This window comes from Vipera berus, assembly GCF_964194415.1.
Source record: "Vipera berus genome assembly, chromosome: 7".
Taxonomy (NCBI): Eukaryota; Metazoa; Chordata; class Lepidosauria; order Squamata; family Viperidae; genus Vipera; species Vipera berus.
The window spans coordinates 34,537,458-34,681,636 of NC_138209.1; positions in this window are offsets into that span (position 1 = coordinate 34,537,458).

Genomic DNA, 144,179 nt, shown 5'->3' on the forward strand with positions numbered 1-144,179 from the left:
GACGCCCGACGCAGGAGGCAGTCGAGCAGGAACAAACAAAGAAAGGCTGTGGGACTCCTCGGGAGGAGGCACAGGGAGACCACGCCCTGAGCTCTCTATAAAAGGAGTGTTTGGGGAGGGGCTGGTTGCTGAAAGCAACTTTTCCGCTTGAGAAGACAAGCTCTAGTGTTTTTGTTAACTGCGTAATAAATCTTGGCAGATGCCTTTTAGCCTTGGACGCTCTCCAGTCTCTTCTTTCTGAATAGGGGTTTGCCTTACTACAAGGCCAGAAGAGGGCTGGTTCAGAACAATAGGTCTGTAGTCATTCAGGCACTCAACTGCAGTTTTCTTGGGGACTGGGACAATGGTAGCTGCCTTCAAGCATGATGGTACACATGCCGTTTGCAAGGAGATGTTAAAAATCCTTGTCAGGACCCCTGCTAATTGATCGGCACAATTCCTGACCACTATCCCCAGCAGTCCATCTGGGCCTGCGGCTTTGCTGGGATTCACAGCCTTCAATACAGCTCTCACTTGGTGTTCAAGTATCCTGTCTGTATGGGTGGATTTACGGTAGACTGATGTGTGTAACGAGCCATCAGGTTGACATCTAACCAACACATTTAAAAAGGCCAAAGCCCCATTGGTCTCTTCTTCTGCAGTGAAGCGGATATCAGGATAGATGGAATTGAGCTTCCTCATCAGCCTGTCCTTGTCCTGCCTTTTGATGATCACAAAGATGTCATCCACGTATCTCACCCAAAACCTGGCCAGCCCCGAGGTTGGAGTTGCCCTAAACAACACAATGGGTCTTAGGGGAGCTCCTTCCTTATGGATCTTGGAGAGTCCATAAAATCTGGCAGTAGGCGCATCTTTGGGGCGCATAGTTCTTAAAGCCTCCTCCCCTATTTTCCCTTGTCATTTTAATCTCTCCAGTACCTTGGAAATTTGGTTCCTGAGGGTTGTCATAGGGTCTTTTTTGACAGTCTGGTAGGCGCTGGTGTTATTGAGCAGTGTGAGGGCTTTGTGGATATTTATTTTATTTATTTATTTTATTAAATTTATATACCACCCTTTCCCGAAGGACTCAGGGCGGTTTACAGAGCATTTAAAACAACCAATACAAAAGTTAAAAACAAATTGAAAAAGATTAAATCATCCCTAGAATTAAAAACCCCAGTTAAAAATTCTCAGCCTATAATCAGGTTGGTCCATTACAACTGTTGCTCTACCTTGTCAGCTGGGAGGATGACGATGGATGTGTCATCCTGTAATTGCTTTAGGACAATTGTGTATATATTATAAATTATAAGCTCAAATATGAGAAAGTGGACATACTGTAAGGAAAAATGCTGAAATGGGAGAAATTTTGGCTAATGAATCTATAATATTTGGAAATTATAATGAAACAAGAATATCACATTGTATTACTAATCTGTTGATGTAGAGGTGAGATAGATATATGTATCTGGAATACTAGATGAGGAAATTGTGACAAAGGGAATTGGGGTCATTTAAAAATTTGGAAATGAAAAATATTAAACATTCAATTTAAATATCAAAGCAAAATTAAAGCTGGGAAAATTTATAAGGTCATTGATGGTCCAAAGGATGGAATGTCAAAATAAATAAGACATATGAAATTATTAAGTAGCTGATAGATAGGACACGGAACCACTGATTGGTTCAAAATTGGGAAAGGAGTCCGGCAAGGCTGTATACTGTCGCCCTGCCTATTTAACTTATATGCAGAGCACATCATGAGAAAGGCAGGGCTAGATGAATCAAAAGTTGGAATTAAGATTGCCGGAAGAAATATCAACAACCTAAGATACGCAGATGATACCACTCTAATGGCAGAAAGTGAAGAAGAACTAAAGAGCCTCTTGTTGCGGGTGAAGAAGGAGAGTGCAAAACTTGGGTTGAAACTTAACATTAAGAAAACCAAGATCATGGCATCTGGCCCTCTCAATTCCTGGCAAATAGATGGGGAAGAAATGGAGGTAGTGACAGATTTTGTTTTCCTGGGCTCCAAGATCACTGCAGATGGGGACTGTAGCCAAGAAATTAAAAGACGCTTGCTCCTGGGGAGGAAAGCCATGGCAAATCTAGACAGCACACTAAAAAGCAGAGACATCACCCTGTCAACAAAAGTGCGTATAGTCAAGGCTATGGTCTTCCCAGTTGCAATGTATGGCAGTGAAAGTTGGACCATAAGAAAGGCTGAGCGCCAAAGAATTGAGGCCTTTGAACTATGGTGCTGGAGAAGACTCCTGCGAGTCCCTTGGACCGCAAGGCGATCAAACCGGTCAGTCCTAGAGGAGATCAATCCTGACTGCTCTTTAGAAGGCCAGATCCTGAAGCTAAAACTCAAATACTTTGGCCACCTAATGAGAAGGAAGGACTCACTGGAGAAGAGCCTAATGCTGGGAAAGATCGAGGGCAATAGAAGAAGGGGACGACAGAGAATGAGGTGGCTGGATGGAGTCACTGAAGCAGTAGGCGTGAGCTTAAATGGACTCCAGAAGATGGTAGAAGACAGGAAGGCCTGGAGGAATGTTGTCCATAGGGTCGCGATGGGTCGGACACGACTTCGCAGCTAACAACAACAACAAGATAGAATAAGAAGTATACTAATTTAAACAAGAGACAATATGTATTAAGGGGGAAAAGAGAGGAAATATTGGCTGTAATAGTTGGAGATTTGTATTAATAATATTTGCATGTAATGGAATTATTGTAACTCAGATACCACGTCTCTTTTCAAAGATATAATTGTAATATTGGAAAATTAATAAAAAGTTTTTTTAGAAAAGTATAGTGCAAGCTAATCTGCATTTAATAGTCAAGCAAAATTGAGAAGTTAAACTGTTTGTTGTAACTAAACATAATGTATCACCTAGATATGACACAGACTAATTGCACAATAACTAGTTGACATGTGTAATATAGTAAGAAATCATTTCATTATTTAATTCATGACAATTATTAACTTTTTAAATACACATTGAGTTGGGTGTTTCATAATAAAATTATTATTTGATATTATTTTTCCTCCAATGAGGTAAACAAATTATTCAAGCAATAAAATAATCTTTATTTTACAGTTCTTTTTCCAAATAATTGGGTCAAGATCCAATTATTTGGGGGAAAAAGGACTGTAAAATAAAGATTATTGCTTTTCATCTATAAATATCATTGTAAATTATTAAAATGAAGAATTATTTTTGTATTACTTTTGTAATACATGCAACATTTTTTTTACAAAAAAAATAGTTTCTTAGCTATCTACTAAAGCTTTAAATTTGCATTATATTTAGAAATATAATACCATACTGTAATCATAAGGGACCTAAGTGAAATTAATCTATTTAATAACTAGTTATAAATAAATATAAATATTTCTAATTAAGCAGGATATAATTATAAAAGCATATTCATGAAATCTCTATCAGATAAATCATTAAGGGAAAAATAGTATGAAAATGTTTGTTCAACAAACTTATAAAATTTGTTGATGAAACTTTATTTTACAGTTTGTTTGTTTTTTAAAAAAATACATTTGAATTAATGTAACATTACTCCAGGTATTTTCATATTAAAATTCTGAACTATAGTTAGGATATATTTCAAATTTCATAGACTCTTTTTACTTCTAATACAGCTAAAGGTGAAATGTGACAGAGTTATATTTACTTAAATTTAGAATTAAAATGAGTAGTTTTTCAGTATTGCTACTATTTGTGGTAGACCATAGCAATCACTCTATCACTATTTTTCTACTTTATAGTAAATTGTACAGCTGGGACTAATATGAAGGAACTTAAGCAGGTGCAGAAACAGAAATAAATTATAAAGCTAATTAACCACCACATTGATTTTACACCAAGTAGTTATTCTTGTTGCTTTAGATACTCAGCAAGAGGGAAAACTCTATTTTTATACTCATTGCTTTATATTTGTATGCTAATGACATATAATCTTAGAACTCAATCAGAATGATAATATTTTATTTATTTACAATAAACAATGTTTGTTTATTTTTAATCAATTTATATTTGTCACCTATCTCAACCAATGACTCTGGAAAGTAAATAATATTAAAATAAAAAGCATTACAGCAACAAAAATATATAGCAGCTAAAAATGTGTCGCAATCATTAACTGCTAATACAGTCAAGTTGCCGGTGTGTTCACACACTTGAGACCCTAAGCTTGGGTGCAAAACCAGGCTATATGGCCTTACGAAAGGCCAGTAGAGTTGAGTTACATCACCTTCTCTGGAGAAAGAATGTTCCCAAGGGTAGGTGGTATGGCAGAAATGGCATGTTTTAAAATCTATGCTAGGAAAGCAGTGAGGTTTGGAGTGTAGAAGCCCTCTGATTTACAGGATACACCACTTTGGGTTCTGAATGAGGTTGCATTGTCCTTTGAAGAACTGGTTTGTAATGTTCTACTGGACACATTAAACACATCTACTTGAGGAGTAGATGGAAGCTGTAGCTAGGAGGGCTTTCCATCAAATAATTTTGTATACCAATTACAACTTTCTTAGACTGGAAAATTTGCTTGAAGTCATTCATGCCTTGGTAAACTCTCATTTGGGATTATTACAATACCATACATGGGTCTTTCCCTGATGATTTTATTTTTAGCCTAATTAGCTATAATTAAGAATGTTGTGCCATGCCTCACCCCACAAGGTGACCTCCAGGTCCTTCTTTCTGACCTTCTGAAAGATCCTGAAGACCTGGTTTTGCCAGTTGGCCTGGGGCCCTAACAGGGGTGCCTCATTCTGGAAGTGACTGTTGGATTAAGAGAAAACCTCTCCTCTTCCCATGTGTATCTTGCTTCCCTCTTCCCCATCTTTCAATTATAAATTATTATTATTATTTATAGTATAATGTTTGACTGGCTTTTAATGTTTCTAAGCTGCCCAGAGTAGTCTCTAGATGGGTGGCTTACAAGTCAAATAAATAAATAAAACATTTCTGCCACCATTTAGATTAGATGAGTTGGTATAGGAGTACAGCATAGTAAGAAAAAAAAGAGAGTTAAATATATGTCCAGACAGAATATTTCTCACAGCTGGATACCTGACAGCCTGCCTTTCTTCCATTATTCTACATGTCTTTTTGACTCTTGAGGTTTCAGGTATTTTCTAAAGTCCATATTTTTTTTTAAAAAAAAATAAACCTTGAAACTCAGACTTTCTTTCATTTCTAAACGAAATATAAAACTATTTATCTTATCCCAACTTAGTGATTTTTTTAAAAAAAAAACCTGCTAGCTGGAATTGTACAAGTATTAAAGCAGAATTACTTATTCTAAGCAATTTTTATTGTTTAATAAGCTGGAATTGATTAACAAATAAAATACCTTATTGCTGTTTTTTTTAAAAAAATCACTATACTGTTTTACATCATTACAGAATATAATCAATAACTGCAGAAAATGCATATAGATTTTTAAGCTGCTGCATGAAATCCATAAAAATAGTTACTAATAATATATTCAGAAGTGTGCTTACTTGAAAGACTAAGTGGTTATAATCCTTTTGTCCATTCGAAGATATTTTAAACTCATGAAGCATACACAACTGATGTCTCAGATTTTCTCATCTATTTCCTTCAATTACACTTAATTGTGCTCATTAAAGTAATCTAGAAATCATTTTGCTTGTCTACTTAAAGTCCAAGGGGCATAATTATAAAAGTAACTTTCTATTCAAGAAGATTTAAATGAGCTGAGGTAAGCTTTTTTTGTTAAGTAAAAGGTAGTAAGAAATAATATAAAACCTTCAAATAAAGAACTAATGAATATATAAAATGCCATCAAACTCAGGAAATTTGAAGCTCAGTAACACACAACATTAATGGAACATGATAAATTAATCAAATGCTTATGCAGAGTTTTAACTTGACAATTCCTCCTGGTTTTTTTAAAATAAACTAAAATAAAAATGATTAAGATAAAAATAGATGCTAAAGAAATATGTAAATAGACACAAGCTAAAATATGTCTCTTCTTGTGTAGCATTGTGATATATAAAGTATGTTTCTCTTCTAAAAGCTGAAACCATTTTTATTTTTCATGAATGGGTGCCCAATTATTTAAAATGAATGAACAAACTATTGTAAGTACCATTTTTCCTTGTGTGTGTTTTTGTGTTACAAATAGAACAGGAGATAGAAGATAGAGGGGTTTTTTTAAGAAAAATTCCTATGCAGGACATATGTTTTCATATCACTTTTTAAAAATATAGAAAATCAGGTGGTTAAAAAAGTAAATGGTAGATCCAAATACAGATAGTAAAAATTTGTAGTTGTTACTATGGAAGATGCTTACCAACTAGGCAGCATTAGAGATTGAGGTTACTGAGTTTATCATGAGAGAGACAGGGAGAGGGAGAGATTGAATAGATAGTCTTAGTAGTTCTTGCTATATTTAAATCCAAACCTCTGGCAAAATTTCAAACAAATAATTTTAGCAGCTTAGTCATAATGCTGCTAATAACTAATTTCTGTAATTGTGGTGCAGCCACTGATCGGTCAGCTGGCTTATCCTTTTCACTAGAAAGGCAACAGTTATTGTTTCTTACATGTTGATTTTCACTTGCATGCAATTATTTGGCAAAGCTTGTTCTTAAGTAACTAAAATAAAGCAATCCGTTATTTTTTTTCAACACTTCTGATTATAACAAAATTAAAAATCTCCATGTGGGATTTGTATCAGTTTTTCCCTCCTATATCCTTGAAGTATTGGCCAGGTATTGGCTTATCCTTCCAATTAGCAAATTTGTTTTTATTTCTGATGTTTTGTTTGCATACTTCATCTTCTTTGTTTTCAAGCACTTTCCTTGATGGACTTCCTGCAACAAGTCTTCATTGCTTTCTGGATGTAGAAATTCAAACCATGTTTTTCTTCCTCCATAGTTTGTTTCACCTGTAGAAGTCACTTATTCCTTTAGTGCCTGGCAAATACAGTCAATCAAGTGTGGAGCATGGTAACTGTCATTACTTTTCTTTTCTTTCTGATCAAAGTTATCAACTTCCACTTGGGTCTAGTCAACTATTCCTGCTATATATAAAATAACACTTGCTGCCCAGGTAAGATTAATTAAATTCCACCATTTAACTTTGGTTTCTAAAATTTTCCATACTCATTTGATGCATTTAGTAGAAGAACTTTCTTTAACTCCATTCTGTAATAAATTGGAAGTTTCTGCATCTCCCTTTTTAAAAATCTTTCTTCTGGTTTGACTGTGTTTATCAAATGTGCATTGTCTAGTTGTATTACAGCATCTCCAACAATTTACCATGTTTTTATTGCATTCCAATATCTTTGCTGAATTCTTTTGTGTTTTTCAACAAGAAATCCTGTTCAGCCTTCATTTTTCCAAATAATTTTAAATCACACATATAAATAAATGTGAAATTGTTAATTCTTTTATACCCAGTTCATACCTACAGTTTACCTTGATCAAAATTGTTGTTATTGGGATCATTGATAGTATAAAAAAAAGTTGATAATGAATTGCTTTGGAGAATTACACATTTGAATTTGAATGTGTCCTAATCTTCCTTATTGGTCATCAGCTTCATTTGTCAAAACTTCATTGAAGTGTTCATAAATTGCTGAACATTTATGCTGATTCCAAAAATAGCAAAGTATTTCTCAATCCAGCTATGTAACTATTTTAAAGTCAGTAACAAATCTTTGGATCTTTAGATTTTGGACTACATATTCTAATTATATCCTATATGTGGTTATAATATCTTAACTTCATATCTTTTATACTAAATTATCTTTGTTTGGACTGATGTAACTGAATTGGGAACCAATCTATAGGCATTTGTTTTTAACTGTGAAGATGTCAAAATGGTACAATATGCTTCTTGACATCATAGCTCAAATTCTATCCTATCGTAATTGTGTTCCAACACCACACACAAGTACATAAATGATTCAAAGTGCATAATAATTTTATAATCTGTTTTTGCTTTCTCTACACTACTATTGCTCCTTAAAAAACACATTTAGTTTAAATATTATATTCATTATATTATTCATGTACATCAGTCACAGTTTGCCTACATAGGACTATAGAAAGCTGCCTCATACAAATTGGATTTCTGACATTTCAGCTACATCTTATTCTCACTTTACATGAAGACACTAATAATTGAACCATTTTTCCCTAAATATAAAACATGCATTCTACAATTGAGCCAAAGTCATTCTCCAATATTTTTATTTGGTAACACCATAATAACATCCACATTGGCCTATTTCAGGTCCTTGGGAAATACTTGATATGTGGCTAAAAATGTCAGGTTCAGTCTGAACATCTGGCTATGTGATGAACCATAATATGGATCTCAAGCTTTATGGAAAATCAAAATCCTGTCATTGACGAACACTGATGTGCTGGTGATGTTATCTAGTTTGGTAATGAAATGTCTGCAAGAAAGCCACTCAGCTCAGAGAGTACCAAAGACTTCATGGTTCAATCCTGAGCTATAAATATTCTCTTCTATCAGAAACACTGTGTTTTAACAAAGAAATAGCAATGGATTTGGCCTAAGAGAAATGTGATACAATAGCAATAAATCAGGGTACAATGAGACATACTAATCAAATTGAAATGTTGAATGGCCAAACTGTCAGGGGCCATCATGCCAAGAAACTTAAGCAAGTTAACCTGCTCAATAGTGTAATTGCTTAATTTATAGTGTACATATTAGGGCAGGGATGTCAAACTGCTGGCCTGTGGGCCAGATGTATCATGCCAAAACCACGCCACCCCATTGCCGGCAATGGAAAAAAGTTGCAATACATTGCAACACGTCACATGACATTGTGACTTTGACACCCCTGTAATAGGGCATTTAGCAAACAGCAGCACCTTAGTTTGATATTAGAGTTATGCAGATCTAAACTGTTGTTAGCATGTAGTTGACTAGCCTACGCTTATCTCAGGAATTCCTTCCACAGTACCTTTTTTCTTCTAGCAGAAAACAAAGCAGAAAACTAGGAAGGTTGTAATATGAAGCCTTCTTAAGTAGTTCATTCTCTTTAGAACCACTAGCAGAAGCACCATCTAATTGAAGGTGAGGACTATTCTTAATTTGACATGACTAGGTAACCATTCAATCACATTAAGATCATGATGAAAACTCATATCAGGAGTTTGGCTCAAATGACTTGCACAGCTAATCTTGAAAAGTTGGAAACAGATAAATAGAAAGATGCAGTAAATAAATCCAAGCATTTATATATAATGTACATTTTGTTATGATGCATTTGGAAATTCTATTGCTGTGGTGATCCTGCAATATTTACATCCAAATTGGTAATACTGAAAAGAAATGCCTTGCTTCCTTTCACTTTCCTATTCTCAGTTCTTAAAAACAGTAAGAAAAGCTATGCATTGTGTGATTAAATATTCCTGACTTGCTAAAAGCTAATCAAATACATGGGGTATTACTGTTGTTGTGAACAACGTCTACATTCTTAAATTATGAGATCATCTGTCACTGTCTATATTATGCCATTACAAATAGGATTAATTTTGTAATGCAATCCTTTAGGGAAAAATCTTCCTAACCTCCTTCCTTCTTCTCAATAGCATTCCTTCTATTTATAATTAAGTAATTTATATTAGCATTTTTAACTTTAGCCATGCTGTCCAGCATTATGTGAAAGGTTGTAATATGAAGTGCAGCAAAGCTTGTTTATATCAGTGATGTATCTTTTAAGAATAACCAAACCATGCTGATCACTCACTACAGGGGATAATTAATACAGAAAAATAATATGATCCCAAACCCTGATTACAGAATGCACAAAAATGCTGACAACCACCATCAAAACTACATCCTATGACAAGCTGGGTAAAGGAAAACAAAACTCCAAACCAAACTGCCCAGACTAAACTCCAGAAGCAAACAGGTATCTGAACTGACTGAGTTGTCAACATGTTCAGCTCCCACCCAGCTACCCACTGCGGAACACAATGTTCTACATAAAGGCCTCAGCTATAACATAGAAGATGCTGATCATTTGGAATTTTTTGTAGTCTTAGAAGTATTTAAAACCACGTGACTTGCCACAGACTCAAGAAAACATAAGGCACCCAATCATATCACAGACTGGAAGAATACAGAATCAGAACCAGTTCAAAGCAGAGCAGTCTTCAAAAACCTAAAGAAAGTCCAAACCATGATCATCTTAATTAGCAAACTTTAAACCACAGTTAACATAGATCACAATACGTACAAAAAGTCAAGGAATAACAGAAGGCAGATAAATCTGTGTTCCAACCCAATACAGAAACTAGACAACCTGATCAAGAGTACATTTAACAATGTAAACAAAAAAGGCCATATCACAAAATAGGACCAATAGTGGATGAAAACCAGTGAATCTGTCCTTCCACAGTTTATGGATGCTCCAAGCTACACAAGCCCAATGTAATGTATTAGTTAATTGTATAATTACTAGGACTCAACATACAACATAGCTAAAGAAAAAAGCAAAAAAAAAGCATGGACATATTCAAACAATATTCTTTCATTGTTTGAAACAAGAGCTATTTTATGATGGGGAAAAACATTAAAACTAGGTTGAAAATTGAGATAGTTATCATCTAGTACAGAGGTCCCCAACCTTTTGGGCACCAGGGACCAGTTCCATGGACAGGAGAGTACCGGTATGTGGTTTTGTATGCTGTCTGCATCCCACAGATGGGCTTGTCTGTGAGGTCTGGTTGCTGGCATGCCACGGCCTGGTACCAGTCCATGGACTGGGTGTTGGGGACCCCTGATCTAGTAGAGCTAAATGTAATTGCTGCAGAATAGCATTAATTTCTAAGGAAATACAAGCAATCATATATTTTATTTTACTTACTTTATTTTATAAACATCATTATCAACCATGTTTGGAAGACTCATTATTGAACATGTTGGAAATTTTTATTTTCTGTTAAGCCAAGAATAGTCTTAAGTATTTTTCTTCTCTTCCTCTTCTCTGTGTCACCCACTGATTGGACTCGGATGATGTGGAAAAACAATACATAGAAAATATGTATTCATGTGTTCTGATATATTTTTTCTTTCCAGAAGTAGAAGGTTTTTGATCAGGAGAAATAATTCACTTTGTATTATGTTCATAAGCTCAGGAGTGCCTTGTTCTTATTTGAAGTGAGAGATAAGCAGATGTTTGAAACCAGCAAATAAGTTATTGTGGTAGGAAAATTGTGCTTTATATTATATATACAAGTACTGATATGTGCTGAAACTTTTACGGCTGTTTTTTAAGACAACTGAATGCCATAGGAACTAACTGAATGAAATGCCATATGTTAAATATTAACTTGGCTAGGCTATAGAGCACTGAATGTGCAAATCTCAGTTGATTTACTGAGCCTAATTGAAGCCTGCAATCTTATTTCTGACTAATTGGAAAAGAATCTATAAGCTAGTGAAAGAAGACAGACAATATTGCATGAAGGCTAAATAAATGTGGAAAGGTGTTTAACCTGCTTTTTTTAAAACTAGATTAGTATCCCATTCACGTTTGCCTTTGAGCTGCAGGTGAACACATGAAATAATATTCAGTAGGTTATATTAGATATACTTCATGTGTCAGCATAAGGTCAGCTAATTATCTCTGATTGTCTATGGTGTATAATTTGGATTCACCAAAATGCTGAGAGGAGAAACTTTTTGTTTCCATAAAGAATTCAATAATAGATTATGCACTATGCATTTCCATAATCTTCACTGGAAAAGGAAAATCAGAAAACAACTAGCAGGTTGAAAAGGCTGTAAACCACATACCCACTCTTGTAATGAAATCAGTGGGAAGGCAAAATGAATTTAGTTTTTTAAAAAAGTTTTTTTAAACAAAGGAACAGAAGGAGCAGTACCAACTTTATAATCATATGAAGTAAGACTGAAATTAATCAAGAACTTTTTTTTCCAAAACTACTACTTACTAATTAAGTAATCACCTTTCTATGACAAATATAGAAAGCAATGTATTTCTGAATGGAGAGTGTTTGCATGGCTGTTCAGTTTCCTTAGCAGAGGGTAAGGCCACTAAACCTCTTTTTTTGAATGCTTTTCCTCTGATCACAATTGTTAAAAGCTGTATGTTGTTGCAGTGCTCTTTCCTACTGTTTGTAGCAAAGTTTTAAAATTAATTATCTGGGGAAAAAACCCCACAACACAGCATACCCCAAAACATGGTGCCAGTTCTTCCCTGTTTCAGAAAAATACTCAAGTCATACCCAAGTGTTCTATCCCCAGGACATGCTAAGTATGGTTGTATTTGGTGTGCCAATGAGGAACTTGCTGAGATGCTAACTCATAAGCTACCATCCATCAATCAGCTGTTTGTTTGCCTTTCTTTTTTCTCTTAAAATATGAAATAACAAGCTATTTAACAGTTAAGTAATTATTAGGTCTTCAATGAGTTCTAACATGAATCTGTGGACCTTGTAATGGGAAGTTGTGAAACTAATCCTCAACTCCCCTCCCTGTTCCATTTCATTACAAATTGAAACTATTCAAACTTCAAGTAGTTGTTTTTCTGTACTTTTCTAAAACTTGCATGTTCAAGAGAAATTTTGAGCGGAAGTCAGAGAATAGCTGTGGAAATATATTCCTGAAGAAGAGGGTGACACTGTGAATGTGTGAAGAAGGGTCTGTGGATATCAGGAATGCTAGGTTTCAGTTTTATTGTGGCTTGCCAATGGTCAGTGGGGGTTGTTTTGGTTATGTTGCCTGACTGGAGTAACCTTTAATAGACAGCAACACCATTCATTAGTAGCAGATGGGAAAGATTTGTGGCTTTTTAGAAGGGATTGCCCAGAGTGTGGTTAATTTTGGGGGTCTCAGATGCAACAGAAAATGTTATTAGTTATGAAGTAAATTACTACAGTGTCAGATGAGTATGTGTAATAAGATTTTACACATTATTTAGTTGAGCAGGAATTGAATAGTCCTAGTATATTTAGCTGGGATTGGACTGAGTATGCATAAGATAACAGCTGTATCTGGGTCAGATTTATTAGATTTACCACAGACAAACAGAACCAGATGAGCAAATTCTACTTTACTATAAAGCTACATAACATAATATTGCAAGTCTGAAAGTACAGTTCTTCCACTGTCATCTTTTTCCAGCCAAAAACCTATGGAGTGTCCCTGCTGAACCTCTTACTTTTCCCACTATGCAGTTGTGGGTTATGCTCCCTCTTATCTGATCATTTCCTAGACAGCACCTCTTTGCTCAGTCTTCCAAGGTCATTCACTCTACCATTACAATCTGTAATTCTGCTAGCAGGATTTTGGGTACATCAACACTTTAACTCCAAAATCAGTGGATTAGGTTACTATAGGGATAATTCTGGTATACATTCTACTCTTGTTTCTAGTAGTACGCCTAATGTAGGTAATCATGAGGGTTGAATTTTCCTTGGTATTACTGTTCAGTAATTTTATTTTATTTTTAATTTGGAAAAAAAAAACCTTTCTGAAGTTGTATGTTATTGTATTGTTTAATTGCTATTTATATACAGTTTACCAGATGATTGCATTTGTTACTTTTGATATTAGATCATTCCAGAAGATCTAGAATAGGTAAATGTAGGATATATGTGCTGTTCCAAGTAATGCAACCTTTTCTAATTGATGATTTGAGAGTCTAGCCATGCATGCTGTATCCAAGAGCTTTTCCATATTTTTTTGTATAGCACCACACATTGACCACTATTGGCACCACAATGACTGGTTTTTCCCACATCTATTCAATGTATTTGAAGGGTTTTATATTTTCCTATTTTTCCTAGATTCTGATTAATCCTTATAGAATAATAACAGTTTCTTATTTCTTTGAAATTCTAGTGAGGTCTCTGACTTAATATAAGCTAACATTTTCCAGTTTCTAACTGGAAGTCACTTCTTTGTTCCTGGCCACTTTCTCAATATAGTGAGAAAGTTCTTTGTTACTAGTAAGTTCCTGAATTCATTGGTGGTTTCCCATCCCAGGATTAATTAGAAGCTGCCTAGATTCTGAGCCTATACAAAAAGAAATGTTACATAAATGTGTTTGGTCATATTAACAGTGTGTGCCATTTGAATCATATTTTGAACATTCACATTCAAATCCATTGTTTGTGGAGGTAGGGAATGAACTACATTTTCTGTTCCAATATAGCTGAAATAATGTCTGTCACTGTTGAATTGTCTGGATAGTAAATTGGGCTAGTAATGCTTACAGCTAATAGCAAAAGCTCTGAACTAGAAATCTACATTTCAAAACTTAGCTCAGCCCTGAATAAATTGCTGGGTGGCTTTAGGCAAGGTACTACTATGTTTTGTCAGTCTCAGCTACTGTATAATGGAGCTTTTTGGGCTAAAAGGCAAGAAACTAAATCAATAAATAAAATAGGGATTATGATTAGTGTGATCCAAAATTAAGTGGGCATGCTATCACAGTTTTGTTCTTTGAACAAATAAGTATTTCATCTTGTTTTGGAGAGGGGAAATCAAACTGTGGTGAAGAATCTGAAGCATGTTGCATGCATCTTTCTCACCGTGATAACCATTCTGAATGAAGCAATCTTACTCTGTTCTCATTTTGAATTGGTTTTGTGTTATCCAGAGATGAATAAGAAAAGGAAGCCCATAGAAAAGAAAGGGAAAAGAGAAAGATGGGAGAGTGATTCTCTGTACCTATTTAAGTGGTGAGGCAGATAACAACCAGAAATGTGTAATCTTTATAGAAATGTTAAAATTAAGATGAGAGGTAGAGATGTGTTTCTTTAGATAAATTATAGATAGACATAAATTGCATGAATCATGGCAAAAAGTTTATTTAGATAGTGTAGCTGAGAAGGAAGACAAAAGGATGACAGGTATTAATCATTTGTATATTATCAAAAAACTAAGGACATTTTGCATATAAAAAGGATTTCAGAAAGTTTAGCCTCCTCTCACAGATACACTTTGAAGAATTAGAGCAGGGCTTTTCAACCAGTGGTACGTGTACCACCAGTGGTACACAAGCCCCTGGGTGGTGGTACACGAGCCCAGCCTAGCTAATTACAGTGGGGGAGGAAACGAGTCAAAATGGAGTCACACAGACCTGGAGATCAGCTGGAGCTGCAGAGCTTGCCAGAATCCCCAGGACATGCTAATTGGAGCTTCCGGTGCACCCAGAAGAAAAAAGGAGGAGGGCGGAGAGAAGAAAAAGTACAAAAGGGTCAGACCGGCCTGTTTTCAGAGGAACAGCGAGCAGAGCGGCGAGCGAGAAAGGGTGAGTGAGCAAGTGGTATGTTTGGGGGGGGGGAAGAGCTAGCAAGCGAACGGCTCCTGCCCAGCTCACTTGTGGAAAACATACTGCTTGCTAAGTGAAGCACCAGTATCAGCTCCAGGTAGCCCGATGATCTTGGGGCTTCACTTAGCAAGCAGCCTATTTTCTACAAGCGAGCTGGGCAGGAGCCTGCGATCGACTGAGCTGCGCTCAGAAGCCGCGCTCAGAAACACTGATCCCGGGCTCCTGCCCAGCTCACCTGCTTGCAGAAAATAGGCTGCTTGCTAAGTGAGCTGGGCATGAGCCCAGGATCAGCGTTTCTGAGTGTGACTGGGCAGCATTTCTGAGCGCTGCCCTGCTCACTTAGCAAACAGCCTCTTTTCCGCAAGCAAGTGAGCTGGGCAGGAGCCTGGGATCACCTGAGCTGTGCTCAGAAGTCACGCTCAGAAATGCTGACCCCATTACTCCCCACCCCAAAAAGCAGGGCTGCTGCACTTTGCACAACTCACCCTTTCTCAGTGTGAAAAGCGAGTGAAAGCCCTGCTTTTTGGGTTGGGGAGACTCAGGCACCATTCCTTGGGAATCCTCTCTCCCCACCCTAAAAAGCAGGGCTTTTACTCGCTTTTCACACTACTGTACTTTGCACGACTCACCCTTTCGCAACACGAAAAGCGAGTGAAAGCCCTGCTTTTTGGGGTGGGGAGAGAGGATTCCCAAGGAACGGTACCCAAAGTTAGAGCACAGCTCAATTGAAGCCCATTTTCCAAAGGGGAAAAGCGAGACCTGGAAACCCCCCCAGGGCTTGACACAACCATTGCCACCGCCTTCCCCGCTTGCCCTGTCGCAAGACCCGGACTTCCAGGAAGGAAACCCCAGATGTGGGGGCAAGCCAGGGAAAGTGTGTGTGTGTGTGTGTGTGTGTGTGTGTGAGAGAGAGAGAGAGAGAGAGAGAGAGAGAGAGAGAAGAGTGTAAAAGAATGTTAATCAAAGTTTTTATTTTGTTCATGGTATTTTCTTTGTTCATGATATCTTGCTCAATAGTAGTAACTATGAGAGGGATCTCGGAGTCCTAGTGGAAAATCACTTAAATATGAGCCAGCAGTGTGCTGCAGCTGCCAAAAAAGCAAACACAGTGCTAGGCTGCATTAACAGAGGAATAAAAACAAGATCATGCGAAGTGTTAATACCACTTTATAAAGCTTTGGTAAGGTCATACTTGGAATACTGCATCCAGTTTTGATTGCCACAATGTAAAAAAAGATGTTGAGACTCTAGAAAGAGTACAGAGAAGAGCAACAAAGATGATTAGGGGACTGGAGGCTGAAACTTACAAGGAACGATTGGTGGAATTGGGTATGTCTAGTTTAATGAAGAGAAGGAAGAGGGGTGACATGATAGCAGTTTTCCAATATATTATATTATACCAGGTTCGCCTAGTGCGCCAGTTGCACCCCTATCTGGACCGAGATGCTCTACGTACGGTCACTCATGCGCTCATTTCCTCCCGTATAGATTACTGCAATGCTCTCTACATAGGGCTGCCCTTGAAGACCACCCAGAGGCTCCAGCTGGTGCAGAATGCGGCTGCGTGGGTTGTGATGGGAGTATCCTGATACTCCCATATTACACCCCTCCTGCGTGAGCTGCATTGGTTACCGGTTGCCCTCTAGGTGAGATTTAAGGTGCTTGTTCTTACCTATAAAGCCCTACATGGCTTAGGCCTGGGATATTTGCAGAACCGTCTGCTGCAAGGAACGACTTCCCATTGCCTGGTGCGCTCACACAGGGAGGGCCTCCTCAGGGTGCCATCGGCTAGACAATGTCGGCTGGCGACCCCCAGGGGGAGGCCCTTCTGTGTGGGAGCACCTGCCCTGGGGAATCAGCTTTCTCTTGAGCTCCGGATGGCCCCGGATCTCCGGTCCTTTTGTCGCAACCTCAAAACATTTCTTTTCCATCAGGCTGACCTGGACTGACGATAGGGGTTTTTTTAAAAAAAATGTTTATAATATTTTATCACTGGGACCTACAGTATTAGTTTAATCTTTTTTTTAACATTTGTATTATTGTGTTTTATTGTTGTTAGCCACCCTGAGTCCTTCGGGAGATAGGGTGGCATATAAGTCCCAATAATACAATATCTCAGGGGTTGCCACAAAGAAGAGGGAGTCAAGCTATTCTCCAAAGCACCTGAAGACAGGTCAAGAGGCAACGGGTGGAAACTAACCAAAGAGAGAAGCAACCTAGAACTAAGGAGAAACTTCCTGACAGTTAGAACAAATAATCAGTGGGACAATCTGCCTGTGAATGCTCCAACACTGGAAGTTTTTAAGAAGAGACTGGACAGCCATTTGTCTGAAATGGTATAGGGCAGTGGTGGCAAACATTTTAGAGACCGAGTACCCAAACCACAACTCAAAACCCATTTATTTATCACAAAGTGCCAAGGCTGCATCAGCATTCTGGTGCCCTTGGGAGAGGGGACAGGGAAGCGCCTCTGAGTGCTGCCTCTGACACAAAAAACTGGGGGCGCAAAAATGGGCCACCGTACCGCAAAGCACAAAAATAGCAACCGCTGCACCGCAGGGTACAGATACAAGGTGTTGCACCCTACGAAAATGGGGCAGGGCTTGTGAGTAGCACGCAGGCACTAGTCCCACCCCATTTGCAGCACATGTGTGCTCATGGTCCTGTGCCCACATGCACGTGTGTAAAATGCTTCCCTCTCCCTTTCCTTCCAGTCCACCAAGTGACAATGGTTGGTGAGCTCTGCTCTGCCACCTCTACTTGAGTTTGCTAGTTGGCCACTTCGCCTCCTTTGTGCCGGGCAAAGCTCCTGCTCCGGGTGGTGATGGCAGCCTGAAGGACCTGCTGCTGGCAGCAGTGGTGGTGTGCGTGCCAACAGAGAGGGCTCTGAGTGCCGCCTCTGGCACACGTGCTATAGTTTCGCCACCACTGGTATAGGGTTTCCTGCCTGAGCAGGCGGTTGGACTACATGACCTCCAAGGTCCCTTCCAATTTTATTGTTATTATTATATTTCCAACTGGCTGGCTTTTCAAAAATCTTTCCATACATTATCTCTTATCCATACTTCTTCCCTTCTCATTTTGCTAACTCGTCCTTATCTCTTTTCTAACACTGCTTTATATACACTAATGTATGTCTAGGATTTGTTGTTAGCTATGTAACATTACACTTCTGCACATGGAAATTCATACAACCAGAAATGCCTATCTCACGTACTTATAGACTATATTTTTTTTCTGATTTTCTAACGTTTTACCTTGCTTCAAGTGGAATTTTGTCCTAAAATCCAGGAGACATTTTATGCAAATAAAAGAATTTATCATAAGAGCATCAATACCATGCAAGAACATCTTCCACTGTCAACTTCTTTTTATGTTTTTGACAGTGCAGATTATTAACTTTAAAAAAAATCAGTATGCTATATATTTCCTCTCCATCTGCTACAATGTTTTATATTATACCTTTGCTGTTAGCATCATTTTTTTCATATTAATGAATGTTTCTTTTTGTATTCAGGTTTTCTTTTTTAATGAGCATTCCCTTTTTGCTCAAAGATAGCAATATAAATGGATTGTTTTAAAAAATAATGCTGGGTGTACTGGAATAGTTAAAATAAAAGTGCAATTATAGTATTAATATTTGCACTGTATAATTGATAGTATGTGAGTGCTTGTCAGGCCCAATCCAAGAGATAAGACAGTGAGATACAATTGAATCTAATCCTTTATTTTCTTGTATATAATAGGCAGAACCTTGTCAAACTAAAGCTATAACTTTCTAAGCTACTAAAATATCCTGAGATAGGGTATGGTTATCCTGAATCTCTTCTCCCTCTCCCATACAACACAATTATATAGAATAGTTATAGGGCTGTAATATTACTATAAGTTAATTATAACTATTTCTAAATATTTTAAAAAACAAACTATTCAGCTTCTCTTACTGGGATCATAGAATACTACTGTGAAAAGTGAATGAACTCTGCAGAACTTTCTTCCACAGGCAAAGCGAATAATAACTACGTATATACAGGTGTTGATGGGCTGCCACTCCTTTTGCAGACACTGGTAGGCTCATAAAAGCAATTACAGCTGACTTTAAATTGCCAAGATGAAGAAAAGAACATAAATGATTGCCTACTCAATAGCTATGCAATATGCAATGAGGTTTTCCTCATAAGAGGGATGCCTGATTATTTATATTAAGACAGTTGATAAGGGAAAGGGGAAAAAAGTACTGGGATGGTTAATTTTTGCTCTGCTACAGAGACCAGAGGATTGGGAAATTTATAATTTTTAACAGTATTTGGAGTGTGTGTGTGTGTGTTTGTGGATGCTTGGATGTTGTGGTGCTCGTGCATTGACCCACTTTACTCAAACCTATGTTATTGGTAGAGGAAGAAAAAGAATCTTCCAAATGCATACCACTTATAATTCCCTACAGAGAAACCTAATCTCCTTTAATTGTTTTTTTCTTCTTCTTCTCAATTCTAGAAATCCTTTCTTCCTTAATCCAGCTCTTGCTTGCTATGTCTTCCTTAGCAACCCAGAATTATCTTTGCTAATAGTTTAACTGGCCAGTGTCCAAATCCTTCCAGGCATTGACAATCTACTGGCCATAAGCTTTGCATTCCAAATTAGAGGGGGGAAAATAATTCACACTTAATCTAAATCAAAATGTTCCAAATGGATATCTGTATTTTTGCCATAATATGCTCTAAAAACTACTTTTTAAAGAAAATTTTGGTTGTGCTGTGTTGGCCCCTTGTTGGCTCCCTTGTTTCATCTTCTTTTCTTTTTTAGGGGGGGGGAGTAGTGTGTTACTCACTTTCATTTTATGTGTATTTGTTTGAAAATGGACTGTCTTGTATAATGTAATTAAACAAAATGTAATTGATTAAAAAGGCATACATTATGGAAGTAAAGTTGGAAGAGTTTTTTAAGCTATAAGCTTGTTACTAAAGCAAAATAGAAAGAATTGTTTATAGGAATACAGCATGTCCATGTGAGTGTGTGAGTGTGTGTGTGTGTGCGTGTGCGTGTGCAGAGACAATACTTATAATCTGAAGGCGTCATTCACAAAACAGTACTACAGCAAAGGCTGTACAATGTTCCTACCAACATAGAACATTTTGCAAAAAAGAAATTGAAGAGTATGTTAGGTTTACATATATTTCATTGTCAGTACTAATAATATACAGGTTATGGCTTTGCCATTTTGCCTATCATCCTGAGAGGTTGCTTTTCAATGATATACACTTGTCATACAGTTAGTTGACATAACATGCTACTGTTTTAAAATATTTAATTATCCTAGATGGGAATCTATAGAAACCTGATACTTACTTGTTTTTCCTGCAGTCTGTCTAATACATTTGTGTACATTTCCTGTGTGCAAAAAATTACTTATAGTATATTATACTTATATTACTTATATTATCTTTCTTTCTGGAGCATATTCTGTGCTCCACAACTAATGTTATTACAAAACAGTGGATAATTAATAAAAGTTTAACTAAAAAGCTTCTGAAGATTTGGTAGTTTTATAAGTGCTACTGCCTTCACCATCAAATTAAGCAATGTGGAAAAATAATTTGGATAAGAATTAGTTAAGTAGATTTTAATTTTCATATGCTTGCAGGTTTCATTTTGCAGTTCTAATTTGACCACAGCCTTTTAGTGTTATGATATAGAAAGTATGATTTGTTTTATTAATGTATTCAATTCACAGCTTTAGCTTACACCAGTACATAAGCAGATCTTTGATAAATCTTTGATGCTACTAAGGAAGAACTTTGGAGCAAGAGTTCAAAGGTCTACTCTGTTAATAAATGGGCATGATCTATGCTTGATGTACCCAGGCTAGTTCTTGACAAGCAATGCATCCCATGCTAACTGGTTACAAACTGACTATTTAATGATACATTTTAGAGTCTTGTCCAGCAAAAATGTCTAACTCACTGTTACATAGTTGCTTACATTTTAATCTCCTGCCCCTCCCCTGTTTTTTTTTTTTTTGAAGTAGGGACAATCAATGTTTGTTCTTTTCTGATCCTTTGATACTAATCTCATTCTTTGTGATTTGGATTTTTTTATAGTTTTTATTACATAATGGATTTTTAAATTGTGTAAGCCACCTGGAGTCACTTATGTTTGATTTGGGTAGCTACAGAAATTTATTAAATATTAAATATTATTAAATATTAAATATTTCTCAGAGATCATACAAAAAGATTCCAGAATGACAGCTAAAGCTCCTTTAATACTTTCAGATTCATATGACCCATCTCTGAGATTTAAAAATGTTCCTGGTGGTCAGGTATTCTCTAATGATCATCTGTGGACATTCTCAGTCATCCAGGTCATGGTTGTCCCAAAGGTGCTTTTTCAAAAGGCAACTAGACTTTGCTTTTTGAAAAATCACTTTTGGGTCTAATGATAATCCTACTTAACTAACATTGACTTTCCCTCTTTGTACCAATTGTGCTGTTTAGGCCACTTGAATGTACTTTCTCTTTGCGATAAGTGTTGTGATTCCATGCCAGCCTGTGCTCCCAACGGATGAGTCCAAGGGATCTGAAGAGGAGGAGGAGGGTTTTGAAGAGCCTTTGGACTCAGAGGGAGGCTCTGAGGCATTACAGGACTCACAGTCAGAGGAAGAGCTGGGCCACTCCAATCGGATTCTGCATGAGGCTCAGCTGTGTGGGGAGGATGACTCAGACTCTGAGCTTCACAGACGAATGTATTTATAGACACTCAAAGTAGACAGCAGCTTAGCAGAGCAGATCAGAGAAAGACTATGTGGCAGCTCAGCAAAAGGAGGAGAAGGCATTGAGAAGCCATGCCTTGGGGCTGCTAATAAAAGGGGAAGGTGTGGGCGGTGCTGGTTGCTGAAGGCAACTGTTTGTAGAACTCCAAAGGAAATCCTGGTCTGTTTGTGTTCTTGCTGAACTTCTTGTTTAACTCTTGTTTTAGCTGTTTGAACCATTTATTTGCTAAGGAAAATATTCTGTTGTTTTTTTGGACTTAAGTATTTGAACTGTATATAAATAAAAGGGTTGGGTTTTTCCAGCCTACTGACTAAAAGAAAAGGGGTTGTCCTTGACATACAAAAAAGGATGGTCATAGGCTGAAACAGAACAGTTTGCCTTCAGCCTTCCACCCCTTACTATTATGGAGCAGCTACGTGCTGAGAAAGCCCAGCTCTCCCAGCATTTGGCTTTGTTGGAAGCTCAAGTAGCTCAACTTCAAGCCCACGTCCCTGCTCTCTACCAACACCACCACCACCACCACCACCCAGGAGAAAATGCCAAGTTGTGATGCCGGACAAATTTGATGGCAATCCGGAATATGTTTCCTGCTTTCCTGAGACAATGCCAGCTGTATATCAGCGTGAGAGCAGCTGATTTTCCCACTGATCAGGATAAAGTGGGGTTTATGATAAGCCTTCTCTCTGGTGCTGCAGCTCGTTGGGGCACACCTCTGCTAGTCCAACCTAGTCCATTGTTAGACAACTTTGTGGGGTTTTGTGATTATATACCTATGATGTATGAGGACCCCATAAAGACGCAGACTGCTACCCGATGCCTGAAAGCTCTAAGGCAGGGCCTTCGCCCCCTACAGGGCTATATCAGTGATTTTTGGCTGCTTAGCCAGGACTCAGCCTGGAATGAGGCTGCGCTCATGGACGCTTTCCAGGATGGATTGTCAGAGGAGATTTGGATGAGCTGGCCCATGTTGATGTTCCCCCAGACCTCAATGGGCTGATCCATCTCTGTCTGCAGATTGACACTCGGATGCAGCAGCAAAGGAGTCACCGTGCCACCCCAGAGACCCATGCATCCCCTGTTGTGCGTGAGACCCCGGTCCAGAGGGAGGAGCCAATGGAGATAGATGCTGCCAGACCTCGCCTATCGGTGGCAGAAATGAACAGGCGACATTCAGGGGGGTTGTTTTTACTGTGGGGACCCTGGGCATTTGGCTGCCTTCTGCCCCAAGAAGCAACAAAGGGAATCAGTGACCAAGTCTGCCCCAAGAAAGCCACCTACTCCTCTGTCAGGAAATGCCCTGAGCTCGATCTAAAAGGTGTGTTAAGTCGGGCATCCCACAACACTGAGCGACGTCCTTCTGATGCTGCCTGCAGACCTCCACGACATCTAATATTGGAGGCATGTCTGATCCTCCCCAGAATACCAAAGGGGATTCCAGTCCATGCCTTAATTGACTCTGGGGCCACCACAAATTTTATGGACTTAGCATTTGTGGCCAAATGGGCTGTTCCCCAGTGCCCAGTGGAACCACCATGTTAGTGGAGACTATCAATGGTCGAGTGCTCCTGTCTGGACCAATTAAGGCTACCATGCAACCATTACGTATGGCCATCAGTTCACATGAGGAAGCCATCCAGTTCTATATCACCTCAGATCTGCATTTCCCTGTGGTCTTAGGACTGGCATGGCTCCAGACACATGACCCAGAGATATATTGGCCACAGAACTTGGTCACCTTCCCAAGCTTACAGTGCATAGACCACACCTGCCATATCTGTGCCGGCCAGGTGGAGGGTTCCCCAGGAGTTTCCTTGCCCTCCGAACTGACTGATTATGCCAATGTGTTCAGCGAGACTGAGGCAGATCAATTGCCCCCACACAGGCCCTATGACTGCCCCATTGATTTAGTCCCTGACACACCTCTCCCAGTGGGGCATTTGTACTCCATGTCGGACCCCGAGTTGGCCTCATTGTGGGACTTTCTGGACAAGAATTTGACTCGGGGTTTCATTCGGCCCTCATCCTTGCCAGTGCCTGCCACTGTGCTCTTTGTCAAAAAGAAGTCTGGCAAATTGCAGCTTTGTTGTGATTATAGGAAATCAATACCTGCTGCCCCTCATCCCCGAACTCTTGGACTGGCTCCGGGAGGCAAGGATCTTCATGAAACTGGACTTGTGTGGAGCTTACAAACTTGTCAGAGTTCAGTTGGGTGATGAGTGGAAGATGGCATTTGGTACTCAGTACAGACACTTTGAGTACATGGTGATGCTGTTTGGGCTGACCAATGCCCCCACAGTGTTTCAGCATTTTATGAAAGACATTTTCTGGGACTTGTTAGATCAGTTTGTCATAATCTACTTGGATGAAATCCTGATCTACTCCCCGTCATGAAAGGTGCACCATCAGCATCTCCGTCAGGTCCTGCAGTGACTCCGAGAACATTGGCTGTATGCCAAATTGGAGAAGAGCCAGTTCTATTGGGTGACCATCGATTTTGTGGATCACTGCATTTCTCCTGAGAGCATTGCCATGGAGCCAAGTCTCTGCAGAGTTGGCAACCCCCACATCGTGTGAAGGATGTCCAGCAACTTCTTGGGTTCGCCAACTACTATCGGGCTTTCATCCCTGGGTTTGCTACCATGACAGCCCCCTTCACTCAGCTCCTGCAGAAAAAGACTCGGTTTCAGTGGGATGTTCCAGAACAATGGAGGAAGGAAGCCTTCATGAAGGAGCCCATCTTGAAGCATCCTGACCCACAATGGCCATTTGTTGTGGAGGCAGATTCCTCCAACATTGTCATTGGGGTGGTGTTACTCCAGACGTTGATGTCTGGCAGTGCCCTCTTCCCTTGCACATACTATTCACAGAAACTGAATCCGGCAAAGTGCAACTATATCATCTGGGAGAAGGAGCTACTGGCCACCAAAGTGTTGTTCGGGGCCTGGAGGCATCATTTGGAAGGGGCACAGCATTAAATCAAGGTCCGGAAAGACCATAAAAATTTGGAAAGCCTGCAGACCGCTTGGAAATTGAACCAACTCCAGATTCAGTGGTCTCTTTTCTTTGTGAGGTTCAATTTCCATGTAACGTACATACCCAGTGGTCACAACTAAAGAGCGGATGCTCTGTCCAGGAAGCCCAAATATTCCCAAATGGAAGACAAGCTTCTTCCCATGACAGTGCTCCCCAATGAGTCTTTTGCTGCAGTGCGGAAGCTGATAGATGTATGGGCTCGGATTCAGGAGACCAGCAGCAGGATGAGTGGGTGAATGAATGAATGAATGAATGAATGAACCTTTATTGTCAAAGTACAACCATGTATACATTGAGATTGGCTGAGCCTCCCTTCGTGCCCCCACCCCCAACTTACAGTGACACAAACCCTCCATCTTATTACATCATGTGAGCTAATTGCACAACACACTGGCCTCACAAGTCAATCATGCATAAAGTTTATAAAATTATTTCCTGTTCAAAAGCCTAACAGCCCATGGATAAAAGCTGTTCTTCAGCCTGTTGGTACGGTTGGTTATACTCCTATATCTCCTACCCAATGGTAGGAGAGTAAAGAGATACCGTCCAGGGTGTGAGTCATCCCTGAGAATTTTCCTCACTCTTCCAAGGCAGCGAGCCCTGGCGATGTCATCCAGTGGTGTCAGGGGACAGCCCACAATGTCTTGTGCTGTGCTCACCACCCTCTGTAATGCTTTCCTATCTGCGGCTGTCAGACCAGCATACCAAACCACAATACAGTACAAGAGGATGCTCTCAATAGTAGACCAGTGGCTCAGTGGAAGGAGGAAGTGGGGCCAGATTCCTCATGGATGGTCACAGATGGATTCTTACACTATTGTGACTGGCTCTATGTTCCAGGAGGGCCACTCAGAGGACTTATACTCAGCCAGTGTCACAATAATCTGGAGGCGGGGCATTTTGGCCTGTTCAAGACCCTGAACTTGGTCTCCCATACTTTCTGGTGGCCTCGAGTTTGACACAACGTCCAGGCCTATGTCACATCCTGTATTCCATATAGGCAGGGCAAGTAAGTGACGGGGGCTCCACCTAGATTACTGCAGCCTTGCCGACACCCAAATGACCCTTGAGGGCTGTGTTCATGGTGTTTCTGATGGACTTACCCTTGTCTTCTGGATTCATGATGGTGTTCGTGGTGGTGGACATGCTGACCAAGATGGTGCATTTCATCCCATGCCGTGGCTTTCCGTCAGCCTGCACCACCTGTTGTATGTTCATCCAACTGGTGTTTTTTCAGCTGCACGGCCTCCCTGATAGGGTCGTGTCCGATAGAGGTGCCCAATTTACAGCCCATTTCTGGCAGGGGTTGATGCAGGCATTGGATGTCAAGATCTGTCTCTCATCCACGCATCATCCCCAAACTGACAGAGGGACTGAGAAGGTCATCGGAATCCTTGAGCAATATCTGTGCTGCTATGTAAATCAGTAGCAAAACAATTGGGCGGACTATCTGGCAATATCTGACTTCGCATTCAACAACTCACAGCACACCTCCACACAGATGACACCGTTCTTGGCCAATGTGGGATATCACCCCCAGTTTTTCCCTCTTTCCATGCTAGACTCACCGGTACCAGCAGCAAATGACTACATGGCAGAGTTACAGGTGATCCATCGATTGGTGCAGCGACAGTTAGAGAAGGCCAAGGCTGACTACAAAAGGTTTGCTGATTGGTCGAGGTGGGATACGCCTCCACTATCGCTGGGAGATCGGGTCTGGCTGTCCACCAGGAATCTACTGTCAACCCAGCCAGCCAAGAAGTTAGATCACTGATATTTAGGACCGTTCCCAATCAAGGCTGTCATCAATCCAGTCACCTATTGCTTAACTCTGCCACATTCCCTGCAGGTACATCTGGTTTTCCACTGGTCTCTGTTGGTCCCTGAGCAACCGGCGTATCCACTCCACTGAGCAGAACCTCCCCCACCAGAACATCGTGACAGAGACAATGCCCCCAGGTACGAGGTCGACAGCATTCAAGACTCCCATTGGCTGAAAGGTCACTTTCAGTACCTGATCGAGTAGAAAGGCTATGGACCAGAGGAGTTCACCTGGGAGGATGCAACCACCGTTCATGCTCCTGCCTTGGTGTCCGGCTTCCATGAACAATTCCCATCCCGACCACATCCGGATTGGCAGACCCGAGGGAAGGGCCCTGTGGTGTGGAATAGTGTTGTGATTCCATGCCAGCCTGTGCTCCCAACAGCTGAGTCTGAGGGATCTGAGAAGGAGGAGGGTTTTGGAGAGCCTTCGAAGTCGGAGGGAGGCTCTGAGGCATTACAGGACTCACAGACAGAGGAAGAGCTGGGCCACTCCAATCGTATTCTCCATGAGGCTCAGCTGTGTGGGGAGGATGACTCAGACTCTGAGCTTCACAGATGAATGTATTTATAGATGCTCGAAGTAGATGGCAGCTTAGCAGAGCAGATCAGAGAAAGACTATGCGGCAACTGAGCAAAAGGAGGAGAAGGCATTGAGAAGCCACGCCTTGGGGCTGCTAATAAAAGGGGAAGGTGTGGGCAGTGCTGGTTGCTGAAAACAACCATTTGTAGAACTCTAAAAGAAATCCTGGTCTGTTTGTGTTCTTGCTGAACTTCTTGTTTAACTCTTGTTTTTGCTGTTTGAACCATTTATTTGCTAAGGAAAATATTCTATTGTTTTTTGGACTTAATTATTTGAACTGTATATAAATAAAAGGGTTGGGTTTTTCCAGGCTATTGATTAAAATAAAAGGGGTTGTCCTTGACACGCAAACAAGGACGGTCATAGGCTGGAACAGAACCATAAGGACCAAAGGAAAATAAGAATTAGAATATCTGCTTTTCCTCATCAAATCATTTACCATCCTACTAAATTTACTAAGAAGCAGACACTTTCTCTTTCTTGAGGTTTTCATGTGTATGCTCTAATTTACTTTTCTGCAATATCTTGAAACCCAATTGGACGTGATAGCCTCCTGCTGAGATTCCCATTACTTTTATCTCTTCAAACATATCCTTCATTTTTGGGAACCTCTTGCCTCTCCTTTAACCTTGTGAAAAATACAACTGACAAGAACATTTGAAAAATTGCAGTCTTGGCTGAATTGATTTTCAAATAGAAGTTTGGGTAGATGATATGTCCCTTATTACTATATATTTACTCCTTGAATATTGCATACGTTCAGGCAAATCTTCTACAAAATCAGTCTATAACGCACATGTCCGTACAGATACATAAACATACACATACAGAGAAACTCTCTCTATATCTCTGTCTCTGTCTCTTTCTCTTAATGATATAAAACCTGAACTTTATTTATAGTTGTCAAACCTGTCTTGATTCCACCTGCTGTTGTTCACAGTTTGCCAAACAGCAAGGTGACAGGTGTGTCTGTGAAATCCTAAGGAGTGAGGGACTCTCCGGAATGCAAGAGTGCCTTCTGTTGCCAGCGAGATGTTAGACACCAAGTTCAAGTTATTAAATGTTTGAACAGCACAGTCTTTTCCCAAAATAAATGAACTGAACCCAGTTGGTGAACTATGAACTGTGGGTGTCCGAAGGAGGAAAAGGGATTTTACCTATGTAGATTTTCATGGGAAAATCCAGAATTGACTCTGCTTCTGGTGTACCTAGATGTATCTTTTAATAAAGCTAAAATGAGCTGAGAGTTTCTTTTGTTGAAAGTGCCAAATGGGATGGTTGACAATAGTGCCATTCCTTCTTTTTTGTCTAACTTACTCCTTTTGAATAAACTATGTCCTTCAGTTGTTTGGATTTTACCCATTAGGGTTCAATAATATCTGCTAATTTCTGTTTTCTTTCCTGTATTAATACTTCTAGACTTTTCTTTATTTTTCATATTTTGTGCATATGCTAAAATCCTTGGTTATATAACATGAACTATTACTTTCTGTATTTGAAGGTTCAAGATTGTGTGCTTCCACATCTGTGCAGATGTTCCAATCCTAGTCCTAGGATTTGGTGTCACATTATATTCTAGGTCCATTTCTTACTCTCATAGAATTCAGACTGAAGCACACAATCTTGAACATTCAAATATAGAAAGTAATAGTTCATGTTATATAACCAAGGATTTTAGCATATGCACAAAATATGAAAAATAAAGAAAAGTCTAGAAGTATTAATACAGGAAAGAAAACACAAATTAGCAGATTTAGGTTTGGAAATTGTCTTCAAAACATATTTGTTCCAACTTGTGTGAAGGGTCCTAGTGTGTCTGTGTGTGCTATTGAATTGTCTCAGAAATGTCTCAGGACTGAACAGGAAAAACCCAGCACGTAAGCCCTTCTAGTTAAACAGTTTAATGTTGTCTTTATTCGTATTATTTCAAAATAGAAAACTATTGGTTCTGGTTTTTTTTTCAACCATGCATAGTTAACTATGCAAATTGCATTCAGTTAAAGTACACAAATAGACTCTTCCTCCCTTCCTCTGTTTCTGAATCCAGGAGATACCAGAATATAGCAAATTAATTTATGGCCCAATTTGCTCTGCACCAGAGAAATTATCTCCCTGCCAGCAATATATGTATACCTTTGGTACTATGTCTATGCCTAGCAGAGTTTCAAGGGAGAAAAGGTTCCAAAGACAAGAAAAATTCATTATTAAAAGTTACTAAGGAAGGAATTTATTAGCATGTAATTGTTTATTTGTTTATTTTATAACCCAATTTTATTATTTTTATAAACAACTCAAGGTGGTAAACATACCTAATGCTCCTTCCTCCTTCTATTTTCTCCACAATAGCAACCCTGTAAAGTGGCTTGGATTGAGAGATAGTGACTAGACCAAAGACACGCAGCCAGCTTTCATGCCTAAGGCAGAACTAGAACTCCACAAATTCCCATTTCTAGCTTAATGCCTTAACACTAAATAAAACTGGTTTCAATTGGGAAACTTTTGTGACTAGTGTACTGCTGGCCATCTCTTCCCTGGAAATTTTGTTCTGGATAGATTCATCTTCAATGATCTTTTACCATCCAGAACTTTGCATGATTTTAGGAGTCTGAATCTGCATAAATGCAACTTTGTTTATCTTGTTTATCTGTCATTGTATCAAAGTCAGCTCCTCTTTTGCTAGGAGTTGTACCTCAGAAAAATTCGGATAAAATTAAGGGAATTCAAATTAGAGATCAGGATTATAGATTGAGGGCGTTTGCAGATGATCTGGTTGTTACAGTGACTCAGCCTGATTATTCAGTTGTAGAATTGATGGAGATAATAACGCAATATGGGAAAGTTTCTGGATTTAAGATCAATATACAAAAAACTAAAATGTTGTCTAAAAACATGATAGTATCACAAAAGGCTGTTTTAGAAGAGCTAACGGGATTTGAAATAGTTAAAAGGGTTAAATATTTCGGGATATATTTGTCACCCTCAAATGTGAAGTTATATAAAAATAATTATGAAAAGTTATGGGGAAAAGTACAAAAAGAATTAGATAGTTGGAAAAAATTACAATTATCTTTGTTGGGAAGAATTGCAGCGGTGAAAATGAATGTTTTGCCAAAATTTTTATTTTTATTTCAAATGATACCTATACTTAAAAAGGATTTAAATTTGGAGGAATGGCAAAAAGGAGTTAATAAATTTGTTTGGGCAGGGAAAAAGCCACGAGTTAAATTTAAGATAATGCAAGATACACGTGAAAGAGGTGGTCTTAAAATGCCTAATTTCAAATTATATTATGAAGCTGCTGCTTTGTCAGCGATAAGTGATTGGTTTAATTTAACACAAGCGAGATTATTAAATCTTGAGGGTTATGATTTGTTATTTGGATGGCATGCATATTTATTGTATGATAAGAAGGTGGATAATGTGTTTGAGATACATATTTTAAGGTTTGCTCTGTTGCGAGTTTGGAAAAAGTACAGACACAAGTTAAATTATAAGATACCTATTTGGGCAATACCTAAACACGCAATAGAAAATATAAATGTGGGATTTAAACATGATGTGACTACATATAAGGAAATTTTAAGTTTGGAAAGGAATGTATGGGAATTAAAGTCATATTACATTTTAAAAGAAGAAAAGATAGTACAAACTTGGTTTCAGTATGGGCAATTACAGGCTAGGTGGAAAGAGGACCAGAAACCTGGTTTTTTGATGACTGATGAAAATTTGGTAAAGCAAATCAGAGATCAAGGTCAAGCACATATAAAAAGGATATATCTTGCATTGATAGAAATTGATTCAGAGATGGAACTTGTTAAAGATTGTATGATAAAGTGGGCTCAGAATTTTCAAGAAGTTATTACAATGGATACTTGGGAAAAGATTTGGGTGAGAAATGTAAAATTTACACAGGCCCAAAATTTAAGAGATAATTTTTATAAAATGTTTTATAGGTGGCATTTAGATCCTAAAAAAATTAGCAAGTATGTATCCGAACTGCCAGCCCAAATGTTGGAGGTGTGGTTGTGAGGATGCAACGTATTTTCATATATGGTGGACTTGTAAAAAGGTTAAAGCTTTTTGGATTAAAATTTGGTGGAATATGCAAAAGATATTCAAGAAAAGGATAAAGTTTTCTCCGCAATTGTTTTTATTGGGTATTATCACAGATACCACCGTTGTAGATATTAAATTGATGTTGAATTTAATCACGGCAGCGAGACTTTTAGTAGCGCAATATTGGAAGAAGGAAGAACTGCCGACTATAGAAGAATGGACTTTAAAAGTTTCCAACTTGGCGGAGATGGCAAAGATTTCAGCGTATTTGAAAGATCAATCGCAACAGAGATATATCGTGGAGTGGAAGAGATGGATAGATTATATTCAGAATAAATATGGGACTAAAAAGTTTCACTTAGCATTTGAATAAGTAGCGGATTTATATGATGTATAATTAGCTTGTAGTTATTTTATTAAGAGTTAAAGTGCGATAGAATTTAATATCTTATTGTTGTTTGCATATTTTAGATTATGTTTGTTTGTATTTTTATACCCTGTATTTAGCTCTGGGAAGTCGGGGAGGGGGTGAGGGGAGGGGAGGGGAGAGTTGGGGAGGTTTGGGGAGAGGGGAGGGGGAGGGGAGGGGTTTTGTATTCAAAAATGTACTGTAAAACTTTTCAATAAAAAAAATGCATCTCATGATAACCCAAATTATTCTTTTTGCTTCCAGTTCTCTTCTCTATTTCCCTGGGTCATATCCTTTGGCTGAATGGAGTGAAGAAAGTGTCAGAGAGCGAAATCTGATGCAATGATTCTTTAACACATTATGTTCTACTGACTACAAGGGGGCAGTAGGGTGTAGGTAGAGGGTTAAGGGTTTGCTCTCTGACTCCTCTTTGAGTAGTGTACAGAATGTTCTTTACCTGAAAAAATTCTAGCCTGAGTAATTTTCTTCTACTTTTTTCAGGCATACATACAGAGGACATGCTCTTTTGATAGGATATAATTACTTGGGTACTAGACTTTCTTATCTGCATAATGTATTTGTATAAATTAAGTTCTTTTCTACTGTGGTTGCATATAATTATAAAAATTCTTTCATTAGAATTGCTCAGATCAATTTTCCCTCTTAGAAACACTCATATGTATAAGCCAAATGGCAATTTAGCTGTGCTTCATCCTCTAGTAGACAATGTTATTTGGGTGCCAAGTTTCTTCATCCTGCTTACTAGTATCTTATAAACATTTGCTGGTTTGTTTGTTTGTTTTTAAAGGCTGGATCATCTGATCCCCTGTGGATCACTTGAAAATGATATTTGTTAATGGTCTTAAAGAGTTCTGGAAACTTTTGAGCAGCTTTTGATCTAAACCTTAGAAATCTGAATAATATCTGTAATTGTTCTTGCTCTAGCTACCATATATGAATTAACACAGTCAATCCATCGTGTTGTGCTCTATACCAATGCATTCCTGAAATTATACTGATTATTTCAATTATAAACTATTTTTTAAACTTCTTTTTATGGTGACACCAGGGCTTTTTTTCTCATAGAATTCTCAGAACGGAGTTCCGGCACCTTTTTTCGATGGAACCTTGTAGGGTAGGCAAGGCAGGTTGTATGACATGTGTGAGTTCCGGCACCTTTTTCTTTTACAAAAAAAGCACTGGGTGACACTAATAAGTTACTTGAGTGATTGGCTTGAACAACTTTCCATTTCAATGAGTTTGGTTGCTATGCTTATACACCAAGAAAGATAGGAGGTATAAACATGTAATAAGTACGTAAATAAAGTTATACTAATTTCACAGGAGAGGTTATTAATTCTGGATCCTTGATCAAAGCATTGCTGAACTGCCACTTGGTGTTGCAAAAGAGCATCTCGTCTCATTTCTACAGGGCCAGGTAGAGTGGCTTTCTGGTTTCCTTTTAAGAGGATATATATGCTGTTGTCAATCTTACCAATGAGAAACGGCCAATCAAAACAGACTGGCAGCATTTCAATGTCTCATAGAGCCAGAGGACTTTGTGTCTGTGAAGCAGATGAAGTGCAGTGTGCACAAATCTAATGAGTATAACTATCTGAAACAAGATTTCTTCAGTTGTTAAAAAAAAAGGAATCGATATAATGAAAACCTGGGGTGGAGGGAAAATGCAGAATAAAATAGATCATTAATTTCTTGTTGTACTATAAGGCTGGATCTTATTTAGAATGGATGAAAAAATTAATCTTCACACATTCCAATCTATATTGATCTGATATGCTGCCAGTTATTCTACACTTTTTTATTTATTTTTTATCCCATTTATATCCCACCCTTCTCCGAAGACTCAGGGCGGCTTACAATCTAAGAAGCACAAATCAATGTGCTTAGCAATAGCCTTCATTCTATGTATATGCCTGCTTATTAGGGCTTTCGCCCCCCCCCCCCCAAGCGGCATTTTTACAAAGTCAGCTTATTGCCCCCAACAATCTGGGTCCTCATTTTACCTACCTCGGAAGGATGGAAGGCTGAGTCAACCTTGAGTCTGGTGGGACTCGAACCTGCACTAATTGCAGGCAGCTGGTGTTACTTAAGGAGGCATTAGCCCACTGCTCCACCAAGGCTCTTCCCCAAATGCTTTTCTGTCATTGTGCTGTTGCTCAAAAAATGTGTTAGGTTTTGTTTACAAATATCTACTTTGAACTAAAATACATGAATTCATGTTTTGATATGATATATTTATGGAAAAAATATTGAATTCTGTATTTAGAAGTATCCCCCCATGGGCTATTCTTGTATTTAATATTTGCCAATTGATACAGAAAACAATATGGGCTGCTTAGTTTTTTGTGGACTTGATATACTCATCCAAATATGTTTTCCTTATCTTATTTTGAGATCTTTTATTGAAAATCATACAAAAAAGTTTTAAATTATTTTAGTGCAGTGATCCATATATATATAATTAGGACTGAAATTGCAAGACAAATTCTTAATAAAATATGTTGATATATATTCTCCTTGAAAATATTTTAATTGTACAGTTACATTTAGCAGATCTGTGATACATGAAAGTATTACTGTGCTATGATGATAGGTGTGATTGCATGATGGCATCAGTCAAAGGATGGGAGAGTCCTACTAAAAGGATCTTTGTTTTCTCCTCAGATTGTATACTTTTTTGACTTTCAGTTTAAAAGTGTCTTTAGAAATAAGTTCTTTACAAAAGTTATATTTTACTACTTTTATCCTTATTTCTAAAACTATTTTATTGATACGATTTCTAATCTCAATTTTATTTTACCATTTATTCTATTTTATCTATGTCTTCTTTTTTAATGAAAGTTTTATTATTTTTTAAGAATTACAGTCTTTAGTGCTTAGTAAAAAAACATGTTGTTTGGGTTCAAATATTTAACATTGACTTCTTCAATATAAATCTGTTCAATACTACATAATCCAGTATTATTTCCCTGATCCTCCTTTCTTCTCCATTTTTTTTTCCATTTTCCCCACATTACACAGTTACCATTTTTGGTGCTGTTAATGTATACAGAGTTAAATATAAGCATTTTCATTATATTTTACTAATATCATACAAATAACAATAATATTAATTCATAAATCAACAATGTCAATTCATTAATCAATATTCTGTTTTTTGTGCTCTTGTTAAGATTTAATTTGTCATCAGTATTTGAAATATCTTTATCAGTTATGATTTTCTCAATATTAGTTACATTTATATAGCTAAAGGTTTTATTCATATCAATCCTCCTCTTATCTTCATATTTCCCATATCAAAAAAAGAAAAGAAAAAAAATATTATCTTAGTTCTAAATCATATCTTTCATTATAAAAGTCTAATTGTATCTAAGGGTGATCCATTCTTTTAAACTTATTCAAACAAGTATTTAAACATATAATGCCCCCTCTAAAAGGTCAAATCTTCTATTTTTTTAAAAAAAAATCTGACTCTTGCCTTCTTTCTTTGCCAAGTAGCTTTCTAAGCCAGAGCAATTAGATTGCCCAGGAATTTTCTTTCTATTTTTTTTTATTATTATTATAAGCCAGTGATGCCCTCGATGTGATGTCCCGTTGCCTGGAAGCGGTACGGATTTGGATGGGGAAGAACAGGTTCCAGCTCAACACAGCCAAGACTGAGTGGCTTTACGTACCGGCATCTCGACTTGTTCAAGAGGTTCCATCTTTGGTTATGGGGGGAGAGGTGTTGCCTCCCGTTTAGGCATCCTCCTGGATTCACGACTCAGTTTTGAAGATCATATTGGAGTCGTGGCCAGCAGGGCATTTGCCCAGGTTCGCCTGGTGCGCCAGTTGCGCCCCTATCTGGACCGAGATGCCCTACGTACGGTCACTCATGCACTCATTACCTCTCGGATAGATTACTGCAATGCTCTCTACATGGGGCTGCCCTTGAAGACCACCCGGAGGCTCCAGCTGGTGCAGAATGCGGCCGCGCGGGTAGTGATAGGAGCATCCCAATACTCCCATATTACACCCCTCCTGCATGAGCTGCAATGGCTACCGGTTGTCTTCCGGGCGAGATTTAAGGTGCTGGTACTTACCTTTAAAGCCCTACATGGCTTAGGCCTGGGATATCTGCAGGACTGTCTGCTGCCGGGGACGACTTCCCATCACCCAGTGCGCTCACACAGAGAGGGCCTCCTCAGGGTGCCGTCGTGTCAAATGCTTGTTAACTATTTTTAGATTACCTTGCTAGGCCCCAAACATGGGACAAATCTTTATTTCCTGTGTCAGCCTATCCTGAAGGCCATCGACAGGCAGTAGTCACACTGGTGACAGCTCATATTTGTGTAAATTTTTAATTGCTAAACTTAATTCCAAAGTATAGGTTCTGTCCTGAAAGCAATATTTTATAGTTATCCTTTGTCTTAGGTATTCAAAAATTGTCAATTAGGCAAGGTTGTAAGCCACAAAGTTCAAAGTGTTCAAAATGTTCAACCTCTCTGAAAACAGCTCAAAAGTCTCTCCCAGCCAGGTGTAGTCCAAGGTCATTTTTTTTCTTTCTCTCCCACTAGCTTTTGAAGTTAAAGTCCAAGCTCAGTAGGTATTTATAATGCAAGAAGGTCAGGGTGATAAGTATGCCAAAATATTTTCCTTTATTGCCAGCTGTTCTCCTGAGCTAGAAATCACCAACTAGCCAGGAAGCAAATTATAGTGCTATACACAAATATACCACTAGATGTCAATCAAAGTCCATTTTCCACTCTTAAAACAAGGATTGATTTCTTATATTTCACCTCAATGTTTTTTTTCCAAAGAGAAAATCTTAAAGTTATCTCAGTTCTCAGATTTATCAAAACTGTAGCTTTATGTTACTTCCACTTTAGTGTTATATGTTTCTGCCCCCCATAAAGTTAAAATGCTACTTCCATTTACATTTGGAGGTTTTTACTTCTTGAGACCCTTTCCCAGGAAATTCAGTTGTAAAATAGTAAAGAAAGGATCAATATTCTTACCCAGTTCCAAACATGCTGTTTATGATGTATTAATTGGTGCTTTTTTCCTTTTTCAGTTGTCAGCAGCTAATGGACAGCCACAGGAATGTAGCCAGTCTTTCCCCTGCTAGTTTGGAGGGCTTTCCTTGGATCAAACGAAAAGACTGCTGTCTCTCTGTGATCAACAAGGCACCCCTTCTCTTCATTGCCTTTTTGGGGTGATTTTAGGCCCTTTTTATGGCCCCCAGCAGGGCAAAATCAGGCATGGAAGGCAGAGCCCTGGCTTCCTGCATTGAGTCCCATCTCGCCGCGACACAAACCTGAAGTCCTGTTTTATCTATGTCTTCTATTCTTAGTTCAGTTATGCTACTATCTATGTTTCTAAATTCTGTTGTTCCAATATACTTTTTAATTACTTATTTTGCTTTATGTTTCTCTAGTCCCAGCCCTTTATATCATTAGGACTCTCTAGATTACATTTAGCTGTCTCTAGATTACCCTATCCCACTGAACAGACACTGTCCTACACATCATTGCAGTCTGCTGATAATTATGTGCTGTTGATAAAACTTTGCTTTCTGGCTATTCCAGAAAACTGTAAGTGTTGTTCTGAGATGTTTCGATATCACGTGGTGGTGGCTGCCACTCTGATCCACCTTTCATTGGGGATTCAGTGCTCAATTGTTCAAAGTGCCAATATTTTTAGAAATATCCATACTTGAATCTGGTCTGGCTAGCCAGTGCTTAGCAGTGAGTGCTAAGTTCCTGCACCACTAGATCTCTCCCAAAGCTGTCCTTGACACTATCCATGACAGCCACTTTCTGCTTCTTTCAGCTATTCTATTGCCTCTCATGACATTCTGCAACACTACTGAATTCTCTAATGCTGCTGAATTTGTTTAGTTTTTCAACAGGGTTATCAAGTTGTAGGTTTTTCCTTTTCCCCCCCTCATTCCTCTCCAATTTCCTTCTTTCTTCTGGTATTTCTTTACCTGATACCAACATTCTTCATACTGTAGTTTTTAAAGGACTGATTCTCTCAAAGTAGTAAGGGAAGGATTCTCAAATAGAATGGGGGAAAGAGGGCACAGCCATTTCAGTTGCTGTACAGTTGTTTTCCTTTATCAGGTATAATCTGACTATCTGTCTATTTTTTTCTTGTTATTGTTCAGTTACTAAGTCATATACAACTCTTTGCAACTCCACGGACTATAGTAAGCCAGGCTGTCCTGTCCTCTCCTGTCTCCTGGAGTTAGCCAAATTCATGTTAATTGTGTCAATGACACAATCTAACTATCTCATCTTATGCCATCTCCTTCTCCTTTGGCCTTCAATCTTTCCCAACATCAGGGTCTTTTCTCAGTAGGTGGCAAAAGTATTTGAATTTCAAATTCAGTATCTGTCGTTCCAAAGAACAGACAGGGTTGATTTCTTTTAGGATTGATTGATTTGATCTCCTTGCAGTTCAAGGGGCTCTCAAGAATCTTCTCCAATACCAAAATTTGAAAGCATCAATTCTTTGGTACTTAGCCTTTCTTATGGTCCAACTCTCACAGCTATACATTACTGGGAAAGCCATAGTTTTTGACTATACAGACTATACAAGGTGATGTCTCTGCTTTTTAATATGCTGTCTAGGTTTGGCATAGCTTTCTTCCCAAGAAGCAAGTGTCTTTTAATTTCATGGCTGCAGTCACCATCTGCAGTAATCTTGGAGCCCCAGCAAATAAAATCCGTCACTGCTTCCATTTCTTACCCTTTTATTTGCCAGAATGTGATGGCAGTAGATGCCATGAACTTAGGGTTGTTGTTTTTAATATTGAGTTTCAAGCCAACTTTTGCAGGCTCCTCTTTCATCCTCATCAAGAGGTCTTTAGTTCTTCTTCATTTTTTGCCATGAAACTGCTATTGTCTGCATATCTGATGTTATTAATATTTTTCCTGGCAATCTTCACTGTGGCCTGTGATTTATCCAGTCCAACATTTTGCATGAATCTATTTACTATAAATCTATTTCATACTGGAATAATGAGATTAACAACATTTTCAAAGCAAGATATGTTTATTGAAGTGACGTTTCTATTGCAGTCACCACAATAATTCCATTGTCAACAAAGTAATTATATACATCCACTATGCCTATCAAACAGAATCACTTATCTAGAATGATACATAATATGACAATTATGGAAGTAATATCAGAGCAGGACAGATTCACTAGTTCTCCAGCCATTCTTGTTACTTTTACTTGTTTGAAAAGAAGACAGGTAGATTGATGACTTGGAATTAATTGAAGTGAAGTGACTGATAAGCATTAAATGTACTAATATGGTGTAATCTGCTAAGCTTGTAAGCCGCCCTGAGTCTTCGGAGAAGGGCGGGATATAAATGGAATTAAAATAAAATAAAATAAATAAAATAATCTGAAATTTCAGTAGAGTGGATAATTTTGTTTTACTTTTTTTGAGAGAAGTTTCAGCTTTTGTTCTTGCATGTTTTTAAAACAAAACAAGAATTTTCAGTTGTTGTTTATTTGCTGCCTATCTCATCCTGGCACTACAATAAAAAAAATAAAGAAGAAAAAGAAATTTAAACAAAGTTAAAATAAATTAGAGCAATAATCAAGTAAAAATAAAACAAAGAAAATATATTAATATGATTAGTAAAAAAAAAGTTGGATGAGTGGGGAGCAGAGAATTGGAGGAACAGTCATCTCCAGAGTTGAACTTCCCCATTGGAGAAGTTGCAGAGCCAGGTTCTTAGGGTCTTACAGAATGATAGGAGGTTGAGGGCAGATCTTATCCTGGTAGGAGTAGATGCTGTGGCAGAGAAGGCTCTTCCTCTGGATCCCAACAACTAGAGTTCTTTGACCAATGTGACATGCAGTAGGCCCCCTCTGCTGGACTGCATAGGATAGGATGGACTTAGTAGGACAATATCATTCATCAGGTAACCTGGATCTATGCCATTAAGGGCTTTAAAGGTCATAACAACCTCTTGAAATGTACTCAGAAGTAAACCCATAGCCAGTACAGTTTGCAAGCAGCAGTGTAATATGAGCCATCCCAGGGGCTACATACACTGCTCTTGCTGCCCCACTTTGCACCCATTGAAGCTTCTGAGCACTAATTGAACCTTCCAAATGGATTTCAAGGGTAGCCCCATGTAGAGCACATTGCAGTAGTCCAGATGAGAGATGATTAGGACTAGAGTAACTGAATACAGACAGTCAAGGTCCAAGAAAGATTGCAGCTGGTGCACAAACAGAAGCTGTGCAAAAGCTCTCCCACACATGCCTGCTACCTGCTCTTTGAGCAGGAGATGTGAGTCCAGGAGAACCCCAAGTTGCAAACTGGGTCTGAATGGGAAACCCTATGCAGAACCAGAAATGACAAAGCCCTGGATCCTCAACCTCTATGCACCCAAACCCACTCAGTCTTGCCAAGGTACAGTTCATTGTCCCCCATAGCTTCCAGGCATTGCAAGAGGACAGAGACAGCATCACTTGGGTCACCATTTGTAAAAATATAGAGTTGAGTATCATCAGCATATTGATGATATATCAATCCATGGTGACAATAAATAATCTCATTCAGCAGCTTCATGTAGATGTTAAATAGGCGAGCAGACAGTATTGAGCCTTGTGAGAGGTTGCAAATGAGCAGTTATGGGTTGGATCTCTCATGCCCTATTAATACTGATTTGGAACAATCTTGCCAAAAGGATCTGAATGATTTTAAAACTGTGTTGTCCAGCCCCAACTCATGTATCCAGCCTAAAAGCTTAATGGTATCAAAGCCAGCTGAGGGCTCAAGAAGGCTGAGGTTGTTTGCCTTACTTCCATCTCACTCTTGCCAGGGATCACCCATAAGTGCATCAAGTTTTTGACACGTTGCTAAGCACTGGTGGTACTCAAATATTGTCATGTCCTAAAAGTGGTACAATCTGTGAAAAGGTTGAAAAGTCCTGCTCTAGATGTCTCTTAATTCATTTCCAAACCCTTAGTTCTTCCATGAACCACTAGGAACAATAGGAAAGAAGGTGGTATAGAAGAGATCTTGCCCAGAGCCTCAGTGACCTTTTGATTCCAGGCTGGTACTAAGGCTTCAACAAGACCATGCAGCAAATCCTCTGGAATATCCCTCAGTTACTAATTGGGTCCATCAGACATCTGAGCAGACCACTCAAATAAGTCCAGTCTTCCTGCAGAGGGGAGTGCTGTAAGAGGGTCTCAGGGATATTAGGGAATGATCTGACTATGACAGGAGGGGAGATAGTGTTAGATTCTCCATCAGATCACGTTGACATTGTTCTGATAAGAATATTACATCTGGAGAGTGACCGCTGTTCTAAGTTGGAGCTGTGATAATCTGGGATAGTTAGTTATATGAGTAAATAGGCAGACACAAAACACACACATACACATACATACATAAAATGCTACTTATTCAAAGATTTTTTTAGAATTCTTCATTTTTTTCTTGCCAGACACTCACTTATTGATAAAATTGTACAAATGTACTAGAAAATGGGGGGAAAGAATTTATTGCATGTTTAAAAATGTCATATCCAATGGTTGCTTCTCTAATTGTTTGAATTAATCTAGAAAAAAATACTTCTTGCTTTTAATTTAATTATATTTTATAGGCCTGGTGAGGCAACTGTAATTTACAGTAAGTGAAGTGCATCACATTGTGGACACAACATTATTGGCCTCATAAAGATACTTGGCATCACTCCAATCACTTTATCATTTTCTGAAGGAATTACTTGAAGAAGCTTCTGCTGATGTGAATTGAATTGAATTTATTAAATTTATATGCCGCCCTTCTCGCTAAGGACTCAGGGCAGCTCACAACAATAAAAAGTCAAAAACACAAAATACAAAATTTAAAACAGAATTAAACAATACATGTAATAAATACATAACAATTAACCCAATAAAACCAAATTTAAAACTATAGTCAGTCCAGGCCCGATTGTTGGAACATCCATGTCTTCAGGTCACGGCAGAAGGACCGAAGGTCAGGAGCTCCAGAGGCAACTCATTCCAGAGGGTCAGCACACCCATGGAGAAGTCTCTCCCCCTGGGGGTCACCAGCTGGCATTGCTTAGCCAACGGAACCCTGAGGAGGCCGACTCTGTGGGAGCGAACTGGGTGATGGGAGGTTGACAATGGCAGCAGGTGGTCTCACAATTACCCTGGGCCTAAGCCATGTAGGGCTTTAAAGGTAATTACCAGCACCTTGAATCGCACCTGGAGGGCAACCGGAAGCCAATGCAACTCGCGCAGGAGTGGTATAACATGGGAGTATCGAGAAACTCCCATAAGCACCCGTGCAGCCACATTTTACACCAGCTGAAGCCTCCGGGTGTACTTCAAGGGCAGCCCCATATAGAGAGCATTGCAGTAATCCAGGCGAGAGGTGACAAGGGCATGGGTGACCGTGCATAGGGCATCTTGGTCCAAAAAGGGGTGCAACTGGTGCACCAGGCAAACCTGTGCGAAGGCCCCCCTGGTCACAGGAGTTAGATGATCCTCCAAGTTAAGCTGTGAATCCAGGAGGACACCCAGGTTGCGGGCCCTTTCTGAGGGTGTCAATACCTCCCCCCATCAAAAGAGATGGAACATGTTGGACAATACAAGATGCTGGTATGCACAGCCACTCAGTCTTGGAAGGGTTAAGCCTGAGCCTGTTCCTTCCCATCCAGACCTGCACCGCCTCCAGGCACCGGGACATCACGTCAAAGGCATCACTGGGTTGGCTCGCGGTGGAGATGAACAACTGGGTATCATCTGCATATTGGTGATACCTCACCCCAAAGCCACAGATGATCTCACCCAGCGGCTTCATATAGATGTTAAACAGGAGGGGGGAGAGAACTGACCCCTGAGGCATCCCACAAGTGAGGGGCCTCGGGGTAGATCTCTGCCCCCCTGCCAATACAAACTGTGAGCGGCCCGAGAGGTAGGAGGAGAACCACTCCTCCTACTCCTAACCCCTCGAGCCATCGCAGCAGAATACCATGGTCGATGGTATCGAAAGCCGCTGAGAGGTCAAGTACGACCAGGACAGAGGAACAACCCCTGTCCCGGGCCCGGCAGAGATCATCTATCAGTGTGACCAATGCCATTTCTGTGCTGTAACCGGGCCTGAAACCGGACTGGTGCAGGTCCAGATAGTCCGCTTCATCCAGGAATTGCGGGAGCTGATGCGCCACAACACTCTCAACAACCTTCACTACAAAGTGAAGGTTGGAGACAGGATGATAGTTATTCAAGGAGGCCGGGTAGCGCTCAGTTTACACATAATCCTGTCCACATCATCCAAAGACACAGGGTCAAACTCATCCCAAATGGTATAACCAAGACCTGTCCTCTCCACTCCGCCGAATTCCACCCAGTCAGAGTCCAAACCAGTCCGATCTGAGCGATTTTGTCCTGCAGATACTGTACAAATTCCTCAGCCCTACCCTGCAAGGGGTCATCCCTTGGTCACTGATTAAGCAGTGAGTGGGTCACTCTAAACAGGGTGGCTGGGCGGTTATCTGCGGACGCAATGAGAGCAGAAAAGTAAACATGCTTTGCTGCTTCCATCGCAACTAGGTAAGACTTAAGGTACGTTCTTAGCTGTGTTCGGTCAGATTCAGATCTGCTGGACCTCAAACAGCTCTCTAGGCATCTTTTCCAGTGCTTCATCTCTTAGAAATGCTCAGTGAACCAGGGGGCCACCAGGGATCTGCACCGGGTCAGAGGCTGCAAAGGCACAACTTGATCCAAGGCCCCAGCAGCCGCCCTCTCCCAGGCTTCTACTAGGGCCTCGGCAGAGTCGTGGGCAAGGAAAGCAGGAAATGTTTCAAGCTCCGTCTGGAACCTCTCAGGGTCCATCAGGCAGTGGTGGGGGGTGGCATACTGAAAGTCTACCCAGAGAAGAAAATGATGACAGGTGTTGGATGGTTAAATCACCTCTACCCAGATCATTAATCTACTGTCCAGAGATAAAAACCAGGTCGAGTGTGTGCCCTCCATTATGGGTCAGGGCTTGAATTACTTGAGTCAGGTCCATGGCTGTCATGGAATCCATGAACTGCCGAGCCAACTCAGACGCCTCACCCATGGAAGGCAGATTGAAATCCCCCAGAACTATAAGCCTGGGGAACTCAATCACCAGCCCAGGCAAGATGTTGAGGAGCTTGGGCAGGGCCGATGACATGCAGCTGGGAGACAGGTACGTAGTCAATAGGCCCAACTGAACTCCAGGACCCCACTTCAAAAGGAGAGACTCACACCCACCTATCTGAGGGACAGTGGCCACTCATGGACTAAGACTCTCCCTAATAATAACCACCACCACCCCACCCCTACCCTGGGCCCATGGCTGGTGAAGCACCTGGAAGCCCGGTGGGCATAGTTCTGAGAGAGGGACACCCACCTCTTGGCCCAACCAGGTCTCTGTGATGCAAGCCAGGTCCGCGTTCTCCTCCTCAATAAGATCATGTATGAGGGGAGCCTTGTTCACCATGGACCTGGTGTTGAAATAAACCAACCTGAGCCCAGGGTCCTGCAATCCTATGCCCCCAGGGGAGCAAGAATAGTATCGAGGGCAGGAACAGGCAACCGCTTGAAGACAGTGGTGAGCCATTCCCCAATTGCAATAAAGCCCTCTGCTCCCACACTCTCTGCCCCTCCCAATCACTGTCAAAGTAGGAAGACCCTCCTCATTCGGAGCTGAGTCCACCCCCAAACCCCTACTCCCCCCCGTGAGCATCTGATGGTCTGGACTGCTGTCCGGGTCGAACTCCCCCAAGTTCATTCCGGATCCCTTGGGCCTTCCCCCTCCCGGATCCCCTTAAAATTTTATATAAAAATTTTGATTAAAATCTCCTCAGACTCCTCTTTGAAGCATACCATCTCTCAGGGTCCCACAACCCGTCATTAAGAAAGATCTTATGTAAGACAGATGGACGCTCCTGTGAGAGGGGGGAATCTCACAGCAAGTAAAGTTCTCCAAAAGTATACGCTGGCATACAGAGGGACACGGTAGCATTGGACAATGGAGGGTGCCAGCAGATGGAAATGAAGAGTTCAGCCAGACTGTGGCAGGTCCCAAAGCCACAATCGTGGTAACAGTAGAGTAATCAGTGGCGGCGACAGCAAAAGCCATAAGGTGGTGATGACAAAGTGGTGATGACAAGTGATGACAAGTCCAAAAAAGGGGAGGCAGCCCGATGACAATGGTGACGGACCCAAAACAACAGTATTCAGGCACGGCAACAAGGACAGCTGCAACCTCCGCAGCGGCAAGGAAGCAAGAGCAGCAGCAGCAGCAGACCCCATAGCCGCGACCACAACACCAACAGGTCCACTGCACTCATGGAGCCGAACTCGCCAAGTGGCAGGGGGGGAGAAACGACATCAAAGCCCCCTTCCCCCCTGCCACAACCCTGGTCTCAACAAAACAAACAAGCACGAGCAGAGTCCAAATTCCAGCACAAAATCACTTGGCCCAGCTCCGCTTGGCTCAAACAAGCAGGGAAACAGTCGAGTCAGCCCCGCCCAGCCGCCAGCATCCTCTCACTGGTGAGCTAGACAATCAACCTCTTTGGCTTCTCCTCCTCCATCCTCTGTCATTCCGGGCTGTATTCCGACAGGAGGGCGTCAATGCTCCACCGGTAGCTCCACTGACCGAACAGGGGCCAAATGATGGCAAAAAGCCCCATGGCGACACAGGAGAGCTGAAAACCGCTCCGCACTAAGAGGTCAGAAACCAGTGAGCAGCCATCTTAGACATGCGCAGAAGGAGTCTGTGCAGGACATATAAAGACATCTCTTCTGAGTATTGTGTATACTGAAACATTCACTGGGCAATGCAAAAGAAGAATTTGTGAAATTTGCCATTTAGAAGAAGTAAACTCCTTTACTTTGCAAAAAGCTTTGAATGGTGCATAGCTGAAATTTTGCACAGTCCTGATGTTTTACAAATTCAGAAAAGAGTATGCTAAGAATATGATAGAAATATGAATTTCAACATCTTCAGGAACAGAGCTACTGTATTGGGGATTTTTTAATCATCCAAACTACACAATGCATTATCTCTACATTATCTCTAGAAGAACTCCTAAATTTAGGAACAAAAAAAAAGAATAAAAACTACTAGAAAGTAAGACACCCCAGATTTAAGAGAGAAATGGAGGATAAAACAGAATTTTTGATCAGGAAATCTGATCAATGCTTAAAAATCATAATTTAATAATTTTTAAAAGTAGTTCTTTTTCTCCCTCCTTATTTTCCAGTTCTATTTATGTCATGACTTTTATAATTCTTATTGATATTTGTAATCTGTGAAAGAGTTCTTCATTTATTTAAAATGTGAAATTAATATTTTAAAGGCAGACAAGCATACATACATTATATGCAGATATTTCATGAAAAAAATAAAGCAAAATGCAATTCCTTATTAGTTTAGATTGTTGTATGGATAATTGTTCATACCCTTGACAATAAAGATAAAACAGGGTGTTTTTTTTTCCAGAAACCACCTTACATGCAGGCTAGCACAAGACAAAAGTTGTAAGTAGAAAGAGGAAACTGAATGATGATTTCCAGTGTTTTCTGAGTCATGGATGGACAGTTAAGACCCAGACAAAGACTGCCTATCATTCAAAATTATTAGTAAGAAATATTGCTTAATGTTTCTTTCAATAGCTTAACTATATTTTAAAAATAATTTGGTATTAGGAAAATAAAGCTGTGAATTTAGTTTCTGGGAAGGAAAGAGATAGGTACAGTATGTTTCTTTGTGTCAAACTACACTTGTGTGTCTGTGTGTGTGTGTGTGTGCATGTGCGTGCACACAGTATATGTATATCCTTTCAATCATAGAAACCACAAATGTCAATAGATTGGAGACTTCACATGCCGTCCTTAAGGATAAAGGTTTGCATCCTTGCATGAAGCAAAAAACAGCAAGCAACTTTGTCCAATAAGAAATATTTTACAACCTTTCTCCTCTCAAAACTCTTCTTTATAATATTCTCTGAATATTTTTTTTCTAAAATATAGAACTAGACTAATTTAGAGATGGAAGAACTAATGGATTTAGACTAGTGTCAATCATTTGCACCTAGCAAGCTTACATTTGTGGAAGTAAAAACAGAGGTCACTGTCTAAAACATAAAAGAATAAATTATTGACCTATTCAGGTCCCCACATCTTCAATCTGGCAGATGCATTAAACATTCATTCTCAAAGAGCTTGATTTATTATAAAAATAACAGTTTATTCAAAATAAAAACTGCATGTGAATGTACACAGAAGCTAGGACTATATAGTTCTTAAAGGGCTGCTTCACTTCAATGAAGGCTTGAGCAAAGCAGCTCCTTGAAGTAACTTACTTACAAAAACAACATTTAACAGCTTTGATGTTTCGTTTTTTCTTGCTTGTCTGTCATGTTCAATAGCCAGATGATGCTTTGGGCATGCATAGAAGCATCTTCTGGTTCTTGCAATTGTCAGTTACTAGGCAAAAATGATATGAAGTTGTCTTATCAAAAACAAACAAACAAAAATCCACCCTGCAGCTTTGCTTGGTGTATTGTGTTCTTTTAAAGCATCAAGCCTCCTCGCACAGATCTAGCGAACTAAGAAATTTTATGTAATTTTTATTACTTCATTAAACATAAATCATAATAAGTGTAGAGTACCAATTACAATCAATAAATACAACTCAGGTGAAGGCACCTTATGTCTTTATCTTCCTCAATATCATGCTCAGATTTTCTGGAAGAGATATAGTTTTACTTGTTAACTTGTGTTTATATCACTTATTTTTTCTTGCTGTAATCATCAAAACTATTTCCTAGTGGATTGTTTTTAGTTTGAAACTAGAATGAATTTAATGCTTTCTGGTAAAGCAGATTATAGTCAATAGACAATACCTTCAATTTTACAGGATTACTGTACATGAAATAAATACATTATATGTTTTGTATTCTCAATATCCACATTTAGGTTTTATTTCTACAAGGAAAAACAGTCCTTTATTCCATTCTATTAATTTTAGTAGTAAAACTAAGTAAGCCTGCATGTGTTTAACTTGAGAAAAGAATGTAAACAGTAAGGCTACATTAAACTTTGAAGAAATGATTCAGTTTGAATGTCATGTGATTGAATCATCCATTCAAATTGTATACTTGAATTAAATATTCAAAATATTGCCAAAATGCCAGTGTCAAAATATTGGAATGCAACTGACAGTTATAGTTGAGTTTTCGTGCTTTGGGGTTTTGTAAAATGTCATATGTTTCCTAAATAGCATTTTGACTGCTTTTCAGTCTGACACACACATCTTCCAGCACTGTATTGTCATTTACTTTATATCGTCTATCCATAATTTTTTCTAGTTTGAAAAAAAGGTGGTTTCCAAGAGTTTTCCCCCACACAGTATGAAATAATGTCTTTGCCATTATCTCTAGCATCTTCCAATGTCACTGGAGCCTAATTTAGGTGACTGCTTGGCTTCACCACTCAATGGCATTCCTGCTGTTTACTTATCCCTCCTGGGAATATCCTACCACCACAGTGAAGGGTTTTCCCATGTCAGCGTCTAGTAAAAGCTCTTTCTTTTTTAGATGAAATTTCAAATCAATCTGAACTTAATCTTGTTGCCTTCAAATATTGAATCTTAATTTTGCATTGATATCTGGATGATATCTGGATGATTTATATGCTCGTACAAAGAAATTACTTCAACTTTCTATCAAAGTATATATCACCTTGCTATCACTTTGGGTTCATGTGATTATCTTGTAAATTACATAAAACATTTTCCTTCAAAATGATTTTGTCCCTTGCCTTTCCTGTCAAGCAGCTACTTTGATGGAAGCAGGTGATATAAAAAAAAGTCAATGATATTTTTCCTTTTTATACAACATCCCAATTCTGTGGATGAACATCAACATTGATTTGGAATAGATCTTTATTCAAGATTTTTCACTGTAATGCATGCAAGATTCCATGGTATAGAAAAATTGATGTGTTATTACCATTCCTTTGTTTACATCCATTGCCTGAAACATATGGAAAAATATTTGTGCGATAACTACTACAAATATTTTGAGAACCTTGGGATGCCATGAAAATCAGAAATGGCTGGACGACAAGATAGATTTCTGATAGGTTTTAATTTAATCTAGAAATGTGTGAAATTTGAATGGCTATCATATCCTATCTCAAATGCAGATTTTTAACAAAGTTTTAAAGGTTTGCTTAAGATTATTTTTGTCATATAAAGCCCAAGAAACTTGTAATTGGCATAAATTATTTGGGAGGAAAATATTAGTAAATCATAGGAAATCTTCTCACTCCCTCCCCACAAAAGTAATATATGATAAAACCAAATTAATTCTCAGAAAACCTTCACATCTTACTACACAGGAAAAAAAATCTAACCCTAATCCCTGATCTTATTATTTGATAATGTGATGTGAGTGGAATTCAAAGCTAAGATGACACATATTTTGACCCACAAGTTTTTAAAATACATAGTGAATGGTACAAAATAATATAAGTTAAGCTTATATTAACCATGAAAACTATTTGAAATGTAATATTCAGACGAACACAATCTCATAGTTGACATATGGGGCCCAAATTTGAGGTTTATGTAAACTAGATGCTTTAGAAGTTGTTCAGAATAAATTCTTGAGCTCAATTATAGTCTTACTCCCATGTGTACCAGAGTGATTTTGAAATTAGAAGCGTGCCTTCCATAAATTAACATAAGGGTAAAGAAAACTGTAATTTTATATTATAGGAGACTAATTCTCATGCCCAACACTTATTTGGCAAAACAATGACTCCATAAACAATTCAGCTGTAGTGGATGGGTAAATTTATATCTAAAATATTCTCACAATTTTCACTAGATTAATTAAGTAACATAAACTGTAGTGACTGTTTTTTTAAGAGTGACAAGATAAAGAGCATATGTGCAAGGTTTAAATTAGCCAGCTGATCATTTAAATATGGAAAAGGAATATCATATTATTTTCTTATATCCTATTCCCTGAGATACACTTTCACAGAACTTTTCAAACAATGCCAACAGCCTATTTGGACTGAATATATAAAGAATTTCCAATCACATATTGTTAATGCATTTGTAAAAATTCTCAGGTGGAAGATCTGATCCATTACTTATTACATTGCAAGTAATATCAAGACCTGGAGCTAGATTCATCATGTCTTTGTTAATCTAACTGAATTAATCTAGCATAGAAGAAAAATCTATTTCCTGCTGAGAGATGTAGATGAACATGTAAGAAAACAAGTTGCATTGGCCATAAGGAAGATGCAAAGGGAAATCTTAATAGATAGTGCTGTTGATATTAGAGGAAATAAATTGTAATATGGATTTTGCTATAACCTATGATTGCAATAAATGTATTTTTTTTAAGTAGACAAGGAATAATATAAAATAAAATAATGTAAGCAGAAGCCATCTAAACTGTAACGGAAATATCATCTTATAGTATCTGAGATGTGATTCAGATAACTTAAGCAAGACGTTTTTAAGATTTAAACACAAATTGCTTAACTCTGCCCTGCGGTACTCTGAGAAGCAGAGTACTACGGGATAGAGATGTCAGCTATGTAAAAAATTAGCAGTTGTCCAGCTTCTAGGCCAAGGAAGGCAGGCCAAATAGTCTCTTAAACCATCTGAAAGTGGTAGTAAACAGAGGCTCTGAATCAGGGTTGTCAAACTACTGGCCTGCAGGCCAGATGCATCATGCCAAAACCACACCCACCCCATTGCTAGCAATGGGGAAAAAGTTGTGATACATTGCGACATCTCACGTGACGTTGCAAGTTTGACACCCCTGCTCTAGATTGATTGATTATAGTCATCATGTTGTAGTTTAACCCTAACAACCACATAGATAGATTTTGTCTATGACAGTCTAACCTGATCATTCAGTTCTTCAAATGGTGCAGTTCATTGTAACTGACCCCATCTACCTTACTACTGGTCATAGTCATCTTCCCTTTCTTTCTACATTTCCCAGCATTAGAACCTTCTTTAGAGAGATAGGTCTTTGTATAATGTGTCCAAAATGGTAGAATTTGAGCCTGGTCATTTCTGACTCAAGTGAGAACTCTGGGTTGATTTCTTTGATGATCCATTGATTTGTTTTTCTGGCAGTCCTCAGTTTTCTCAGGAGACGTTTACAACATCAGTGTGTGTAGTGTATTGATACTATTCATATCCACCTTCTTCGAAGTCCATTTTTTTCACAGGACACTATTCACAATTTTGATTTTTGTAGTTATAAACAAATATTGGAATCTGAAGATCTTTTCTAAGGCCTTCATGGACTATCTACCAAACTTTAGTCCACAACTGTTCGTTCTTCATTCTTCCTTTTACTGTTGATAGTTGATCATAAGCTGCTCACCATTTCAGCATTTTAATACTCAAATTAAGGCATCTAATACATGCCAAGGCAACGCATAATGGGAAGATGCCACTAAAACTGTAGATTACTCTATGTCATCATAAACATACAATTCCCTCTTTCTTTGAGAGGGACATGTAATTGAAATTTCTTTGAGATGGACATATAGAAAGAAACAACAAACATCATGTGAGAGTCACAGAAGGATCAGCATACTTTCCACAGTATAAATCTGTAATAATAATCATGCCAATCATGCAAAAATGCAGCATATGGTAATACCTAATAAATGCAGTTTAAAATGTCTCTATTTAAAATTTAAAATTTAAAATTTCAATTTATATTTTCATTAATGATCCATACTTAATTTATTCAAAATATATACAATGGGGCACATTTAAATTCTTATTTTAAAGACATATTTTTCCTTGCATAACAGATTACTTTTATACAAATAGGATTACTACGCATAACAAAGGGAGATTTGTACTAACATTGTTGGTGATAAGATATGCATTAGCTTGTCCATTTTACATTTGCTTTGTCATTTTTTAAAGAGGATGGGTGGGAAAACCTCTTTCCAACTTTAGTATCTTCCAGCTATATCTTCCTAGTGCTAATAGTACTTACTGAAAAACTGCCAAACTAGGACAAGAGCTATTGAAAATTGAGGTTCCCTTGAGGTAGTTAGAATCCGAGACATTGATTTGAGAAAAATGTCATTTCTCCTTCTTTCTTTCTTTGCCCTTACATATGTAATTTGATTACTGTCTAACACTGTTGCTTGGCTATTTTTCAGACTGTTGATCCAAAGGAAAACTACTGCAGGGACTTTGATACCAGGGACAATTATTGAATTATTGTTGAAAGCTAAGCTATTTTGTTGTTCTTGTGTTATTTACTGTTCAGATTCCAGGAGACTCAGATAAAAAGCACTATTTCTGTTACAATATTGCATCTCATTACTTCTCTCTCTCTCTCTCTCTCTCTCTCTCTCTCTCTCTCTCTCTCTCTCTCTCTCTCTCTCTCTCTATATATATATATATATATATATATATATATATATATATATATATATATATATATATATATATATATATATATATATATATATATATATATATATATATATATGGACCTTTGGTCATTCGGGTTTTTGCCCGCGTAGAAATGAAGGTGTAGGCGCAACGTTTCGACGGAATCCCATCCGTCATCATCAGGCTGGTGGCTTGATGATGACGGAACGTTGGTCGAAAGGTAAAGACCTGAGCTGGTGAGTTGTGCTGCTTTTGTTCGGCTTCGTGTTTGTGGTGGTGCCATGTTTTTATAGTGGGTGTCAGAACGCCAGAAACAAACCCCTCCTCTCCCACAGCAACACATGAAACAAACTGTGCACAACATCTCAGATAGGATTCTCACCAAAGCCGAAACCAACGTCCTGTCTAAAGGATTTAATTTTGCAGTCGCTCCCAAACACATTCCCACGGAAACCATTATATGCGGAGTCTAATCCAGCCTGACCAAAATTAACCCTGATGACGCCAACAAAATCAGACTCGAAGTTACCAACATCCTCTGCACCAGCAAACCACCCAAAAGCAACTTACCCAAAGAGGAACAGACAGCACTACTTAACCTAAAAAATGACACCAGCATAATCATTCTGCCAGCAGACAAAGGCAACGCCACGGTGGTAATGAACTCATCTGACTACCATACCAAATTATCCAACCTACTCCGAGACTCCACATACAAACTCCTCAAGACAGATCCCACCACCTACCTGGAAAAAAACCACAAAATCAAAAATAAAAGCCACCCCCATCAGTGAAGAGATCCAGAAAACAATCATTCCCAGAGAAAAATCATCCAGATGTCCTAAGCTCTATGGTCTGCCCAAGATACACAAAGAAGGAACCCCACTCAGACCCATAGTCAGCTCCATAGGCTCACCTCTACAAAATCTAGCCAAATTTCTTGCCAAACAACTACAGCCTTACGCAAATTCCATCACCTCACACGTACAAAACTCATTCCAATTCATAGAGATCATAAGTAAACTAAACTTACAGCCCTGTGACCTACTTGTGAGCTTCGATGTCATATCCCTCTTCACCCAAGTGCCAATCAAAGAAGCCTTGACAGCTATCCGAAATAAATACAACCCCCCAAAACACATCCTAGATCTGACCAACCACTGCCTATCTAACACATACTTCATCTACAATGGACAAAGATACAAACAAATGGAAGGAGCACCCATGGGATCACCCCTTTCACCTGTCATCGCAAACCTCTACATGGAACACTTTGAAACCCTCGCTCTAGAAAAATCCAACCACAAACCCAAACTCTGGCTCAGATACGTAGATGACACCTTTGTAATCTGGCCACACGGCAAAGAAAAACTGGATGACTTCCTCATACACCTCAATAGCCTACACCCCAAAATACAATTCACCATGGAAACAGAAGCTAACAATCAACTTCCCTTCCTTGATGTCTTAGTCTACAAGAAATCCAACGGCTCCCTAGGACACACTATCTACCATAAAAAAACACACACAAACCGCTATCTGAACGCACTCTCACACCACCACCCAGCACAGATCAACTCCGTAGCCAAGACACTCATCTCCAGAACAAAACACCTAGCTGACGAACAACACCTAAAAACCGAACTACACACTCTCACTAATGTACTAACAGCCAATGGATTCCAAAGAAACACGATTACCAACTTAATCCGAAGAGAGACACCCACAAAAACCCAAGACAGAGAACAAGAAAATGGCAAAGCCCTCCTCCCATACTTAAAAGGGACCACAGACAGAATCAGCAAGGTCCTCCAAAAACACAACATCAAAACAGCATTCTACACAGACAGAAAAATATCCACCATCCTAAGAAACCCCAAGGACATAATTGGGTTAGAAAACCAAGGAGTATACGAAATCCCATGCACCACCTGCCCCACCACATACATCGGACAGACCAACAGAAGAATAAGTGCACGCATTGAAGAGCACAAAAACTCACTCAGAAAGGGAGAACAAACTTCATCCCTGGTCCAACACTTTGAAGCCACGGGACATGAAATTGATTTAAAAAAAACCAAAACTATCGCCAAAATTGAACATTTTAACAACAGAATAATCAGAGAAGCCATTGAGATAGAAAAACGCCCCCACAGCATGAACAAACGAGATGATACCTCTCGCCTACCAGCCATTTGGAAACCCGCCTTGATTGACAGATGAGGCCCAACCACCAAGAATGATACCAGACCCAAACTCATGATAACATCACATGACATCACCACCACACAACCATTCAAAAAGCAAATCCGAACCCACAATGATAACGAGGCACAACCACAAAACAGAAACCTAACTACAGCTGCAACATCAGCCACTTTAAACCCCTCCAAACCACACAATAAGCAAACTGACACCCACTATAAAAACATGGCACCACCACAAACACGAAGCCGAACAAAAGCAGCACAACTCACCAGCTCAGGTCTGGGGCTGGCAGCTGAGACCAGCCCATCCACTCAGAACACACCCCCACCCAATCAGAACACACCCACCATTCAAAACACACTCCCACCCAATCAGAACACACTTGGTCCCCCACCCAATCAGATCACACCTCCACCCACAGAACACACCCCCTCTGGCAGTTTAAAAAAGAGGAACAAACAGCCACATGCTTCTCCCAGAAGAAGGAAGCTAAAGCCACCAGCCTGATGATGACGGATGGGATTCCGTCGAAACGTTGCAACTACACCTTTAGTTCTACGCGGGGAAAAACCCGAATAACCAAAGATCCATATATATATTGGAGCCATTGGAGACAAATAAAAGTTTAGTTTGGTGTTAATGGTAGAAAAAAGAAGAAATGAAAAAGATAGGCTTAGGGTTAGAGAGAAGGACTATTTGTGAGTAATAAAAATGCACAAAATGCGTGTCACTGTAATCCTTTGTCAATATGGAATTCTATCTCGTGCAACTAGCAACAGAGTCATACAGTAGCTTATGGAGATTGTTTGTGCTTCAAAGGATTCAGGACTGTCCGATGTAATCTCAGACATATACAGACATGTGGAAATGCAGACAGAGAAAGGACAGCAGTATTATCAGCAAAGAATTTGTCCAATTAGTTTTTGGGGCTGGATGGGGGTTGAAGATTGAATTGCAGAAGAAGAGACTCAATTCAGATGAGTTAAGCTGGATATATCTGGATCAAGAGGTGAGATCAAGCAGCAGAAAAGAGAAACTGTTCTGTAAGACTTTTTTCAGAGATAGCTATTGCTGTAGGCATTTTACAAAGAGGGTGAAAAAATACTTTGGTTAAATTATTTGAGATGGACTATTGCATTTTTACAGAGTCTGATCAGTATGTTAGGTACAAATGTTTATACTGACATAAGGAAATTCTCCATTGAATTCAGTAGCTTATGTAGTTTAAAGCTTTTAAACTATAAACTATACAGCTATAGCTGAGTTCTACTGCCTATATGCTTGTTTTAGGAACAAATATTTAGATAAACAAGACACAAAGAAACCAAGATAATAATGTCAGGATGTTATACGATGGGGAAAATGACTAGTCAGCACTATAAATGTAAAATGACCAGTCAGCATTATGTATGTGGGGTTGTGTATACAAATGCAGGTAGTCCTCGATTTATGACAATTGAACCCAACATTTATGTTGCTAAGTGAAACATTTGCTGAGTTTTGCCCCTTTTTACGATCTGTTTGCCACAATTGTTAAGTGTACCACGGCAGTTGTTAATTTAGTAACATGGTTGTTAAGTGAATCTGGTTTCCCCATTGACTTTGCTTGTCAGAAAGTTACAAGAGATCACATAACTCTGGGATGCTGCAAGTGTCATAAATATGAACTAGTTGCGAAGCATCTGAATTTTGATCATGTGACTACAGGGATGCTGCAATGTTGTAAGTGTGAAAAACAGTCATAAGTTCCTTGTTTCAGCACCGTTATAACTTTGAACAGTCACTAACTGAACTGTTGTAAGTTGAGCACTACCTGTAATAACTAGTGTGTACACAGATTAGACTATAATCAAAACTATTTTTGGACTCATTGAAGGATTTGTGGACATTTAAGATTTAAAGATGCCAGACCAATGTAACTAATTCTGGACTGTTACTCTGAGATTGGTGGCTTATGTGTGCAAATGACAGGGAGGGTTGCCAGATTGTTTGGAAAGATATGTCTCCCAGAGCTCCAAAACACAATTTTACAGATACTGTACTATGAGCATTTGCTTTGTTGTATGTGAAACTAAGTATTCTTTAACTTTGGCAAGCATAGTTTCTTGTGGAAAGATCCAGAAGGACAACCAGGAAAACTCCCAGGGGATGTAAATTAAACTTGTGGGATTACTGCTCACTGACAATAATTTTTTGTTCATAATTAAAAGTTGCCCTTTTGGGGTGGATTTCTTCCTTCTGACCATATTATACCATATTTCCCTAAAGTTAGACCTAGCCCGATAGTAAGCCCTAGCTTGATTTTTTGAAGCTGGGCCTAATATAAGCCCTACTACAAAACTAAGTCCTAGTGTTGGGGTGAGGCGCACCCCTAAAAATCAAGCTGGCTGGGGGTAGGGGTGTGAAGCTGCCCCATGCACCCTGCACCCATTTAGTTTACCAGTAGGGCACCACAGCCAGGCCTCCCACACCCCGACACCTGTTGCACCGCTACTTGACTTTTTCTGTGGCCACTTGTCACTACTTGTGGCAGGATGCCACATGGCACTTCAGGCTGCTTCTGCTGCTTGCGGAGCACTTCAGGCTGCTTCTGTTCCTTGTGGCAGGAGGCCATGTGGCAGTTCGGGCCATTTCCACTACAGAAAAGGCTTGAAGCGCTATGCAGCATCCTGCCATGAGTAGCAGCAATGACATAATGCGCCACATGGCATCCAGCTGCAAGTGATGGCAAGCAGCCACAGAAGAAGTCAAGCAGTGATGCAACAGGTGTCAGGGTGTGGGAGGCCTGGCTGTAGTGGTCCTAAAGTAAGCCATTCTACGAAATTAAGACCTAGTGCCTCTTTTGGAGGCAAAAAAAATATAAGACAGAGTCTTAATTCTGGCAAAACATGGTAGGTTGATAGCATTTGAGGATGTGGACAATATGGCATATAGAATAAAAGCACCAATCTATCAAGTTGGGAGTATTTACCAAGATGAAACAGCTTTGGCAGAACAAAAGACATAAGTTGACACAGGAGGAGAAGAGGTGATATGCTCACTCATTTATTTGGAAAGTTGCAGGCAACTATGTCATTGAGGAATAATGAAAGAGCGAGAAGGAGGGAAGAGGTAAGCTGGTACACAAATGTCAGTCAGATTAAAACATTAGCAAGCAAATGAACAATTGGGAAGACATTTTAATTAGCTGGCAGACAGACAAGCAAATGGCTTCACAGGTTAGTGATGGGAAGTGTTTTTTATTCAGATTGAAGTTCCAGCAAATAAGGAACATGCTTTGGGGGAAGCAGATAGCTAGCCATAGTAGGCAGGCTGAGATTGGAGGATCTAGTAGAGGCCTGGCATTTATTGGACCATTATGCATTATATTGCCTAGTAGTTTGTCTCTTTCTTTATTGTGACAGAGACAGACTTGGAAGCTGACATGATTGGTAAATGAACTATAACTTGGAGATTTGACTAACTGGGACTAAAGTAACACTTTGGAGCTGATCTATAATAGCAATGTTTCCTTATTCACAAAACAGTATTTTTTTTTACCTTTTCAAAGGCAATACACATTTGACAAGACCAATTATCACACTTCTGCCCTAAACTTAGCACATCTGGAGAGACAAGAGCCATTTTCCTGTCCCTACCTAAAAAGAAAACAATGCATTAGCTTAGTGATTAAGAGCCATTACTTTGCTTCCCATCCTTCTTAACAACAGCAGTATACATTTTGAAGCAACCATTCATTCACCATTGAAATTTAATTGTGTACTTTTCTATGGAAAACAAAAGAAACATATTTCTTTACTACCTTTTTAACTTTTAGAAATCATATTGAACCTTTTAAAAGCATGGAACCAAAGTAGTACAGATAAAAAGAAAGGATTCCCTCAAATTGTTGAGCAAAGGAGATACTAATACTTAGTTTCTTCCGCCATCATATTCAGAAGTAATGGAGCCCTTTTCACTACTACCACTCTTTTAATATATCTGAGGATGAAGAAGTTTGATTTGATTTGATTTGATTAAATTTATATGCCGCCCTTCTCCCTGAGGACTCAGGGCGGCTCACAACAATAAAAAGTCAAAAACATAGAGTAAAAAAATTAAAAGAGAATTAAACAATAAATGCAAAATTACAAGACAATTTAACCCAGTAAAAAGCCTAATTAAAAACCGTAGTCAGTCCAGGCCCGCTTGTTGGAACAACCAGGTCTTCAGGTCATGGCGGAAGGACCGAAGGTCAGGTGCCATCCAGAGCTCTGGAGGCAACTCATTCTAGAGGGTTGGCGTGCCCACAGAGAAGGCTATCCTCCTGAGGGTCACCAGCCAGCATTGCCTGGCCGATGGCACCCTGAGGAGGCCGACTCTGTGGGAGTGAACCAGGCGATGTGAGGTTGACAATGACAGCAGGTGGTCTCGCAAGTACCCCGGGCCTAAGCCATGTAGGGCTTTAAAGGTTATTACCAGCACCTTGAATCGCACTCGGAGGGTAACCAGAAGCCAATGCAGCTCATGCAGGAGTGGTGTAACATGGGAGTACCGAGATACTCCTATAAGCACCCATGCAGCCACATTTTGCACCAGTTGAAGCCTCCGGGTGCTCTTCAAGGGCAGCCCCAGGTAAAGAGCATTGTAGTAATCCAGGCAAGAAGTGACGAGGGTGTGGGTAACTGTGCATAGGGCATCTTGGTCCAAAAAGGGGCGCAACTGGCGCACTAGGTGAATCTGTGTGGAGGCCCCCCTGGTCACGGCCGTTAGATGATCTTCCAAATTAAGCCGTGAATCCAGGAGGACACCCAAGTTGCGAGCCCTTTCTGTGGGGGGCAATACCTCCCCCCCATCAAAAGAGATGGAACTTGTTGGACAATACGAGATGCCGGTATCCACAGCCACTCGGTCTTGGAGGGATTAAGCCTGAGCCTGTTCCTTCCCATCCAGACCCGCACTGCCTTCAGGCACTGGGACATCACATCAAGGGCATCACTGGGTTGGCTCGGAGTGGAGATGAACAACTGAGTATCATACACATATTGGTGATACCTCACCCGAAAGCCATGGATGATCTCACCCAGTGGCTTCATATAGATGTTAAACAGAAAGGGGGAGAGAACCAACCCCTGAGGCTCCCCACAAGTGAGGGGCCTCGGGGTAGATCTCTGTCCCCCTGCCAATACAAACTGTGAGCAGCCTGAGAGGTAGGAGGAGAACCACCGTAAAACAGTGCCTCCCAGTCCCAACCCCTTGAGCCGTCACAGCAGGATACCATGGTCGATGGTATCAAAAGCCACTGAGAGGTCAAGTAGGACCAGGACAGAGGAACAGCCCCTGTCCCGGGCCTGCCAGAGATCATCCACCAGTGTGACCAATGCCGTTTCTGTGCTGTAGCAGGGTCTGAAACCGGACTGGTATGGGTCCATATAGTCTGCTTCATCCAGGAATTGTGGGAGCCGACGCACCACAACACTCTCAACAACCTTTGCTACAAAGCGAAGGTTGGAGACAGGACGGTAGTTATTCAATGAGGCCGGGTCCACAGCAGGCTTCTTGAGGAGGGGCCTCACCACCGCCTCTTTTAAGGCAGAGGGAAAGACACCCTCCATCAAAGCATTGACAACTGCCTGGAGCCAGCCCCATGTCACCTCCCAGGAAGCCGAAACCAGCCAGGAGGGACATGGGTCCAGTAAACAAGTTGTAGTGCTCAGTCTACGCATGATCCTGTCCACATCATCCAGAGTCACAGGGTCAAACTCACCCAAAATGGTATGATCAAGACCTGCCCTCTCCACTCCACCGGATTCCGCCCAGTAAGAGTCCAAGCCAGGCCGGATCTGAGCAATTTTGTCTTGCAGATACTGTACAAATTCCTCAGCCCTACCCTGCAAGGGGTCATCCCTTGGTCCCTGATTAAACAGGGAGTGAGTCACTCTAAACAGGGCGGCTGGGCGGTTATCTGCGGACGCAATGAGAGCAGAAAAGTAAACATGCTTTGCCGCTTCAATCACCACTAGGTAAGACTTAAGATAAGTTCTTAGCTATGTTCGATCAGATTCGGATCCACTGGACCTCCAACAGCTCTCTAGGCATCTTTTCCGGTGCTTTATCTCCTGGAGCTCCTCAGTAAACTAGGGGGCCACCAGGGTTCTGCGCCGGGTCAGAGGCCACAAAGGCACAACTCGATCCAAGACCCCAGCAGCCGCCCTCTCCCAGGCTTCTACTAGGACCTTGGCAGAGTCGTGGGCAAGGGAAGCAGGAAATGTCCCAAGCTCCATCTGGAGCCTTTCAGGGTCAATCAGGCACCTGGGGCAGAACCACCTGGTCGGTTCCTCCTCCCAGCAGCGGGGGGGGTGGCGTACTGAAAGTCTAGCCAGAGAAGAAAATGATCAGACCATGACAGGGGTTGGATAATTAAATCCCCCCTACCCAGATCATTAATCCACTGTCCAGAGATAAAAACCAGGTCGAGTGTGTGCCCTCCATTATGGGTCAGGTCCTGAATTATTTGAGTCAGGTCCATGGCCATCATGGAATCCATGAACTCCCGGGCCAACTCAGATGCCTCACCCACGGAAGGCAGATTGAAATCCCCCAGAACTATAAGCCTGGGGAACTCAATCGCCAACCCGGACAAGACATCGAGAAGCTTGGGCAGGACTGATGACATGCAGCTGGGAGACAGGTACGTAATCAATAGGCCCAGCTGAACTCCAAGACCCCACTTCAAAAGGAGAGACTCACACCCGCCTATCTGAGGGACAGTGGCCACTCACGGACAAAGACTCTCCCTAATAATAACCACCACCCCCTGCCCCTGCCCTGGGCCCGCGGCTGGTGAAGCACCCGGAAACCTGGTGGGCATAATTCCAAGAGAGGGACACCCCCCTCTTGGCCCAACCAGGTCTCCGTGATGCAAGCCAGGTCCGCGTTCTCCTCCTCAATAAGATCCCGTATGAGGGGAGCCTTGTTCACCACGGACCTGGCATTGATATAGTCCAACCTGAGCCCAGGTTCCTGTAATCCTATGCCCCCGGGGGAGCGAGAAGAGCAACGAGGGCGGGAACAGGCCACCGCTTGAAGACAGTTTGATGAAACTCAAATTAGGACTAGTGATGTAATAATAATGTTCAGAGTTATAGATGTGAGCTTTATATCTCACTTGGCAGAGTGTCAAGTATTGCATATAGAATGAGAAAACTAAATAAATTAATTTATTTTATGAATAAAATGAATAAGAATAATCATTCACACAGTCTGCAGATTCAGGAGAATAAACCTCAATATATAACATCAACCTCTCCACCAATCCAGATACGTAGAAGTGCAATGGTTTGTCACATCACCTGTTCTGATAAAACAAATGTCATTTGGCAGGCACGATACATATTCCTGTATCTGCCTTGTAACACTTGTACCATTGGGTAACTCTTTATAACTCAAGAAAAAAAGGCAAAGCATATTCTATCCTTTTCTCTTTCCAAAAAGAATAGGCAATCAAATCCTATATAAAAAGGGGAAAAAGGGGGGGGGAGACAAAGTAAAAGCATCAACTGCAAAAGCTAGCATAAACAGAGTTTAATGAGGTTATAAGATGTACTAGCCAAGTATACATGTCAGCATTCTCATAACTTTCAATCTTTGCTGTTCTCAGGTTTCCTATACATGAACAGGACAATGCCATATTATAGATTGTTTATAAGAACTAAAAAGCAGGAGAAAATCTATCAGTTCTATTGAGTGATTCTCAGTTTTTTTATTTGCTTCACTGTTTAAAGCTGTTCCCAGCTTCTATGTATTTGTGAATATGCTTTGATGTGGTATTTTCACAAAAGTTGCAATGAATTGAAACAGCCCTTCAAAGTTTGCACAATTCTATGTTTTACCAGGAAATTTCACCATAAAATTAATTTAAAAATAAACTGAAAACAGTTTTAAACACAAAGTATTTTTTGGTCATTTGAACGCCTATATAGCTGACTATCATTAAAAGGAAAGAACTACAATTTGCAGTTTCTTGCCAAGACAATCCAGCATCTGAAGGTAATTTATTAGTTGGCATTTGAGAAGGAAATTTACATAGTGATTCTTTTAGGATTATAAAACTCAGTGGAATTTTAAATAGCTCAAAGTGGTGCCAAGTTGTTTAAAATATTAAAAAAATAGAATTTTAAGAAATTAAACATGATGCATATGAAATATCTATTCTGATTCCCAACTTCCATAATCTTGCTAGCATCTTGACAATGGTGCTGTGTATCAACTGGAGATAGTGAACAGTTCACACCAGGTCTTCTGTGACTTCTGTGTATTTTTAGAGTGAGTATATTCTTACACAATAGTTTTCAGTATAATAGCAGTACTGTGATAAACTTGGGGCAGTCACACCCTCTCATCCCTAGGAAATTGGCAATGACAAACCAATTCTGAAAAATTTTGCCAAGAAAAATGCAGGAATTAAGTAAAAAACTGACTCGAAGTGCATGCGCACACATATAGTGGATATTATTTTCATTTAAATTAAATTACATATATTTTTTATATATGAGCACACATATATGTTACAAAAAACATTCATACCTACAAATACACAAATAAGAGTTAAAAGGATCCTACACCTATCTAGCGCAGGAATCTATTTCTATTATATACTTAACAAATTACATACAGAAGAGAGAGTTCCAATTCCATTGTTGATCAGCTTTGTAATTATGTTTCCCCCCACCCCCTTAAGTCCACCTGAAATTTGCTTCCTTGTAATTTAAACCCATTGTTAATTTAAACCCATTGTTTCTTGTCCTACTTTTGGAACAACTCTGACCATTACCTCATCTTCTAGATACAGCCCTTCAGATATTATAAAATAATTATCACATCTCTCTTCACTATCATCTTGGATGCACATATGTAGAAACATTTTTGTCAATATACTTCCAAAAATGTAGTACTCTGACCAGAGAGAGAAATTATGACTTTTCTTGATCTCAGTTTGTGATGTATCAAGTTGCCCCCAGTTCTTTTTCACAAGCATTGTTTTTTAGCATGGTACCCAACTGATCCTATATTTTTGGTGTTATAATAATAATAATAATAAGTTGGAAGGGACTTTGGAGGTCATCTAGTCCAACCCCCTGCTCAGGCAGGAAACCCAATACCATTTCAGACAAATGGCTGGCCAGTCTCTTCTTAAAAACTTCCAGTGTTGGAGCATTCACCACTTCTGGAGGCAGGTTGTTCCACTGGTTAGTTGTTCTAACTGTCAGGAAGTTTGTCCTTAGTTCTAGGTTGCTTCTCTCCTTGACTAGTTTCCATCCGTTGTTTCTTGTCCTGCTTTCAGGTGCTTTGGAGAATAGCTTAACTCCCTCTTCTTGGTGGCAGCCCCTGAGATATTGGAACACTGCTATCATGTCACCCCTCACCCTTCTCTTCATTAAACTACACATACCCAATTCCAGCAACCGTTCCCTATATGTTTTAGCCTCCAGTCCCTCAATCATCTTTGTTGCTCTTCTCTGTACTCTTTCTAGAGTCTCGACATCTTTTTTACATCGTGGTGACCAAAACTGGATGCAGTATTCCAGGTGTGACCTTACCAAGGCATCGTAAAGTGGTATTAGTACTTCACATGATCTTGATTCTATCCCTCTGTTAATGCAGCCTAGCACTGTGTTGGCTTTTTTGGCAGCTGCAGCACACTGCTGGCTCATATTGAAGTGATTGTCCACTAGGACTCTGAGATCTCTCTCACAGTTACTACTATTGAGCAAGGTACCACCTATACTATACCTGTGCATTTGATTTTTCCTGCCTAAATCTAGAACCTTACTTTTTTCACAATTGAATTTCATTTTGTTAGATAGTGCCCAGTGTTCGAGTCTGTTCAGATCCTCCTGTATCTTGAGCCTATCTTCTGGAGTATTGGCTATTCCTGCCAGCTTGGTGTCATCTGCAAATTTGTCTTCCTCTATCTCTGTTGAAACTTGGAGAAAAAAAGAGTTCTTATCAATTAGCCATGATTTATTGTATTCTTGATATTCCTGCAAACAATGCGTTCTTGACCAAACACCCAAAGTGAATGGTTTAGTAATCTGTTCTAGAATTCATCCTATATTGGCTTCAACCTTACAGAAGTAAAATTATCTGGATCTTGTTTTCATTTTAAGGATAGGAATAATACCTGCATTTTTCTAATTCTCTGACATCATATGTTCTCTCAAATTTCAAAGAAAAGAGTATATGAAAGAATGATATCCTTAAGTTTCTTCAATATTTTCGTCTAGTCTTAAATTTATTGTGATCATTAGCCAACACAGTCTTCTGGTCTTAGAGACTCTAAATGGTTTATGGTAGCCAAATGTCCTGTAGCCATATTTTAATTTTCATCCATCTTGAGTTGTTACTCCGTGTCAACTGTTTTGCTTAGGTTCAATCCTCTTTGGCAATTTAAATATTGCCCTTTTTGTCACCTATTACAATTTTACCATCTTTTTGAAGCATTGGTCATAACTTTCTTTTTTCCCATTTTCCTGCTGACATGACCAAAAGGCCATTTTTGTTGCTTTTAGAGTTCTAGCAACAATGAATTATTTCTTTTCTTTAGCTTTTCTCACTTGATATTGATTATTTATTGATATGCCCTCACAGAAATTATATCAATTTCCCATACATTTCTCATTTAATTCTTAATACAATCAAAAGCTTCCCATGCAATTTACCATGGTCTTCAAAACTACTTCAGTGTTTGACTATACCTCTAGTATTATATTGTTTGAGTATCATAGAGAGTTTGGTTTGAGATGGAATAAATGCATAAAATATGTAAATAAATAAAATATTTTTGAATGTTGTGAAACTTCCTGCATTTTCTCTGATCTGAGCATTTTATTTATCAAATTCTGCCCAGCTTCTTTAGGCTTGTTGAAAACTGACTTTCCAAAATCTTATTTGCATATATATCTGGGTTCCAACATCTCTTTCTGCAGTGTTTTGATTTTCAAGTGGATATTTCACTTCTATTAACATTTTCTACTGCTTCTTTATCTTTAATCAGCACTTCATAATTAGAATTAAGGTACTGATCAGTTTATTTATTCTGCAACTTTCTGGAAAAATGAAATTGGCAGACATCCCACTGAGGAATTTTTGTGAGGCTTGGTTTTCTGACTTTCCAAAATACATGCAGGTAGTTGTAGTTTTCTTATGTATTGCACAGCAACAGAGGCTTTATTGAGAATACAGTATATATACTGTATATATAATATTATTTACTTTTAAGGAGGATAACTATTAAAGATCCATTATTGTATATAGTTTTTCTTATTTGTGCAAATATGTTATGATAACAATAATCTCATCATGGTTTTTTTCCTAAAACACATAGAGCTGCAGTCATCTGCTATTTTTATTTTTTTTAAAGAATGCACATTCATATTAAACTTAGAAACATTACTGGAAAAATATGATGCTTGATACTGGCATTTTTCCCACCATGTGATACTTTCCCATTTACTTTAATTTACTTTAATTTTATTTATTTTTAAGTGAGGAAGTGTCAAATGCATTCTTATTCCTGCATGCTGTTTTGTGAATTCATAGGATGTGTAAATGGCTACTATGAATGCAAATTTGTATTATATGAATTGAAAAAATGCACATCTTGCCACTTATCCCAATTGACCTTCCTCATAGACAGTCAGTGCAGCCCAGTATTTTGTTTCATAAATGTATCTGTGTCTGCTCAGAGAAGAAATCAAAAGAAGTGGCCAAAAGTAGGGCTGTGCATACTTTGAAAATAGTTTTAAAACAGTGTTTTAGACCTTCTTAAGTTTAAACATAGCTCATCCCTACTATGTATTAAATATCCATGTCTTTTTTTCAGGCTTTTAAAGCAATATTGAACAGAATTGTTTTAATGACTCACCTCATTAAAATAGCCACAACAGGTATAGTCTGAGAGGATACATATTCTGCCCTTATCTTTAAATTAAATTTAAGATGTAATAATAGCTTGATAAAGTTAAAATTTATTTTTTTTCTGATCAGGGAATGTTTAATATTTATAATTTGGTGAATAGGTTTTTTTTTTCAAAAAAATCTAATTTGTACTGAACACAATCACATTCAAATACTATTTCTCCATACAATTCATCTCAAATAAAATTAATTGCATATTAGTTGGGAAAGAAAGGTTTTCACTATCTTAGAATGTATTAAATGAATGTATTAAATATACAAAGCTATTTAACAGAAGAACATCACTGTCCTCATTTCCCCCCTTAGGTTTGCTGTTTGCCTTCTGAAAATGATCTGAAAACTTCTGTCTTTCTTCAAGAATTATAAATCAATAACTGAGCAGAACACTGGTATTTTAATCTCATTAGCATAGAGAATGGAAGAAACTGGAAAAAAGTTAAGTCTGCAGCAATGGGAAAAACTATCTTTAGTTTTTTACACTAACTAACATAGAAAACTATGGAAGAAAGTAATGATATGTCAATTGATAGAGCCAAATTAATAATAATTCACAGACTAGCAATGACTTCTTATATTATAATAATTTCATCTTTTTTTCGAGGATAGTCCTTCTATAGAAAATTACTTTAAATCTATCTGTCTGTCTGTCTGTCTGTCTGTCTGTCTGTCTGTCTGTCTGTCTATCTATCTATCTGTCTATCTATCTATCTATCTATCTATCTATCTATCTATCTATCTATCTATCTATCTATCTATCTATCTATCTATCTATCTATCTACCTATCTGTCTATCTATCTATCTCAGAACTACTCTTTGGATCAAGGGAATGAACTAAGTTTGCTCCATACAGAACATATAGTAAAATATGCTCATGAAAGTTTACTTATGCTCAGTAAAATAGATATATATCTAGTAGGTTTAAGAGATCTGTGAACTGGGGGAGAAATCATTCTGCCTAAGCCACAGTTTGATACTTTAAATGGGTTTGCCTACTTAACTCTTAACTATTTTAGGCAATTTCTTGTTATTGATATTCTGTATGTTAAGAACTTTTAAGGGCAAGTTTCATTATGCTAGAGGAATTTTCTTCTATCTTGGATGAAAAGTTTATGCAAATTTAAGGATTAACAACTAAACAACCTTTAATTTTTTGGAAAACAGCTAAAGGGAAACTAGAACGTTAATTTTGGAATGCTCAAGACTAACTAAAAGATCAGGTGGACTTGAGAAATATCTCCTGTGGAGTGTTGAAGATTTTATAAAAGAATATTTTTTTAAAAAAAAATTGACTGTAAGAAATCATCCATGGAAAACTAGATAATAAACGTATGATAAGAGAGGACTTTGAAGGTTAACCAGAGTGGATATGATATAACTAAAGATTAGAATTAAAGGAGAAGAGACCCATTAATACAATGAAGCAATATTATTTGACTATAGTGTAAAAACAAAGTTGTCTGGAAACAAGGTACTCAGAAATTGCTTACAAGATTGTCTGATACTATAAAGATGGATTTAGCAGACGATATAGAAGAACAGTTTTTACTGGTAAAACAGAAATGAAGGCTGATTTGAATGATGATTTTAAAATGGATTTTAAAACAATCTTAGACTTCAAGAGTGTTATTGAAAAATATATTGTGGATTTGAAAAATAAAATAAAATTCCAGACTGTAAGTGTGATATGAAAATGATATAACATTGGGTTTATATTTTAAATCAGCTGATGGCTTTATGTCTAAAAAAGACATACAAAATTAATTTAGAATTGTTTGGAAAGTCATTTTATTTTAGATATATAAAGAGGAAATGTTAAATTACTGAACTTGTTCATGAAAGAAGACAATGGGAAAATGATAAAAAAATAAACTTCTGGGATATTATCTAATGGGATAAAAGCTTTTTAAAAGTAAATGGAAGAAATATAAAATGAGCTTATATGACCAGGTTAAAATATATGTATGGGAGTTTCTGATAAACATTAATGGAATTTCTTTTTGACCAGGATTGAATGACAAGATTTACAGATCTACTATAAATGGGAAGATATTTCCTTTGCTTTATTTCTTAGAGAAAATTATAAATGATTAAAAATGGAATTATCTAAATAAAGTAAAAGTATCTATTTTATTACTTTTGATAGCTCTTAGTAGACTTTTTGTTGATTAGGACTGAATTATGAGTATTTAAATTTTGATTATTGAAAAGAGATGAGATAAGGAAGTAAAACATCTTTTATTTTTTATTGAAATACTAGAGAAGGTGTTAAGTTACTGAAATCATTTAAAATGCCCTGAAGAATGAGAGAGTCATTTTTTATAGTTCTTTTTTCTGGATCTTATGTAGCTTCTCATAGAGGATTATGAAGTTCCTGAAAGTCTCAAGAGAGCTGTTGATGTCCCTACTAAGAGCATACCACTCTTGTCCCATAGTTCCTGATCTTGGCTTACAGATCCATTATCTTCATTTTATTATTGCTTTCCTAAAACATGATCAATCCAGGAAATACTTGCTCCATTGTTCTTTTTTCAATGTCCTTGCAATTCTTTTACTCTTTTTTATATTTAGGTAAGTTTTATTAGTATTGTACTAATTATAGTATTGTACTTGTAAACTAATAAAATTATCTATATCTATATACTGCTGCTAAGCTTGTAAGCCGCCCTGAGTCTTCGGAGAAGGGCGGGATATAAATGGAATTAAAATAAAATAAAAAATATCTATATCTATATCTATATCATCTATATCTATATCTATATCTATATCTATATCTATATCTATATCTATATCTATATCTATATCTATATCTATATCTATATCTATATCTATATCTATATCTATATCTATATCTATATCTATATCTATACCTATACCTATATCTATATCTATCTATCTATCTATCTATCTATCTATCTATCTATCTATCTATCTATCTATCTATCTATCTATCTATCTAAGGTAAAGGTAAAGGTAAAGGTTCCCCCGCACATGCGTGCTAGTCGTTTCGTTTCCGACTCTATCTATCTATCTATCTATATATTACACACACACACACAAATGTAGCACTTCTTTGTTATGAAATTCTAGAAGGTCAACATAAATCAAAAAGAAGAAAAGAAGTTACACTGGAATTTTAATTTATTAGGGCTCTGATTTTGAAGTGTATGTTTAATGAAACTTAGTGCTCAAGAAAACTTTCTTTTCTTTAAAATTTATTTTTGATTATATTTTTATTACAATGTTACAGATAAAATCTAATATAAAATTAACAAAAAGAAAAAAAAGAAAAATAGGGTGAATAATGAAAAAGAAATAATAAATAAAAATATATAAATAAAAAAGAAAGAAAGAAAGAAATGATCTCCCCTTTTTCGCAAGTATAGCAATTTTAGTAACTTATCACTCTCTTAAAAAACAAATGATTTCTTCTTCCCATATATCATTTCTTTTTTTTATTGAAAAGTTTTAAAATACAGTTTTCCTTTAAAAACCCCCCTTCCCCCTCCCTGCTCCCCCCCTACCTCCCCCCAACCTCCCTCCCTGCTCCCCTCCCTCCATCCCCCCCTCCCCCCCCCGACTTCCCAGAGCTAAATACAAGGTATATATCTATAAAAAGGCAGTCATAAACAACCATATACTACCCACTATAAAATCAAAAATCCATTACTCTCTAGCTTATATAGGATAAGACACACCTTAACAATATTAACTATATATAAAAAACTAGAATAAAGAAGAAAAGAAAAAAAAACGAAAGAAGACTTATTCGAATGCTACATAAAACTTCTTAACCCTATACTTGTTCTGGATAAACTCAATCCATTTTCTCCATTCCATAATATAGCGTTCTTGCGAATGATCTTTCAAATAGGCCGAAATCTTCGCCATCTCTGCCAGGTCGGAAACCTTTAAAGTCCACTCTTCTATGGTCGGCAATTCCTCTTTCTTCCAATATTGGCCTATCAAAAGTCTTGCTGCCGTAATTAGGTTCAACATCAACTTAGTGTCCACGACTGTAGCGTCTGCAATTATTCCCAACAAAAAAAGTTGCGGACAAAACTTTATCCTCTGTTTAAAAATCTTCTGCATATTCCACCAGACTTTTATCCAAAAAGCCTTAACCTTCTTACATGTCCACCATATGTGAAAATATGTTGCATCTTCATCACCACACCTCCAACATTTAGGCTGGTAATTCGGATACATACTTGCAAGCTTTTTAGGATCTAAATGCCATCTATAAAACATTTTGTAAAAGTTCTCTCTTAGATTTTGAGCTTGAGTAAATTTTACGTTCCTCACCCAAATCTTTTCCCACATGTCCATTGTGATAACTTCCTGGATGTTTTGGGCCCATTTTATCATACAATCCTTAACAAGCTCTGTCTCTGAGTCAATCTCTATCAATGCAAGATATATCCGTTTGATATGTGCTGGTCCCTGATTTCTAACTTGCTTTATCAAATTTTCATCAGTCATTGTAAAACCATTTTTCTGGTCTTCTTTCCACCTGGCCCGTAGCTGAGTATATTGAAACCAGTTTTGAACAACCTTCTCTTCTCGCAAGAGGCTATATGACTTCAAACACCAGACATTTCTTTCCAAAGTTAGGATCTCCTTGTACGTAGTCATATCATGTTTGAAGCCAGCATGTATATTTTCTATTGCGTGTTTTGGAATTGCCCACAATGGTATCTTACAACTCAACTTATGTCTATACTTCTTCCAAACTCTCAGCAATGCCTGTCTTAAAATATGCACTCTAAACACATTGTCTACCTTCTTATCATACAACAAATATGCATGCCAGCCAAACCACAAATCATGGCCCTCAAGATTTAATAACCTCCCTTGCGTCAAATTAATCCAATCACTTATTCCTACTAATGCAGCAGCTTCATAGTATAATTTAAAATTAGGCAATTTAAGACCACCTCTCTCACGAGTATCCTGCATAATCTTAAGTTTAACTCGTGGTTTTTTCCCTGCCCACACAAATTTATTGATACCACGCTGCCATTCCTCCAAATTAGAATCTTTCTTAAGAATCGGTATCATTTGAAACAAAAATAAAAATTTGGGCAGGACATTCATTTTCACTGCTGCAATCCGTCCCAACAAAGACAATTGCAATTTTTGCCAACTCTCCAATTCTTTTTGAATTTTCCCCCATAGTTTTTCATAATTATTTTTATATAACTTTGTATTAGAGGGCGACAAAATCACCCCCAAATATTTAACCCTCTTAACAATCTCAAATCCAGTTAATCCTTCTAAGAGAGCCTTCTGTGAAATTGTCATATTTCTAGCCAAAATTTTAGTTTTCTGTGTATTTACCTTAAATCCAGAAACCTTCCCATATTGTGTTATTATCTCCATCAGGTCCACAACAGAGTTCTCTGGCTGGGTCACTGTAACAACCAGATCATCTGCAAATGCTCTCAATCTATAGTCCTGATCTCCAACTTGTATCCCCTTAATTTTTTCCGAACTACGGATCTTAACCAATAATATCTCTAATGTTAACACAAATAACAAGGGCGATAACGGACACCCTTGCCTTGTGCCCTTCTCAATGTTACATGCTGCTGTCAGGCTATTGTTAACTATGATTCGGGCCCATATATCATTTCTTATCTATAAACAAATCCTTAAAATCTCTTTATTTTAATCAATTGTCCATTTGTTAAGAACCTATCTATTTTAACCTTGACCAAATAACCAACTTTATATTCCTTCCTTTTACTTGATTATTAGTCTCTTAAAATAATATCCTAAAACCTGAATTTGTATTCATTTTTTCTTTGTCACTTGTTACAAAATTCTTCAAAGTTTTAACAAGACTCTTTTGTAAATTAAACATAGGAAAATTATGCAGCTCACTTACATTTTCTTATTTACATATCCATTTTCATTATTAAGACATTAGTGGCTTTTTTATATATATGTCCAGTGTAGCATTTTTTCGCACATCACTCTGGCAGCCTGTCATTTTTAAAAACATTTTCAAATAGTTTCAATCTTGTCAGGTATAACTTGTTCCTCTTTCATAAGATATTTTAAACACAATCTATCTTTGGTAGCAGACACTCTTAAAATTAACTTCTGAGTCCATTATTCATAACTTCCAATTTGTAGAACATTAAAATTTCACTTCATTCTGTATTAGTAAGTCTATTTTAAGTGTAATCTTTACTTCCTTTTGGTTCCCTATAGTGTCCCACCTTCAAAATCTCATCACTTTTTAAAGACAATTCAAAACAAAAAAATTTTTCCCATAGGAAGCATTCTTAAAATTAATTCCAAAATCTTATTTCAAATATATCTGGATCCTTACTCTATTCATAACTTTTGAAAACCAAAATCAGTTTTTTGCTGTTTATTCAAAATATTTTTTAAGTTCTTAAATTTGTATTTAAAACTTCTTTCACTAAGAATGAAAAAAAAAACCATCCACTGCCCTAAAAATTGTTGATCCAAAGGTTCTTAAGAGCTGAAAAGCAGTTAAAAGGCAATATGGTTAGAACAGGAAACATATGAACAGGAATTATATTGACTTTTTTGAAAGTGCTTAGTGTGATTTCAGCAAGTGTGGTGGAATATAGTATAGAGTCGTAAGAGGGGTTCCTCCCATCAGTAATGAACAGGGTGCTCAGCCTAGAATCCTTGCTGTGAAGGAAGAGAACCAGGGTAGACCTTTCCTAACTTTCACAGGGTATATCTAATATTTATGCAAATTTGTTCTTTAATAGAGCTGTATCTATAAGCAAGGAGCAGTAAAGAAACTACTCTGAACAACTCCATTGTCATTCTTGGTTCTTTGTGTCTGACAGCAAGATGATTATTCCCTGGTCTTCTTGAGCTCCAAACCTGCCAAAGATTGCTGTCTTATGGTCTCTTGGGAGAAGCAATTGTATGATTTACTGTGGGTGATCTCAAGTCCTTTCCTTGTCTGGAGACAAATTACAAAGAGGCAGTCTACTCACTGTCTTTTCACTCTGCCACAGTTTTCATCTTCATTTTTAATGGAGCTGGTTCCACAGAGTCATTTTCTGTTTACTATTTCTTCCCCAGAAGTCTCAAAATTCCTAGTTAGCTTTAGTGAACTTAATACAGCTATGTTTTATGCAACATAAGCATTAAGCTTATTAATGAAACCCAATGAATGTAGCCTTTTATTTCATCACTAATATAAAAAGCAGCAGAGTTCTATAGATTCTCAGTAAATAATATATACTAACTAGATGGTACAACAAATTTTCCAAAATGTTTTTGAATAAGAAGTCCATAAAGAAGGAAACTGAAAGAGTCTAGATAAACTTTAATTTCATATACAGTAATCACTTTTTAGATGAGAAATGCATTGAACTATTTAACCTGAGCATGCAAAATACTGATGGATTATTATGGAAGTCCACATGTTCTTCATTTGTCAAGTTAATCAGCAAAGAGCACAATTTTCAAAGTCAGCATTGAAGGCTGATGTCTCAGATGATGGAATGAAGAGCTGGTATGCAAATTGCCTTCTATTACTCAGTCATAGTTTATAGAAGATGACAAGTAACACTATTTCTATTCAGCAAGCATTTATCCGACCTTAATGCAACTGTGATTGAAGATAGCACCTAGATAAATGGAAGAGACTATCTGTGGTTACAATGAATAATATGCTTTTAACTTATGCATCTATTTAGGAAAAAAAGACCAAGGTTAGATAGGTCTTAGCTTCACATTTTTTTAAATTTTTTTATGCTACTTATTTTCATTGTCCTAAGTATCCACAAGTGCCTCCATTAACAGGTTTTTTGTTTATTTCCTGCCTTTATTATTTTTACAAATAACTTAAGGTGGTGAATATAACCAACACACCTTCATCCTTTTACATTTCCTACAATAACAACCCTGTGAGGTAGGTTAGGCTGAGAGAGAGAAATCGGTCCAAACTCATCCAGATGTTTTTCATGCCTAAGATGGAACTTGAACTCATGTTCTCCTGCTTTTTAGCCTGGTACCTTTACCAATAAACCAAACTAGGTTACAAGCTAGTTGTAATTTTGACTTGTGAAGGCATGAAAGCAAAGCTATTCATCTGGAGAAGTTGCTTCATGTTACTCTGAGGCCACCATTGACATTTTGATTAACTGGAAGAGGTGTTGTGCATGCTGTGCAAAAAGCTTCTTTTAGTTATTTAATGGGGTAGGGAAAGCCCTGAAGCAATAAGAAGCAAAGTTACTGTACTTTATTCTTCTGAAGCAAAAGGGCTACATTATTTCACAAAATAGTTTCAAAGGAATGCTTCACTCAAAATATCCTTGAAACAAGCATTCTTTTTAAGTTTACATTACAGTATAAAGATTTGAAGTACTACAAACTGTTGCTCTGGTGCCATTGGAACAATCTAATTTCCTTTCCCCTTAATCGTATCCCTACCTTACCTTGGAAAAAGACAGTAGCTTTTAAAAACAATTAAGAGCTATCAAGTAGCCAGCAGGCTGCTCACTTAAGAATCATCAATTAGCTTGCAGGTCCTTGGAACTATTTAAAGGGCTAATCATGGTATTCTATGTATCTTCCTAGAAGAAACAAAGAACAGAAATAGTAACATATGGAATGGCAGCTGTAACTAAACAACACACCTTATATTTATATTAAAATTTCATAAATAAACAGAAGACTTAAGAAGCCATTAATTATTGAAAGGTTGTAAGGTAAAACATAAGTTTGTGGAATGTTGCATGCTGGTAAAAGGAGGAGAAGGAGGAATATTTTGCGATCAGTTGTCACTTTGGGCATGTACATTGCTGAAAATACACATTCTTCTGATTCTTCCCTACAACAAACTGGTAAAGATTCTGTGTATTTCACAACTGAAATCATATATCTTATAAGAAGGTTCTCTGTTGTTGTTATTGATAGTTGTGAAGTTGTGTCCAACCCATCGTGACACCATGGACAACATTCCTTCAGGCCTTCCTGTCCTCTACGATCTTCTGGAGTCCATTTAGGCTCACGCCTACTGCTTCAGTGACTCTATCCAGCCACCTCATTCTCTGTTGTCCCCTTCTTCTATTGCCCTCAACCTTTCCCAGCATTAGGCTCTTCTCCAGTGAGTCCTTCCTTCTCATTAGGTGGCCAAAGTATTTGAGTTTCAACTTCAGGATCTGGCCTTCTAAAGAGCAGTCAGGGTTGATCTCCTCTAGGACTGACTGGTTTGATCGCCTTGCAGTCCAAGGGACTCGCAGGAATCTTCTCCAGCACCACAGTTCAAAGGCTTCAATTCTTCGGCATTCAGCCTTTCTTATGGTCCAACTTTCACTGCCATACATTGCAACTGGGAAGACCATAGCCTTGACTATATGCACTTTTGTTGACAGGGTAATGTCTCTGGTTTTTAGTGTGCTGTTTAGATTTGCCATTACTTTCCTCCCCAGGAGCAAGCATCTTTTAATTTCTTGGCTGCAGTCCCCATCTGTGGTGATCTTGGAGCCCAGGAAAATAAAATCTGTAACTACCTCCATTTCCCCCCATCCATTTGCCAGGAATTGAGAGGGCCGGATGCCATGTTCTTGATTTTCATAATGTTTAGTTTCAACCCAACTTTTGCACTCTCCTTCAGTCACAACAAGAGGCTCTTTAGTTCCTCTTCACTTTCTGCCATTAGGGTGGTATCATGTTTATGTTTATGTTTTATTTAATTTATATACCGCCCTTCTCCCTAGGGACTCAGGGCGGTTCACAGGGCATATAAATAAAATACAATACTATACAAAAGTTAAAACAAAGATTAAATCAGTGCCCAATTAAAAAAACAATAATGCAATCTAAAATGACAATTTAAAACACAGCTCCCCCATCAGGCCAGACCGGCCAATTCAAACAAATGGGTCTTCAGACCACGACGGAAAGTTCGGAGGTCCGATGCCGTCCGGAGCTCCACCGGCAGTTGGTTCCACAAAGCCGGGGCACCCACAGAGAAGGCTCTCCCCCTGGGGGCCGCCAGTCGACATTCCCTGACCGGAGGCACCCTGAGGAGGCCCTCTCTGTGGGAACGCACAGGGCGGAGGGGAGTTGAAGCCGGCAGCAGGTGGTCCCCGAGGTACCCCGGACCCATGCCATGTAGGGACTTAAAGATCATAACTAAGACCTTGAACCTCACCCGGAAGACGACTGGTAACCAATGCAGCTCGCGGAGCAAAGGTGTAACATGGGAGTACCGGGAAACTCCCAAGACAACTCTCGCGGCCGCATTCTGTACCAGTTGGAGCCTCCGAGTGGTCTTCAAGGGAAGCCCCATGTAGAGAGCATTACAGTAGTCAAGGCGAGAGGTCACGAGCGCATGAGTGACCGTGCACAGGGCATCCCGGTCCAGATAGGGCCGCAACTGGCGCACCAGGCGAACCTGGGCAAAAACCCCCCTAGTCACGGCCACTACATGATCTTCTAGGGTAAGCCGTGAATCTAGGAGGACTCCCAAGTTGCGAGCCCTATCCACGGGGGGTAAGAGCTCACCCCCCATAGAAAGAGATGGAACATCTTGAATGTCCCGGGATGCCGGAATGCACAGCCACTCAGTCTTGTCAGGGTTGAGCTGAAGTCTGTTCCTCCCCATCCAGACCCGAACCGCCTCCAGGCAACGGGACATCACAGCGAGGGCATCACTGGGGTGGTTTGGGGTCGAAAAGAAAAGTTGGGTATCATCGGCATATTGATGATACCCAACTCCAAAACCACGAATGATCTCACCCAGCGGTTTCATGTAGATGTTGAACAGGAGAGGCGAGAGAACCGACCCCTGAGGAACTCCACAAACGAGAGACCTCGGGGCCGATCTCTGCCCCCCTGCCAACACCGACTGCGAACGTCCCAGGAGATAGGAGGAGAACCACCTAAGAACCGTGCCTCCCACTCCCAATCCCCTGAGACGCCGCAGCAAGATACCATGGTCGATGGTATCGAAAGCCGCCGAGAGGTCTAATAGGACTAGGACAGAGGAATATCCCCTGTCCCGAGCCCTCCAGAGATCATTCACCAGAGCGACCAATGCCGTCTCCGTGCTGTACCCGGGCCTGAAACCCGATTGGTAGGGGTCCAGATAATCCGCTTCATCCAGGATCAGAGGGAGCTGATGCGCCACCACACTCTCAACAACCTTCGCAAGAAAGCGAAGGTTGGAGACTGGACGAAAGTTGTTCAACACAGCTGGGTCCAAGGCAGGCTTCTTGAGGAGAGGTCTCACCACCGCCTCCTTCAAGACGGTGGGGAAATAACCCTCACTCAAAGAAGCAGATATAACCGCCTGGAGCCAGCCTCGTGTCCTCTCCCTAGCTGCATAAACCAGCCAGGAAGGGCACGGGTCCAACAAACATGTGGAGGAGCTCAGCCTCCCCATAATCCTGTCCACTTCATCAGGGGTCACAGAATCAAACTCTTCCCAGATAACGTTGACAAGACCGTCCGTGTCCTGATCGCCTGACTCTGCCCAGCTGGAGTCCAAACCGGTCCGAATCCGAGCGATTTTATCCGACAGATATAGACTAAATTCCTCGGCACGACCCTGCAAGGGATCCTCCCTCACCTCCTGATTAAGAAGTGAGCGAGTCACCCTAAACAGGGCGGCCGGGCGATTATCTGCGGACGCAATGAGGGTAGAGAAGTAATTACACCTCGCCACCCTCATCGCTGCGAGATAAGACCTAATATAGGTTCTTAACCGCAACCGGTCGGGTTCGGATCGGCTCGACCTCCAACAGCTCTCTAGGCCCCGTTTCCGACGCTTCATCTCCCGGAGCTCCGCGGAGAACCATGGAGCTCGCTGGGATCTGCGCCGGGTCAGGGGCCGCAAGGGTACAACCCGGTCAAGTGCCTCAGTGGCTGCCCTTTCCCAGGTTTCCACTAAGGCATCCGCCGAGCTGTGAGCAATGGAGGCAGGTGGGGACCCCAGCGCCGCTTGGAATCTATCAGGATCCATTAAGCGTCTGGGGCGGTACCATCTAATTGGTTCCGTATCCCCACGGCGGGGGGTGGCAAAACGGAAGACCATCCGCAGGAGATGATGATCGGTCCATGACAGGGGCATAATAAATGGAGAGCCCCCACCAAGATCATCCAACCACCGTCTAGATAAAAAAATCAGGTCAAGAGTGTGGCCTCCCTCATGAGTTGGTTCAGAAATTACTTGCGTCAGGTCCATGGCCGTCATGGAAGCCATGAACTCCCGAGCTAGCTCAGATGAGCCTCCCAGGGATGGTAGATTGAAGTCTCCCAAAACTATAAGTTTGGGAAACTCAACCACCAACCCTGAGAGGATATCAAGCAGCTCGGGCAGGGCTGCCGCTGTACGACTAGGCGAAATGTACGTCAGCAGCAAACCCAACTGCGCCCCAGAACCAAATCTCACAAAGAGAGACTCACACCCGACTATCTGAGAAACGGTGGTCTCCCGCGGACATAAGGTCTCCCTAATAATAACCGCCACTCCCCCACCCCTACCTTGAGCTCTTGGCCGGTGCAGCACCCGGAAGCCTGGTGGGCAAATGTCAACCAAAGGGACCCCACCCTCTGGGCCCAACCAGGTCTCCGTGATGCAGGCCAGGTCCGCATGCTCACCCTCAACTAAATCCCTAACGAGGGGAGCTTTATTAACCACGGACCTGGCATTCAGATACACCAGCCGGAGCTCAGGAGGCTGCACATCCTCGCTCCCGGAACCTCGGGGAAGAAGCAGAGGGTCGGAGCGCCTCACCGCTTGCAAGTAGCGGAGATGGCCCTCCCGGTAGCGATGCGGCCCCCTGTCTATCCGCCTGCTGCCATTCCCCGTCGTGGGAATTGGTAATCCCACGACCCGCTCGTGAGCTCCGGAGACAGCGACACCCCGTTCTCCCGCCGCGCGGTCAGACCCAAGTCCGGCCTGAACCATGGTTGATTGGCCACCCCCCAAGGCCAGACAACCCTTATCACCCACCCCCCTCCCTAACCCTATAAAAAATCTAGATAAAAAAATGATCAGAGGCCTTCTGTTAACTTTATATTGACGGCCCCTGCCCGGCCATCTCTCAGGGTCCCAAAACTCGGGCCCGTCATCGAGGTTAAAGGTGTCTAAAGAGGCGGGTCGCACCCAGGAGAGGGGGGCTCCCCTGAGGGCACACAAATCCGTGCTAGTATATTTCCGCATAAGTCTAGTAAGTCATCTGCATATATTAGGTTGTGGATATTTCTCCCGGCAATCTTAATTCCAACTTTTGATTCATCTAGCCCTGCCTTTCTCATGATGTGCTCTGCATATAGGTTGAACAGGCAGGGTGACAGTATACAGCCTTGCTGGACTCCTTTCCCAATTTTGAACCAATCAGTGGTTCCATTTCCAGTTCTCACTGTTGCTTCTTGACCCGCATATAGGTTTCTCAAGAGATAAATAAGATGGTCTGGTACTCCCATCTCTTTAAGAACTTGCCACAGTTTGTTGTGATTCACACAATCAAATGCTTTAGCATAGTCGATGAAGCAGAAGTAGATGTTTTTCTGGAACTCCCTAGCTTTCTCCATGATCCAACATATGTTGGCAATTTGATATCTAGTTCCTCTGCCTCTCTGAAATCCTTCCTGTAGAAGGTTCTCTACTGCCATACATTTTGGATCTGAAATAATCTATGTGCCCCAGCTGTTTTATATCCCTATCACTACCAGTGTTATACTTTTAGGAGGCATACAACATTGAATCAATATAAAACTTAGTTGAGGATCAATGTCTATTTAGTAGTTGTTTTCTCTATAAATGTTTACATATTTTATTTTAAAACATACATGCAGTACACACATTGCAATTTTATAAAAGCAAAGATTTGACATTAAAGAATTGGGAAATGTACACACCTGGTATAATTTTAAGTATAAAACATGGGACAGTAAATAAAACAGTGAGAAACTGAAAAAGCGATAATAAAGGCATTTTATTTTAAATATAGAGAAGCACTTTATGAAGTAGGTCTCATTCATCATAATTATTATTTTACATATCTGATGCTTCTTCTTTAGGCCAATCTTCTGTCATGTTTAAAACAGGTCATTGTACAAATAGGTATTAATTCAATTTCAGTGTGCATAAATGTTACTAGTACATATCAAGTTGAAAGAAAATCTATCTATTAACCAAGCTATATATTCCATTGCCTGGTATTGCTTGATGGGAAAGGTAGGAGGAAGAGTAAATGAATTTAGTAATGAACAATTTGGTCATGTTTAGTTAATACAATTACAACATTTATTTAACAAAATAATGTCAAAGAAGTTAAAAGGGGGATACTGCCAAAATTATTTTTATCCAAATTTCTCCTAATATTTAAGATTTCTGAATCATACAGCCAATGATTTTTCCATATGACACCACATAGAAATGAAAGTTGGACTTGGAAGTAGGATAGAAAGTATACAAAAGTGTTTTTGAACTTTAGTGTTAGATAAGACTCCTAGAAATATCAAGGATTCTCAAGAACATAAACAAATAGATCATAACAAAATCATGCAGGTCATGGTTGTCCCGAAGATGCTTTCCAAAAGACAACTGAACTTTCTTTGGTTTTGTTTTGGTTTTTTTCCTTGAAAGTGTTTCACTTCTAATCCAAGAAGCTTCTTTAGTTCTAAGTGAATGGTGGGAAGTAGATGACTGCAAGAATATAAATCCGCACCATTCAGTTTAAGAACTAAAGAAGCTTCTTGGATGAGAAGCAAAAGATTTTCTAAGAAAAAAACAAAGAAAGACCAATTGCCTTCTGAAAAGCACTTTTGGCTCAGAAGGGAAGAAGTGCAAAAAATGACTAACAGCAAGGTGAATTAACTCAATTATAGTAAAAATGTGTGCATTGTTTGAAGATCTGTGGGACCACTTTGGGAATAAATAATCTTGAAGAAAGTCTATCTACGTGGTCGCCAAGAGTTAATGTTCATTTTATTTGTGCATTTATGTGTTAATAATACAGTATATGTTGATGGGAATGTTATTTCCATGCCTTTCAATTCCTTCATTGTTCTGCCTTGTGCCTTGACACATTACTAGTCTGGACATGCTTTTCAATGAACAAATGTGCTAAAATAATAATTAGGTACATTTGGCTATGAAGATCTTTTGGGGGATGGAAAGGATAATTTTGTTATCAGTGTTGGAACTCTAGTTGCATACTGTTATAACACTGAACAAAGATATTATAGCCATACTAAGTTTCCTCTTCTGTTTTCTGTTTTATCATGTACAAGTAGGTAATAGCCATGTTGAGACAGATACAAAGCAGTTGAAAGATTTGATAATTGTGGGAGAGTGGGCAAATTAAGGACTGTACAATTGTAGGACAGTAGAACTCCAAGTACACTCACTCATACTTAGGGAGAATATTGGCAATATTATGGCTCAGTGTTGGTAAGCTGTTTTCTACTTGATTGATTGCTTCATTGGTTTGCTTGGCTTGGTTGTGATGGGGGGACAAATTTAAGTTTAGGAATACAAACATTGTACATTTTTGTACAGTGTTTTTATTCTACTGCTCATGTTGACATGTCTCAAAGTTCAACACACTGTAGATTATGTAAACTGCTTTGACTATGGAGATGCCAGAAGATATTTCAGTCAGCTAAAACTTTTCCAAGTCTACTGTTTCCTTGCAAAGGGACATTTAAATATTCTCATTTCTAAAAGCTTTTTTTCTCTTATGCCTATGTTTAGCTCTAATAATGATAATAAGGGAACTATGCCAAGAAAAGAGATTCTCCAGTATCTATTCTTGGAATCCAAGGACTTTAGTGCTTGTATACATCCATTGTGCTTTTGGTTGTTAGATTGATTTCCCTTGATATAAACATGCAAACTTATGCAAACATACGTAACTAAAGAACAACTGTCTTTATTAATCCAAATTGATTAATCTATTCCATAAATATTTATTTCACATTAAACTATTCTAAATGTACCAGTGGATTCTGTTGCCACGTTTGATGTGAATGTATGATTATATGAACATAACATGAAATGTTTTCAAACAAATAGGGTAGTTAAATGATAGAGATGGTAACATTCAGCATTTGATTTTTGATACCCTGGCAAGATTTGAGTTAAAATAATGAGAAACTTTCTCTTCTTTTAAAAAGTATCTAAATACATTAAATGCATGATGAACTTTTGTCCTTGGATATAATTTGAGAATGAAATGTAGTCTTGTTTCTTATTCCCTTGTTTTGTACCTTCTAGCAAATCAATGAATTTATTCACTTTACTTTTGTTTCTTTGAAGATTAAAGACATGTCTTGCTTTGTTCTAAAACTGCCTGGACAGTTGACAGCCTACGAAACCAAAGCAGCAAGGCCTTAAATATTAACATCTTGATTTCCAAAGTGCAACCCAGAAAAAAAATGTATTTGAAGATGAATGTAGCATTTTTATCCCAGTGTAGTAGTTTGCCTCCATAGGACAACATTTGGAGAAATATTGATAGTTTTGGCAAGGAGGTGACTCATTTTCAGAAATACAATAATTTTTACTATAGAAAAATTTAGAAATGTTTTTAGTTAAAACACTATTCTTTTTATAAATCAAAGTCTGTCCTATTTGTATCTCTATCTGTCTATCTATCTATCTATCTATCTATCTATCTATCTATCTATCTATCTATCTATCTATCTATCTATCTATCTATCTATCTATCTATCTTCTATCTAAACAAATTGCTTCAAATTGCTTAGGACTGCCTCTGACCTCCGTTCATTCTGCCGGGACCTGAAGACCTGGCTCTTCGAGCTCTCTAGCCCAGGCTGAGAATTTTAATTTTAATTTTAACTGGGGGTTTTATTTGTTCAGGGATTGATATAATTTTTTTAATTGTTTTTAACTCTTGTATTTTTTTGTTTTAATCACCCTGTAAACCGCCTTGAGTCCTTCGGGAAAGGGCAGTATATAAATATAATAAAATAAATAAATAAATAAAGATGTAGTGGGAAACCTCAATTATAAACAATGTACTTTTTGGATATACAGCATATATAATTAATACACATAAACACATATTCTTTTTATATGTTTGCTTATATATAAAACTCATGCCAAATGCTTGCAATAAAGAAATAAGTACCAAAACATCATCATTATTTTTGTGATGTTTTCCATTCCAAAAGGAACTATGCAGCCAATGATTATATGACATATCATTTATTTCAGTAAAGATATGTCTTTCATGCAATAGAAAGCCTATTTATGAAATATTGATATATTGCTTCTTTCTTTATATTTTAAAGACCATAATATTGTTGCTGAAGTGTACATATTAGTGATGCTAACCACGAATATGGGCTAAAATCTTCTGCTACAAAACATTAGAATAATGCTACATTTGATTTCCTTAAAATTAGTTATTATCTGTCCATCAATTTATCAACTCAACTTCAAAATTTCCTTCTGAGTTCAAAGATCTTTTGTAAAACTTCTCTTGCTTTTCTATGTTTGTGTATAATATCTTCAATGTCTTTACAGATGTTGAAATACTTGCTCTTGTCTCTTCCAGCAGCTCTCTGAAGTGATTTATTAAGTTTCTTTCAGTGATACTTTTAAAATCTTTATTGGCTTTGGCTTTGGCTCCTCTTCTTGGCACTTTCCATGGTTTGTTCTGATATTAAGTTTGCTTTCTTCTCTTTCTCCATTTTTGGCTTTGTTTTTTTCACATTCATTCTTAAGAACTTCTTTAAGTTCATTCTCTAATTCCTCTGATTTTCTATTGATGAGTGTTAGGACTTCAAAATGATTTCTGATGTTATCCTTGAAAATGGTAGGTATATATTCAAAATCATATTGTGGAAACTAGCTGGCTTTCTTTTCCTTCTTTAGGCTATTTGGAGCTTGCACACAAACAGTTTTTTTTATCTATTACAAAGTCAGCACTTGGCCATATTTTGATGCTATATCTTTGAGCTCCTGCACCATCTTTCAACAATATAGTTAATTTGATTTCCATGTGCATCATCTAGGGATGTCCATGTATAACAGAAGCATTACTTTCATTGTTTGAAGACAGTATTAGCTATGAAGAAATACAGCAATTGTTAATTCAATTACTTGATTCATTTCAGTTTCCTAAAATATACAATACAACTAGATTTTCCAATTTCATGTTTCCAACTTTGGCATACTAGTTTCCAATTACGGTAACACATATTTCTTGCATGTCATGTTGATTTTGAATTGAACTTGATCATAGAAGTTATCAACCTCTTCTTCTTCTGCACCACTGGTTGAAGCATAAACACAAATGATTGTCATATTAAAAGGTTCTCCAAAAGTCTAATCAATATTATTTTATTATTAGAAGCATTTCAGCCTAATACTACTCTTGCTGTACACTTCTTAATTATAAAGGCTGCACCATTTTCTTTTTGTTTTTCATGTCCTGAGTAATGTTGTGTTCTTGTCAATAAAAGAATCCAGTTCCAGTCCATATCAATTTAGGTAAAGGTAAAGGTAAAGGTTCCCCCGCACGTGCATGCTAGTCGTTTCCGACTCTAGGGGCCGGTGCTCATCTCCGTTTCAAAGCCGAAGAGCCAGCGCTTGTCCGAGGACGTCTCCGTGGTCATGTGGCCGGCATGACTAGACGCCAAAGGCGCACGGAACGCTGTTACCTTCCCACCGTAGTGGTCCCTATTTTTCTACTTGCATTTTTACGTGCTTTCGAACTGCTAGGTTGGCAGAAGCTGGGACGAGTAACAGGCGCTCACTCTGCTACGCGGCACTCGGGATTCGACCCGCCAAACTGCTGACCTTCTGATCGACAAACTCAGCGTCCTAACCCACTGAGCCACCGCGTCCCTCCATATCAATTTACTGATGCCTAAAATGTCAATTTATAATTGCTTCATTTCATTTTTCACCATGCTTCTTACCTTCTACATTCCTATTGTATTTCTATTTTGCAGCATCAGATTTTCTTTTCCTGTGTGGTGATAATGGCAATCACATGTGCCAAAGACCTTAATCCAGTCACATCATTTACACTGTTAGTATACCAAATGATTTTCAGCTCTGTTTTCAGTAGTATGTTTTGAGTGCAATGAAACCTGAAAGGCCCAGAATCTGGCACTATATTGTCAATCATTTTTATAAGATCATGTGGTTTCCTTTATAAATACAAGAATGGTTTACAATTGCTTTCTCCTGTTCATTTTGAATTGATGCCTTTGTCATTGTCACTAAAGAGATCATCCAGCACTTCCTACATTCTTGTTGTCCTGCCTGCTTTAGCAAGATGGCTGGGACAGCTGAAATGACTTTCACACCTTGGGTAACATTGTTGGGACTATAAATTCTGGACATATACTCTTTAGGTTCTTCGCTCAACCATCCCAGGAAGATCCCACCATTGTCATGATGATGCAGTACCACAGGTCTGGGTGGGGGATGCTTAAAAGCATGGATGAAAACATGATCCATGTTAAAATGTAAAGGTTCACTGAAGTTGCATTCATATAGCCATAAAACACTTGCCATAGGCATGCTTTTCTAGTTATGTATCTATTTTACAATGAGCACCAATACATATCACTAGATCAAATGTTGTGAGAAATATCAGGATATTATAAAAACAGCCCTAAGTGAATTGAGATATTTAAGACCACTGTGCATAGTGCATTTTTTTGGGAATTGAAAATAGATGCAATTTAAAATTAGACATTTAGTTACCACTTATATATATCAGAAATTCAAAACCAGGTGTTGATATATCCTGCTGATAAAATTGAGGCAAATCATGCTTACAGTAGAAGTCTAATTTAGTTCTGTCCATAATAAGTCCATTTAACACTTTATCATAACTATAATGGATTTTATTATATGAAAGTAGACAAGCTTCATTACCACATGACTGAACTATCACTCCTATCAAAGACTCATCCCATTAACCCATATGATAGTTGATTATGACTCAGTTGTACTTTTATTATCTTTGCAGCATATAATAAAAGAAGCATTGATAAAATAAGCTATCTTTTAGAATAATATGCATGCAAAAGAAATTTCAAAATTAGATCTTAGTTTTGAGGTGTTTCTCTTACAATATTATATATATATTGTAGAAGAAGAAGGAAGCTAAAGCCAGCAACCTGATGATGACGGATGGGATTCCGTCGAAACGTTGCGCCTACACCTTTAGTTCTATGCGGGGAAAAACCCGAATAACTAAAGATCCATATATATATATATATATATATATATATATATATATATATATATATATATATATATATATATATAATATAATAATTATTCTGTTATAATAATCAGAATAATCAGAGAAGCCATTGAGATAGAAAAACGCCCCCACAGCATAAACAAACGAGATGATACCTCTCGCCTACCAACCATTTGGAAACCCGCCTTGATTGACAGACGAGTCCCAACCACCAAGAATGATACCAGACCCAAAATCATGATAACACCACATGACATCACCACCACACAACCATTCAAAAAGCAAATCCAAACCCACAATGATAACGAGGCACAACCACAAAACAGAAACCTAACTACAGCTGCAACATCAGCCACTTTAAACCCCTCCAAACCACACAATAAGCAAACTGACACCCACTATAAAAACATGGCACCACCACAAACATGAAGCCAAACAAAAGCAGCACAACTCACCAGCTCAGGTCTAAGGCTGGCAGCTGAGACCAGCCCATACACTCAAAACACACCTCCACCCAATCAGTACACACCCACCATTCAAAACACACTCCCACCCAATCAGAACACACTTAAACTCCCACCCAATCAGAGCACACCTCCACCCACTGGCAGTTTAAAAAAGAGGAACAAACAGCCACATGCTTCTCCCAGAAGAAGGAAGCAGAAGCCACCAGCCTGATGATGACGGATGGGATTCCGTCGAAACGTCGCTCCTACACCTTTAGTTCTACGCGGGGAAAAACCCGAATAACCAAAGATCCACATACGAACACCCGCGAATACCTCAGAAAACATATACATATATATATATATATATATATATATATATATATATATATATATATATATATATATATATATATATATATATATATATATATATATATATATATATAATCTTTATTATATATTTGGGATGTTACTTGAAATCATCTAATTTCTTGCTTGTTGTATAGACAAATTAAAGTCCTTCTCAAGTAAACAAACAAGAATAAAGTATATTGAGCATGCATTTTTTGTTGGAGATTTTACCATTTTTCTTTATCTAACATTTTTATGTTTTGACCAGAACAACAAATGGCAAAAGGAGGGAAACTATGCTTCACATGCTGTCACAAAGTCTTGTTCTCAGTTGAACTTCCTTCCTAATGTTAAATGGGGCTGTGTATGTAAGCAGGAAAGTTTCCTCTCTTTTTCGTTCTTTCTCTCCATGATGTCCTCTCTTCAAAATGTAGTTTACAGACAAATAGGACTTTTCTACCCTTATCTACTTACCTCAAATATTACACATTTCTATTAGAATTCCCTGATAGCTGGACTAAACCCATGCTTTGCATCAAGACCTTTTTGATGTTATATTTCAAAATGTTATTACTCAGTATTCTTTTAATACTCTTTTTACATGGATAATACATCCTCTAATAAGGGGTCCTGTTGAAATTATAGTTCCAGCATATTTACTCAGAATGATATTTCACTTTCAAATTGTTAACTGGTATGGTAGTTTACGCAATCCAACAGCATCTAGTTGAAAACAAACTGTTTCTACCTAAGCAGAAAGGAAACTGCCCAAACAGCAGGGATCAAAAGATCAACTCCTAATTGACAAGATGATTCTGGAAAACTGTAAGAGAAGGTAGAGAAATCTGAAGGTAACTTGGATTGATTATAGGAAGGCATTCAACTCCCTGTCACATGATTGGATAATCAAGTAGCTAGAAAGAATAGATTGACTAGAGTAGACTAGAGTAGACTACAGTAGACCACTTTATACGGTCAAGTGTGATTAGACAGACAAGGAATTTGTCTCCAGTGCAAAGCTCTCACTGTACATGCAAAGCAACAGAGTAATAATAATCACAATAATTATATCAACAAGGGGGAGTAGCAGAGAAGATGAGAAAGATAATAATAGTACTATAGCCACACAATATGTGTGAATATGCTTATATATAAGACAGTACTATGAGAACAAGGTCTTCAGCAAAGTGATGGTATGATGAAAAAAACCTGTCCCTATGTCTCATTGTTTTGGCATGTAATATCATAAATCAGCATCCCAAGGGAGGAATTGAAACAGTTTATGTCCAGGATGTGTGGGGTCGATAGTTGTTTTTGTCAAGGTAATTATAATTTAGTAGCTGACCAACAGAGATGATATACAAAGAGTGAGTCAGCAAAGTATTTTGGGGGGTAGAATCCCTTTAAGAGACTGTTTGAGGGAAATGACAGTTGGAATCTTTAACTCACTTGAACCGTTTTAATATAACTGGCTGCCTTGTATTCTCTTTGTGATTCTGTGTCATCACAAGAAGAAAGAAAGAAAAAGGCTGCGATAATTTATATTTTAAACAACAGGTTATGGGCCCAGATTGAAGAAAAGCCCAATGTGAAGTAAAACATTGAAATAAGTGGGTATATAAAAAGGTGTTACAAAATAATGAATTGCAATGGAAGAGAGGCAGCAAAGAATAAACTAGTAGAGTTAAAGCATTGCCCCTCTGAAAATAATTTGGCTGATATATTAACAAAGACTTTGAGTTCAGACAAGTATCAAAATTGGGCAAAGGCATTCCGACTAGCAGCCATTCAGCTTTAAATGGGAGGATTGTCAAGGTAATTATAATTTAGAAGCTGACTCACAGAGATGATATACAAAGAGTGAGTCAGCAAAGTATTTTGGGGGCAGTATCCCTTTAAGAGACTGTCTGAGGGAAATGACAGTTGGAATCTTTAACTCACTTGAACCTTATGAATATAACTGACTGCCTTGTATTCTTTATGTTCCCTGAATATTGTTGTTTCGTGTTGTATATTAAATCACAGTTCTTTTGATAAACCACTGCCAGATGTTTGTGATCCTGTGTTGTTACAAGAAGAAAGAAAGAAAAAGTCTGTGATAATTTATATTTTAAACAACATTTTTCTCAACTCTCCTTCTGACCCACACTGTGGAAGGCAGGCTGGTTGCAATTGTTTTTCTGCAGTCCTACTGATTTGTCTTTTGGAGGAAAAAAACCATCAAATTTAGCATCCAACAGGACAGAATTTTTAAAAATATAAAATGATTTTTTTTCTGTCAGTTCTATTTGTAGAAGAATGTAGGAGATATAAATCTCTTTCTAAATGTGTAAGTAAGTAACACAGTCTGTTGCATGTGATGGTTAGGCCAAGAGAGTCAGGAGGAAGTTCAGAAAGAAGCTCATCAGTTATATGCAGTTTTGGCAGCAAAATACTCTAAAACAAATTCATCCTGAATTGTCTTTCTGTAATGTATTGGGCTCCTCAGACAACCTGTCTCCAGCACCACTATTGGTTGCCTCTAGGGTGGCAATAGGTTGCCAGGGTATAAATTGCTGCATTTGCAGCCCTGTTTCTCAGTTCAGATCCTGCAAGCAATAAACAATTATCTTTGCTGAACTCACTCGCCTCGTATTCGTCATTAAGCAACAAACCCAGTACATAACACTGGCAACGAAGGTGGGATCCTGCTTCTCCAATGGAACTGAAAGTCACTAGGGGAGAGGCAGTGCATGCCTGGTGGGAAAAGCAATTCCCCCCCATTGTCAGCTAGCACAGCCATGCTAGCGACCATGCACCCAGAGGACCAGTCCTTGGGCAATGGAGGAGCAGGATTCGAAGACACCAAGCACCAGCTTCAAAGACCAACAAAAATGGCCAAGGTCAAAAAGCTGAGAGAATTCAACATTAAGCAGCCAGAAGAGTGGCCCTTGTACCTGTCCAGGGTCGAGAACTACCTTCGAGCGAACCAGGTTGCCGAGGACAGACTGAAGGCCACCACACTCCTGTGTGTGTGCAGCCCAGCAATGTTTGACTTAGCAGGGAACCTGTTCGCGGCAATGCCATTGGAGTCTGTATTCTTCGCGGACTTGAAGAAGAAGCTCAGAGAACATTTCCAGCCCAAGCTGTCGGTGGTCGCTTGGCACTATGCTTTCGAGCAAAGAATACAGCAACTGGTTGAAACTGCATCCAAGTACATTGCGGCCTTGAGACAGGCCACACGCCTGTGCCAGTTCTCCGATGTCAAGGAGAGGCTACGAGACTGGCTTGTCTGCGGTCTCCACAACCGAGAGCTACAGCAGAAGCTTTTTGCCAAAGAGATTCTATCATTTTTGGATGCACAGAAGGAAGTCATGGCAGACAAAGCCACCAGGGGGCCATACAAGCCATTCGGCCTGCCAAAACTGCACAACGCGAAGACGCCATCCACCATGAGGACGCCGAACACACAGAAGATCCTGAAGACAACAAAGAAGTTGGCAAGTTACACAGACAACTTGACCAACAGCATCGCAGCAACAAGCAACAGGAGGCCACTTACAAGGCAGATCCCTTCCTTAGATGTCCAGGTTGTGGTAGCCGCCACCAATGCTTGGACTGCAGGTTCCGGACAGCCACATGCCGGGCCTGCAGGAAGACAGGCCACATTGCATCCATCTGCAGAGGTCACCAGAGGGACCGGCCGTCGAGTCGCCAGTTGGAAGATCCAACCAGGAGAGGTACCGGGGCCCCAGGACAGCACAGTGTGGGTTTCTGCTCCAGCCACAGAAGCATTTGTCATACAGGTGCTCGCTGCCCAATTAAGCCCAAGTATAGACTTCAGGTGGAGCTGCAAGGGGTCCCCTGCAAGATTGAGCTGGACACAGGCTCTGCTGTTTCTATAATTTCCCTTAAAACATTTAATGGCCTGCTGATATTGTACTAAATGATTTTCAGAATGCCAGAGTCGCAGTCAAGGGTGAAGCCACACTAGCCATTAAATTTAAGGGGTTTTCAGGGCACCTAGATGTTGTCCTAGTAGGGGGCCAGAGAACGAGCCTAATTGGGCTTGATTGTTTTGATGCGCTAGGCATCCAAGTAACTGGAGTCAACCGGACACAAGTTGCGAGTCTAGCAACAGTATGTGAGGAATTTGCAGATGTATTTGATGCAGCTCTGGGACTATACACGGGCCCGCCAATAGCATTCAAACTAGACCCAAACATAGTGCCAGTCAGGATTAAGCCTCGTAGGGTCCCATTTGCCCTCAAACACAAAATAGACACTGAATTAGATAAACTTGTTGAACAAGGCATTTTGCAACCAGTAGATGGGGTGAGTGGGAAACCCCAATTGTAACACCACTAAAAGCCAACGGGGAGGTCAGAATCTGTGCAGACTAGAAATGCACAATTAACCGGGCACTCAAACAACATGCATACCCAGTACCAGTAGTAAGCCACATCCTGGCATCCTTGCAGGGTGGCACCATTTTTGTGAAATGAGATTTGGCTCAGGCCTATCAGCAACTTCCTGTTGATGAGGCCATGGCCACGGCTCAGACAATTGTAACCCACAGGGGGGCATTTAAAGTAAAGTGCCTGCAATTTGGGGTCAGTGTAGCCCCAGGCATTTTTCAGGGCATCATGGAATGTACACTCAAGGGCATCCCGGGGGTTTGCCCCTATTTTGATGACATGCTCATCACCGGAGAATCCACAGAGGTGCTTGCAAGGAGGCTCAGAGCCATCCTGCAAAGGCTGCGAGAAGCAGGCCTCAAAAAGAATAAGTGCAGTATTGGAGTCCCTTCAACTGAATTCTTGGGGTTTCACATTGATGCTGATGGCATCCACCCTGCTGAGTCTAAAGTAAAAGCCATTCAGATGGCACCTAGCCCTAAAACAAAAGAAGAGCTGCAGGCATTCCTGGGCCTTCTCAATTTTACCACACATTCCTTCCTAACAAGGCCACAGTGGCGGAGCCACTTCACAGGGTCTTAGATAAAAATGATTCATGGAAGTTGACTAGTGTTCATGAAAAGAGTTTCCAGGAATTGAAGGCACTTCTGTCGGTCAGTTCCACTATCACTCATTTCAAAGAGTCTAAACCAGTCTGCTTAGCGTGTGATGCATCCCTATTGTTCTGTACCAGCCTGCTACCAACCCTGCAGAAAAGGCAGGGACAACCCCTTTTACAAGAAGGCAAGAGGCTGGAATTACGCCTGCCAAATTTATTGCTACAAAAACAAATAGAACAAAACATGAACCAAGAAACAGGAGCTTTTCAAGCGGTTGCCTTCAGCAAACCAGCCCTCCCACGCATTCCCCCTTAAATACAGTTCAGGGCGTGGCTTCTCTCTGCCTCCTTCCGAGGAGCCCCATTGCGTTCCTCTGTTTACTCCTGATTGACTGCCTTCTGCGTCGGGTATCCTTGAACAGGGCCAGCTGTGGGTCATCTTCATCCACGCTGCCAGGCTCACACAGCTGGGTCTGCATCGTGACCAGGTGAGAGGGGCCTGGCTGAGGGCTCTCATCAAGCTGTCCAACCCCCTCAGCAAGCTCTTCAACACCCCCTTCCTCCTCCTCCTCTGAGTCATCCGACCCAACTGCCGACCCAACAGGCTGACCCTGAATCACAACACCTATATGGGGTGGGTGCAGTCTTAAGTCACTTAGAGAAAGATGGAACTCAAGTTCCAATTGCTTTTTATTTAAGGACACTGTCCTCTGCTGAGTGTAATTATGCTCAAATTGACAAAGAGGCATTGGCCATAGTAGCTGGAGTTAAAAAATTCCACGACTACTTATACGACAGGGACTTCATGGTCTTCACAGACCATAAACTGCTATTGGGGTTATTCACTACAGACAGGCAGACACCCCACATATTATCCCCTAGAAATTTTAAATAAGCACAACATTTCAGATAGTAGTCATGCATCCATTTTCTGTTCAGTATGAGATTTTTTAAAAAAAATAATACAGCTTCTTTCAGGAAGTGTTGACTGTTGCAGGGAAACTGGAGGTGGAAGGTGATAAGGCCTCCTCTGAAACAACTTTTCCATTTTGCTGCATATATTTAATTTATATAATATCATATGGAAATGGCTTATAATTGTAAAACCAGAAGGTGCTCTTATCACATGCAAATGTTCATATTGCAAAAATAAAAGCATTATATATGAGAAAATAACAGTTCTTAGGTTGTTTTAAATCCCCTTCTTTTTAAAAATGTCATGGGTATTTGCAATGGGCTGGTCCTGGAAAGCTAATGGACCAAAAACTACAAACTTCATTGACTGCAGAGTTTGAGATCAAAACAATTCTTATTTTTTCCAACCATCATTTTAACTAAATCTAGAGTGACTGTGCAATGTCTTTACATGATTTTTTTAAATAAACATGTTTGTTCAGCTTTGCACTTTTAGTAAAGCAGTACCTTAACATGCTTCAGAGAATTAGAAATGACTGCAGAACAAAAAAATAAAAATTGAGCAGAGGCACAGGTACTTTAATTTTAAAAGTTTGGCTTAAATTCTATAGGCAGCAGTTATCTTTACCTGAATGGTTTCTGTGAACATTCTGCAATTCATTATTCAAAATCCTTTCCCGGAAACCAACAATCTCTCTTGTTTTCTGCAAGTCATTTACAGGTCAGTGGAAGATATAACTGGGAACTTCAGATAAAAAAAATGGGAAGCCAGGATTGTTAGAATAACAATCATGGCTTTTTTTTTTTCATAGAATGCTCAGAACGGAGTTTCGGCACCTTTTTTGGATGGAACCTTGTAGGGTAAACAAGGCAGGTTATATGATGTCTGAGTTCCAGCACCTTTTTCTTTTACAAAAAAAGCACTGATAACAATACTTTCTATATACTTACAACAGCATCACACCCATAAAAAGAACAAAACTGGAGAACTAATTTTGTACAGTATTGCTGTAAACAATGTAATTCAAGATGCTGGTCTTCAGTGGTTCCAAATTATATCAGATATCTAATTCTAATTCTAATAATAGTAATAATAGAGTTGAAAGGGACTTTGGAGGTCTTTTAGTCAAACCCCCTGCTCAGGCAGGAAACCCTATACCATTTTAATATGGTTTATTATAATTTTTAATACAGAATAAAAACCAACAAGAACTAGTGCTTAGAATGAAAAAGAAAAATGCAAGAAAGAATAAAAGAAAAGGCAAATTTGTACGAATCAAATAGACTCCTGACAAACCTAGCTAACTTTGACAAACAGATTCCTGACAAACTTAGCAGACAAGACAAACTTAGCAGACAACTTTGTCTCCCAAAATGTAGAAAAGGTAACTAGGGGATCATCCATATTGGACTCAATTCTCACTAACAGAGATGAAATGTTAGAAGGTGTTGAAGCCACAGGAACCTTGGGGGGAAGTGATCATGCAATATTGGAATCCAACATTATGTAAGCACAAGGAATAGAACACAGTCAAACTAAAGTCTTGGAATTTAAGAGACCTAATTTCAACAAACTTAGAGAGAGATTGGGAAGGATTCCATGGATGAGAATCTTCAAAGGGAAAACAACTCAAGAACCTTGGGAAATTTTGAAAAGCGAGATTATAAAAGCCGAGTCTAGCACAATACCAATGAAGAAGAAAAACAACAGCTCTCAAAAGAAACCAGCAAGGCTGCATAAAGAACTCTCTGATAAATTGAAAGACAAAAAGAACAAGTAAAAAAGTGGAAAGAGGGCCACATAACTAAGGCAGAATATCAGTAAATAGCCCAAGCCTGCAAAGGTGAAGTGAGGAAAGCTAAGGTTCAAAATGAACTAAGGCTTGCATAAGTCAAAAATAACAAAAAAGCAAAAAACCAAGAAAAAAGTTAAGGAAATGATTGTTCCACTAGTGGGAGAAAGTGGCAAGAAGGTGACAAGCAACAGAGAGAAAGCAGAACTACTTAATTCATTTTTTGTATCAGTATTTCCACAAAGGGAAATAACAGTCCAACCTATCAAAAACAGTACTATAAAAAACAGATTAGAAACACAAGTTAAGATAGGCAAGAAAATGATAAGTGAGCACTTGTCTGCCCTAGATGAGTTCAAATCCCCAGGACCAGATGGATTACACCCCAAGGTTCTCAAGGAACTGGCAGATGTGATCTCAGAAACACTGAACTATATGTTTCAAACATTGTGGAGCACTGGGGAGCTACCAGAGGACTGGAAAAGAGCTGATGTAGTTCCCATCTTCAAAAAAGGAAGGGGAAAAAACTGGATCCAAAAAATTACAGACCTATCAGCCTTACGTCAATACCTGGGAAGATCTTGGAAAAGTTTTTTTATTCATTTTTTCAATACATACAATAATAATTTTTCAACCAATGTGCTATATGAGTTCACATGCTAATACATATTTAATTCCTAATCCTTTCTTCTTTCCTCCAGCCAATGGTAAAATAAATCCCGTCTGATAATAGTCCATTTCTTCTTTTTCTTTCAGTCTCATAGTCAATCTGTCCATCTCTGTGTATTCTAGTATATTTTTAATTATTTCTTCGTCTGATGGTATTCCTTCATTTTTCCAGTGTTGTGCAAATATAATTCTTGCCGCTGTTGTCATGCAAAGTCAAGTATAAGCTTTATTTATTAGTCTTTTTTGGCATTATAACTAATAAAAAGTTCAGGTTTAAAATCAACATGTTCTCCAAACATCTTTTCTAGCCAGGCATGTATCTTTTTCCAGTAATTATTTATTTTATCACATGTCCACCAAGCATGATAATATGTGCCTGAATTATGTTTACATTTCCAACATCTATCTGACATATTTTTAAACATTTTTGCTAATCTTGATGGCAAGTGCCATCTATAAAACATTTTATGTAAGTTTTCTTTATAAGAAGTTGACATTGTCAATTTATAGATTGTTTCCCATAAATTTTGCCATTTTTCTAATTCTATATTATAACCAAAAAATTTCGCCCATCTTATCATTGTTTCTTTGACTTGTTCACTTTCCATTTCTAAAGCTAATAAAAATTATATATTTTCTTAATTAATTTTTCATCTCAAGTCAACATTGTCTTACCAAACTCAGCTTGTTCCTTATAAAATCCATATATTTTAACATCTCTATCATATCTAGTTTGTATTTGTAAATGTGTCCACCATGTTAGGTTCATACCCTGATTTTCCATTTCTTGTTTAGATTTTAAATTTCCTTCAGAGTTTAGAATATCTCTATATATATATCCAGATTTTTTCAAAGTCCACTAAATTTGGGTGTACAAATGCTTCCATTGTTGACAACCACCCTGGAATTTTTAAATATATTTTACTTTTTATTTTTCCCCATGTTGTTAACAATGCATCACTTATATAATGATTTTGGAAATATTAATGAGCTCTATTTTTCCCATACCACAAGAAAGCATGCCACCCCAATTGCAGATCATGCCCTCAAGATATAGCAACCTTTTGTTTTTAAGAATTATCCATTATTTTACCCATGTTAACACAGATGCTTGATAATATAGAACCCACTCTGGTAGGCCAAATCCCCCATTTCCTTTAGCATCTTGTAACAATTTCCGCTTAAAGTCCAAAGTCTCCTACTAAACAAATGTTTTGGTACTCCAATTCTATTATTTTTATATGAAGACTTTGATAGAATTCTTCCTGGTTGTTGTTTGGTGCATATATTACTACAGTATTAACAATATTTGTTTTTGATGTAAATATATTTCTTTCATCACAATTCTTCCTTCTTCATTGAATAAATCATTTTAGAGTCTATTGTCTCTTTAATATACTGCTCAAAAAAATAAAGGAAACAGAAAATAAGACATCCTACTATTAAATACAGTACATTGTGTTGTTTAAGTGTTCCCTTTATTTTTCTTGAGCAGTATATATACCGCAATGCCTCTTTTGTTGTGCTGATGCGTGATAAAGTTTCCCAATTTGGGGGTATTGCAACAGCTAATATTTTTTTTATATGTATCTCTTGCAAGCAACTTATATCTATATTTAATTTCTGTAGTTTCCTAAAGATTTTGCTTCTTTTTGATGGGGAGTTTAATCCATTTATATTCATTGAAAAAAATCCATTTTCTTTCTCCATTTCAGTTATTTATATTTAGGTCTACTGGATCTTGTAATCCTCTGTTCTCTGGCCATTCCATCACTCTCTTGCTGATATTTCTCTTTTTGTTCTAATTGTGTAGGTGCTTCTTCAGTTGCATCTTCCATTTGCTTCTGTTCTTTTCTCTCCTCTTGTCGATGTTGCACTCCATCTAAAAATGCTCTGTTTCTTTCTTTGAAATCTTCTGCTTTTCAGATTGAATCCAATTGGTATCTTGTATTATTCAAATTGATTAAATTCTCTTCTAGCATTAACCATCTAAAGTTTATGCCTTTTGCAATCAGCTTTGTGGTGAAAAAATGATATTGTCTTCGAGTATCTCTTACTCTTTTATGCATCTGCTTTAAGACCACAATTCTTTTAGTCTTATATTGTAATGGATCCTCTCGAACTCTTCTCAGTATTTCATCCCATGTTGTTTTCTTTATGAATCTCATGTGCACTTTTCTGGGTAGTTTGTGTTTTCTTGCATAGCTTGAATTAATTTGGAATTTTTCATCTATCTCCATTTGCACCTCTCCTCTGTCTGCTTTCAGGGCCTCTGCCAAAAGCTCAATAATCACAACTGCTATATTTTCTTCTTTATCTTCAGGGATATTTTGAAATCTTAATAGTGTTCCACTTTTTCCATTTCTAGGATCACCATAGGCCCTTCAAGATTTTAATTTGCTTGTTCCAGTTTCTCATTTTCTTGCAGTAGTATTTCCATTTTTTATCAATATCTTCTGTTTTATTTTCCATTTTCTGAAGTCTTTGTTCATTTTTAAGCATCATTTTATGGTGAGCTTCAACAAGAAAAAAAAGGAAAAAAGGCTCCTCGTTTTTCTTCTGGCTGTTGATGACTTGGGCTGCCTGAGCTAACCTGGCAGCCTTTCCTCCATCCTTTCAGAGGGTTTCTTCAGTCTACCCGGACTGATTGCCATCTGGTCCAGACTCCTGAAACATCTCTCCTTCTTCGGTGCCCCTCCAGGGCAACTTTTTGACCCCTTAGAGTCGCTGGGCAAAACAAAATCAGACTGGGAACCTGGAGCCCTGGCTTCTATCACCCATCTCATCACACGGCAAAATGAAAGTCTGATCATGCCAGACAAATCATCTTATTGCATTTTTTGACCAGGTGATAAAATTAGTGGACCTGAGGAATGCTTTGGATATAATTTACTTGGCCTTCAGTAAAGCATTTTATAAAGTAGACCACAACATACTACTTGATAAGATAGAAAAATGTGTGTTAGACAGTATCACCAGCAGATGGATTCATAGCTGGCTGACTGACCATACTTGGTGTGTGGTTCTCAATGGAACTACATCTACATGAAGGGAAGTGTGTAGTGTGGTGCCCTAGGGCTCTGTTCTGGGCCCAGGGCTTTTCAACATCTTCATCAATGATTTGGATGAAGGGATAGAGGGGAAACTCATCAAATTTGCAGATGACACCAAGGTGAAAGGAATAGCTAACACTCCAGAAGATAGGCTTAAGAAGATAGGCTTAAGATACAGGAGGATCTGGACAGATTTGAACATCTAAAAATGGAATTCAATGGTAAAAAAAGTTAGGCAAGAAAAACCAAATGTTGAGACACAAGAAAGAGTATAGAGAAGAGTAACAAAGATGATTAGGGGATTGGAGGTTAAAACATATAAGGAACAGTTGCTGGAATTCGGTATGTCTAGTTTAAGGAAGAGAAGGACAAGTGATGATATGATAGCAGTATTCCAATATATCAGGGAATCACATAGAAGGGGGAATCAAGCTATTCTCCAAAGCACCTGAAGGCAGGACAAGAAGCAACAGATGGAAACTAACCAAAGAGAGAAGCAACCTAGAACTAAGGAGAAATTTCCTGACAATTAGATTAATTAATCAGTGGAACTACCTGCCTCCAGAAGCTATGAATGTTCCAACACTGGAACTTTTTAAGAAGAAACTGGACAGCCATTTGTCTGAAATGGTATAGGATTTCCTGCCTGAGCAGAGGGTTGGACTATGACCTCCAAGGTCCCTTCCAACATTATTATTATTATTATTATTATTATTATTATTATTATTATTATTATTATTATTATTATTATACTATTATTATTTACTATTATTATTTATCATCATCATCAAAAAGAAAGATTTATGAAGGGGTGACATCCAACTTTCTTTTACAGCAACTATGTATAAATATAAAATAACCTCTTTTCCTATGGCTATAGCATTGTTTACATTTTATTTATAATCTATTTTTTCTAATTCTCAGATAGCACAAAATTTTTATCCATTTTTATCTGTTTTCCAAAGAGTCAATAAAGGTTTTGCAAATTTAGACAGTGTCCTGTCTTTCATCAAAGCAGTCAAGTTGCCTATCTCAGCAAGTTGCATCAACATCGCCATCCATTCATCCATTGTGACAAAACTTGGACATTTATGCCACTCATATGCATATAAGAGTCTTGCTGCAGTTGTCATACATAAAACAAAGTTTCATAATATTCTTCTAGCTGCTTATCCATCAATCCCAAAAGAAAAGTTCTTGTATATGTGTCTTTAAAAACTTTTGATTTTTTCTATGTAACTGAGTTCAGGTTTTTTTCTGGCTCTTTACATAGCTACCAAGTATGGTAAAACATCCTTCTTTTTTGTTACACTTCCAGTATAAGTTTATTTATTAAATATTAATTCTGAATACTCAAATACTGTCAACCATAACAGAACTGAAGAACCTTCTTAGATAAGAAGTGAAACATCATCAAGAAAAAGAAAGTCCAGTTGCCTTTGAAAAGCACCTTTGGGACAAACCTTACACAATTACAGTTCTTTGTAATAAAAGCAAGCATAATTTCTTATTAGATCTGTATATTTTTCAGTAGCCATTTGTCTCTCTGTAGCAAAATAAAATAATCAAAGTTCCTTACACTTCCAAGGAAAAAGGAACTTTTCTTTTGGGATTGTTATTAAAAGGTTGTACACTGTTTTTTTATATATTGTTTTCTATAAGCTTACTGGACAAAACTGTTCTTTAAAATCCATGAATGGGTTATCCAGGTAACTAATAAACCTAACCTTTCTGAGCAGATGTATAAAGTTAAAGAGACTAATTGATCATGTCAGTACAAAGGTGTTGTTCATTCTGCAAAGGCCAAGTTAATTCATATTGATGTGATTCAAATTAACCTTAATCAGCTAATAGGCTGACTCTGATTTCATTACTGAATGTGTTGTACTTAGACATCTCCTCCCTTTTAAAACCCTTCAGACTTATTTCAGCTTTGCTTAAAAATAATAATAAAGGCCCATTTACACATCAAGTCTTATTAATGTAATTGGCTTTAAGATTGACTTTTTTGTGTGTGTTGTCACTTGGATTCCGTTAATTCTGAAAAGGTCACATAATTCAGTCTGATGTGATATAAATTAACCTCAAATGTTTCTATCCCTCTTTAAAATGATAGGTCATTGCTTTAAAAATACATTCTTGTGATGAATATAACATACATTTTATTTCTAAACAACTGAGAAAGTTTGGAACATAGAATTTTGATTGTGCTGACTGCTGTATATATTTATTTTATTTTTATTTATTTATTTATTTATTTGTGGGGAGGGGAGTCATATATCCTTCTGCACATATTTTTCTTATGTTTTATCTTAGAATATTATTGGGTATCTGAAAGTATGTTAGAGCTGATGCAGTGACTTTATATATACATATGTGTGTGTGTGTGTGTGTGTGTGTGTATGTGTATGTGTATGTGTATGTGTATGTATATATATGTGTGTGTGTGTGTGTGTGTGTGTTAAATGCTTGTTAACTATTTTAGATTACCTTGCTAGGCCCCAAACATGGGAGAAATCTTTATTTCCTGTTTCAGCCTAACTGAAGGCCATATATAATGGTTCCTTACCACTGCCAGGCTTGTTCCATGGCCTCATGGCAGCGGTATTGAGGAGGTGGCAAACAGCCAGTTTTGGCACGACGTGGCTGTTTGCCATCTTGTGGGTCATGCCCAATGTCTCTTCCAGGCCTACCATACATAAACCCCCACTGTTCCCCAACCCTAACAGGAGATGGGAAGCCCTGGGGGGGGGGGAAACAGAAAAACATGGGTGAAAAAAAGAGATTTTTCCCATTTGTTTCCAAACTGCTATGGCCTCGTGTGGGTCAGATGGGGGGGGGGGAATCTGGCAGGCCTCATGGCCATGCCATTGGCAAATGCAATGCAGCTCAACAAAAAGTGGCCATGGAACAAGTGGGACAGTTTCCACCCTCACCTGACAGAGAAAAGTACTTTGCAGCTCTGCCTACAGAGCCACCAAAGCAGCAGGCTCGGGGAGGGGAGAGTGGTGAAGCGGCCATGGAGCTGGAGAGCTTGGCACACCACTTCTCAGATGCCCTCACTCCCCCCAGGAATTGCATTTCTTTTCTTACCTGGCTCCCAGCCCCTTGCTGTTTCTCCTTCATGATCCACCACCACTACGTGCAGGGAAACAAAAGAAGGGTTTTTTAGGGGGAAAAAGGTCGATCAATTTCAAGTTCTCATAAAAAAAAGATCTTGCAAAAGTTTATATATATATATATATATATATATATATATATATATATATATATATATATATATATAAGTTTAAATATATATTACCTAATATATAATCTTAAATTTTGAATTTTGAAACAATGATTTTTATTATTTATTTGAGTTGTTCACAATTAGTCTGAACTCATAATCATGTAACTGGTGACATAGAAGAGTTCACCTAGGCCACTGAACCTAATTTTCTATATCCTACATATTCCATATTATTTATTTATACAATAATTTGTATATTGCCCAGTTGCAGAGGTTTTCAGCAATTTATGATAACTGTGGTCCAAATCCCTTGCCTGAGCCTATAAAACATTGTAATTTATCATCATTATTACATTTATAGCATCAAAAAGCCAACAACAGCATGCAAACTTAAAGTTTCTCCAATAAATGGGTCTTCATCTTCTGTTCCCTATTACAATAAAAATGAGTTTATATCCCATCAATCATTGGTCCCAAAGTTAACAATGATACTGTTAGGAAGATTTCCTAATGTTTTAAATTTAAAGTATAATTTTAAATTGCAGGATATTTTTCCCTGTAATTTAACCATTATTCCGTCTAGAATATAAAGGATGCTACTCAAGCTATATGACACCTATTCAAGTATTTAATTCATGATTACATTCCAGGTATGTTTTTCAATCTATAGTTATAGATCCACATAATTGAGACATCCACACTACACTTAATTAGTCTGCTAATCAGAATTCATGGAAAACTTTAGCAAATGCTTCTATCAAGCTCAAACTGTCTTCCTATTCTTCAAATCATCTCTTCATTGTTGTTCAGGATACTGTATATACTCTTGTCTGAGAATTCAGAGCCAAAATAAAAGTCAAGTAGATCTCTTTTCTTTGTTATATGTTGACTTTTTCTACTTCAACTGAACAGCTGGTATGCTGTTACTCTCATTTTTTACTTTAGCTTGAATGTTAATGTCAACTTTCTTCACTAAACTTACTTTGAACTTTAGCTTAGCTAATATTATCCACATGAATTTGGCTCAGATGTAGATAGCCTCCTAGTCTCCAAGCTTGGAGTGTGTGTGTGTGTGTGTGTGTGTGTGTGTAGTTTCCTTCTTCTGCCTTGACAGATCTCTGGAGAGCAAGAGGAGGCAGGGGAGCAGCATTTCCCAGTCCTGCATGAGGGAGGCTTGCCCTTCTTGAAAGGGAATCCCCATTTCCAATTATGCATGGTAAGGATGCTGGCTTGTTGGAGCAGCCTTCCCTCATGCAGCTTCCCTGCCACCTCCTGCTCCTCTCCAGAGATCTTTCAAGGCAGAAGAAGTTGGAGGAAACTGCTTCCTGGAAATTTTCACCACATCAGCATCATGGTTGCCTTCAAAGGGCCAGTTGCATGTAAAACTATTGTATCGTATTAGTTCAGAAGTGTATTATGTCTAAGAGTAGGGCAAAAAGAAGTAACATTTCAAATATGAAAAAAAAAACTATTTATTTCAAATAAATCTGCAAAAACACATTTAAAACAAAGAAAAACACAAGCTTTTTAGTTCTCATGCCATTTTGTCCAAACTGAATGCTTGGCATTTTTTCTTGGCTACAAGTTCATCCATGTTTGGGGATAGGTTTTGAGTGGTGGATACTCTCAGGATAGAGTGGAGGTGTGTATCCGTGAGCTGACTTCTGTGTGTGCTTTTGTTCACCCTCATGATGGAGAAAAGTTGCTCACAGAGGTATGTACTCCCAAACATGGAGAGCATTCAAGCAGCTTGTAGGCAGAGTTGGGGCATTGTTTCAGGGATGAACCTGGTGAACTGTGTGGGTCCTACAGAATCGTACTTTCCCTTCAGCGTGCTATTACATTGAAGTTCTATCAGCTCCACCTGGATATTTACAGGAGTGCTCTCCACTTTGACTGAAAATGGATTGCTGAGCAGTCCAAAACTGAATTTCTGTTTTTCAAAATCAACAAAGCGACATGTAAACTCCATTTGAAGTGTGCTCAGTTTATCAGCAAACTCAGCATTTGAGAAGGCAGTGGTGGAGACTTGTTTTTTTTATTGTTTGGCAACTGGGTAAGTGATTCAAGTTTCCTTGCTGCATGTGAGTCTCCCACAGTCGCAGCTTTACTTGAAAAGCTTTCACAGCATTGTACATGTCTGTGATCACACGGTCCCATCCCTGAAGCTGTAGGTTTAGTGCACTGAGATAATTAGTAATGTCACATAAAAATGCTAATTCACACAGCCACTTTTCATCCTGCAATTCCATGCAGTCTTTTCTTTTACTTTCAATAAACTGACAAATTTCCATATGTAATTCAAAAAATCTGTTGAGCACTTTCCCTCAATTTAGCCATCGCACCTCTGTGTGATAAGGGAGATCACCAAGTTCAGAATTTATTTCTTCAAGAAAAGTCTTAAATTGATGGTGATTTAAACCTTTGGCTCTTATAAAGTTAACTGTCTGTGTTACAGTGTGCATTACATGGTCCATTTTCAGGGCTTTGCCACATAGTGTTTCTTGATGTATAATGCAGTGATATGCTGTCAGCTCACCTGTGCAGTTCTCACTCTTCATTTTGTCTTGCATCCTTCCTACTAATCCACTCTTTTACCCACCCATTGAAGGTGCTCCATCTGTTGTGATTCCTATAAGTTTGTCCCAGGGCAGTTTCATATGATGTATACTTTTGGATACTTCAAATATGTCCTTCCCCGTGGTAGTGCCATGCAGTGATTTTATATCCAGAATCTCCTCTGTAATGCATAAACCTGAGTCCACAACATGGATGAAGATTGTCAGCTGTGCTATGTCAGAGATGTCAGTGCTCTCATCCACAGCAAGGGAATAAGCAATATATTCTTTTCCCTTTTCAACCAATTGTCCTTGTAAATCAGTGGCAAGCTCACATATCCGATCAACAACAATATTTCTGCTTAGGCTTATGTTCAAAAAAGCTTACTTTTGGTCTGGACACAAGACTTCACACACTTTAATCATGCAGCGCTTCAAAAACTCCCCCTCTGTAAATGGCCGGGCTGATTTGGCTATCTCTTCTGCCGCTATAAAACTAGCTTTCACAGCAGCTTCACTTTGTGATTTTGCTTTTGTGAACATATGCTGCCGTGACATCAGGCTCTTTTTCAAGTCTTCCACCTTCTGTGCTTTCTGCTCCATGTTCAAGTTTTTGTACTTGTCCTGATGCTTCGTCTCATAGTGCCATCTCAAGTTATATTCTTTAAATACAGCCACAGTAGCTCCAGAAACAAGGCACACAGCCTTATCTTCAATGTCAACAAACAGGTACTCGGGCTCCCACCTCTTTTGAAAGCATCTTTTTTCAAAGTCCATTTTCCATTTGGCCATTTTGGGGGGTTTAAATATCGGCACACAGGTCTTCTTCCCTGCAGATGTATATATGGATGAGATTGGACAGAAAGCTCAAAGTCCCAGGTACTGTGTGAGGCAAGCAGTTGTGAGCATGCTAGGTATCCACTCTGCTGGCTCAGTAGGATGCTGCAAGTCCAGATGTTTGGAGCAGGTTTAGCAACATCACAGCATTTGTGGAGAGAAAGCAAGTGACTGCAGCCCTCTTTGATACAATTGAAATTATATGTTTTATACAAGAGAGATCCTGTATGGATGGAGGAAAAAATCAGCAATACACCATCACTCAGAAGCTGGTCTAGCAGCCACAAGGACTACTCAGCCTCTCTAGTTAAGCTACCTCCATTTCTGATCACATTCTGATATTTTCAGGACTGCTTTCCAGTCTCTGATTGCAGGGGGAGCGGGGGGGGGGAAATCAAGACACATCCAGCTTTCCCAAATAGGAAACAAGGAATCACTTGCTCCATTTTTCCCCAACAACTCTCCTATGTCCATGAAGCCCAGAAATAGAGCTCAAAATCCCTGAAATATCCATCCAAAATTTAGCTTTCGCAAGCAATGCTGGTTAGATCTCTCAGGGTCTGTCAGTCTGTCCTTTGGGGGAGACCCAAAGCACCCATTGATTTCAACACATTTTCCACCAAGAATCAGACTCAGCATAAGGAGGTTTAGGGGACCCAGGGGGCAAGGAGATGGGGCTCATGGGGGCACTGGCAGGGATGGCTTGGCTGCAGGCTGTCAAGCCCCATGGGACACAATCAGGAGGGGGAGTAGAAAGACAGCGCCAGAAAGCCAAGCTGACAGAATATCACCAGGGAGGCCGGGCAGCTTGGTGTGAATCCAGCACAGAAAGTGGTCACACAGCGAGAGCCAGCGGCACAGGGACGAAATGGCAAAGCTGCCATGGGGGGGTGGAATCCTGCATGCTCTACCTGTCCCATTGCAGCGATTGCCTCCCAGGCTGGGGGGCAGCTATGCAAGCTTGCATGTGTGAATGCGCATCGCCTGCTTCCCGGGTCCATGGGCCTCTGCAATCCAAGTTAAGGGGGTCGAGGAAGCCAGGCAGCAACCTGGGAGACACCCCCCAATGCAATTTTCCAAGGGGATGTTCCAAACCACTGCAACCAAGCCGGGGCAGTCGGCAAGTCCTCCACCCACCAGGGTGCCCGATGCTCCGTCAGCTCCTCCCAGAGACCGTGGGCGGCACTTCTTCCTCCTTGGGGTGGCGGTGGAGGGAAGCAGGGTGATCCAGCAGCCATTTTGGGGGCAGCCGAGTGTTTTCCCAGTGGAGGGTGGCCCGGACAAGTGGGGTGAGTGGCAGGCAAGGGGCAGGCAGACACCGTGGGGCACTCTCTGTGCCAGGAACACCCATACCTATCCTCCCCAGCTGGGACCCTGCAGGCTGCGGTGCATGGGCTTTGCAACCCCCACTTCTCTGCAATGTCTGGGGTTTTCCTTCACCCTTCCCAAATGCGGGGTTGCTTGAGGGGTTTTTCCTGCCAAGGGAAGGGGAAAGCTTCCAGCCCTGGGTCCTGCCTCGCTCCCTCCTCCCCCCCTCTTGGATCTGGGACTTTTTTTTGGATGCATGGGTGTGGCGGGTCATGGGAATGGCTCCCTAAATGCTGGCACACGGGGCTGAAAGGCCAATTCCTGTGGACAAAATCCCCCTCCAAATCGCATCCTTCTTGGTTGGCTTGAACCTCCAGTTTGGCAGCAGTGGCAGGGATGGCCCACAGAAAAGGAGGATGGTGGCGTGTGAGTCGGGCTGGGAACATACTGTCAGGGGGAAGGCCCATGAACCCTCCAGTTTGGCGGCAGTGGCAGGGATGGCCTGCGGAAAAGGAGGATGGCAGTGTGTGAGTTGGGCTGGGAACATGCAGTGGAGGGGAAGGCCCACGAACCCTCCAGTTTGGCGGCAGTGACAGAGATGGCCCGCGGAAAACGAGGACGTCAGCATGTGAGTCGGGCTGGGACCATGCAGGTGGGGAAGGCCCACAAACCCTCCAGTTTGGTGGCAGTGGCAGGGATGGCCCACAGAAAAGGAGGACGGTGGCGTGTGAGTAGGGCTGAGAACATGTGGTCGGGGGAAGGCCCATGAACCCTCAGGTTTGGCAGCAGTGGCAGAGATGGCCTGCGGCGTGTGAGTTGGGCTGGGAACATGTGGTGGGGGGGAAAGGCAGGATGGGCTGAATGTGGCTTACCATATGCCCGGTGGGCTGCAATGGCGGAAAATTCTCCTCTGGGCTCGACAACCTTCCCAGGCTAAAGGAGGGTGGAGGGGAGGTGGTGCTCCTGTTTCTCCTGCTAAATATGGAGTAGCCCAACTTCTGGGTCCTGAGGCGTGAAAATGCGCTGCAGGGGCCAAGCGGAGCTTATTGGATGTCCCTGGCCAATGAGCTGTCGAGGGGCTAATGAGCTGCAAATGTTGCTGGGCTCCACCAGCCCATGTGCACTTGCCTCCTACTTAGCAAGTGCTCAGCTGGGCCAGCACCAAGGTGGTGGGGGCCAGACTTTCGTAATTTCCAGGAGAGTTGTGTGGGCTGGATTCAATCATATGGCAGGCCATTTGTGGCCCACAGGCCTTGTGTATGACATGTCTGCGATAGGGTAAAGAAAGAAAAAACACACTTTTGAACTAATCACTGAAAGAGTTTCAGAAGAGATACAGTAGTTGCACATATGGCATTAATTCCAACTAAGATACTTTTGTTAACTTCTTTTCAATATGGTTCTTTAAATAGCCCTGAGATATTCCTCATATAGTTAAACCATCTCAAACCTTGCCTCTGAATAATTACATTGCCCACATATTCACACCTAAAGTGAGGATAAAGTATGGCAATTTGTTCCATATTCCAAAATCAGTCATTTTCCAGTGATGAGGACATAAAATGCCTTGTATCTGAAGGCTGACTTTATTTGGGCTGAATTATGTTGGATCTTGATCTGATCTTTTATTTTTAAAAATTGAATATATGTTTACTATATTTATTAGATTAATAGCATTTGGTAGATGTTTTTAAATAAGCATTTTTGAGTTTTTAATTACAGTTATAGTTATCTCTATCATTTATAAAATATATTAATATAGGGAAAATACAAATTATGTAAGTGTTTTATCATCAAACCTACCACATTGGTAAGATATAATAGACTTTCAAAGTGCAAATTCTCTAAGCATTAGTGAACCATTTGTTCACCAATTCATCATTTCAATTAAAATACTATTTATTAAAGGAAGAAATGCTGCAATGAGTGCCATTATCTCTAATGATTCTTCGAAGTGTATTTTGCTTAGGTAAATACTTCAGATGAAGATAATACCGTGTGTGTGTGTGTGTGTGTGTGTGTGTGAAGTGTTTTTGATGCACCCGGTCAGCCCAAATACGGGAGGAAAAACTCTTTGGCAATCAGTCTCCCTTTAATTCTTTGTTAGCAATCCAAAAAATTTACACAAATAGCCTTGGGTTAGGCTGAAACAGGAAATAAGATTTGCCCCATGTTTGGGGCCTAGCAAGGTATTCTAAATACTTAACAAACACTTTAGGTAAATGTAAAGGTTCCCCCGCACATGCGTGCTAGTCGTTTCCAACTCTAGAGGACGGTGCTCATCTCCGTTTCAAAGCCGAAGAGCCAGTGTTTGTCCGAGGACATCTCCGTGGTCATGTGGCCGGCATGACTAGATGCCAAAGGTGCACGGAATGCTGTTACCTTCCCACCGTAGTGGTCCCCTATTTTTCTACTTGCATTTTTACGTGCTTTCGAACTGCTAGGTTGGCAGTTCTGGGATGAGTAACAGGCGCTCACTCTGTTACATGGCACTCAGGATTCGACCCACCAAACTGCCAACCATCTGATCAACAAGCTCAGCGTCCTAACCCACTGAGCCACCGCATTCCTTGTGGGGGAACCTTTACCTATCTATACCTATATCTATACCTATATCTCTATCTTTATCTCTATCTCTATCTCTATCTCTATCTCTATCTCTATCTCTATCTCTATCTCTATCTCTATCTCTATCTCTATCTCTATCTCTATCTCTATCTCTATCTCTATCATCTCTATCTCTATCTCTATATCTCTATCTCTATCTCTATCTCTATCTCTATCTCTATCTCTATCTCTATCTCTATCTCTATCTCTATCTCTATCTCTATCTCTATCTCTATCTCTATCTCTATCTCTATCTCTATCTCTATCTATCTCTATCTATCTATCTATCTATCTATCTATCTATCTATCTATCTATCTATCTATCTATCTATCTATCTATCTATCTATCTATCATCTATCTATCTATATGAATCCCGGGTATAGTCATATTAGCAGTAGAAAAGTCATCAATGTCCAGGATAAATATTAAAGAAAACAACAGTTTATTTGCTAAGCTTTCGTCAGTCCCCTCTGACGTCATCAGAGTAAAAAACCAGAGGTTTGAAAGTCTGCTTATAAAGCCAGCTGTTTCAGTGCTCTGCTCATCAAGTGCATTACTGGTGTACCCACCCCGGTCGACTGTATTCTTTCTAGTAGTGTGGCATCCACCTGTGTGCTTTTATATTCAGGTGCCTCCTCTCCTCCCATTATTGCCTCCCCTTCCTGCTCTGCTTGTGTCTGGTAGGCTGGCAGTAAGTCTATGTCGCTACGAAAACAACTGCTGAAGTTGCTATGAAAACAACCATTGGTGGACTCGGTAGAGGGACAGGCAACAGTCTGACAGTTCCAACGCCAGACTATGCATGCCATAATTAATGACCACCACAGACACATTGGAGTCCTGACAGCAGGAATCCAAAGATGTCAAGAACACTGTCGTTCTATACTAACCCACTAGCACTACAATACCCTCAACCTCCATATACATTAAGGGCATGCCAGCACAAAGCTGTGGTACTCCGACACAAGATGGAGCTCCTGAGAGCATCTGATAACAGTGGCTATACTAACAAATTGGTTCATAACCTATCATCCAGAACCTTGTCTTATGGACAAATCAGGTTACTGCAATGAGACACGGGCCTCAATTTGATGGATGCACAATCCATCAACTTTGTTGCAGCTCTGGAGACAACAATTCAATGAATTGAGACCAGTGACAAAACTAGAAACTCCATCAGACAACACGTCACAGCGCTGCTCAGTGGGATCCCTGATTTCGGGAATCATCACATAGGCTGTCCTGCAACAACTGGAATCTAAAGTGATGTCCGACTACTGGCCCAAATTCTGGGCCAGGTATGTCGATGACACGTTTACCATCATTAAACACCAGGATAGTGCCAGATTCATGAAGGAATTAAACTCAGTCTACCCAGATATCCAGTTTACAATGGAAGAGGAGTCCAATGGCACTCTTGCATTCTTAGATGTGTTGGTCAGCTGCCAGGCCAATGGCACTTTCCACACGACCATCCACCAAAAAACAACACACATGGACAGGATTCTGCATTACTAGAGTAACCACCCTGCATCACATAAGATAGGCTGCATTAGAACATTGTTTAAGCACATAAGCATTCACTGCAGCACGAAGAAAGGAAAAACTGAGGAATGGAATCACCTCTATTGCATATGCAGGCATAACGGCTACCCAGTGGATTTTATCCAACAATACAGCAAACAAAAGGTAGACAAACAACCCGCAGCACACAAAGTAGACAAACAACTACAGTCTGGACAACATTACCATATATCAACAGTGTGTCAGAGGCGACGGCATGGATATTGGCACCATATAACATCAACATAGCACACAAGACTAATCAAACCCTATGTGCGAAGGTAATGCACCCTAAAGAGCCATTGCCCAATGAAGAAAGATTGTCGGTGGTTTATAGAGTTAAATGCAACAATTGCCAATGTAATTACATTGGGGAGATAACTAAATGACTAAAGACCAGGATCCAAGAGCATAAATTGGCCATTAGACAACCTTCACAGGTGTGGACCCATTTGGCCAGTTATAACCACTCATTTGATCTGACAGGAATGGAGGCCATTGCTCAGGACACTTCCAAATGTGGCCGGTTACTCAAAGAGGCCTGGCTATTAAATGAACATTCAATCAACCGCCACATAGACTTACTGCCAGCCTACCAGGCACTAAGGAAATATGAGCAACAACGCAAGAACTCACAATAAGTACAAAGAGCTCTGCCCACGCATAGGAGGGAGGGGGATAGACAAGATCAAAGTTACCTATGCATGTGACAACAAGGAATTACAACAAGTGCAAAGGAGGAAACACCAACACAACTTGCTCAAGAGCCAAGTAACAATAGAGCGACACATATGATGGGAAGAACATTACCATATGCAAACACACAGTAGCTGACGATAGCCACAAGATGGGATAAACCAGAGGGCGATTTGACAACAACAATAAACATCCAGATATTAGTGGAGCAGGAAGAGGAGGCAATAATGGGAGGAGAGGAGGCACCTGAATCTAAAAGCATGCAGGCAGATGTGACACTACTAGAAAGAATACAGTCGACTGGGGTGGGTACACCAGTGACACACTTGATGAGCAGAGTGCTGAAACAGCCGGCTTTATAAGCAGACTTTCAAACCTCTGGTTTTTTACTCTGATGACATCGGCAGGGGACCGATGAAAGCTGAGCAGTTGTTTTTTTATATTTATCCTGGAGGTCGATGACTTTTCTACTGCTAATATGAGTATACCCGGTATTTGTGTGTGTGTCTTTTCCACTCACCTTGCACTATACCTGTGTATTTCGTTTTTCTTGGCTAACTTTTTTCACCATTGAATTTTATTTTATTTTATTTATTTTATTTTTATTACATTTATATCCCGCCCTTCTCCAAAGACTCAGGGCGGATTACAAGCTTAGCAGTAGCCTTCATTCTATGTATATGCCTGCTTGTTAGGGCTTTCACACACACCCCCAAGTGGCATTATTACAAAGTCAGCTTAATTGCCCCCAACAATCTGGGTCCTCATTTTACCTACCTCGGAAGGATGGAAGGCTGAGTCAACCTTGAGCCTGGTGGGATGCGAACCTGCACTAATTGCAGGCAGCTGGTGTTACTTAAGGAGGCATTAGCCCACTGCTCCACCAAGGCTCTATTTTGTTAGATAGCGCCCAATGTTCAAATCTGTCAAGATCTTCTGGATCTTAAGCTTATCTTCTGGAGTGTTGGCTATTCCTGCCATCTTGGTGTCATCTGCAAATTTGATGAGTTCCCCCTCTATCCCCTCATCCAAATCATTGATGAAGATGTTCAAGAGCACTGGGCCCAGAACAGAGCAATGGGGCTCTCCACTACTCACTTCCCTCCATGTAGATGCAATTCCATTGAGGACTACATGCTGAGTATGACCTGTCAGCCAACTACAAATCCATCTGGTCGTGAAGGTCTCTATCCCACATTTTGTCTGGCATGAACTGTTTTTGACAAACCCACATTGGGTTTCGGTAATCTTTGTTAAAAATTAAAAATGATACAACTACAAAGCTAGTTATGGAAAATAATTTCTCAGTGGGCCATGACAATGAATCATCCATTTGTTTTATTCCTTTATTAATGAATAATACATACTTTGTTAATATATCTTTTGTAAGGAAGTGTATATCTATGTAAAATCCATATGGAATTTATAAAAGCACATGTCATGGTTCCAGCAGATGTTACTCTTCAAAGAACTTTGAGGCATTGTTTACCTTAAAGATCCTTTATTCAAATAACATTGCATCAGCACGTACATGGTGGAAGCCAAAATCTGAATTCACCTCCCCTGAACACATAGTATCAAAGCACAATTGCCTCCTCCTATTGACAGTCATAGATCACATTCTCCAATTATTTTAAAATGCAAACCTTCCCTTCAGTTGTCTAACCCGCCATTCCTTATCATCTCTTATTTCAAACAACCTTGAAGAATACTCTACTGCGATGTTGTTATGTCTAACTAATCCCCATACATATTCTTCCCCTCCCCCCATCATCATCTATTTCTAATTCTGAAAGTAACATACAGGTTAAAGAGAAAATGATTGCAGCTTCATATATTGTCAAAGCAAGAACATCCGATGTTAGCAGCATTGACATCACAATAGTAACGTAGTGATCAACTTTGTAAGGGCTGTTAATCAAAAAATCACTTGACAATTAACCTATAACCATGGTGATAGCTAAAAATAATTTATGCTCCAGTTCTAGTATCTCCTGAACAGCAGCAAGGAAAGGCAGTCTGATCTTCCCTAGGAAGCTGGAGAACCAGATCTGTCATGAAAAGCAGTACTTCCTGGCTTCATTTCCCCTTTTTTCCTTGAACTGAAGAAATAAAAGTAAGTTTTCCTTAGATAGGAAAGAGACCAATTGTTATAGAAATAAGAATTCCTATAAGTTCCCAGATTCTATGTCATGAAGACCTAGAAATAGATATATTTATTTATTTAATTAGATTTATATACCACCCTTTCCCGAAGGACTCAGGGCGGTTTACAGGGTATTTAAAACAAGAAATACAAAAGTTAAAAACAATTAAAAAATTACAACAGTCCCTGAAAAAGAAAAAAAAACCCAATTAAAATTAAAATTAAAATTCTCAGCCTGGGCCAGAGAGCTTGAAGAGCCAGGTCTTCAGGTCCCGGCAGAATGAACGGAGATTGGGGGCAGTCCTAATCTCCATGGGCAGCTGGTTCCAGAGGGCAGGCACACCCACTGAGAAGGCCCTCCCCCTGGGTGTTACCCGCCGGCAGACATAATTATTTTAAGTATTGTTTTGATTATTTGATTTTTTTTGTTAATATTGTATATGATTTATTATTACAACTCTTCTTAGTCTGTTAGAACAAGGAGAGAGATATAAATAATATATTGAATACATACACAGATTTTAGTCCAATATTTTTCATTACTTTCATGGAACATAAAATATCTTATATGGTCCCCCATATAACCCTAACCCTAACCCCCATACTGCAACATACAATCTATTTAACAAGTTTTAAGAAGAGCATTCTTTTAGCCAAAAAAACTGAAATGTAATGTTGCCAATTTTGTGTTTCTACATTTTTGGTCCTGACTGCAACCAAGAAATCAAATTCCAATTCACTCTTCCTCAATGGAGTGATCTTTTATCAGGCCAGAGATTGATCAATCAAACAGTATAACATTAAAATTTTGCAGATCTATCATAATCTTGATTAACAAGTACTCATAACTTGTGACAGAATGAAAGCATTTTTTGATAGGTCAAGTCAGAAAATAGACATCACAAGAATTACCTCATTTTTGTAAGGGATAACAACAGAATCTTAAAATTTTCCCTATACTTGGGGGGATATTTTGAAACTTTTGTCGAATTCGTGGCCGGTGACCACCCGGTATGGAGAGAAGCCAGTACTGCTATGAACTGCATTATTGTACGCCACTTCAGCAAGCGCTAACAAGTCCACCCAGTCAGTCTGCTGGAAAGAGACGTAGCTCCGTGTCAAGCCCCACCGGCCTGCCGTCCGATCGGGCCTCGACATCGCCTCCGTCGAGCCCCGGACGCTCGGATGGTGGGTGTGGCTTCGCCAGGACCTCACGGAGCGCGCCGCCGCAGCCCCGCCGAGCAGCTGGCCGGTGCCCAGCTGATCGGCACGCCCGCTCCCGGACAGCGCCTCCCCCCCCTTTCATCTAAGGTATGTGTGGCTTCGCCCGGTATCCGCAGGGCGCGCTGCCGCAGTCCCGCCGAGCAGCTGGCCGGCGCTCAGCTGATCGGCGCGCCCGCTCCCGGACGGCCGGCGGGCGCGCGCTCGCCTCGTCAGCGGGGACGGCGCCGGGCGCCCACCGGTCTAGCACTGGCGCCTGCCCAGGACCCTTTAACTCCTCGGGGGCTGGACTCTGAACTGCGGGTGGTGCCCGGGCAAAAACGGACTGAACCAAACGAACAGTTAGACCTGCCCCAGCAAACTGTAGAGGGGGGTGTGGCTGTGCCCGTTTTGCCACCCTCTCCCACTGGGCGCTTGGATGGACTCAGGGGGAAGTTAACAGCCACAACGCCAGCACGGACTGGGGCGCATGAGGGAGCGGAAGGACAGAACTTACCTGGAAGGGCGCTTGACGGGCTGCAGCAGTGCACACGATGGGTGGTGGCTATGCACGGTGATGGGTGGGGCGTTTATGGGGAGGCGGGCGGATGCCGGTTTGCTTTGAAGGGGTGGGGTCAGGGTGTGGTAACATGATAAAAGAGCGTTGAGGCTAGGTGCCTCAACGCTGACTTTACCGCGGTTTGATTTGTGGAAGAAATAAACCTGGTCACCCGTTCCTTTTGGAGTGCTTGTGTTTCCTGGCAGAGGACGTCGTGACACTCCGTAGATACCGTTCTACGGTGGCGGTGGCGCGTTCTGCGGCCCCATTGGTGCTGGGATGGTAGGCCGTACTCAGCCCCTGCGACGAGCCAATATGTCGCAGGAATTCTCTCCAAAACCGAGCCGTGAACTGCACCCCTCTGTCCGAGATCACACGGCGTGGCACCCCGTGCAATCGGTACACCTGAGTAACAAACAGCCACGCCAGTGGATGGGCTGATGGCAATCCCTTACAAGGAACAAAGTGTGCCTGTCGGGCGTTCCACCGTGCGCACCCTAACAGGCCGGGAGGTCGGGGAAATGGTGGTGTATGCAGGGTGAGTGATTGTGTGCCTTTGCCCTCTACATCTGCAGGAGGACACTTGGTAGAGGGGGCGGCATGTCGGGCTCAGCACGCCCGACATTCGGGGAGGCCGCGGAGCAACCTACCGGCCCCCGAGACCCGCCGCCGGTGCCTGCGGTCTCCCGACGAGCCGGGGAAGGGCGCAGCTGCCGAGACAGCCCAGCAGCCGCCCACCCGATGCCTGGAGAGGCCGCAGAGCGACTTACCGGCCCCCGGGAACAGCCGCCGGCACCCGCATTTGCCCGACGAGCCAGGGAGGAGCGCAGGCGCCGAGATGGCTCAGCAGCCACCCGCCTGTCACTCAGAGAGGCCGCGGAGCAACCCGCCGGCCCACGAGAGCAGCCGACAGCGCCAACATTCTCCCGACGAGCCGGGGAGGTGCGCGGCCGCCGAGTCGGCTCAACGGCCACCCGCCCCGCACCTGGAGAGACCGCAGGGCATCTTACCGGGCCTCGGAAACAGCCGCTGGCACCCGTGTCCCACTGACAAGCCAGGGAAGAGCCCAGCAGCCCCGGGGCCGTCCGGAAGGCCGGGGAGCAGCTGTGCGGTGGCGCAGCCGGCAGTTGCCCAGTGGCCGAGCAACAGACCGAGGAAGGGCACCGGGGCAGTCCAGGAGGCGGCAGGGCCTGCCGGTGGAATGGGGAGGGGCCCAGGACATGCACTGCATCCCCCCGGAAACCCGTTCCCGCAGCCGACACATTCCAACGCTCTGCTGGCCTCCTTGCTTGCTAAGGGACTGCGTGATAGGCACCAGCGGCGGATGGTCCGAGCGGCGCAACTCACGGCGGTTTGGGGACCTGAGGGGGGAGGTGAGGTCATGCGGGGCTCAGGGGAAAAGGAGGGCGGTCTGGGCTGGGGGGTGGCTTACCAGCTGCAATGGTGGTGGGACGGGGACGGGGAGGATACGTACCTGGGGGCGGGTGCCAAAGGGCAGGAGCCAAGGGGGGCAGTAGTTAAGTAGGGTGAGGGCGTGGGTAAGCAATTAAGGGTGTGGTTGTGGGTGTCAGCTCTGCCGACTACTTAACAGCGTTGATTGTGCTGTGAAATCAACGCTGACTTCGATCATCTTCGAGTGACTGTGAAGTTAATAAACGTGGCTCAGGAGAACCAGCTCTCGTTCCGGACTCATTCTTTCTGGTGATTCGTTGGACGAGGGCTGAAACTCCAGTTTAGTCTATAGCTACACAGTTCCCATTTTGGAACACCAACTTCACCAAATGATATTTTGCCATCTAAATAATGATTAATCCAACTGGAAGAAATTTCATGCTAGTCACAATGAAGTATGTTTGCATAAAGGTATTGTTATATTCTTCTGTTCATTTCATTAGCGTTTGTTAGTTTTTCCATGTTATGTTTACAAATGCAAATTACAGTATATGCAGTCAAAGCATTAAGATGTAAAAACACAATACTTTTTTCATCTGATTAGTTAAAACATTATCTTAGGATACTTTGTCTTAGCAAAAAATCTTCTGGCATTGACCTTTGTGCCTAGAGTATTTCAAATTTAACATTCTTCTTCAAACTGGTATTAAACAGTGGAAAAGATTTTCTGCTTTGAATGAAAATTGCTCATGAATGCTACTGCTAGGTTGGATTTACTGTCTTTCAATGCCTCTTTTCAGGCACCAAAGAAACTAGTCAGACTGACAGTCCCCTTGGAACTTTTCAACTCAAGAATGACAAGACAAAAATGCCTTGAGGACAAGATATTGAAGAAGAAAAGCCACTTGGGCATAAAAAGAAAACAAAATGAGTAACTCAGGTTTTAAAAATGTTAACAAAGTGGAGTGGCATAATTTGTTAAAATAAAGCATCGTTTTAAATATGCTAGCTAGGCATGGTGATTAATTAGCATATATGAGTAGCCACTGTACACTTTCACTTAGGGTAAAGAAGAAAGTACATAGCCATTAGTCTTACTTCTTGATTATTAATGAAATAGGAGGAGGAATATTAAGTATGTTTGCTGCCTTGAGTTATCTATAAATTAATAAAGTGAGATTTTAAAAATGAAATAAATAAATAAATAAATAAATAACAGGGCTGCCTTACTTTAGTTTTACATTTATAACTTTATTGACAATGCATATTTAAATAAAGAATAAATGAGGGTTTTTTAGTTGTACAAATTATATGATTGTGCTGCCAACTCTCAGCAGTTGCTGCCTGAGGCAATTGATTATGCTACCCAATGATAAACAAGTTCTGCCTTATTTGCTGACTCTTTTTTGTTCTCATAAAATGTTAGCTCAGTTTATTTGTAAAATACAAGAGTAGCTTTTGTACTTTAATTTAGTTTAATTTAATTTAAATAGAATTCATAAGATCGAGCTGGTGTTGAGTCTTTCAGACTTCAAGAGCTGGTTAAATAGAACTGAAACAAGCAAAACAAAATAAAAACTAATAAACAATTTGAGAAAACATTAATACTTTACATTCTGTTTGAGTGTCAGGACTTTCATCTAAGGTATGGCAGATAAAAATTGCTGGGGATTAATTAATAATTATTCCCAGCTATATCACTAATATAAACAATGTAGAATATGGAAATGTAAACCAGTTGTATCATATCTTTAAATCATATTATTCTTTTCAAAAGCATGGAAACAAATTTATGAATGATAAAGCAAAATAAAATGATAGTGGGCCAAACCAATATCATATATATGTGTCCCTACCATTATTTTATGTTTCCAACCAAACAAATTTATCAAATTACTCTCATGTTTTGATCACAAGAAATATATATTTATGTTCTATTAAACTTTAATTATTGTTAATATGGAATATTCCAACTCTTTATTTGAAAGTACTTGAAATAATAACCACTTTAACAACGCAGTTTAGTAGTCTCTGAAGAAATTGTGATTTGGAATTAACACACTTTATAATTCCAATAATAAATTTGAATTGCAGCTAAGTGTCAAATTGTGAAAAAAAAATGAGCTAACGGAATGTTTCTGTTATTTAAAAAATATTTTACATATAAAATATGTACATTCAGATATAAAGATGCAGTAAATATGAAAGATAAAAGGAAAATAAAATAAAGGAACAGATAAATAAAATAGGAGACAATGTTCCTCTTTCTTTTGCATCTTTTAATACTTCAGTTTTAATTTGTGTATTTTTCTCTTGCAATATAAATTTAGATATGTCTTTTTGCCATTTGTACATCCATTGTCAAAACAGATGTTGTAAATTCATTGCCAGGTATTACCTAAAATAAAAACACCAAAATATTTATTTTCAAACATATTTGTACTCATAACTATTGTGAAGAATATCAGAAGCCACTGGTTTATATTTTTATATTTTTTATTCAACTTCATCTTTTTTTCAAAACTGTTAATGAAAATTATATTATTTAAATTAACAATTTAAATGAATTAAAATAATAAATTAATATAAATACATTACATTTATTAACAATTATTTTTATATATGTGTATGTAAGTATGTACACACACACACACACACACACACACACACACACACAAACACACACACCTGCACACAGGGGAAGATAAGTACTTCTGTCTTGACAGTAGGAATTGGACAATTTCTTATTTCCAGGTAACAAATTTAAAGAAATTCGAAGTCTAGTTACAAGTAATTCTAATTCTGTTTATTTTTTAAAGAGCTCTGCAAGTTCTGAAGCAATTTAGAATAATTTGTATATCTAATGTGCATGAGATAAGGGTAAGAGTTGGACACCATGAAGGAAATTGGCAATGGATTTACTTTACCAGTGATGTAAAGTTTCCATCAAATCTGTCAAAATAGTCTGTGCATCTGTTCGGTGATCTGAGAGGAAGATTTTATTTTCCTTTTGATAATAAAAAGAAATAATTGCAAAGATGGATATGATAAGCAGGCTTATTTATTGCTTTGGAATAGCACTGCACTTTATAAGTTAACATCCCAATGAGAACATTGTTTTTATATCATCCACTATAGTTGATCTTAGCCCAAAACCCAAGGAGTGACTATATAAGGTCTATGTGTTACATAGGATGCTACAAAGATAATGGTATGCAGTAAGTTTTTGTGTTTGCTTTTTAAGATTTGTAGTAAAAAGCCATAATTTGCTTCCTAAGTAAATATATTATAGGATTAAAATTATGGGCCTTGTTGTATAAATGCATCTATTATGGATGTAAATGTATAAAATATAACTTATATATACAATGAAATTTTATTCTTCTTGAAAAATATTCCAGGGATCATGGGTCATAGGAGCTGAAAAGCACCAGGGTAAATACCCATTAAACTCTAGGAAATAAAGGAAAAAGAAATGTTATAGTTACTATGTGTGTATACAAAGGAGCTTTGTGATGGCAGAAGACCAAAACATTAACTGTACATATCTGTAGCAAGTTGGGTATATAATATAGCTTATGCCATATTAGCATAAGTAGTAGCCAAAGAATATCACAAAGATGTATGCATGGACATTATAGGTTATATATCAATTTCCTTGTGTATATTTTGGTGAATGTAAGAATGCTGGATCAAAAATGTAGCAGCCCACTGTAGAATGACTTAATTTTATTTAATTTACATTTTAGAAGGAAGTTGAAAAATATGGATGTGTTGTACCATAATTCGTAGCTGAGAGGCCCTCCTTGGCTTCATTTCATTGAGCATTAACTAGGTATATAAGGGTGATAGTTGAGTTGGTTTAATGAAATGTGTCTAACTTAAATTGGTTATAACACCTAAATAAATTTATTTCTTTGGGAATTTAAATGGTCCTTGGTTATACAAGACTCTTGGAAGTTATGTGTATTTTTTGACAGGGAAGTTGTTATCGAGGGTTGGAAAACGTTCACCTTCTATAGGCAGTTATTACACTAAAGTAATTCCAGAAATGCACTGATAAATGTTACCTTTGAATTTACATTAAGCAGCTCAATAGTTCATACCTGTGTGAACAGCTCATGTTTCTGACTTATGTCCTGTAGAGATTAAGGACAGGGGCCTGCAGGAGATTAAGATGTCAGTTGCTTTAAGTGACACCCAATCCATTTTATTGACCCCAGCTCTATCCTGCAAAACAAGCACTTTTTGAGGAAAACATAATGAAAATTTTGAGTGGCTTTATGGGCTGAGGTATAATGGCTTTTCAAAGGCTGTTGCTAGGTACTGTGGGAAGGTCTGTAAATGAAACCACAACATCTGTTATAGATGATAGGTTGGCACATGTCACTGCATACTAATATGGCTGTGTATGCCATTACTTTATTAAAAAGAAATACTAATGCTGTGAGGTGAGGACATTTAGCTTTATTCATTGTACTGGACAGGCTATTACTTTTCACTCCTTTCATTCTTATTTCAAGGTGGTATGCCATTTCAAGGCCACACAAGGGTCCAATCTGATTTCTAATGTTGGTTTTCAATAACCAAGGGCACAGGCTATGTATTGGAAATACTTTTCTGCTATTTACTTTAATGCCTTGTTAATACTTAGATTAGCAATGATTTCCGCTTACTCATAAGGTGTTTCTTTTGGCCAAACTGAAGAATTGCTAGATTGATTTTGGGTTCCAAAACAGGATATCTGTGCTAGAAACACAGTTACCAACAAACCAAACCCCAATATTCTTAGAAAATAACTTATTCTATACTATTTGAAAAAATAAGTTGTCTTTATTTTTATATGTGAAATATGAACACTTATTTCACAAGAACTAGATTGCTGATATTCCACACCCAGAAACAATGGAACAAATAAGACAAATCAAACAAAGAATCAGCTTCCCATTATTTTATCTCACAAATTAGTTGTAACTATATTGTAGAACAGACATGTCAAACATAAGGCCCGGGGGCCGGATCCGGCCCGTGAAGTGGTTTCATGTGGCCCGCGAAGTCATCCTGGAAACAGTGTGGGAACGGCCCCAGCCCAGGCCAACCAGGGGCCAATGTACAATTTTGTGGTGACCATCTATCCTGAAATACATTCAGTCTTAGCTCTACAAGGTCATCTGGAAACAGCGAGGGACCAGCCCCTGCCATGTCGGCCCTGTCCCCCGGGTGTGTGCTGGGGAGATATCACCCTTTGTGAGGAATGAAGAAATGCACCATCACCTGGAAGTGGCCAGCACATGGCCCTGCCTACTTCGGGCAGGCTAGGGGTTGGGCAGCATTGCACTTCTCTTCAGATTCCTGCCATCCGGCCCAGCCTCTCAGCACTGTGAGGAGAGTGCCCCCTTGCCTGCCAAAACCAGGCAGGCTGGGGGCTGAGCAGCATTGTGCAGATAACATTGACTGTCATGCTGCTCTTGGCATCCCCTCTCCCAGAGCCCACCAAGCCAGATATGTGAAGTAAGCAACTGCCATGTGCTGGCCACTTCCATGTGATTGTGCATTTCTTCATTCCTCATGAAAGATGACACTTCCCTAGCTGTGTTTCCTCCCTCATCTCAAATATTTTCCCACCACTCTTAGGAAGGAAGGAAGGAAGGAGAGGGAGGGTCTGAGGGAACTCCTGCCTTAGTCCTTCCCTGCTGCCCTTTCATCATCCCCTTGCCCCCTTCTCCTGGCCTATCCTGGGGGTCTTTCATCATATTTCTAAGGAAGCTTTGGATACAAAGCCAGGTCTCCTCACATGGAGAGAAAGTGGGCCTCCCTCTTGACTTTGCCCTCGTACCCATCATGGGCAACCTGGCTAAGGAGAGCAAGCACAGCAGCAGCAGCCTTGAGGAGGAGGTAATTGCAGCTGGGTGCCCCCTTGGGGAAGTGGGGCTGGACTTAGTGCCATGGGTGCTTGAGGGCTGGGCTGGGCATTTGACCTCTGTGCCACCATCCAGCCCCCCCATGGCCTGAAAGGAACAGTGAGGCTCCTCCAGTGGACCATGTCTTGGCACTTGCCCTGGCCCCATCTCCTTCTGCCAGAGACCTGTCCCACTCCTGCCCAGGCCCTCATAGGCAACTTTGACATGTAGAACAATGTAGAGCTGGCCATGCCCACCCAGTAGGCCACATGCACTCCAGCCATGCCCACCCAGTGAGGTGTGCCCACCCTGGCCACACACTCCCTCCCCCTCCCCCAAGGGAAACCACAATGCTGATGCAGTCCTTAATGAAATTAAGTTTGACACCCCTGTTGTAGAATGTTGCATGGTGTTTTAAACACAATCTTGCTTTTAATTTCAGGTGCAATAAAACATATAAGAAGAAATAATGCATGCCACATTTAAACGAACATGTTCTTCATTTATCTTTGTTTTTATAGTAGTAGTAATTTTGTTATTGTTTCTAAATCCTTGATTTCTTATGAATAAAAAATAATTCATATATAACAAATTAAAAAACAGATTTTAAGTCCCTGTTTCATATAGACGATAAAAAGAAAGAGCATATTAAACCCTAGATATTCTAAAGCTAAGATGGAGGCTACTAGAGGAACAAAGATCAATAAGTTCCCTTTCTTTTGAGGGGCATGCCTTAGGCTGCTCTCTTCAAATACAGTAGTGACCAAAATTGTGGAAACCTTTTGGGAAAAGTGTACATTTCAGGTTTGATGGCTAATAACACCACTTTTTTGGAATAGTACCATAAAATTATATATCAATGGAAAGATAATTTAATCAAGAATGTAATGCAACAAAGTTTGTTCAATTCTATGAAAAGTTATAGCCAAATAACCAGAAAAAGGAAGCACAACTTGCTTAGGTTGATATCAGGTAACTTTCCTTCATCTGATTGTAGCCAATGAGCATGAGTGTTTAGAGAGCCAATCAGGTGTCATCTTGTTTTGGCAATGAGCCAATCAGATCACAGTAGGATTCAGTTATTGATATTATGTATTGAAGCTGAGAAGAGGACATTTGTCTGTGTATTATGTGATCACTATCAAGTTGGTTGGGTTTTTTCTGTTCTTTAATTTAGTGAGCTTGTAAAACATAGTAAAATTAAAGTAATGGTGCGAAGAGTTGACTGGTTGACCAGAAAGTGATGTAAAATGATATTATTAAGTGAACAAGGCTACAGTTATAAAGAAATTAGAAGGAAAAATTGGTGGAAACTTAAGCAAAGGTGGCATTTCTAAATTTTTGAAGAGGTATAGGGAGACTCAGTCACTACAAAACCAAACTGGTAAAGGCAGGAAAAGGTTCACAACAGCAAGTGATGATAGAAGAACTAAGAGACTGTGCCTATGTGACAGAAGAAAATCATCTGGGTGTATACAAGATGAAATGGCACAATGCAATATGAAGTTGAATGCAAGGACTGTTGGGTGCAGACTGCAGGAATTTGGCCTAAAAACTAGAATTCCACAAAAAAGCCACTTTTATCTCTCAAACAAAGGTTGAAAAGACTAAACTAGGCTAAAACCCATGTTACCTGGACAGAGGAACAATGGGACAGTGTTATTTGAAGTGATGAGACCAAGATCTCCGTTTGGTAGTGATGGCATAAAAGGAGAAGGAGGAGAAGAATTGGAGAAGATTTGCATCCTGATTGCATTACATGTACCGTGAAACATCCAGTCAGTGTAATGATCTGGGGTTGTATGACATCAAAAGGTGTAGGCAGAATTTGTGTGATTAATGGGAATATAAATGGCCAAAAATACATTAATGAAATACTTGAGCCCAAACTGAAGCCTTCCTCACATGATCTTTTCCAAGACAATGAAGCACTTATATTCCAACAGGATTCAGCTCCATGTCATGTTGCTGTTGTGTGCAAAAAGTGATTTCAAGATAATCATATTCCACTGCCAGAATGGCCTGGGAATAGCTCAGATCTTAACCCAATTGAAAATCTATGGAGCTGACTAAAGAAACTTGTTAGTCAGAAGCTACCCAGCAATAAAACCCAGTTAATAGAAGCAATCATTCAATCTTGGTTTCACATTATAAGAGCTGCAGTACTAAAGAACTTGGTTCACTCCATGGGAAGACAGTGTAAGGCTGTAATTCATGCTAAAGGTTACCCAACTAAGTATTAACTGACATGGTGATAATTTTTGTATTTCTCATTTTTTCTATGGTGATAACTTTGTATATCTCATTTTTTCTACATGTTTCACTTTTCTTCTTTATAGCTGCTATCCTAATAGCAAATCCTTCATAAACGTTATTGCATTACATTCTTGATTAAATTATATTTCCATTGATATATAATTTTATGGTACTACTCCAAAAAAAGGTGGTGTTATTAGTCATCAAACCTCAAATATACACTTTTCCCAAAAGATTTCCACAAATTTTGGCCACTACTGTACTTATGGCTAAAAAGAGAACATTTTCAATTATTTCTATATTTGATTATAATAAAATTCAATTCATTTATTCCTGTATTCCAGTCTTTTTTGTTTACATTTTTCTAAAAGACTCAGATCATTCAGTCACAAATTTTAGAATGCAATGGTGACACCTGACAATTTTAGGGCTGTCATAATACCAAGATTAGGTTTATGGACCCGCTTTATCCTACTACATAAAGTGACAAAATTTTGCAGTTGTATTTTTGTGCCCTTTGGCTTTTGACACTGAAATACTCAACCATTATCTTCAAAATTAAATCATGTCTGAATTTTAAAAATATTTTAAAATCACATTCCCAGCCATTGGACACATTTTTTTTTACTAGGATCCAGTCAGTTCCAAGATACAACATGCTAAAACAGAGTCACAGTTGCAAGCAGTGATTTAACAGACACCTATGTTTTTGAAGAATCAATCAAAGGAAAAGCTTCTCTGATGATGTCTGACAGTCTCCAAGGGAAAGAGGAGTGAGAACATGAAAAGAAGAGAGTATCAAAAGGCAGCTAGAGTAGGTAGCAAAATGAAGAAAAAGTGATGTAGTCAGTGAAGTAAATCTTCAGTTAGTTTCTTTGGTCTTGCAGAACTAGAATTTCTTTTCCCCCACAATCTTCTCTCATATGATCCCAATTTCTCTGAGAAACAACTAAAGTTTGGAACCACTGCAGGTGTTTGTGGCTGTCACTTTTTCTTGTATCCTGTGAAGTAAGCACACACAGACACGCATACACACACACACACACACACACAATTATTTTGAATAAACATTTTGTGGACTTTGGCTTCATTGCTTTATTGATACTATAGTTTCTGTGCATTACACAAGCAAGGAAAATGTTTGTGTTTTGTTTTGTTTTGTTTTACAAAATATCACAGACAATTCAATTTTTATATGTTCTATATGTCAATTTTTATATGTTTGGGACTAAAATGCAAAATATAAGGTATACAGGGCTTTTTTCTCATAGAATGCTCAGAACGGAGTTCCGGCACCTTTTTTGGATTGAACCTTGTAGGGTAGGCAAGGCAGGTTGTATGACATGTGTGAGTTCCGGTACCTTTTTCTTTTACAAAAAAAGCACTGAAGGTATATAATGATGTGTACTGGGTTCATTGTGCAGGAATGAAGACGAGGCGAGTCAGTTCAGCAAAGATCATGGTTTATTGCTTGCAGGATCTGAACTAGAGAACAGGGTTGCAGATGCAGCAATTTATACCTTAGGCCCTAGGCAGCGGCCAATAGGTTTGAAGCAACCTGGTTCGCCTGAAGGTAGTTCTCAATCTGGGACAGGTACGAGGGCCATCTTTCTGGTTGCTTGATGTCAAATTCTCACAGCCTTTCGACCTGGTCTTTGCAACTGGATCTCAGTATCTTCAAATCCTGCCTCTACATTGCCCAGGGACTGGTCCTCTGAGCACATGGTTGCTAGTGTGGCTTAGTTAGCTGACCATAGGGGGGGATTAGCTTTTCCCGCCAGGTGTGTGCTGCCTCTCCCCTAGTGACTTTCAGCTCCGATGGAGAAGCAGGATCCCACGTTGGTCGCCAGTGTTGTATACTGGGTTCGTTGCGCAGGAATGAAGACGAGGCGAGTGAGTTCAGCAAAGATCATGGTTTATTGCTTGCAGGATCTGAACTAGAGAACAGGGCTGCAGATGCAGCAATTTATACCCTGGCCCCTAGGTGGCGGCCAATAGGTTTGAAGCAGCCTATTGCCACCTAGGGGCAACCAATGGCAGCACTGGAGGCGGGTTGTCTGAGATGCTGGGAGCTGTTAGCTAGCTCCCTGCTCCAGCAGCCTACCAGCCATTACCACATGGTGTTAACAAGCAAGCCCAATACATTACATATAATCTAAAAAAAATTGTTAAAACCATCATTCACCGAGTGTAATCTAGTGCTTAGAAAAGGATTCCATCATGCAGGATATAGATTCCATCAAATAATCTTGGGGTAATCCTAACCCTAACTATATGCTGCCCATTATGCTCCAAAGTTAGAACTGATTCTAAAATTTCAAAAATACATTGTTCTGTCACAATTCAATTTAAGGAACTCTAATCCAATTTACTTAAAATTTTGGAACACACTTCTTTGAAATAAAACTGCACTGAGCTAGTGACAGAAGAAAGAAGAAACAAGTCAAGATCCTCTTTGCTGCCCCTCCTAAGTAGGTGTATGGTTGCTGAATGAACAGCAGTACCAAAACATCATAACTTTATTTTAAATATGGATATTTTAACAAATAAAACAGAAAAATAATCATTGAAATTAGATCTTGGATGCCCATGCTTACTTTTCCACATAGACTCCACATAGTCATTCACTATACACTTCTGCCAGGGATGAGCATCATCCTTAAAGCTACCATGAAAGAACTACACACTTTGACTTTTTGATAAAGCCTTGATAGTATTTTATACCTCTTCCTTTGATGCAAAGAGATGCCCATGAAAACATCCTCCAATTTGGCAAAAATGTGAAAGTTTCATGATGCTAAGTCTGGATGGACGGTGGGCTTTGTTGATGAGACACACCTTTGCACTTCCCTTGTAGATGGCTCATGAAGTGTAAGGTCGATTGTTTTCATGTTGCAGCAAAATTAACTTCTTTTGCTGCAATCTTTCTTTCAAAATTTTAAGTGCTTCATTTATTTTCCTTTTTCCAAGTTGTCAATGTCTTTTCTGGATTTTCAAATATCAATATTTGTTTAATAGTAGATTCTTCTGTCATGGTACTTGAATGTTTCATTTTTTCTATTGTATTTTGTATAGATGGTTCTTTAATTGTGGTCAAAGTTTGGGCTTTCATATCTGGGCTGTCTTTTTGTTCCTTCTTAGTATTTCATTGGTTGTGGTAAGAATTTGGATTAGTGTTTTTAACATAGCAAGAGTTTATTGATCTTCATCTATAAATAAATTTTGTTCCTGGTCTTCTTCCATGTTGGTATTTCAAACTAAAGGCTTTACACTTAGAAAATCCAAAAGAAAGATTTTTTTTCCTAGATAGGGAACACAAAGCCTTTCACAGCTGTTGTTTCAAAGTTCTCAAGGTTATGTATCTTATCTATTTACCTGGGCAGTCAGCCAGGCCCCTTTTAAAGTTTCCCTTTGAGTTCCAAAGTTGTCTTAATCTTTTCAGTTTTTCTTTCTTTTTTCATAAGAAAGAATCCAGATTTCCAACAGAAGTAGACAATGAACAATAAGAAATAAAAAATCTTTCAATCCACATGCTTTGAGAAATAAAATTCCAATTGGGATTCAGTTACTTTCTCAACATTTAAAATGCCCCTGGGTATTTAGTCACTGCTCTTTCTGGAGGGAGGGCTGAAATCCCCCTTCCCGCATCGCAAGGGGGAAAATGCTTAGCAGCTTAAGGAAGTACAGAAAGTAATTAGGGTGTAAAAGATGTAGATCTCACCCAGTCTCTTCTGCGCTGCTTTAAGAGTTGTCTGGTGGAAAATGTGACTTCGGCTGTTCACAGCCTAGGGATGAGCCATAATGGCTCGTCCTTTTGTCCAACGGTTTGGAGGGATCACCAGGGCCGATGGGAGAGTTGTGGCTCTCCTGTGATCCAGTGAAATCCCCTCCTTGCTGGTCACCTCTTCAGGGTGACCTTTGGCCCTTTTCAGCCCCCCCCCAGCAATGCGAAACTAGATGGGAGAGAGAGTGCAAGTCTCCCAGCCATTCATAGCGGCTGCGTGGCAAACCAGAAGTCGGGATTTGCCAACTTCTACCATCAATTCACCCCCTCCTTTGCTGAAATTGCCATTATGGAATTACTAAAAACAGGCAAAAAGTTAGGAAAGCCATATTTGGGGCAACCACTAGCATGGACTATGAACTGTCAAACTGCTTTTGAAAATTTGAAAAGACTATTTGTGCTTGAACCGGTCCTAAAACATCCTTGCCCAAGGAAGCACTTTATGATTCAAGCCAATGCCTGCAATGTGCCATTGGAGCTGTGCTACTACAAAAGAACCAGAGTAAGAGCCTACAACCCTGTGCCTACACCTGAAAAAAATTCACTGACTGCAAGAGGAGATGGGCTATGTGGGAAAAGGAAGCTTTCACAATCTGCTGGGCTCTATTAAACTGGTGACACTATCTAGAGGGGAGTAAGGTGCCTTTCAAGGTATGGACTGATCACAAAAACCTAGAAGCACTAAAGACGCAAATTCTCCCCAAAACAAATACGATGGACACAGTACTTTAACTGTTTTAACTTCATCCTAAAGTACATACCAGGAGGAAAAAAACTTCTTAGCTGATGCTCTAGCCAGACTACCCCAGTACAAAAGCCAGCATGAAGAGGTTAATGAGGCAATTATATCCAATCCACAAACTGCTTCTTAGGTTAAGCCACACAGAGTCCCACCTCCAAGAGCCCCTAATCCCAATGACCCTGAGGCAAAGAAAATAAAACAAGAGCTCCTCACCAACCAATGATTGAAGGACAATCAAACCTCCTTAACATACAGGGATGGTTTGGCTTACAAAGGTGGAAAACTATATTTGCCACAGACCCTCTACCTTAACATGCTCTGACACAGCCATGACATAAAACAAGCTGGGCACTTAGGATATTTAAAAACACTACACCTTATCTGCCATCAATTTTGGTGGCCAGGATTGAAACAAGACATGGAAAACTATGTTTGGAGGTGTGCTGTATGTGCCACCATGAAAAGAATTCTGGGGAAAACCTCTGGATTATTGCAACTGGTGGCAGACGCTTCCCAACTATGGGAAGAAATTGCTATGGATTTTATAGTAGATCTACCTGAAAGTAGGGGAAATATGGTCATCTGGACTGTGATATACCTGTTCTCAAAGCAGGCTCACTTCATTGCTTGCAAAAGGCTGCCATCTGTTCAGCGACTAACCAGAATGTTCCTGAAACATATCTACATACTGCATGGTGCACCTAAATGAATAATCTCTGAGAGGGGGATACTGTTCAGAGCTAAGTTTTGGAAGAGTTTCCTTAAACTAATTGGCTCATCTGAAGAACTATCATCCACTTTTCATCTGTCTACTAATGGGACAGCTGATTCGTGAACTCAATGGTGGAACAGTATCGCCGATGCTATGTGGATTATCAACAAATGAACTGGACTGACCTCCTCCCTTTCACAGAGGTGGCTTACAATAACTCTGTTCACAGCAGCATTGGCTTCACATCTTTTAAAGTGGCCACAGGAAAAGAGTTCAGCCCAATACCCAAAAATACCCCCAAACACCCTCCGCTTCCCAGACTCTTGATCAATGGGTGAGGGGGTGGGAAGAGGTTTGGAAAACCACAAAAACTGCTTTGAAAAAGGCTTTAAAAACATTCAAAAAACAGGTAGAATGAAAAGGGCTCCTCAAAGAACATTCCAAGTTGGGGAAAAGGTTTATCTGTCAACTAAATATTTATGGCTTAAGTTACCTAGTAAGAAGTTAGGACCAAAGTACTTAGCACCCTTCCCCATTGTAAAGATCATTAACCCAATCACAGTGGAATTAAAACTTCCTAGGCTCTCAGGAAAAGTTCATCCTGTTTTCCATTGTAGCCTGTTGAAAACTTTTTGGGGTTCCACCTTAAGACCTCCCCCTAAGAAGGCACCCAGACCCCTCGTGGTGGCAGGACAGGGTCACTATGAAGTAAAGTGTATTCTTGATTCTAGAATTTTTAAGGGGAAATTGCAGTACTTAGTGCAATGGAAGGGATGTTCATTGTCTGACGCCACCTGGGTGAAGTCTAGTGATGTAAAAGCTGACAGAATCATTAATAGGTTCTAAATGAAATGCCCTAATAAATCAAGAGGCAAACCCTAACCTTTATTTTTGTTTACATTACAGGATTTGTCCTTTTTATAAGGGGGGGAGCAGATGTCAATGCTGCTAACATTGGATGTTTTTGCTTTGACAACAGATGGAAATGTGGCCAACTTTTCTCTTTTGCTTTTAGAGTTAGTTGATGCTGGGAGGGGGGATGTCAAGCTAATTGGGGAATGTGATTTATTACTGTTAATTGGAGGAGGGAATTGTCCTTTGCTATTTTGTGTCCAGGGGAGGGGAATTCAGTTTTTAGCTTTAACTATGTAGTGCCAATACTTTGTTTCTTGAATAAAAGATTCTTTAAAGTAAACAATGCCTCAAGGTACTTTTGAAGAGTTTCATCTGTTTGAACCATGACACAGTAATGTCTAAATCAACTTTCTTGATTAGAGAAATGATAATAACTATATTTATGGCAACTGACAGACTTTTTGCATGAAACAGAAAAAAAAGCATTTATGACTTATAATTTTGATGTTTAGAAAAACAAATTATTAAACAATAAAAAAGAGCTTCTTTGTAATCCTTTGTAATCTTAGAGTAAGAGATAGTTTTGCAATTATGTTTATATTTGCTGCAGAAGAAAACAGAAGTTCATCAACATTTGATAGCCAACATTGGTGGCTATCATAGTTCATCTATTTCTTTATTGATAATACCATCAAATTTTCATAATTCACCTTGCTATCTTTATTTTTGGCCCAGTTATGCACAATACTTATGTCAAGAGAATGTGTGTGTGTGTGTGTGTGTGTTTGTGTGTGTGTGTTACCCTGCCTTTACTATTTTTATAAATAACTCAAGGTGATGAAATATATAATATTCCTTCCTTCTCCTATTTTTTTCCCCTCAAAACAGCCCTGAGAGGTGCATTGGGCTGAAAGGGAGTCACCCAGCTGGCTTTCAAGCCTAAGGTGGGATTAGAATTTGGAATCTCCCAGTTTCTAGCTTGGTATCTTAACCATAGACAAACTAATCACCATATACCTACATTCAACAGTAAATTTCAATTGGAAGGTCTCTTTCAACTATTGCAAATTCAATCATGACACATTGCTTAAAATACAGCAACAAGTATTCATTGATCTCCATTTCATGAAAAGTTACAATTTCTCACTGCTGCTTATAATCAGTTGCCATCTTAAGTAAAAGAATGGATGCTAAAGAAGATATCAGAACTTACCAAATTGCCATCTTAACTGCCATCTTCTGCTAATTTGCAATATTGGAGGCATTGTTTTTCAGCCATGTAAATATAGCATTGTCTGCAGTTCCTTAAAGAAAGACCTTTTCTTGGATTCCATGTAACTATTCAGTCCTAGGAAGATGAATGGATAAATAGAGTTCCAGGCATATACTACTCCATGAGCTTCAAAGTATAGATTTGCCTTTGACTCTAAAGTGCTGCGTAGTCTTAATTGTTCAGATTACTTAAATAGCATTTCCAAAGTTTCCAATAGTTCTTTTCAAGCTTAATTTCACTGAATGCCACTCCTGCTTTCTCATCCTTGAACATTGCAGTCAACTCTCTGTATTGTCTTTAAATTGTTCAAAAAGACTGCAAGTGGGGTGACAAACAAAGGAGAATCTAATTAAATGATTGCTCTGAACTGAGGACAGATCTAACTTACGAGGGTTCCTGTGTTCACATTTCCCAAACAATGTAAAATTAAAGTTCATTTCAGACTCTTATTTTACAGAAAACAATTCTTATTTGATGTCACTCAATTTTGCGTATTTGATTCTGTGTAACGATCAAGCTGATGTGTGATCTTACCAAAGTCATTTGGCCTTCAAATTCTTTAAATGTTCTTTTAGATTCAAGCCCACCATACAATGGGACTATTCTGAAGACATTAGCCTGAATGTAGTGTGGTTTAACCCATATACAACTAGAGAAAGTAGTGGATTACATCCCCCTTAAGACACAAAAATGACTGGGATTGGTGCGATTTCACTATTGGTAGACAGATTCTATGCAAAGTACAGGCACTGAATCAGTGTATGAATGAAAACTGCTAGTAAATGTGCTACTTGATTTAAGGAGTTATCTATGCTCTTTTGCTACATTGTCATGCATTAGCTGACTATTATATCCTCTTGAAAAGAGGATTGCAATTTTTTTCTGAGAAAGCAGTTGGAAGACATGAATGAAACTATCATTTTGTCTTTTTCATCTCTATATTTTCAAATCAAATTAATTTCACCTAGTTCTGGGATTCAAATATATGAACAACCGGTTCTCTGTGTGGATGCAGCTTCTGGAAGTCCATTTTGGGCCTGGGCAACAAAAAATTAGCTATTGGTTCTGCCGAAGTGGTGCGAACCAGCTGAATCCCACTACTGATTTCACCTACTTTTGAATAAATTTGAAAGTTTAGTTAAATGCTTACTAATGAACAACCCAAAAGAACTTACTCTTTTAACTAACTTCAGTATGCATAGATGCTCCTAGCATATAGAAAACTATTCCTTACAGTTATTAAAACTGAAGATTCAGTCACAAAAAAGGTAATTAATTGAAACATAATAGTTGAATATATAAATTGAAATTCACGTTTTAAAAAGCTCAACATTCAAAACCTCATAATAGATGACAGCTATTTTTTCTTTAAAATGATAGAACTTATATTTAAAGATAGAACTTATATTAAGTAAATTCTTATATAGGACCAAGATGAATGAAAGTCACATGTATCATCATATAACCAGATTCATAACTTCTGGTTATAGAAGCACTAAGGTAAAATCTTTTCATTCTATTCATGAAATAATTTCAGTCAATATGGGCAGTTTTAATCAGATCTTAAAAACCCTAGATGTTCAGTGGAAAGTGGTACTGATCTCTTTGTTGTGTTAATTATCACAGTCAAGAGAAGGATTCATGCTGTGAGCAGCATTCCCTTTTAATGCTATTGCTGTCAGGAATTTCATGAGTTCAAAATAATTGCCTAAACAGCTGCTTCAAGAAGCACTTATTTCAAAAAGACAAATAAACAAAACCCATGGATGTCTGGCTTGCTGCAGAGAAAGAAAAGAAATAGCGGAAAGTGATAGGTATCTCAGAATTAAACATTATAATAAGGCAATAAAGTTAAAAAAAGAAGAAGAATGCAGACTGTGGGATTATAGAATGAGGCAAATACATATCCTATGTACTGTATTTTTCCATATATAATGTTATGTGCACCAGAGAATCGTCAGAAGAAGAAGAAACCGAAATCAACAAACTCCAAAGGCAACCAAACATGCAACACTGCAGCAGCCACCAGTGAGAGAATGATTACAAGGCAGTTCTCTTACTGAGATGTAAAGGGTGTGGAGGCAACGATATTCGCTCCAACTGCAGATTGTTCAGCCACGTGTAGAGCTTGTGGAAGAACTGGCCATATCATGGTGGTTTGCAGAGCCCGCCAGAGAGGCAGGCCACCCAAACACCAGTCGGAGGAACCGACTAGGAGAGGTACTGGGGCCCAGGGTCCAGTTAGTGTGGGGTTCTTCAGAAGCCAGAGAAGTGTTTGCCGCACTGGGGCTCGATGCTCCCTCAAGCCTAAATTTAAGCTCTTGGTAGAGCTACAAGGAGTTCCATGTAAGATGGAGTTGGACTCTGGCTCTGCAGTATCGATCATTTTGCAAGACACATTTGACTTCGTGTGTAGGAGCAGTAACCATTGGGCTAAACTAAGACCCTCAGATATCATTTTAATGGATTTTCAGAACTCTCACATTAAAGTTAAGGGTGAAGCCACATTATCGGTAAAATTTAAAGGGTTTTTGGGGCACCTGGATGTAATAGTAGTAGGGGGCCAAAGAACAAGTCTTATTGGACTTGATTGGTTTGATGCTTTAGGTATTCAGATTACTGGTATAAACCAGACACAAACTGCATACCTCATGACTGTTTGCGAAGAATATGCAGATGTTTTTGATTCAACCCTGGGGACATACACTGGCCTGCCAATTTCCTTTAAGTTAGATCCTAATGTTGTTCCAATTAGGGTTAAACCTCGCAGGGTCCCCTTTGCCTTAAAGGACAAAATTGATTCCGAAATCGATAAGCTTGTAGAACAGGGCATGTTACAGACTGTTGATGGGGGGGAGTGGGAAACTCCTATTGTCACCCCACTGAAGTCCAACGGGGAAGTTCGCATTTGTGCTGATTATAAATGCACATTAAATAAGGCCCTCAAACAACATGCTTACCCAGTTCCTGTAGTCAACCATATTTTAGCCTCCTTGCACAGGGGAACCATTTTTGCTAAACTTGATTTAGCACAGGCCGATCAGCAATTGCCAGTTGACAAGGCCACGGCCGCGGCTCAAATGATCGGGACTCACAGAGAGACATTCAAAGTCAAACGCTTACAGTTTGGAGTCAGTGTTGCACTGGGTATTTTTCAAGGGATTATGGAACACACACTTAAGGGTATTCAGGGCATCTGCCAATATTTTGATGATGTTCTTATTGCAGGGAAATCCCCAGAAGTGTTGGCCAGAAGGCTTAGGGCTGTTTTGCAGAGGCTTCGGGAAGTGGGCCTCAAATTGAAGAAGAAGAAATGTACTATTGGGGTCTCATCAACAGAATTCTTGAAGTTCTGCATTGATGCTAATGGTATTCACCCTGCTGATTCTAAAGTGAAGTCCATTAAAATGGCTCCTAGGCCAAAATCAAAAGGAGAGCTGCAAGCATTTTTGGGCCTCCTAAATTTTTATCACACATTCCTACCTCATGAGGCAGCAATAGCAGAGCCCCTCCACAGGCTTCCAGATAAGAAAGTTCCACTGAAATGGACTAACGTATATGAAAAAAGTTTCCAGGACTTAAAAGCACTATTGTCAGAAAAGTCCACTGTAACTCACTACAAAGAGTCTAAACCTGTATGTCTTGCATGTGATGCATCTCCCTATGGGGTGGGGACAGTCTTAAACCACATAGAGAAAAATGGGAAACAAGTTCCTATTACATTATACTCTAGGACCTTATCCTCTGCAGAGCACAACTATGCACAGATTGATAAAGAAGCCCTGGCCATAGTTGCTGGAGTTAAGAAATTTTATGATTATTTATATGGCAGGGATTTCACTGTCTACACTGACCACAAACTTCTGTTGGGATTGTTCACAACAAACAAACAACCCCCCCACATACTATCTCCAAGAATGTTGAGATGGTCTATTTTTTTGTCTGCATACAATTTTAAGTTAATTTATAAACCAGGGAAGGAAATGGGCCATGCTGATGGCCTCAGCAGACTACCACTGCCACTAATGGATCCAGATCCGACTCCTGCTGCTAGAATTCTGTCCATACAGGACATACCTGAGTTTCCCCTCCATGCAGGGGATATTGCTGCTGAAACTGCCACAGATAAAATTCTGAATAGAGTGTTGTCATGGGCTGGTTGGTAAAAAGTCCAGGCTCTGAATTTCAAAGTTATTTTGTCAGGAGACATGAGTTGTCTGCACATAAGGGTTGCATTTTATGGGGGAACAGAGTCATAATTCCCACTTCCCTTAGAGGCAGGGTCTTACACTCTTTACATGAAGGCCATCCAGGCATTGTCAGAATGAAAGCTTTAGCTAGAAGCTACCTTTGGTGGCCTGGCCTTGATAAGGCTATAGAAGATCAAGTCCATGGTTGTTATACATGCCAGCAATCTAGGCCTGAAATGCCTCAGGCCCCAGTTCACAGGTGGGAGGAAACACACACTCCCTGGTCTAGGATTCACATAGACTACACTGGGCCTTTTCAGGGGCAGCTTTTCCTGATAGTAGTGGATAGCCACTCAAAATGGCTGGAAGTAATTCCAGTTCCTAATATGACTATTGCTCGGACCATCCAGGTGCTGAGAAAACTCTTTGCAACACATAGGTTGCCTGATGTCTTAGTTTCTGATAATGGGGCCCAATTCACTGCTGCTGAATTTCAGGCTTTTCTTAGAGCTAACCTCATCAGACATGCAATGTCTGCACTGTTTCATCCTTCTTCTAATGGACAAGCCAAACGCATGGTGAGGACAACAAAGGAGGCACTCAAGCGTATTGTCACTGGTGACTGGCATCACAGATTGGCAGATTTTTTACTCTGCCAACATTCTACGCCCTGCACTGCTACAGGTAAAAGTCCTGCTGAACTACATTGGGGGAGGTGTTTGATTACTAAACTGGACAGGTTGCATCCAGACAGAGTGGCAACAGAAGCCTCTTGACCAAAACCCCCATGGGGGCTGCACATGGGTGATTGGGTTTGGGCCAGAAACTATGGTCCAGGGAATTTATGGGTTCCTGGTCAAATCACCAAGGCATCCAGACCTCTATCTTATCAAGTGGGGTTGGAGGGAGGGCGACTGGACAGAAGACACATTGACCAACTCAGGAAAAAGTTTCCAGAATGGTCATTAGGTGAGGACTGTGGCATAAGTCCCTCCCAAGGTCCTCAAACTGGTAGCCAAGCCAGCCCACACTGGAACCACCAGGTTTTCCCTTCTCAGCAGAAGTGGAATATGAGGAAGAACCAGGAAGCATGGAAGTGCAACATGGAACCCCTGACCAAGCGAGCCAGACGAACCTCAGTAACTGATGTGCCTACTCTGCAGAACAGACTGACTCTGGGGTGGGCCAGCCAGTGCATTTCAATTCCCCTTGACACTGGAACACAAAGGGACATGGGTCTACCCAGCCCACTGGGTAAGCTGGTAGACCACAAAGTGAGGGGAACTCCAAGACGTTCCTCTAGGCCACACAAGCCTCCTGTGTACCTCACAGACTATTTTGTAAAATAAAGTGATGTATAGTGTTTTGAACTTGTACCACTATCTACAGAAATTTGGGCCTTGTGAAACTGCCATTACTGCATTGTAAGCCTGTTCAGAAGTTGTTTAATTTCATTGTAGCCACAGCGAATTTATGATTTATGATTTATTTATTATTTTTTATTATTTTCATTACAGTTGTTGGGAGTGATTAGTAAGTCTTGACAGTTGTTAAGACTATTTTAAGAGTGTCATAGTCTGATCTAAGAGGGGAGGGGTGTTATGTATTGGGCTTGTGGTGTTACACCACGTGCATTGCTGGAGGAGCTAATGGCTCTCCAGCAACCCAGACAGGCCGTCTCTGGTCCTGCAATTGGTCAGTCCCAGGCGGCAAGCATGGGTTCAAACCTATTGGTTGCTGCCTAGGGGCTAGACTATATATTGTGGCTGGTTGCAGCCCAAGCTTCAGTACAGTTCCAGCAAGAATAAAAGTATGAGTTATTCTGTACTGAGCCTCGTGTCATCATTCCTGCCCTCCAGAGCCCATGACTTAACATATAAGATGCTATTTTTTCCTGCAAACACCCTGTCCAAAAATCAGATGCATCTTATACAAGTGCAGCATCTTGTACATGAAAAAATAATGGTAACCTTTGCAGCCCAGGGCTGCCTGGTACAGGTGTCAGGTGTCAAGCCCCTGTGGGCTTGCCACTAACAGGAGGGGGGAAGGGGCAAGATCGTCGTATGGCAGCGTCTGGAGGCATGGGACCAGCAGCATGGATGGCATCAACAGCCCTTTCCCCACCTCGTAGCTATATGCTGGCTGGGGACCCTGTGGAACGCAGCTGCAAGGGGGTCCTGCTTGATAATAGCAGCCAGCCGAACTTCCAGATTTGCCAGCTCAGCTGTTCAGTGCTCCACCAAACAGCTGATCAGTGCAGAGAAACAACAGGGAGTTTAAAACCTGCCTTCACTTCCCTGCCTTGCTGTCATGCCAGTACTCATGCCAGTTGTTTACCAGGGTCAGAAGGCTGCTGCTATGAATTGACTATGCATGCTCATCATGCCAGATGCTGGTTAGGTGGGTGGGTGGTGGGGCCAGCCAGTGGCGTAGCATGGGGGGTGCAGGGGGGGGCGGCCGCACCGGGCGCAACATCTGGGGGGGCGCGCTCGCACTGAGCTGCTCAGGGAGCCCCAAGGGCTGCACAGAGTCGGCTTGGCTCCGCTCTCGAGCTGCTCTTTCTTGCAAAGCGAAACGAGTCCGGCAGGTGAGATGGGCGGCCACATAAACTGAATAAAATAAATAGAAGCGCCCAACTCTCCGCCCAGGTTCAGGCCAACTGCAAGCGCCCTGCAGGCGCCCCGGCAGGCTTGGCCGAGCGAAGACGGACCCGCCGGCCGGCTGGCCTAGCTTCGTGCACATGCGTGGCTTTATTTAGAGGGGCTCACGTGCGAGCTTGAATGCAGCGGCTCTTGCAGGTCGGAGCCCCGCCCAGCCGCCCTCGAGAGGGACCCGGAAGCATCCCGCATGCGCGCGACTCTTCTTGGAAAGTCTACGCCGCTGCGGGGCACGTCTTTTCGGCGGTGCCATGACGTCACCGGGTTAGGGGGCGCAAATTGCCCCGGGTGCTGACAACCCATGCTACGCCACTGGGGCCAGCCAGGAGGTGTCTATTTAGAGTGTTGGGAGGCGGTTGCTCCCAGCACTGACTTTGTTTGCTGTAAGCTTGGAACTCGCATGCCAGAGCTTCTTATACAAGGGTGTGTCTTATACATGGAAAAATACAGTACTATGGAGCTAAATAAATCAGGAACAAATTTAATTTGAACTCTACACTAGATGAATTAGGATAAACTGTCATAAAATGTATGTTTGACTGAAGTAGGTATATGTACACATATACATAAGCTAAAAAGATCAAGCACACATGTACTTATGAAACTTGTTTGCTTTCCATTCCTCATGGGATTTCTTGCCATTAGTTATGGTGATAATCACCAATTTGGTATGTAGTAATATACTGTAATTTTAAGTAGGTCTAGTTCAGTCAAGCCCAATTAGATGCTGTCCACAATAATAGGATTTTACTTGGCTATAGTGTTGTAGCTGTCTGGCTAGTTTTAGTTTGTTTGTAGATATTGTGTGGATTTGGCTGCTACATATATCTAGTTAGAATAAATCAATTTATAAAAACTAGCAGTGTTCCAATATCTCAGGGGTTGCCACAAAGAAGAGAGAGTCAAGCTATTCTCCAAAGCACCGAAGGCAGGACAAAAAGCAATGGATGGAAACTAATCAAGGAGAGAAGCAACCTAGAACTAAGAAGAAATTTCCTGACAGTTAGAACAATTAATCAGGGGAACAACTTGGCTCCAGAAGTTGTGAATGCTCCAACTCTGGAAGTTTTTAAGAAGATATTGGACAACCATTTGTATGAAATGGTAATGGACTAAAAGGCCTCCAAGATTCCTTCCAACTCTATTCTATTCTATTCTATTCTATTCTATTCTATTCTATTCTATTCTATTCTATTCTATTCTATTCTATTCTATTCTATTCTATTCTATTCTATTCTATTCTATTCTATTCTATTCTATTCTATTCTATTCTATTCTATTCTATCCTATCCCATCCCATCCCATCCCATCCCATCCCATCCCATCCCATCCCATCCCATCCCATCCCATCCCATCCCATTCTAATTTGTTGGAAGAAGCATTGTCTCAGTTTGACATAGTGAGCATAACAACTTGGTTTCTTCCCCAGCAAACGTTACAACCAATTAGGTAGCTCCAAAAAAGAGTTAAATAAATTAATGGAGGATAAGACTATTAATGGCAATGAGTGTTGATCATTGTATTCTACCTTCAGAATTTAAATAAGAATCACTTGAATATCTGGTACTGAGAGAAATTACAAGGATGCTACTAAGGTTCTTGGAAGCATATCATTGACCTCTGTGTGACATGGAATATTGCACTAGTTATACAATGCATTCAGAAAGTATCCAGACCCCCTTCACTTATTATGCTGTAGCTAATTGTAAAGTTGTTGGAATTCATTTTTTCTCATTAATCTGCACAGTACCTCATAAAAGTGAAAACAGAATGTTAGAAATGTCTGTAAATTTATTAAAAAGAAAAAAAAACCTGAAATATTACATTAGCATAAGTATTCAGACCCTTCACTCAGTATTTTGTTGAGGCATCTTTGACAGCAATTACAGCCTTGAGTCCTTTTTTGGTATGATGCGACAAGCATTGCACATATGGATTGGGGGATTTTCTGCCATTCTTCCTTTCAAATCCTCTCAAGCTCAGTCAGGTTGGATGGTCACCATTGGTAGACAGCCATTTTCAGGTCCCTACAGTTTAATAGGGGTCAAGTCAGGGCTCTGACTGGGCCATTCTAGGACATTCACAGAGTTGTCCCTAAGCCACTCCTGTGAGGTCTTGGCTGTGTGTCACGTTGGAAAGTCTTTGGCTCAGTCTAAGGTCCTGAGCACTGTGAAACATATTTTCATTTAAGATATTACTGTACTTTGCTCCATTCAGATTTCCCTCAACCCAGGCAAGTCTCCCAGTCTGTGCTGCTGAAAAACACCCTCACAGCATGCTACTGCAAGCACCATGCTTCACTGTAGGGATGATATTAGGCAGCTGATGAGCGGTGCCTGGTTTCTTCCAGACATATTTAGAATTGAGGCCAAAGAGTTCAATCTTGGTTTCATCAAACCAGAGAACTTTTGTACCTCAAACTTTAAGAGTCCTTAAAGTGCTTTTTTGCTAACTCCAAGTGAGCTTTTATGTGTTTTGCACTGAGGAGAGGCTTCCCTCTAACCAGTCTGCCATAAAGCCCAGATTGGCAGAGGGCTGCAGTGATGGTTAGGCTTAAACTGAAGAAAGTAGGGAAAAGCACTAAGCCACTCAGGTATGAATTAAATCATATCCCTGTTGAATATACAGTAGAGGTGACAAATAGATTTAAGGAATTAGATCTGATAGACAGAGTGCCTGAAGAACTATGGACAGAAGTTCGCGACATTGTACAACAGGTAGCAACCAAAACCATCCCAAAGAAAAATAAATGCAAGAAAGCAAAATGGCTGTCTGAGGAAGCTTTGCAAATAGCTGAGGAAACGAGGGAAGCAAAAGGCAAGGGAGAAAAAGAAAGATACGCCCAATTGAATGCAGAATTCCAGAGAATAGCTAGAAGAGATAAGAATGCCTTCTTAAATGAACAGTGCAAAGAAATAGAAGAAAACAATAGAATAGGGAGGACCAGAGATCTTTTCAAGAAAATTGGAGAAATGAAGGGAATGTTTAATGCAAAAATGGGCATGATAAAGGACCAAAATGGCAGGGACCTAACAGAGGCAGAAGAGATTAAGAAGAGGTGGCAAAATTACACAGAAGAACTATACAAGAATGAGCTTAACATCCCTGATAATCACAATGAGGTGGTCACTGACCTCGAGCCAGACATCCTAGAATGTGAAGTGAAGTGGGCCTTAGAAAAGCTGAGCAACAACAAAGCTAGTGGAGGTGACAGTATTCCAGCTGAGCTATTCAAAATCTTAAAAGACAATGCAGTAAAAGTGCTACACTCAATTTTCCAGCAAATTTGGAAAACTCAACAGTGGCCACAGGATTGGAAAAGATCAGTTTACATTCCAATTCCAAAGAAAGGCAGTGCCAAAGAATGTTCAAACTATCGCACCATTGCACTCATTTCTCATGCTAGTAAAGTTATGCTTAAAATCCTACAAGCTAGACTTCAGCAGTATGTGGATCGAGAACTACCAGAAGTACAGGCAGGATTTTGAAGAGGCAGAGGAACTAGAGATCAAATTGCCAACATACGCTGGATCATGGAGAAAGCTAGGGAGTTCCAGAAAAACATCTAGTTCTGCTTCATTGACTATGCTAAAGCCTTTGATTGTGTGGATCATAACAAACTGTGGCAAGTTCTTAAAGAGATGGGAGTACCAGAACATCTTATTTGTCTCTTGAGAAACCTATATGCGGATCAAGAAGCAACAGTGAGAACTGGACACGGAACCACTGATTGGTTCAAAATTGGGAAAGGAGTCCGGCAAGGCTGTATACTGTCACCCTGCCTATTTAACTTATATGCAGAGCACATCATGAGAAAGGCAGGGCTAGATGAATCAAAAGTTGGAATTAAGATTGCCGGAAGAAATATCAACAACCTAAGATACGCAGATGATACCACTCTAATGGCAGAAAGTGAAGAAGAACTAAAGAGCCTCTTGTTGCAGGTGAAGAAGGAGAGTGCAAAACTTGGGTTGAAACTTAACATTAAGAAAACCAAGATCATGGCATCTGGCCCTCTCAATTCCTGGCAAATAGATGGGGAAGAAATGGAGGTAGTGACAGATTTTATTTTCGTGGGCTCCAAGATCACTGCAGATGGGGACTGTAGCCAAGAAATTAAAAGACGCTTGCTCCTGGGGAGGAAAGCCATGGCAAATCTAGACAGCACACTAAAAAGCAGAGACATCACCCTGTCAACAAAAGTGCGTACAGTCAAGGCTATGGTCTTCCCAGTTGCAATGTATGGCAGTGAAAGTTGGACCATAAGAAAGGCTGAGCACCAAAGAATTGAGGCCTTTGAACTGTGGTGCTGGAGAAGACTCCTGCGAGTCCCTTGGACTGCAAGGCGATCAAACCGGTCAGTCCTAGAGGAGATCAATCCTGACTGCTCTTTAGAAGGCCAGATCCTGAAGCTAAAACTCAAGTACTTTGGCCACCTAAGGAGAAGGAAGGACTCACTGGAGAAGAGCCTAATGCTGGGAAAGATCGAGGGCAATAGAAGAAGGTGACGACAGAGAATGAGGTGGCTGGATGGAGTCACTTAAGCAGTAGGCATGAGCTTAAATGGACTCCAGAAGATGGTAGAGGACAGGAAGGCCTGGAGGAATGTTGTCCATAGG